General features: G+C 46.8%; 2 protein-coding genes across 2 annotated transcripts; one reads left to right on the forward strand and one right to left on the reverse strand.

The window, feature by feature from the left end:
* Nucleotides 1–6,111: 6,111 nt before the first annotated feature.
* Nucleotides 6,112–22,556, reverse strand: LOC144154762 (uncharacterized). The gene is made up of 5 exons (XM_077685875.1): nt 22,268–22,556; nt 13,309–13,568; nt 10,908–10,988; nt 7,827–8,059; nt 6,112–6,273 (listed from the first exon to the last, which is right to left on the reverse strand). The coding sequence occupies exons 2-4, from the start codon at nt 13,480–13,482 to the stop codon at nt 7,979–7,981; spliced, it is 336 nt and encodes a 111-aa protein (XP_077542001.1). The 5' UTR covers nt 13,483–13,568; nt 22,268–22,556; the 3' UTR covers nt 6,112–6,273; nt 7,827–7,978.
* A 20,329-nt stretch (nt 22,557–42,885) lies between these two features.
* Nucleotides 42,886–112,004, forward strand: LOC144154754 (condensin-2 complex subunit H2-like). The gene is made up of 18 exons (XM_077685870.1): nt 42,886–43,040; nt 48,168–48,290; nt 52,639–52,799; nt 55,927–56,028; nt 57,237–57,292; nt 58,938–59,013; nt 70,050–70,225; nt 74,844–75,019; nt 75,737–75,882; nt 77,559–77,769; nt 85,016–85,119; nt 86,357–86,432; nt 94,351–94,437; nt 96,896–96,972; nt 97,067–97,156; nt 101,368–101,520; nt 104,250–104,423; nt 109,136–112,004. Exons 2-18 carry the CDS (start codon nt 48,257–48,259, stop codon nt 109,223–109,225), a joined length of 1,989 nt encoding a protein of 662 aa, XP_077541996.1. The 5' UTR covers nt 42,886–43,040; nt 48,168–48,256; the 3' UTR covers nt 109,226–112,004.
* The last annotated feature ends 16,711 nt before the right edge of the window (nt 112,005–128,715 follow it).

The raw sequence follows: 128,715 nt of genomic DNA on the forward strand, positions 1-128,715 counted from the left end.
CACTGCAGATAACTATGTATCCTATTTAGTCTGATTACAAGGCTAATATTCTAACTTGTTTTAGTATAGTTACAGGGCTAATATTCAACTATTCTTATTTCCAAACGTGCGTTGTTGACCTTGATGAAGCGGCACGACCAACGCAGGAGGAACGCCTCTTCCCCCAGCGTGGCGAGCTCCGCTTCCAGGTGTTCGAACAGACGCGTGCGCATGCGCAGCAACATGGGGAACATAGCCTTGTGAGGCCGGGACCGGAGTGCCGCGACACCACGACGCCTCCACACAACCAGGGCCCCCACACATAACAGAAAAGTTACGAGGGCATCGCGCGATTTTGTGCGCTCCCCTAGGCGTACTTTAAACATCCTAGACATCAGCGTCCAAAACGTCCTCGCTACAGAACACTGAAAGATTGCGTGTCGCAAAGTTTCATTTTGTCCGCATTGAGGGCACCGCGCTGACGGAGTTACGCCCCACGCTGTCAAGCGGTCTCTAGTGGGCAGAACGCCCCAACCACGCTCCCACCCGAAATCTTTGACGTCCGCTGGGAGGACCGAAGAAGTCAGCTGCCTCCAGCGCGCCTTTTTAGAGCGCGCTTTCTGCTCCGCAGTGAGTTTCGCCACAGCAAGTTGCTCGCAAAGTTCGCTTGGGGCAATGTCCGAAATTTCCAAGTCGGGGATCTGTGCTATCAGTTCTCGAAAGGTTTTCGTGACATAGGTGTAGAACGACGGCGGTTCCTCTGCCAAAGGGCCGATGTAAGGGTCACTGTAAAACACACCTCGCGATGTGCCCAGGAAGTAGTTTAGAAAGCTGCTTCCTATGTAGTCCGGGTTTCGCGTCAAATCTACAAACCTACGCAACGCGAGGACGCTGCACATTGTCGACATGCATGGAAGGCTGTATCCCCCCATGCTGGTTGGGAGCCGCATGAAAGCCCGAGCTACCCTCTCCGTCTTTCCTCCCCAAAAGAAAGAGAAGAACTTGCTCTCCAGCTTCCGCACTACATTTCGGGGTGGACGAGCTATGCGCGCAACGTAATAAAGAGCGGAAGAAACGCATGCTTTAATTACGAAGCTGCGCTCCGCAAAGGACAGTTTAAATTGCGCAGCCACCGACAGGCGCTTTTTGGCCTTCTTCACAATTCCCGTCCATGTCTCACGCGCCACCTCCCCCGAGGCGTGGTACGTTACACCAAGGACTTTGACGGCGGCGATCCACTCCACTTCTCCCCAAAGGTCTGACGTGAATGCTCCGAATCGCAGTGCCTTACTCTTACCCCTGTTTATTTGCGCGCCAGACAGCTCGCTGTAGATGGAATAGAGGCGCGAGAACGCGGTGAAGCTGCTGTCGTCCCGCAAAAACAGGGACACGTCATCTGCGTACGCTGACACTTTTACCTGGGCCTGTCCGGGAAGGGGAAAGCCGCGTATGCCAGGAGAGTTCGCCACGCGTCTAAGTAGAGGGTCGATTGCCAGGACAAAAAGTAAGGGGGAGAGTGGGCACCCCTGCCTGATCCCTCGCTCAACTTGGATAGGGGCGCTAAGTTGTCCGTTTACGAGGAGTCGGGAAGTGAGGCCACGGTACAAGAGGTTTAACCTCGTAATAAGTTCCATTGGAAAGCCGAAGCTGCGAAGAACGGCCATCAAATAACGATGTTCCACTCGATCAAAGGCTTTGGCTTGATCCAGAGATACAAAGCAGCCTGGAATGCCTGTTCGAGTGGCGAATGCGAACAAGTCCCTGGTGAGAGACAGGGCCGAAAAAATCGAGCGCCCCGGCACGCTACATGTCTGGGCAGGGCTCATTACGTGCGGCAACACTTTGGAGAGGCGCCTTGAAATTATGGTGGCTACGATCTTATAGTCAGTATTCAGCAAAGTAATAGGCCTATATGCTCGCGGGTCTGACGGCTCCCCTCCAGGTTTCGTTATAAGGACTATGTTGCGTCGTGCCACTTCCTTCCACAATCACGGCTCCAATCTCCGGTGGTGATGCGGAGTTCCCAAGGGCAAGTAGAGCATGGCCACACAATTTCACTGCAGTTATTTATATCTGTTGGCGTTACGACTGAGTATCGGGTTGTAACGGCGCACGCGACGGCCGCTGGGGCCTGATTTTTTAAAACTCAACGGAACTTTTTAAGTTTAGCTCTGGCCGTGCCGAACATTAATGGAGTACTGACACAAAACTTTCATGATCGGTTTTTTTTTTTTGCTGCTATGGGACTAATAAACGAATTACGCATCAGATGGTCGATCGCACCGTAAATAAGTGTTTACTGCCTCGTTTATATGTGTCAGTCTCGGTTACGATGAAAAACATCGAGGCGGCCGCAATGACAGGAGGGCGCACTAGACGTCACTGCTCCCGTCGCACCACGGCCGGTCAGGATTCGCGAGCGCGCGTCCATACGGCCGTGGTCGCACGCGCCCGGACAGCATTACGCCAGTCCTAAAACTTTGACGTGAGCACAAAGCGAAGCAGAGAGCGCCACCAGCAGCTAACGCTTTCGCTACGTCACGTGAGCCTTGACGTCGGCTGTGTTGGGGCGAGGAGCAGATGGCGTGATGCTGATGGCGATGTCAAAAGGGTATCCGCTCTGAGCTTTCTGTGGCGTGCAAAAATTGAAATTGATTTGAAATGTTATATATAACGGTTACGGTTGAACCTACGTGGGATACTGGGTACATTGAACTAGCGCAAGGATGGAACACAAGAGGAAGGAAACCTCAGGGGGAATGCTAGACTTCAACTGAAAATTTTACAAAATACACAAAACGCTACATCGTCGGCGCATTAGGTAAGAAAAAGAGAAAATATCGAGCTAAATCATTTACACGTGTGCTCTCTATTTCTTCCTCCTGGCGCATGCACGTCGACGTAGCATGTATGCGTATTTTGTAAAAATTTCAGTTGACGTCTAGCGCAGGGATGCCCGGTTCGGCTATAAATAACAAAATTGGGCTGCTTAATTTTATTGCTGGCGGGAAAAAATGCTGCTTGGCTATGTGTCTATTTTTGGGCTGTTCTGTATTTTTGCTTGAGACACCCTAAACATGTCGACAAAATACCACTCTTAGGCTGCTTGCAAAAAGAATAAACGAATCAATCGCAATAATATACTCTAATCATACCAATTTTGCAGTACAAACGTAACGGAAATAAAGCCTAAGAAGATGTGAAGTTTTCAAAAGCCTAAGATGAGCATAACTTTCTGTACGTGCAATTTTTGTGCCCCATTGTTGAGGAATTTGAGAAACTCCACAAAGCGTTCCAGAGTCAGGACCCTGACCCACCAAGGCTTTTTAAAGACTTGTGTTCGTTTGTGGAGAGTTTGCTTAACCGTATCGTTCTTCCCGGACATGCGTCTCTCGATTCCGATTGGGAGAGCCCTTTATAGCATGTTCGAGCCTGCTGAGTGGGAAGTGTTTTCCGTGACGCCTTGGAAAAGTCTTCCCTTGGCGAGGAGAAGACTATCATTCTTGAGCGGTGCCGTTCATTTGCGATCGCATGCGTGAAAAGCACCTTGAAGCGCCTTCCATCCAATCTGAAACAGTTAGGCGACCTCCACCTTTTGTACTGGAACAACTTAAGTAAACTCCTTTTCGACGCTCTGTTGAAAGCTTTCGGAAAGTTCATTACGGCGTCAAATATTTCTTTAATGGAGTCTGAATACAATTGCATGCTGCAATGTAGGCTTGATGACCTCCGCGCCGTCACCATTTTTAGGAAGAATGTACTCGGCGCCAAAAACAGCGCTGGTGTGCGAATGTTTCCGCTGCTGTCGCAACTAGCCATTTCACTTCTCACGCGGCCAATTTCAAATGTTGCGGTTGAACAAGTTTTTAGTCACTTACCTCTAACGAAAACAGACTTGCGGAACAGAATTTCCCTAGATACGTTAGAGAACATCCTTAATGTAATGTTTGGTGTCGCGAGAAACGGCAAGTGCAGTAAGGACGTCCTACCATCCGAGATCTTGTTGGAGTGGTTGAATACCAGCGCTACGTACTCAAGTGCAGCTTACTGCGCTCCAAACGAGTGATGTTTTGTCTTGCACTCATTCTGTGAGCGTCTCAAATCTGCCAACTGACTAATAGCAGACATCTCAATAAACGTTCGAAATTAATCGTGTAAACTTTCTTGATTTGGCTATTTGGTCTATATCTCTGTGTCTACGTTGGGCTACTTTTGGGCTATGTGGCAATATGTGGCGGCTTGCTCAGCGGGAAACTACCGCAAGCACGGAACACAAGAGGAAGAAAACTACAGGACGAACGCTGACTCTAGCGTTCGCCTAACGTTCGTCCTGTAGTTTTCTTCCTTTTGTGTTCCGTCCTGCCGCTAGTACAGTGTAATCAGTATCACTAAACCATAACACCTGCGAGGATAAATGGCGAGGAGGTAAGGAGCCCACGAATAGGGGTTGGGAGAGCGCTGCAAGAGAAAAATCCCGGGTCACCTCCACTAACGCGAAACCTGGAGAGAGGCTACGCATGCAGTGTATAAGTGCATTCAGAGATTGTAAGTCTCTCTTTTGCCGCATGGCACGCGCTGACTGGGCGCCTGAAAAGCGCCGGGGGGAGGAGCAATCACGCGCTTGCTGAGGCGGTGGCGGCCTCTCTTGCGTTGAATCGGACTAAACCAATTTGCACATCCCATCTGCCCCAGTTTGGCGTAGTGGCAGGTGTCAACGCGAGCGCAGTCCAATGCTCGCGCCTCGCCCTGCGGGCTCGTCGTGATCAACGGAGTCCCGGAACAGGGTAAGTATGCCTTTCCTTGCTTCGACTGACCACCCGCCCGATCAAGCCTAGCGTCGAGAGCCGGCGGGTATTGAGTGTAACACAAATTATACCCCGTCTACAAAGAGCTACTGCTTGTGCTTGACGACTGGTGAAGCAGAAAGGGAGCGTTCTACAAATCTTTAAATCACGTTAGTTTATTTAAATCATGTAAGTTTATTAGTTTAGTTCAGGTGGCAGCAAGCCTGAGGAATAACAACTCGTTAACACCGACGCTTTGTTATCCTCCTGAGGATACGCCATACCGAGGCTTCGTAGACAGGAACCGTTGACAGGAAATGAATTATGGCACTGACTGTATAGCGGCGGCGTGGCAACGTTGGATCGTTTGACGTGTGACGCCAAAGCGGACGCACCTTGCAGCTTGGTGCTCTCCCTTTCCGGTACACGAAAGACGTCAGCAACTTACACTAACACAGAAACTCATTTAAAACGAAGCTTTCTATGCCACACTTGCGCTGTAAAGCGTAACACGAAAACGCAATGCAGGGAAGCTAACTTAACACAATGAGTTTTCACAGATGGCAAATGATGATAATGATTATGATGATGATTATACGCGAAGCGCCTTAAGAAAAAAGACCGTTTCTGTAATCAGAATCGAACCTCGATCTCTTGCGTTATGAAGTCGACGTCTACTCGATTGCGCTATTCCGACATGGTCGAAGCTTTTTGGACTTTGACTCAGTTTGCGTGACAGAAAGCTTCGCGTTTTAACCATCATTCTCTCAGGAAAGGAGCTTTTATTTTCTCCCTAGAACTATCTCGAATGCAATGCTTTGCCAGAGCGCTCACTGTTGCTATCACCCAGCGAAGGATCCTTGATGCCTAACAGCGCAAACCGTGGACAAAAACGCGAAAATGGGGGACACAAACAAGCACTGAACCAACTAGCCCTGATTACAACACTCTTGTAGGATCCTTGTATGACTATGATTAGATTGTTTGTGAAATGATCATGTATGCGTCCGCACGTTTTCTGATTGCGTACACCACTCTACTTCTTGGAGTCCACATGATCTTCGGTGTTTTAAAAATAAATAAACAAAATAAATGAATAAAACTTCCGTATATTGAAGGCACCACCAACCACCGGATACAACTCTAGAGGCGTGCGAATTTCATTGCATTTTAAATACAGAAAGCTTGCATTGTGTATTTACTGCCCCTTTGGAGGCGCTGAACCACCACACGTGCAAATCGGTTGCTTAAATTTGTCACAGTTCCCCTGCTTCTAAAAAGAACGTCGGTTGTCGAAATATTGTTCCAAGTTCGTTTTCATAAAAATTCTTTATTTGGTTTGTCGGAGTTGTGGAATGAACGGCTATTTTACGACAACAAACAGGTGGGGAAATGACGAATAGCAAGCACCGTGCCGTATCGGTCTCTCCCTCCAATCCAAGTGGAAATAGCAACGTGATTCGTGTTCTCGTCTGGAATGGATGTTAGCTGGTTGTAGCGCGCAGAGGAGCTGAAAGGTAAGCGAAAAAGTGAGGCGTGAATACATATGGCCAAAATTTTCTCGCAAAAGAATTGCTGCCACAGAAAATGCCTGCATCTTGATAAGCACACATTTGTTGGTAAAACTAGTAAGATTGGCTTCCTGTCCTCTTTACTCGCAACAAACAAGCGGTGTATAAAACATGGTGTTGTGCCTGGGGATGGGTATAAATGCAATGAAATTGCTCAGATTTAACACCTGCAAACTTAGTTATGACGAGCAAAATCAAAGACTATGCACACAGTGTTTCGTGAAAGTTTGCCTTTGCTTGAGATTTTGCAGCATATCATCTATACCTATATCTACTGATGGATTCATCCTTTCGATAGCGCTGAAGGGCCCGCGGAGGCAGCCCATCCAGCGCGCCATTAATGGCGAGACTGAGGAACCAAGCGTGGGCAAAGCAACCGGCAAAGCAGCGCTTTATATGCATGCATCGTGTGTTCTCTCGTCTTCCTTGCTTTAAACTCAGTCAGCGCACTGTATTTATATCAGTCGTTAAACGCTCGCTGAGTAACATGATTCGCTACCGGTAAACCGCACGCACAGACTAGCCACCCGCTGCTGGGTGATAAGGCGCCAGCAAAGCAGCCGTTTCCCTCTCGCCTAGTCCCGTGATGCCGCAGCGGCCGAGCTCCGACCAAGCGAAGCGATAAGAAAAGCGCAGATTGCGCACCCGTAGCTGAAGGTCATTGTGACGAGATGAATGACCTTGAAAGATCTAGCGAGTGGAGGTCTCGCTCTAATAGGTAACGTTCAATAAAAAAAGTCGCCATATAATAATGTGTAACGTGCGTGCGTGCATTTGCGCGCGTGAGAAAAGTATTGAACTTTGCGGTTAGCATGGGTATTCTTTATGATTCCAACAGTTTCGGCAGTCGAACTGCCTTGATCATACGGTTATAAATAGGTTCTAATATATGACTTTTATTTAAACTAAATTGTGCTCAATTACTTCCATTTTTTACAGTTCCTAGCATCCACCCATGATTTCAGAAGCCACACCCTTCGCATTCTTTAAGTATTTCCCAAAACGGTTCCCATCGATGACGTCCAAGTGTTTAGGGAAAAGACGTATTCCCTAAGTGACGTGTGAGCGCATTCCTCCTCTCCTTCGGAAAATGTGGCGCACGGCCAAAGCAAGGGAGTGAACAGGAAGAAAAAAAATGAAAGATAAATAGTTACAAAATATTGCAAACATGTAACACATACAATGGCAATGGGCGTGAGACAGAGAAGAAATCTGCGGAAATCGCAGAAATCTTTAAAGAAGCGAAGCCGCCAAGGAATGGGGGCTGTGCTTAGCCGTCGGACAAAGAGGTGCGAAATCTAGGCCGGGAGTGGAGGTTGCTGAACCTACGGACTCGGTTCGCGTGAAAAACTCACCGCGAGCACACAGGATACAGAAGTTGACCAGCGGTTTCAAGGAGCATGCTATCATTTGGCAATTGTACATTCCCGTTTGCTGTTAACTTTTGATAATTTTGAATAGTATAGCACTACGGTGCGTTCAATTCTCTTACCGTGGCGCATGCATCGTTGCCCCTTGGCCGCAGAGTCTCAGAGTCTCGGCAGGAAACGGTGGGAAGATGGTGAGCAGCATGGTGATGGGCAGCCGGTGGTGCACGCCGGCTCGCGGTGATGCATTCTGGTTTGCGAGCAGGCAGCCGGCCCACTAGGCCTCGCTTGGCCTCACGGGGGGCGCACAAGCCTTCTCGGCGAACATCTTGGAAGTGCGGACACGCCCCTCCAGCACCTGCGTGCGCATGCGGTGGTGGTCAGCGTAGTATATTAGTTTAACATTGTTTCAGGATATACATATTTGGAGTAAGAGCAACTCGAATTTCTTAGATGTGCACGAAGACCTACTTCCCCATCAGTTTTCTTTTATCCCCTGAAGGCTTTCCTGGTGTCCTTGTTCCCATAGCTTTTCTACCTCGACGTCGGCATTTTTTCCAAACTGTTGTTATGCATGTCCCACCTCAAGCAAAACTTTGTCCGATCGTACTTTCGTGTGTACTCCACCGCACGCGATCAATGTTGCCAGCATCGTCATGAACCACTTTTCACATCTGCGGGAATTATGAGTGGGATCGGGGTTCAACCCCTCTTAGGTAGCAGACATCCCTCTCCTCTTACTGTGAGGGAGGCTTTCTCTGGTCACGAGAGACAGGGATGGTGTGTGAGTACGCGAGAAAGCACCAGAAGAACAAGCCAACATAAATCTCTCTAGGAACCGTAACCTGAACGCCTCTGCTAATAAAGGGGGACGGTATTCCTGCTGTCCCAGATATCTTAGATCACACTCTGCAGTTAGACCCTACGCATTACTCATTTCGTTTTGCTTCGACATGAACGTCTGCTACTCTAATTTGCAACATGTTCTGTTCCAATTTATTCCCCTATAGTGCACAATAAGGGTCCATGGTCCATGGCAAACATTTTCGAATTACCTTACCAGCTGTCGGGCAACCCACTCAACCTCCATCAACCTTAAAGGGCTACTGCGGGGTGTTGCTAGCATTGTTGATTTATCTGACTCGATTAAAGCTTCGAACGAATCTCCCACGTTCCAATTTTATCTCTACCAACTTGCGCTCATCTTAAATGGAAGGAGATAGAGAAAGAGAGAGCTTTTATTTGAGCTAAGAGATGTAGTGTGTAAAACCCTTGCCTATAACAGCGAGTTCAACTTCATCTAGTTACATCTCAAAACTGCCGAAACATGCTCTCCACAAATGCGTTGGATACAACAGGGGTGAGCTTAGACCCCAGAACGCCCCTGTAGGTTTTTTTGTTCAAATCCAGCTCAGGCGAGGCAGGATAAGGCTAAAAAGAAACTGGCGGTGGCGTGAGTTTCGGCATCAATGATACCAAAAGGGAAAGCCGATCTTCAGCGTTTATTCACGCCGTGAAGAGAGCGACGCAAGGCCGTCCACAGCCGTCCAAGCGCAGCGTTCCGAACTCAATCGCGAGCCAACGTGCCCTCACGCATCGCCAGGCACTTGAACGTGCCCCTTCGTTGTCGGCGTCTCTCTCATCATCATTACTGTTCATATTGGCGGTAAATTATAAATCCGCAACATCTCCCTAATGCGAGACTCTGGCGCCTCATGCAAACTAATACACTGCCATGTCGCGCCAGGCTGAATTTAATTTATCCTACTGTGTACCCCTCACCCAATTGCCCTGCATGTGGTGCACACGATACCATCACACATCTTATGTGGAATTGGCCCAAAGACCCTATTCCCTTAATACCCACTGGCGAACACTGGGAGGAGGCGCTGGGCAGCTAAGACCTGCAGGTTCAGAAGAATCTAACGGAACGAGCGGCCGATGTCACCGGCAAGATGCAGCTGTCGGTCACCACACCTCAGTAACCCAGAATATACAAAATAAAGTTTTCTCTCTCTCTCTCTCTCCCTAATGCGATATTTGGGCGCAGCAGCACTGCGCTGTGGCAGCACTCACTTGTGGGTTCTTTCGACGGCAGCTTTAGTAAGCCTCGGCGGCGGCGACGCGACGTGCGTTTTAGGTAGGGACCGCGAACTGCGTTTTAAGTGAACGCACATCATACTCACACGCACGTCCCCTCACGTTTTCGCCCCTGCTTCGCACCATCGAGCCCCTCGTGCGGGCACAGCATACTGTCCCCTCTCCTACCCCCGCATACTTTCGGAGAGCGCTGGCTAGCGCCGCCACGAGGAACCACCCTGCCCTCCCAATTTCGCGACACTCTCCTCCTTTGCTTTCTTTCATCGTTCGCTTTTTTTCCCTCCTCGGTCCAGGCCATCGCTCCCTAGGTTACTCCGACAACCGGCTCAGCCCACCGACGGCCGCCAAAGGGCTGCGCAATAAAAATACGAAAATTTTGTTATAGACAAGCGTTTTCCCGGCTGTATACGCAGGAACACGGCGACGTTCTGCCTGCCAGCACAGTGCACAGACCTCGTCGGGTGGTGAGGATAGGGTACAGGTACAAGTGAGTTCGAAAGTGCCATGCTCCTTGCCCCATCTGAATCAGTTCTTTGCAGACGTCAGCTATGACAACACACAGGAAGATACGCGGGCCTAAATAAATGGAATTCCAGAAAGTGTAACCTGCTAAACCTGTCAGTGACCAAACAAGAAGTCGCTAGTTAGCCCTAAAGGCGGTAAAATACAAAAGTTAAAGGCCGACACAGCATGAAAACAAATGGAAAACTAGTGGGACGCGATTTCAGTAGTTATAGTGCGCGGTCGCGAACTCTGCATGGTGTTTTGTCGTCTGCCAACCATCATAGACAGTGAGGCTCTAGACTTTCGCTAAATAGTCAAATTATGAACTATGTCGGTTAAACTTTTCACTAAATCCCGAAATAAAACATCGACTAGTTCAGTTCAGTGTCCCTTTAACACTCCTCCTTAATTCAGTTACAGCGGCCCGCGCTGGTTAGGGCACAGATGAAGACCTTGTGCTGGTGTGACGCATTCCGATCTGCAGCTAGATTACTTTCTTTTCCCCGCACACCCAGTATTTGGCCATGAAGTGGACTGCCAGCAGCGTCAAATTATTACCAGCTACACATAAATAGCATGTGTTATAGAATCGAGCCCCTTACCTCCTGTCGCCTCTGTTCAGCCTTGGCTTGCTTCTGTCGGATCGCTTCGGCGGTCACCGTTGGCGAGTCTGTAGTGCGCCTCTGCACATTCGCAACAACAAGTATCAGTGCATGCGCGACCATCTCCCGCATTTTATCCTGCATCAATGTTGGATGAGCTATGCAAAACACTCAAAAATACGTTCCGGTTTCCAGTCATCTGTGTCGTAGCAGGGGGACTTGGAAACTCTAAGTACAGTCTATTTTTACGCCTGTTCAAATAGACTTTGTGTGGCCTCGGTTTTTTTGAGGAAACGTAGACCGAACACTGAGGGTGCTTCAGGGTGCTTAGTCCATGCAGCAACTTGAATGCTCATTTATGGTCACCGCCTCAGTACAATGCACCGGTGAGGATTCTGGTGGAGTAAGATCATGTGGGGACCCCGTTCGTGAAGGCTGTATGCTTTGTTTTTCTTTATTGCAAACTAAATTGAAAGTGTGTATAACTCAGTGTTACAAAAACAACTACAGCACAGACTCGTTGGTCATTTTTGAACTGACATAAGCCCTGGTATTATAGGTATTCAGCATTTTAGGCTGTTTTGCTATTACCACTCATCCTGAAAAAAGCACGGTATTTCTTTAAAAAGACATGTGAAATTTTGTGGCAAACGCTAATAACTCCATAATGTCATTAAATGGCTTGATCTTTTATACGTAAATACGCACATCAACAGATATACCTCATCGTTCTGAAATACTGCTCACACAACGATCCAAGGAAATTACTGATACTATAGGCTTCTGGAGGCAAGCTCGGAGCTGCGTTAAATGTATCTTGTTTGTCCCTGAATGTGGATCGCTGTTTTGTTCAGCAGGCTCGCCTAACCGCATGTTCCGAGGGGCTATGTATCTTTAAAGACAGACCGATGGCCACGAATTTATCGACGCAATAAACCATTTTCACGCAATGAAATACAAGTAAATCTTAACAAGAAGTCTAACATTAGGCGCGAAAATTTATTTTAATATTAGCGTTTCTTTTCTCCGGAGAAAACGAAAAAAATGACTACTCCTCGTGTATAGTTCCTCCGGCCCCTGTTAAGCGGTAAATCGGGCCACCTAATAGGCAAATACAGGGAAGATTAAAACGCTATAGCAATGGTGAAATTCCGCCAAGGTGACGCACAGGGTAACCCAGGCGCGTGTCGATGACGCATACACGGAGAGTGACACATAGGTTTTAGAGATGAGAGTACTGGCGGGGCGATGAAGTAGCTTCGGGGACATTTTTCTTTGTGCACTTATGAAATTTGCCAAACCACACTGCCCTGACACAGAATTCCGCCCAAGGCGGGATGGACCACTCCCCCATACTCCCTTCTACAGCTGAGCGATTTCCCGCCGTAGACATGAGGGCCGTCTGCAATATCACCCGCAGATGGCTATGCCCGTTTAATACCTCTGTCTTCAAAGTTTAACTGATTGTCGTATATGATAACTCTTCGCAGGCACAGGATAATGTTACAGGTAGGGAGTTCAGACGCCGACTTTCTGCCTCAACACCGTGTCCAATCTGCGGCCGGCACAAAGCTTTTCCCGCCAGGTGACGTCTACCCCAGCGGTGAATTTTGTAGCTACCGTTTATTGGGTATGCATTTTTTTAACGTGTACCCCACACGCCCAACCATGGAATACCCTGCATCTGCACAAAAAAATCACATTGGGTAAGCTTACCACATGTATCCGTTATAGTAGCGTAAATTAAAATAAACGGACGAAGTGAATCGTGCAAACCCCAAAAAATACACAAACTAAAGAAAGAAAAAGATGACTTGAAAAATCAAAACCGTCTATTTTAAGCCCCGCCCTTTCGGAGCGAGGACAAATATAAAAAGGGCCCGAAAGAAAAACTAACGGCGACAAAAAAAAAAATCGCGAAGAACCAACCATGTAGCACCCTGAACCTGCACAAAAATTAGTTTTAGCATAGCGGCTAGCGGAGGCTCATGCTATGGCGGCGGGATAGCGGGACCTTACGGCGCATGCGCGTGCTGGGAGGGTGAGGAGGTTGAGAAGTATGAGGAGGAATGCGCGGGCATGGCGAAGGCTGGCTGGCGTAATTAATCCCCCCTACCGGAACGAATTTGCGCCTGCCCAGTCTGGGCCCGCTACCCGCCGCCGTAGCGTTAGCGGACGGAGCCCACTATGCTAAAACTCTCTATTATTAATTGGCGACGTTTACACATTTATTCGCTATGCTGGTGTAAACGGCCATTATTTGTTAAAGAAAAAACTAGCTAAATTGAAGAGAAGCGGTGTAGGTATGCTTATGAATTATCAGACCATTCTCTGGATTTCAATGCACTCTTTCAGGATCCGGCAAGCCCCTGAACAAGCAAGAAGCTCCCTCTCAGCTCACCTGGAACCTCTCCGGCGGCGTAGCGGTGGCATTGACCGGTGCGTCGCCCAGGTGGACCTCGAAGGCGACCGCCCGTGGAGGAGGCGGCTGCGGCGGCTGTGCCGGCTTCTGCGACGTCGGCTGGACCGCTGCGGCGGCCTCGGGGTTAGCGGCCTTGGCAGCCGCGCAGCCCATGCCTCGGAGCGGGAACCCCGCGCTCGTCACGGCACGTGCGCGGCTTGTGCTGCGACGACCCGGCGGCGACCCGCGGCCCTATCGAGCTGCGAGAGAGCGCGGGTATTTCCCCGTGAACGCGGGAAAGAGGTTACGCAGAAACGGTTTGTGGCGTGAGCGCCTTCCCGTCGGCACGCAAACACTGTCACCGTAACTGCACCGTTGATTTTGGTGATTACCTGTGAAACGGTGACGCTGTTGTTTTGTTCGTGAAGTCAAACACGGCGTTTCAGGGGACTCAATCGCGTTTTCGCGGAATTGTAACAGACAAAATCAATGACGTGCGCAGGGGTTTACTAAAGGGGGGTGGACCCAGACAAGAAGAGGACAGAAAGAATGTTACAAGAAGAAAAATAGCAAAAGTAAACAAGGATTAATGAAAGGAAATACAAAAAAAGACAGGGTAATAAAATTTACCCCTCATTAACCGCATGGTAGAATCCCTTCATCGAAGTGAACCATGAGCTGTGTTTCAGGCTTGTATTACTCATGTATTGTTCTTGCTGATGTGCTGTTATTTGTAGTACTTAATTTACGACCCTCCTGCTTTGGTCCTTAAATGAACCTGCAGTATTTTGTAAATAAATAAATAAATAAATAAATAAGAGCTTCGGGTCGCCATGGGAGTGTACTGTGTGTCACTCAAGATTGTAGTGTATATTTTGCATTTAAGGGGCATTGTAATGTGGCTGAGGGATGAGGCGGGAAATCTGACATTGAAGCCTTTTGAAGATTGATGCAGCGCTCGCGATGAAAATATTCATCACTGGTCGTTACTTTATGATTGAGTCAGTGGCCTCTTCCGTTCCCCACTCTATTAAGAACAGGACAACTTCGAGGAAACAGAGGTCATCCCTCGCATAAGCCAGTAGACACAATTAATGCCGTATTTGCAAATTGTTTATAATTCCTCTGGAACTAAAAAAATGAACGTAATTTAATAAGACAGCATAACAATACTTGAAGACTTACTCTTTCATTTTTTTTAATTAATAAGGTTTAGGAAACTGGAATCACGTAACACACAAGCCTACTCCATCTTATAGAAATGATAAAGATAGATACAGTCATAACAATTTAAAAATATCCCAAATACATAGGCGTTTCACATCATATCGCGCACCCATGCGCGCTGTATACAGAAAGCAAAAACAAATGTCGAGCACAAAGCGACAACCCAAGCGACGAAGTCGGGTGACGTACACGTCACTTGAAGTGAAACACCGCAAATAATCCCTAGAGAGCGAGGGCTCATGAGAAAGGTAAGTTACCAGTGACCTATTCATTTCTTATGTCTCAGCGTCATTGGCGCAGTAATTGGGATGTCGCTAATATAAATTCCGTCCCACGACAGCTCTACACGCAACCTGAAGGAAGATTGCCTGCGCGCAAAAGCAAGCACCCATGCGCTGGTTCGTAGGGGGAGGAGTCGGGGTTCCTTGCGCACGGCGACAAAATGAAAGCATCGCATTTTACGAGATTTCGAGTCCTTTAGTTATTTGCGCAGTAAATATTCTCAGGTGGTTCTAATGAATCAGGATTCACAACTGTGGCGCGCTTTATCGTCAGGTACTTGCTCAGTAAAGGGGAGTTAGGGCTGAGTGTTAAAACAAGTGAAATCATACCGCGAATGTTTTGCGAACAGGCCCAGTAACCAACGGCCGACCAAACAGTATTTTCAATTCCTACGACCGCATCGTACGCACGGCTTCTCCGAGTTTATTTGAAAATAATTCCAATGTCACATTGATTCGTGAGGCCGGGGATTGTTTGGAATTTAATATTTCGGAAAACCATTTGTCCGTCTGGAATGCCCCAGTATACGGAGGCAAGACTTCACCAATTCAAAAGGAGCAAATATTTCCTCTACTAATGAGCAATGCAAGGAGGTAGGAATTAAAAATTGGCGCAGTTTGCACTAGTGGTGCAAGTGAAAGAGCAGAGCTGGGGATCGACCCAGATTTTTCCCCCACTGACCGCGGATCCCAGAAGCGAGGGTGAAGTCGGACCCTGCAGTGCAAAACCGTTTTAGACGGCACTGTAAAGCAAAGACCATTAATGTATGTAGGGTGTTTTGTTCGGTAGCAATCGTCCTCATCCCTTTCGTCAGTGTATTCCGATGGCACAGCCCGCCATTTCTTCGTCAGCTGGTACCGTCACCGTCTCCACTTTAGGAATGTGGAGGGGTGGTTTTACTATTCGTCGTCATGGTCTTCCGCTCGGCGGACCCTTGGCGCGCCGGTCGCTACACGACGACGACGACGAAGGCGGGAGCTCCTCATGCGGCGTAAGGACACGCTCAAGCCTGCAGGGTGCCGGCCGGTCGCCGCGAGGCACGCGCTCACATGCGCTCTGTATTTTATTTTATTTTTTTGCTAGCCCGGCGGTCGCCCCAACGAACGCCCTGAAATGCGCTCTGTATTTTATATTCTTGGGGGAGAAGCACCTTAGAGGCTCAGGCTGTTGGTGCCTCCTGTCGTCGTCGTATCATGTCGTCACGGTAAATCAAGTTGTCAAACGGTGGTCAAAAAATAGGTATACAATGGATAAAACAGGTTCAAAATAAACTAACGATATAAACTAATTTAAAAATGCAGAAATTATCAAGATTTACTCGCATTAATAAGAGAAATTTGTTAAATTCCTTTCGAAATCGGTTTCGATGCCAGGTTTTCTCCTGTAAAGCCAACTTCATATCATGCTGCGGCGTGTGATACGAATGCAACTTACGGCCAGTCTGTCTCACATTTAATTGCTTAAATCCGGTTCAACGCAAGAGAGGGCGCCAACTATTTCCTCTTTTTCTTTCGGCCGTGCTATGGTCCCTAGAAAGATTTGGGACCATGCGCGCACTGCTGGGCATTGACAGCAGCACTAGCAAGAAGGTATCATTTAAAAATCCTAAAAATATTTTGGTTCTTTTTTCCGACATTCATCTGTTTTTCGCGATCTGCTACCCACACTAAAAAACTAACTGTAGTTTTGGTTTTTTTTTTTTTTGTTGTTGTTGTTCAAGTGAAATACTATCTGGAATAGACACCCTTCAATTATTTCTTGATTATTTACGGTTTTGCTGAAATGTTACCAACATTTTTCCCGACAGCTTTACACTGGTATTTTATTTATAAAATCATTCCGTTACCTCGAAAAGGTGGAGAATCAAAACATGCAGGTGCTATTGAGCTGCATTCTGCCTCAGCTGCAATGACCAAATGTTAATTGTGGCGGCCTAAAGTGAAAAGTAGTAATAATTAACTGTCAGTGTATTGTGTGGCTCAACTGGTTTAAGCATTTTATCAGGGTGGATTTTGTTTCATGGGAAACAATCATTTTTAACATTGCTATAAATGACGTTGATCGTCCTTTGCAGTGGCCTTGGAATGCATCGCTCGACTTTCTAGTGACTTTGAAGTGACTTTGCCACGTGTTTCTCTGGAACCACGCTGTCCTGTCCAAAAGCGATTTAATAGATCGATTCGCATTTAAAAACAGCACAAGACAACCATTCGGATGGCGTGGTTTACTAGATCTTTGCATCGACCTTTTTTTTCCCACCAATTTCCGTCCTCGCCGAGAAATTTTGTTTCTAGCTGCTTGGAAAGGTGGGAACAGTCTGCTTGCGTTCTGTACAAAATGGACACTGTCATTTGAATTGTTAAAATAACCCGGCAAAGAAATGACTTCTAGGTATCGCTTTATTTGTGCGTACTTTTGTCTCGACTAGTTTTTTCTCCACGTTATTTGCAGCATCGATATGTGCCGTCGTTTTCGCCACCCGCTGTTGTGCGTGCGGGACACGATTACTCACTGCACGCGCTGCCTAATGCATGTTCGATTGATATACGACTCCCAGAAAATGCCGCAAAGCCGACGCACTGAAAGGCAGAGGGTTGTGGGCGATGTGTCGCAACTGGTGGACGTCCAGGAATATTTTCTTTTCTTTTTTTTCCGTCGCTGTTTTGAAGCGTATATGCAGCAGTGCTTCCCGAATAGCTAGAAAAAACACTTGAGCAACGCGAAAGCTGAACGTTCGCTGTTGGTAACCAATATGATGAATAACGCGGGGCGGAGGCGTTTGTTGTAGCGGATATTCCTTTTTCTTGCCGTAGAAAGGGTCACTTTAACCTGAAAATATGTGTGACGCTACTAGAACTTCTGGCGTATATATGATTGAAATGACAACAAATTACTTCCAGCGACAAGTTTTTTAGTTCAGCTCCCGTGTCATGTAGCGCGACGTGCACGAATCTCTTCACGAAGGCGTGCACTTCCCGATGGACCAAATGACGGTATTTCTTGTGCATACGCTTCAAATGCCGCCTTTGTAGCAGCTTCTGCAATCCATAGTAGCCTACATTCCGGCATTGACGATGCTTGTGAAAATGCCTTAAAGGGACCCCGCAACACTTTTTGAATTTTTTTTTAAATAATAAATGCTTGCAGAACGTTGTCATCCAACACACCCAGTACTTAGATTGGGTGGCAGCAAAGTACCTCAGCCAAAAATTACTGCTCTATGCCCATTAGAAAACTTGTAAACTCGCTCAAAAGACTTTTCTACCTTTCCCGGTCTTGACGTTCTTCGACGGCTCGAATTACGTCACTTAGGCCATGTAGCGGGTGTTGGCCGCTTTTCCTTCAGTTGCAAAAATGAACGATTTTCGAAAGCAACTATAAAAACAAAGCCACAAACAAAACAGAAATGGAAGGCGTATCTGGTGCGACGAGCATGTCACGCAGTGCCGCTCCGTGCTGGCGATAAGTATTGCGTTCGCAGTGCTTCCAGACTCGAAGGAAAGAGTGAAAGCGCTTATTGAAAGTGTTGCAAGGTCCCTGTAACATGTTGTTCTGCGCGCAAATAATGGGCATGGGACTGCGAACCAATGACGACGCGGTCTCGCCGAAACACTGTCAACAAAGGGTGCATCGCCGAGGCGTCTAACGCTAAGGTAATAGACAACGGGAATGTACGAAATTTTTGGCTGCGTGTCTGCTTTCTTCACTGCAAATCACGTAGAAAGACGATAGCATTTCGGCCGCCCCTGCTACCTAATGGCGCCTCCCCCTTTCCCTCCTACATTTCACACTCTTCTCCTCCCTCCGTCTCTCCGGGCCACTCCGGAACCAACAGCCCTGGAAGGGCTGAGGACGTTGCCGACCCGAACTTTGAGCTGGCGCATGACAGGAGAGCTCTAATGTAGTTCCGCATTCTTCCGGTGACATGATCATTGCCGTCACGTGGAGATGATATGCTGCCCCAAGCGTCATGGTGTCCATTAAAGCCACCCATGGCCACGCAGTCATGCTATGGCTTGGACCTCTGCGACATGAGTAATGTGGCAACCCAGGCCCTTCCAGGTCTCACATAGAGACACGCCATAGAAGTGTCTGTACACGTTTGGCGAAATATTATCGTGGCACACGCCATGTTAGCCCAGGTGGCACCAGAAATATCCACAGCACAGTGGGTCAGGATCATTCACTTCCGAGCCCTTCTCGCTACGCTGTTTTCCCGTCTTCCTCTCAATCCCTTGACCCCACCTTCTTCGCACCACTTTCTCATCTCTTTGGTGCTCTCTTCCCTTCTCAGTGTCGCCTTCCCCTCAATCGTCTACTTTACTCCACATTCCCTCTATCTTTTCCTTCAGTAATAACATGGATGAAAGTTTGACACCGACTGCGAACAAGAAGGAAACTGTTGCATTAACGCCACTTCCCTTTCGAGGCCGCTATAATTAGGCTTAAATAGTTTTTCTACCTCCCGTCTCCTTCCCAGGGTAATGCCCATACCATTGCTGGTTAATTTATTCCTCCTCCTTCTCTAACCGGCTCCCTTTCTCCTTCAAGCAATTTAGTGGCCGAATCGGGTGACAGGCAAACAGACAATCGGGCGGCGGGACGGACGTCATGGTCTGCTCTCACAATGCGTTGCAGTGAACTTACGATATGTGACAAGCGTCATAAAGGAAGCGGGTAATTAGAACTCTGTCCGTTTGATGCAAATTTCACGTTAATGGGACATCATTTCCCACAGGAAAAAATGGCCGCGTAAATTCTCGCTTCGCTTCGTATGTCATAGGAAGGTAATGCACTAAATCTTGACTTTGGGCTAGTTGGGTGCACATGGCACCTTAAGAAACAGCGCGAAAAACTCGGACAGAGAGACGACAAATAGACACGAGCGGTGACGAGCAACTGGTGAAATTTTATTACAGCTGGCAATAGATAGAAGAAGGAAACAACGTAATCATACGCTTGTGCGAGAAGGAAAAGCGAGATAAACAAAGAGTTTAAAAGCGGCGTCGGCTAGCAAAGGCGATAAAACACAAAACATTATTTTTATCCGGCCACATACGCAGTCTTTCTCTCAAAGAGTTCAACGGAAGGAGAACTCACGCATCCCTCCCGCTTAATGCTTATGGTTGAATTCTCAAAGATTTCGCGGGATCGGGAGTCACGATACCGTTTTAAGATGCGGGTTTCGTTGAGCTTGGGGTGGCACGTTTTGCAATTCTTGTAGTGTAAGGCAAGATTGCTTCCTGTTCCTTTGCGCATGTTATATGCGTGCTCACGAAGACGGTCGTTAATGCACCTGCCACTCCGGCCCACATAAACCCACCCGCACAAAAGGGGGATCTCGTATACTATACGGTCCACGCATTTAACATACTGTTTTTTATGCCTCGTCAACTCTAATAATTGCTGTATTGCTGTATGGCAACGGCATTGCAAACTCTAATAAAATTTCACCAGTTGCTCGTCAGCTCTTGTGTCTGTTTGCCCTCTCTCTGTCCGAGTTTTCACCCCCGCAGTGAGTAGCGAAAGTGTTGCTTAGTAGAATGCTACCAGGATCGACGAGTGGCTACGTCCGGGCGTAGTGGAGACATTACGCCTGTTGCCGGCGATCATTAAAGTCTCTTTCACTCACTCACTCTCGCTGTTTCCTAAAATATCGCCGAAAGGCGTCAGCCTTCTGCCGCCCCTACCACGATTGTCATCTCCCACGTCCCTTCATGCCACGCTCCCGTCTTTTCCCCTCTCGCGAATCCCGTGATTAACGCAATGAAGGCTTGCCCAGTGCGATTCAAATTTCCCGCCTTCGTACTGCTTGCGGGCCACCTGCTGGTACCTTTCCTTTCTATTGTACCTTGAAGCAACTCGATATTTTTTCTTTAGGGTTTCTTTAATCTCGCCTCTCTCTGACGTCAATTTTAGCGCGTTGTTTTTTTTTTTTTTTGCTATCCTAAAAGCCAACCAAACCTTTATGTGGGATGAAAAGAAGGTTGGTGGTTTCGGTATGTACTTGTGCTCAGCCGCAAATATCCCTGAGGTTGGTTTTTTATTTACTGAATGATGTGGACATATTTGAGCTATGTCAGCAGTTTTAATATTTCAGTTTAGTTTAGTACTTTAGTAGAGGCAGCTCAAGTATTATTTACCTGATTTATGTCTGACAGACGCACCGACCAATATTTTCGCGTTTTAGTAGCCCAATACAGACTACCGCCTTTAAAAATGCCGTTGGGCTACGAGCTTCCCACTGTTTGTGGTAAAGCCACTCCACATGTTTTCTTTATGGTCCATTTCATCCAGGAGACACTTGGCACTCGAACGTTAAATTCCTGGAGTATCGTCTGTATTGGCTTCGCCTTCAAAACAAGTTTGAAACGCTAGTATGAATGGCTATCGAAATAATATTGTGTTAAGCCCTTCGTGCTGGGATTTTTGCGTGTGTTTTTTTTTTTTTTTGGGGGGGGGGGGAGGGCGCATTTTCAAATACCAAGTATTCAGGGCTATGCTATATTTTTCTACCCTATGTATATCTTAAGGCAAGCTGAACTCGCTACGAACGGGAGCTGTATAATGCTTTTCAATTCATTGCCCACAAGCACATAATTCATTCATTCGGAACATTCATTCTACAAATTATTAAAAATTCAGTCATCAGTATTATGAGACGTATGCCTATAATCAACCTTATCTTGCTTTTTACTTGATATATTAGTGTCACCATGCAATAATTAAATGAGTTTATGTGTATATCTTGCATAATGATTCCGTACTGATGTAATGTATTTTCGTTGTAAAATTTTCTTGCAAACACCGTTTCACTGATTTGTAACATTACTGTCTGCCTTTGCTCAACCACTTTTTGTACTTATCACAGGATGTCCGCTCGGCATTTTAAGCTTAATTTGTGAGCAACGACTAACGTGAACGTAGTTAGACTTCACATATTGAAGCGCCTTAAAGCTTGCACAATTGGTACATATAAAAGACAGTTTGTTTCTCGACCAGTTTGGATTGCCGCCTCTAAAATTAATACCTCAGCTTGACAACTGGATAGATCAAATACCGAAAAAATGTTTCGTTTGCGTTTTCGCTTCGGATATTTTAAAACGCTACATCCATTCCGATTCTACAGTCCGTCTAAGAGGGCGACTTAAAACCTTTTCAACATCAGTGCTTATTTTTTTTAATTCCAGTTTTGGGAAATAATAATAAAAGTACGCACCCCAAATCAGGTTGTGTAGTCACAATAATCTAAATAATTTAGATTTAAACAATTTACTACAACAAATTCAATATTCAATTCGAATAAGTTCAGAACGGAACATGAACTTTTGTTTCAGCGCTTTCAATGCATTACTTTCGGCGTTGCCAGCACCACGGCGAGATCAAATGCACAACAGCTCACACAGAGCTCGAGCCGCCGAAACGGCGGCACAAAAGGAACGACACATACACTGTTGCGCTGCGTGCCGATCCAAGCCGATCCGAGCCGAGCGACTACGGTCTCTGCTCTCCGCTGCTGCCAATCCGGCGGGCCGTTCGCCGGCGCTGCATCGTAGAGTTCGGGCCCCGCCGGAGTCCTGAAGAACGCGCCGCTATTTGCGAGTGCACGAAGTATATAATAACCCCGATGCGTGACGAAGAGCGATTCTTCGAAGGGCGGTGCGGAGTCGCTACACAGAAGTGGTTCCCGCGCGCACGAGCGATGCATTTTGTCCATCGAACAAGCGGGCATGTCGATGCGGTTGCTAGGACGCGGCTTGGCGAGAAACGCGTGTTTGTGGCTGTGCAGGGGCCGTGCTTCCTTATGCGAGAACCGGGGTCGATGGAAACACCACCAAGGGTTTTAGAAGGCCTGGGAGTGGTCGTTATCACCTCCCATTTGATGTAAAGCTTTAGCGCTATTGGGCACTCGATGTCAAGGTTGCTGAAAACTTCGCAACTTGTCATTCGCCATTAACTTGTTCAAACGAGGTTGAGACGGCGTTTGTAAAGGTTTTCAATATATGTAGGGGGTATTTGTCCATCCATCAGCGCGCATCGCATTAAGCTTCATCGAGATAAGATTGTTGCCACGCGGTGGTATCAAAACTGCGAAAAAAAGTGCAGGGTGTAAATTCTGCTTCAGGGTCGAAGTCAGTAAACGTCGCGGAGGTGTGCTGGGTAGTCTGAGTCTCGTGACGGGAAAAAACGCTGGGGTGCACTAAGAGGGGACACAAGGGGGCTTTTCGCTCCTGTGGGTGGTGTTTGTCGATCTATCGGCGGGCGGGACACACGGTCGAAGCGCCGCGCGACCAATCGATGCGGTCAGTGGGTCGCGTGCTCCGGGAGGAGGCGTGCCCGAGGAATGTCGCGCCGCGACAGTCTGCACGCCACGCGAAACTCGGCCGAGCTGGCGACCGTCGATAACAGCGCTACTTGAAAAAGAAAAGGAATTCCACGACATTTTCACCTCGCGCCCACCGACTGTAGCCGTTCTGATTTGGGTGAATAACGATTGACCTAATAACTTCGAGGATTGCATTGAGTGGTTGACTATTAATGAAGGTTTCGTGGTTGCTATAGCATAAACCCGCATGCCGCTGGTCACAATGCTATCGCCTTGGAGACGAGCCAGGCGTACTGCATTTTTTTCTTTAGGCGGGTAAACGTGGAAGAGGAATATCGCAAATTCTGAATGCAGGTTCGCTGCAAACATTGTAATACAGCTGGCACTTTTGCGAAACGTTAATTTCCTTGCTTCGGGAAATTCACAGTAGAGCCGTTTAATGCTTTACTGCGAATTTCCCGAAGCAAGGAAATTAACATTTCTTATCACCTAAAACAAGCACATAACTCTTACAAGTCTTTTCTAATATACAGGAGTGATAGGTATGCAATAGCCCATTTTTATAAGTGCCGTAATCATATCTTTCGCACCTATTTGGTTCCCGAAACAACAAAACTACACCTAATGAAATGTACAGAAACGGGCCAATGGGTATGACGTCACGCAGAACTTACAGTAAGACAGGCTACAGGAGGAGTGCATGTGTTACGAAGGCAGTGGTTATTTTATGCCTTGGGATGAAGCTGAGTGACATCTCGGGGTTCACGTACAAAGATCGACAGAGAAGGCGCTGTTCTGGAGCAAGTGTCAGACTGCATCCTGGGACACCAACACCGGCAGAACACCAGTGCGATCTGTCAATGTTAGCGCGTACTACATGAATGGGTGCACATGCAGAACGGAGAGACCCTCTTGCTTTGAGAAGCCCTCTGCGTGTGTGGAACCACTCCCTCATATTGTGGTCACTGAACGACGTCATTGGCTTCTCTTAGAGAAAAGGCAACAGGTCGTGTGTTGTTAATAGTGAAATTTTGTGTGGAAGTGGGACTAAAAACGATTAACATAAGATAAGGACGAAAACACGAGCATACGCCACGAACCCTGACTTAGAACAAATAAATAAATAGAACCTAAATAGAGGGTCGTTTCTGAAATATGTCTTGTAAATTAGCTCTTTTGGTGTCTTCTGTTGTAAAACATTGTTACTTACCGCACGAGAGAACATACCGAAAAAGAACGCAGGACAAGTGCAAGACCTCTTTTTTCTTCTTCCGCCCATGGTATCTCGTGCTCTAAGTACTAATGATTCACAATGATAGCCCTGTAGCCCCGACTGACGCTCTGAAAAGACAGTCTTCTCTTGTTTTGGTCCTTGTCTTGAGTTAAGCGCTTTCATTCCAATTCATGCATTTCCAACAGCCACTCGACCATTTAAATGCGATAGTCTTTATTGGGATACTTAGGTCGACATGAGAGGATGGTTCCTCCCAGTCTGGTGCCTGCGTGCTCTAAGCTTTACTAAGGGCTCAATGAAAGATGATTCTCTCTAGCTTGGGCAATTTAACGCAGAAATTTTGGTCTGTCTGTCTGTCTGTCTGTCTGTCTGTCTGTCTGTCTGTCTGTCTGTCTGTCTGTCTGTCTGTCTGTCTGTCTGTCTGTCTGTCTGTCTGTCTGTCTGTCTGTGACTCGATTCAGCCAGCCGGCCAAAGTTAAACAGCGGCGGCGCATTAACCCTATCTACCCACAGCCAAATCTAAACGTCTAAGTCCGTTGTCAATGTTCATACTTGTCAACGTTGTTGAACAAGAACAAGACATTACGGTACAGACATTGCATTACTTTACATTACATTAAACTACATTACAATACATTTCTCATGACATTTCATTACTTACACTACTCCACCAACGCCAGCACCACTGCACTAAAGCAATCTTTGAACCTCCATTCACTTGAGTCACGCAGGACCATATCACGCCTCTGCCTTCTTCATGCCTTTTATTATCATCCGAAAACCAGACACCCTCTCTTAAAACCGCCACACCGTACCTCGTCCCCTAGCAGCCACAGCAACGCCACAGCACGACTAACCAGCCGTACTTCATCAATGCTCAACTCATTCTTCCCTCAAGCAATATCCCTGTGGAACCATTTGCCCGGTACAATAGCCTCCTGCGCACACCGCAAATTATTCCGCGAAAAATTGCTCAACCATGTTACATAATACGTGCGTATCAAATGTGCCTCCTAGGTTTCTTTCTGTTTACTGCTGTATCTTTTGCACTTTTTAAGTGTATTTTTTGCACTGTAATTTTGTATTTGCTGCTATTATTGCTGTACCTTTATAATTTGTTCTTTTTCTTTCTTCTTTGTTGCCTTCTAATGTTTTCTTTTCATAACGCTGTGTCTTACGTTTCTGCACGCTCCCCCCCCCCCCGTTAGGTAATGCCCTCAGGGCCCGTAAGGTGGAAATAAATGAAGTGAATAAAATATAAGGCACACAGTCAATTCATTTATTTAAAAATTCACGGATTCTTTGTTTTGAAATACTACATCAAAATACTACGGATGAAATACTACATCAACTATAGAAAACCGTCGCCTGCTGTGGCCCGCGCTACCTTGCGGCACTTACAAAATCAAACGGCAACAGCAACGAGAGGTTCCACTAGATCGGTTCCACGTTTCGCTTGGAACGCTCGTGGAGTAGGGCAACGTGGTTCTATAAAAGTTGTAGTATACGGTGCCTCGATTCACGCGCGTCTCCGCCGCACGGCAGCGCTGGCATAAAGGCACCCCTTACAAAAATGGATTTTGAGTTTCAATTCAGTTCCAGTTGAGTTTTTATTGAGTCAACACAAACCTAATTCAAACTCAATTGGCTATTGAGATGTCTCAGTAGAAACTCAAAAGGATTTGTATTGAGAAAACGCAATACAAAACCAACTGACACCAGTCTATTGAAACTCTTTGGAGAACCAATTGACAAAACTCATCAGGCTGAAACATACACTTTGAAGGGCTATTTTTTTCAGCGCTGCCCACTGTGTCTACAGAATTAAGACTGCTAGGTTACTTTTATGTTTTTTTATTCTACATTGACATTTCTATTGAGTGCAGTCAATAAAAAGTCAACAAGGTTTCAATAGACAAAACTCAACAGAATATAAAATGACTTCGTTTAATTGAAACTCAATAGAGTTTCTACTGACAAAAAAACTCCCCCCACCTATCCGAAGGAGATCGTGCGGAAATGCGAATGCATTGGGTGCACCGATGAGTGCGCTGCGGCAAGCAGTAACGGAGAGAGGCGTGCGCTCCACTGCATTTATATACATTTTCCGAGCGCAGCGAGCGGAGAGAGGGTACGCGGAGAGGAGAGAGAGACCCGTGCAACACGCCCGCCCCGCGCGCGAGCTCTCTATCCCGCCGAGCTCCGCGATGCGAGCGCCCTCACACGCCCGAGCGCGCTCCTCCTCTCCGCTTGCCCTCCGCTACTCCCACCCGAGCTACCACCTGCTCCGGTTGCTAGGCGCGCCACAGCTGTTGCTAGGGGCGATGAGGAGCGCGGAGAGATAACACCTGCGGGCGCACGCCGACGGAGCACGACAACCCCGGACTAAGAAATGCATTCGCATTTACGACGACGACGACGACGAAGGCAGAACTACGAGGCGCGCGCTCACGTGCGCTCGCGCTGGAGGAATGCAGGCGCACGCCGGCCAACGAAGCAAGACAACCCCCGGCTAATAAATGCATTCGCATTTAAAATCAAGTAAAATTGAGAGTCGAGCTAGTTGGTGAACATACGTTGTTGAAAATTATACCAGTGTCCTTCTTTTTTGTCCATGTTTTATGGTTCGAGCTTAAGTTTCAAAACTGATAAAACTCCTTAGGCCAGCAGCCTTTACCAGCGGCATCTTCGCACAAATAATAATTATACGTGCTAACTGGGGAAATCAATTATATTGTACAATTTTTGACTGCATTTCTTCAAATACTGCCGCAACATGCTTTGCACAAAACTGTGGAGGAAATAAACATTGACAAAACTCTAGCGACTCATCTCTTCTGGCACGTGACTCCCGCGGAATCGTTTCCTTGCTATATAGCAGCTGATTTTCTTCTTTACACCTTAGCACGCATTGACATAATGGGTGAGCAATCTCCACTACTGCTAAGCTTCCGCTTTAGCGGCAGTGGACATATTCGAAGTCAGTCTTCCGGGAAAGTTGTAGCGGAATCATGAAGCATGCATATCTCGGCCGGGAAAAAACGGAAAGGCGGTGGGGAGGCTACACATCTCGGGTCCAAGTTCTGGGGACAAAAAAAAAAAGTCGTCACTCCCCCTACCTCTTTTCACACATACAATGTTGTGATACCTTGTGTTCCGGGAAGAGGAGGTGGGGAGGAGATACAATTAAAACGCGATTTCATCTGCTACATCTACAAAAGGCACATGTGACATCGCATCCTAGTGCGATGATTCAGTGTTTTTCTGTGGAGGCACGATACCAACAGCGCTGTTTTGTACAAATGAATACTTATCTCACAAACCCAAACGCACAAGAATATTCCAGTGACGAAATTGTGCCTATAAATACTCAGAAAAAAAAACAGTAAAACTTTGGTGTAAATCCCTACACGTCAAAAAAATAACAATTAAATTTTTGTACACAGCGAACTTTTAAAACAAGCCTTCAAATCAAGCGAACGCAGGCTTGGCCTCATCGTCGTTCACTCGTGAACTTCATTACTCCAGTTATCACTCGCACACCCCGCCGTGGTCTGAGCCCAAGGACGCGAGTTCTATTACCCGTCATACACAACTTTCCTTGAGGATACCGTGAACTGCCTATGATAACAACAGTAGAACAGCTATGTGGAATGCAGAGAATCCCACAAGGAGCAAACGCGCATCTACGCTCTATTACAACAGGTGAAAACAGTTCTTTCACGGCAAAAGAACTTCGTACGCCAGTCCAAGGCGCCGCCGCTCACACGAACTGAACGAACAAACGACGAAAAAAAATGAAGAAAGACAAACTGAAGCGCTGATTAGCAACTCATCTTTACTGCACAGGGTCACAAAAAGAAAGAAGGACCCTGACACTGCTTCACGCCACTACAAAAAAAAAACCGAACAAATTAGTAGGCTGGCGTGCCGCTTGTTACACTCCGAACCGCTCTCTCGCTAACGAAAGCATGTCTTTTAAAGATGTCAACACGTCCGCGGACTACGTTTCTCAAACACAAGCGCCTCGCAAATATCGTGCGCCCGCAAGCAGATCAAGAACTTTGAAGCTGTTTTCAAGGATTGGACTTTCCAGAATTCTTCCGTCCTCTCTCCTGGTGCCGTTCGCCGAAGCGGGCGCCCGGACACAAAAGACGTGCCATCCACCTCCACACCCGGCGATAACCAGTTCTTTTGGTTCCTCTGGCACCCATAGAGTTTCATACAAATAATTGCAAGAAACTCTATGCTGGCACCCTCCCACGCTAAGCTAAAGTGACCGCGCTATCACGAATGTCTAGTACGCGGCGTTGCCACTGCCGCCAGTGGCGCTGACAGCCAACATCGCGACCTCGGCGGAGTTTGGTTATCTGCAATATAATATTACTGCTGCTAGAGGGGTTGGTAATAATTCCATAAAAAATTATTGTAAATAATAACATAGGACTCACAAGCCGCCGTAGGTTTTTTTTTTTTTATATCTCGTGTCAATGTTTTCACGCTCAGTTTTAACAAGAATGCGTAGCTGTGGCATAGCCATCGCAAACCGACTTGAAACCAAGTCAATGTCGCTTGTACGCAATCCTGGATGTGCGGGCGCCATCGCGGTGCGGTCTTTCTCACTGTTATGTGCAAATTTACAGCTTTGCTCGTGTTGTTGGCGATTTATGTGCCGTGTGCGAATCTTTTCAAGCAGCATCGAAGGTCAGACATTGCAGTGCAGCTGGCGATACATCGAATTTATTGAAGGAAAAGCCATCGTATGCGCTCTTCTACCGCCGGTGAACATGCTTTGTGTGTCGTGTTGTGCGCTGTGACCGTACGGTGAAGAAGCTTGCGAAGTGAGGTGTTACCATCCCTGTTAGCCACGCTTTGGAATCCGTCAAATTCACCACGCTGGGAGCCCCGCTGGGAGCGACATTGTTATAAGGTAAGTTCATTCTTTCCGAGCGCTCCTGTACATTTCATCATGACTAACGTTGTGCAGGCCTACCTGAATGGCTATACTCACGACTTGGTTATTTGTCGCTATATAAACAGTGCTTTTATGCATGCCGTCTCGAGATCACCGAAAGGGTACGATTTAACTTCAGCTTTTCAAAAATACTGTACGTAAGTGTAACAAATTGAAGGGGGTATTGTACCGGCACACATTTTGACATCAATCGGTAGTTTACTGTCTTCCGCGCTGCTGTATTGCTTTCGCGTGTAATATATTTGTATGTATCTTAAGCTAAAGGTCTAACAAAACCTTTGAAGGCAAGTGACGAATGAATAAAATTCTAGACGCAGTGCCGCTACAGAACGGAGCAGCAGCCCTGTATTGCCTGGCACGAAGTGTTATAAAAAAAAAGAAAGAACACCATGATTAAGGTAAATAAAATGTTTGACGAACGAAGTTACCGAAAATAAAAAAAAATGAAGGAGGTCGAATCGAACAAGTGCCTGTCGTATCAATAACAGACGCACGAATACTGCGCTATGCAAGTACACCTGACAGCGCTAGGCTGAGAGGCAGATCTACCAGTCACAAACAGTATAGTGTGTTCGACCAGTTAGGAGACATGGCGCTAAAATATACTTACAAGCTAAAGTGTTGGCTGCCGGCAATATATTTGCTTCCTAATTTGAACGATTGTTTGGAGAAAGTGCGTTCCCTCAGTGCAGAGCAGTGACTCAGGTGACAAACGTGGCCTAAAACGTACTTCATTCCAGCTAAAGAAATAATGCCCAAGAAATAATGCCCAAGAATATAACAAATTCATTTATTACTTTTGGAAAATAGAGACTGTGTATCCGCAGAAGCTAGGGTTTGAACGCAAAGCATCTTTACACAAGTCTGATGCGTTACCTTGACACCCTAAAGGCAAGCAGACACTTTGGTTTTAAAACCAATGAAGAAAAAATGTGCTGCATAAGGAGTAGTTGGAAACAGACTGCACACTGTTATATATTAGTCTTTTACCACAAAGTGCCAATTCTCTCCACGTATCTTTCTGGGAATTTCTCATTTGCCAATTTTTTGTCTCAGGTGCTAGGCAGCTTGCGCTAGAACATGCACAGGCGTCAAACTTTCAAACTGATGAATACCGGTTTTCACTAAGCACATGCTCGACTTCCTAGCATAAATTGAAATTTGCCATTGCTTATAATCACAACCTGCTGATTGCCTTTCTCGGAGCAGTTTTGAATAAGTTGGGCTGAATGTGGGGTGAGTAATAGCAAAATCACTGAATAACATTTTGGCTGAACGTGGCATCAGACGTGCCACTGACTGATGCTACACCGGCATTGCGCGAGGGCTTAGTCGATCTGTTGTGACAAATTTTCTGCCTCTAGGAATTACCCAAATGATTGGTCGGCATGGTATCACTGTACTGTTTTAGTGCTGCTGCTGTATAGAAAATCTCGCCAAGCAAAGGAAAAAAAAAAGCTTTTACATTTTTTCTAATTTACAGCAACTCTGCTGTTTTTCCTTCTCACCAAACAAAACTGTTTCGTGTTCTCGTTGTGTGTAAACTGGCATCACGACCTTGTTATACTGGGACACTCCTCTGGCATTGTTACGATTAAGGCAAAAATATGGATATACCCATATCTCATATGATCCCTTCAAGCTGCTGCTTAGTGCTACTTGTTTGTTATACGTACTGCAAGGCACACACCATACTTCAGCGTTACAAGAGTGTGAAAGACTGCGAAATTCAACTTACGTATTTTTTTCTGTCACGTTCTTTTTGGAAAGTTTTTTTTTTCTTTCACGGTTCATGTAATTTTTTTCCACTAGTCGGTAAGCACAAAGTATTATGCTCTCATTCATTCATAAAGCCATTTGCAATGATTGCCTGTTGTAGTAACTTTAGTTTACAGTACCATCTGACACTAGTTTTTTTTAATCAAGGCTACAATTTTGTAAAACAGCTCATGCAAGTTGACAGTTATCTAATTTTGTTTTGACATTTCCAGCATTAAAATTTCACAAAACAAAATCCACAAGTTGACAGGTATGCTTTTGGACAGGTTTGGTAGTGGCTCACCCAGTCTTGATAGGCCTAAGCGGATTTCTTTTGGGCCTCAAAGATGTGGAAGACACGATAACTAGCCCATGCAGGTGATTTTGTGGCTCCCTGCGGGCATAGTCTTTCCTCTAGATTTCAGGTGCTTTAATGCGGAAGGCATTCAAGTAAAAGCGTTCCACTCCCTACCCATTGTAGAATTGATGTGGTTAGCTTGCCTTGATGCATTAAAACCTGAAACAAGCTTATGCATTTGTTGAACTGCTGTCTCCTTGTCTTGCTTTCCAAAAATACAAACCATCTAACATATAAGATAGCAAGCGACTTAGACCAGCATGCTTAATAAGAAGGGACGCAATCATTTCGTACTATACTGGTGGAAACAAACAAGTCTGTTTCTTGTATTTTGCAGGCTACACAGTCAAGTAGCCAAGTGGACCCTGCAAGGCTCCAGTCCTCCTGTGCTGCTTTCGTGAGCAATAAAGCAAGCATTGCCATAAAACACCTCACTATTTCACCTGTCAATGCACACCTTGATTTCTTGCATTATTGAAGCAGACTCACTGTATATTTAGTACAGTCAACTGAACTTTACGAGGCATTGTTGAAATAACTTGATAAAAAACTAAAATTAAATCAAACGGGCTGTCTTGAATGTGCTCAATAGGTTTTCATTTGATATTTCTCAACAGGAGAATCAATATATAGTCAACGCAGACTCAACTGGAACTCCACTGACTTTTCTCAATAGACTTTCAATTGATACATCACAACAGGAACTCAACAGGAAAAGTGTATTGAGAGTCAACAGAAAGTCAATTGGAAATCAACAGACATGTTGACTATAGTCAATAGACTTTCAATTGAAACACAGCGTTGAGTTTCAATTGAAACACGGCGGCCAGTTTTCAACGAGAACTCAATACAAAATTTCTATTCAAAGTCAATTGACTGTCAACACATTGTACTGAGTATAGTCAATTGACTTTTAATTCAATCTCAATAACCATTTTTGTAAGTGACCCGACTTGGAGCAGTGGAACGCGGTAAATATAAACTGACTTGAGCAAACCTCTAGCGTGTTATCTTGGGATGAACGACACGGGAGAGAAACAGCTGGAGAGGTGAGCGGTAAAGAGAAGGGAGGCATTTACTTGCCAGAGGCGCTATTCGACTCTCGTCTTTAGACGACATTTGCAACGAAAGGAGCAGATACGCGGCCATTTTTTGAAGTTCTTTTGTGTAGGGGCCGCTTTTTTGCACCAAGGCCTCCAGCAGTTCCAACGAACAACCGTCGAAGGCATGGACTCCAGCATTGTCGGGGAATGGCCAAGCGGTACGCTGCCCTGCATAGGAAGATTACGGCACGGGTGCTGTTGTATACAAGTGGTGACAGCCATATTTTTATAGCGACAAGTTGCCATATGGCGACTTGCGTCTGCTGAAAGATTTTTTGTTGTTTGAAGGCATTCTAATTAGAGGTCGTCCGCCGTGCAGGTGGAACATGCATGAACCGTAGTATACTCTATAAGAGACTGCTCATATAAATGGAAATCCGTGCACCAGGGATTGATAATCGGAAGCGACCGTCTCGCACGTTTCTCAAACGCGTAAGGAGCCATAGGAGACGTGCCAGCCGGCGCGTCTTCACTGGAGTCACAGGAACACCAAGTGAAGATGCGGGATGGACACCGAGCAATGATGGTGGAAGTGGTCTATGGTGTCGTGTGCGGTAACCCAACTTCGGCACCGTTCCACGTATTCGTTGCCGCTTTGGGTATGTTCTGTCTCTTTCGCGGTGGTCCTTGCCAGTACACGCAGTTCTACCTGGTCGGTGAGTTCTGCGATGTTTCGAGCATGGGGTACCACATAGTATGCATTGTCCTTTCTTGGCTTCCCTGCCGGTTTTTCAGCGTGGCTGTGCGAGGTTGTGGAAACTGATAATTACGACGTCCGATGCGATGACAAGTTTCGCAAATGCGGAAGGGTGCAATCGCGATTGGAAGGAGCCTATGCTCGGGAACAACTTAATACTGGCAATAGCTCATGTACGGTATCACCCCGCCTAAGCGACAGACCCGGATGTAAACTGGCGCGCGCGTTTTGAAAGGAGATTCCTATATGCGTGATACCGTCTGCCTTTTCTCATGCAGTCTCTTTTCCATCCCCGCAGCAATTTAGAAACATAGTAAGTCCAAAAAATCACGAAAACGGCTCGTGCCATATTCAAAACATTCCCATATTCAAAACAAAGCACTACTTTCGCCCCACGGAGTAACTGCCAGCTGCGGTGATGAGGCACAGCGGCAACGTTCGTTGCCGTTCTTAAGTTGTATCCGAGTAGAGCTATGGCCACGAAGTACAGAATACAATTGCCCTCTGTTACGAATCAACTGTGGTGGGATCCATTTACATGCCGCTAATTGTAGCAAATGGGCCGCCTACTGTAGAATTAGGACTAAACTTAATTTAGAGCATCAAAGTCTGAAGTAGGATCCTCAGCTCAAGACTCCATTCAGAACTCGCACTACAACGTCCTTTTCCACCGGCTTGCGTTCGGAGTCGGGAGCGGAGCTGTTCTTCCCCCAAAATCTCACGGGATGGGCGCGGGATTTTATTATTCTTAGTGTTTCCTGAGCTCTCCCATTGAATAAACATTCGTATCATCACCGCTGCTTCACCGATGACAACATTATCATGGGTGACCATCATAACGCGGGCGGCTCGCTCGAGCTGCTTCAACTTTCCCATAATCGGCATAAAAGCCGCTGCGATCTACAAGGTCACTCTTTTCCAAAGAGGCCTTTGTCCCTTGGGCTTAGATTACCAGAACCCATATTATGTCGGGTGCCCGGGGCTGCCTACTCCGTTCTTCAACACGTGCAAACGGTAGCAGGAGTCGCAAGACGTGTCGAGACTCGAGACGACGCAGAGGCAGGTGGCGCGCTTATCTTCAACTTGACGGGACCCTGGCAACACCAGTAGCGTTGCGAAGGCAGCTCTCTGCTCGCGCTCAATCCTATCTATTTGCTTTTCTGCCGCTGGCTCTGTTGGCAAACCACTCTGCGGATGGACAGAAAAATTTTGAAGACATGTCCCGTCTATCCCTCACGCAATCAAACAATTTTTATACGCAATAAGCAGCGAGTAAATATATAGTTTCACTGAGAGAGACGAAAAAGGGGGACCGGTGTAACCAGTCGCACAATTTGCTTCGCACGAAGAACCTCGGCTGAATATAGAATTTAAATATCGAATAAAGTATAATCGTAACGGGAAAAACTATTTTACGATTTACTGGTGACTGTTTAAAAATGCGTGAGCATTCCATTCATTTCCCTCACGAATTTGAGATTTGGCCTGATGTGCAAATGTTGCTCCGACTTCAGAAGCTTGCAACACAGCGTTTCTCGCACGCCGCTCATATAGATCGTGCAGACCATGCTTTGTGTTCTGTCTCCGTGGTCACGCTTGTTCGCCTGAGCTGTGGCCCTGGCTGCCCGTCACTCCTTTTGCTTTCCAGCAGTATCGGCATTCGTGGCCGTCATTCATATTTCGGCCTCGCATACCGCCTACTCCACACTGCACTCGCATCAGACTCCATTTCACATCGCCTACAAGCGTGGATGGCACCCGTCAAGATGCAGGACGCATGCCGATCGGAAAGAGAGAAGCCAGCCGGCATCGCTTCGACTTGCCATTTTCATAGCAACTGCGAACGAAGCGTCACCACAGCCAATGTCGCTGCCGGCTTAAGACTCGGCTTGTTGTCCCTTTCTCCACACGCACTCTGTTCTTGTGTTCATATTTAGCCTGGTGTTGATGGATCGGTGGCGCAATTTTTTGGTAACATTTCCTTCCATTGTTCAGTCAATAGTAAGCTACTAACGTACGAAACAGGCGATTGGTTGTGCCGCATTTTCACTGAGAAGCATTCAACGCATTAAAAGAGGCAGCTCCAAGCAGGGCTAGGGCAATAAGGTACGCATTTGGGCTGGTTGGTTCATGATTACGAGTGAAAAAACAGCGCTAAAAAGACAGGACAAGAAAGGATACAGGACCACGGCGCCGTGGTCCTGTGTCCTTTCTTGTCCTGCCTTTTTAGCGCTGTGTTTTTTCACTCGTAATCAGGGCTAGGGGTTACAGAGCAAATGTGATACTAACAATTAAAAGGGTACGGTACACTTGTGACTGCGGTATGAGGCCGTAGCAAAGCTGTGCACAGGAACACAATTAAATATAACTGCAAAAAATATGTAAAAAGTACCTAGTAATCATAAAATAACTCAAAACAATCCTAGCGACAGCAAAGCAGCGCTGCGAGGCAGCGGTTGTGAGAGACGAAAACGATGTTTAACGATGAGAAACAAGCAGGGCCACCGGGGAAAGAACCTATATACGATATGCTTATCTCAGACATATCACATTTTTTTCTGTTCGTTAAGAATTGAGGCGAACGCTTTAGATAAAGTACTGCGGTTATTCATCCTTTGTTGGTTAACTAGAGTATTTTTTCGGGCCCATAGCCCAGTTCAGTGGTTGCTAACACTGTGCGCGCCTTCCTAAAAAGCAACAGGACCTGCTGTTTTGTTTTTCATACGCAGAAGATTAGTACAACAAAGCTGAACATTTTGTAGGTCTTTGCCCCATGCCCTTGTTTATTAAACAATATCTTCAAAGGGACTTTGTTCCCAATATGCGCACCTGTCGGTCTAAAACAGCATTCGAAACAGTCCCTGCACAACAAAAGAACGCAAGGTATTTGTAAAATATTGCCACCTGGAATAAAATGATCGAGTGCTTAGAAACGGGGAAGCTGTTGTGTTTTGTGCGTGAAGTACTCCGTCTTTTGTATGGAAGCTGTGCCGTTGAATGCCTGGAAGCACACAAAAAAACATTTTTGTTTTGGAATGCCTTAGCAGTATTTGTTTATTCATTTTCTTGTCTTTCAGAGCTGCATCGACTAACAATACCCCTAGTCAGAATACCGCCGATGATCTTGCCAGCAAGGCTATAGCAACAACAGCCCGTTTGGGTGCGGCAGCGGATTCATTTTGCAATTTTTTTCTTTAATCTAAGTTAAAATTCCGGAATTGCTTTTTGCTACACTGCGCATGTCTGCCTAAAAACACATTAAATCAAGCTCAAGTTTTCAAAGATGCGTTTTACCTCGTCTAACCACTGGTCCGCAATTGCACTAGAGGGGTTTTGAATGCCTGAAAGTGGGTGGGGCTGATAGGGATTTTTGTACATGTCGCTAATTGTGGGCGAAAAGATACCTGTAGTGAAGACTATAATCAGAGTCCTTCAATGCCTTTCTGGTCATGAAACTTCGCCGTCACGCTATGGGAGAGCTTTGTACGCTGGCCAGGGGGGCCGCGGCGCGGCGCTGGTGTTGATCGGAGGGCAGCCGGGGGCGTGGTCAGAGCGCGTTTGGCAGAATACGGGCCACGGAGTAAGATAAAACAGACGCTCGCCGCCTTATCAGCAGTGCGCTTTCGCTTTGCGTGTCGTGGGCCACTCAAATGTACTTATCATTTTGTGAGTGGCGAAGAAATTTGGTGCGAACGGGCATGCTGCTACTGCGTTCCTGCCTGCCGGTCTGGCTACAGAGCAGCGGCGGCCGCCTGATGCCCTCCGATCTGCGGTGGCGCCACTCGCGGTAGCCTTTGTCCCCGTACGAAACTTGGCCGGGAGTTTCATGACCAGAGAAGCATTTGAAGGACTCTGCTATGATGAAGAGCAAGCACAAAGTTGTGCAGAACCATTTTTTGAAAAAAAAAATGTTATTTAATGCTAGCTTTCTGAGAAGATGGCACTTTGCTCTCCATGTTGTCCGTCTTTGCGCAGATGCTGAAAATTGTTAGCTTGAGCCCTCCCCAATTTTTCTTGTATTTTTAAGAGCTCTTTAGCCTAACGATACCTGAAGGTACACTTCGTATATTAACGCCAAAGCTTTCTTTGTGGGACCGCGGGAGTCCTAACTAAAAACTAATGCATTTCCCCATAGACCGGTTGGTCGACCGAATACCTCTGATAAGATCTCTGTACACACGGCGCGTGCGTGAAACAGGGCCTCCACTGTGTCAAAACGGTTACTTGAAAATCGAAAAAAGGAACGGCTTTAGATAAGACAATACACGCATCGATCATAAAGAAGGAGTACAATAGTATATATTTATCTCATAAACCACGCATCAGTATAGATGGTATTCTCATAAAAGTTTAGCGGCCGATTTCTTCTCTTGGCAGCACTGAAAACCACCGTGACAATGCCCACCGTGCCGACGTATGCGTCTGCATCTCGCAGAAAAAAAAATTGGCCGCGTATCTCAAAGACGATAATCTTTGTAGACATTTGCCAAGAAAATGCCCCCCTTTGCTTTCCCGCTCACCACTCATGCTGTTCGTATACCGTCGCGCTCATCCCAAGGTAAATACACTAAAGGTTTGCGCAAGGCGATTAGAATTTACCGCGTTCCACTGCTACAGGCCGGGTTCCTCGATGCCAGCGCTGCAGTACTGCAGAGACGCACGTGAATGGAAGCGGCCGACTACAAGGTTTATAGAACCGCGTTACCGTGCTCCACGTGCTTTCCAAGCAGAACGTGCAACCTATAGCTAGTGGAACCTTTCGTTGCTGTTGCCGCGTGATTTTTCATATGCCGCCAGGAGGCGGCGGGTTTCTCCAGTATATGTAGAATATCATTTCTTATCGAAAAACCAAGCATTCATGAATTTTTTTAATAAAAGAACACTGTAAATATCCCTTGTGTACTAATTTCCTCTCTTATATTTGCGTAATGTCTTCTTCTAAGTTGACAAGTATAAACATATAAACCGGGCTTAGACGTTTACATTTGGCTGTGAGTATATACGACTACTGCGCAATATCAGTTTTACTTAGGCCGGGTGGCTGAATCGAGTTACAGATAGACAGACGGACAGACAGATCAAAATTCTCGGTTTAAGTAGCCCAAGAAAGACTAACGTCTTTAATAAACGCGCCCTGGCTTCTGGCGCCCGCGCTGTTACCATTCGATTCTCGGCCCTGGCGTCAAAGTCAATAGATAAGAATAATCGCAGTGACATTGTTGGGTGACGCTCTACTTTCCCGAGAGAACTCCGCACCACCACTGGAGAATGGAGCCGCGGTTGTGAAAGGAAGCAGCACGACGCGCGAAATGCCTACGCTGCACCGCAGTTGCCTGCGAACACGGAGATCAACACATGTGAGCCCGCACCTTGCCAACTGCAGAGTCGTTCAATGCAATGTAAAAATGGTGAGAAAAAGGAACGAGCTCAAATTGGTGCGTCCTCCTTCGGCGGCGGTCCGGCGGTTAGCGTGCAAGGCCATTTGATGCAAATTGGCAATTTCATGCCGCATTCTGATGCATTATAGGTAACTCATGCAATGTATTTTTATTCTTTGTTTTTATCATTTGTTTTAATTAACAGAGGAACTGCTAAAGCTTGAGTTCCGGCCATGTCGGGCGTCGCTTAAAAATCGACCCAGCAAAGTGGAATGGTGGTGGTGAAAAACGTTATTTACTGAGCTCAAGGGGTAGGGAAAGGGGTGTGGTCAGCCTCCTTCGTCCAGGAGGCCGCGGGCCTGCGCTGCATCCGTGGCTCGTTGCACCAGCGCGAGTTGACGCTCCGGTGCCGATCTGGTCAGCGCAGACTCCCACTGCTCAGGGGATGGGGATGGGATGGGGTGAGGGTGGTGGGGACAGGAGTATACTAGGTGGTAAGTTGAGAGTGGAATGTCACACTGTGGGCAATTGTAGGGGAACAGAGATGGGGAGATGTGGGACAGGATGGTGTGGTTGTAGTATGTCTCGGTTTGCAGTCGCCGGTAGATATACGCTTGATGGTTGGAAAGAGTGTGATGAGGAGGTGGGTATATCCTTCTTGTGTTTGTGTAATGAGAGAGAATGGAGCTGTATGTGAGGTCGAGTGGGGTCAGTGCCTGTGGGACAGGTGGGGCTTGTCCGGTTCTTCCTGGCCTTGCTGTTGGGAGTGCCCGGTTGAGGAGGTCGCGGGCTACGGCGTGGGCCGCCTCATTCCCTGCAAGGCCGGTGTGGCCTGGTGTCCAGATGATAGAGATGTCGATGTCTTCGGGGAGGTGTTGTAGGAATGGAGGAAAAAATTAGCCCCATCTTCCCGAAGGGAACGCTGAGTAGATGCGGAGCATCTCGGGGTTCCCTTGTGTTTCCGTTATATTCGTAGAACTTCATCGGAAGAACGGAGTGAAGTGGAGTCAACCGCAGCAAGCGCTGAACTGAACGCGCACAGCGCGCTACCCGATTTACATTCAAGGTTGAAGGAGAGGATACGACAGGAGAAGAGATGCGCAAGCGCCGAGCATTCGCGCCGACGAAGCTCAGGGTCCGCCGCTCGCTTCAAGCGTTTGCGCTTAGCGTCGCGTGCCCTTCGCTGCGCAGCTTTGTCTTCAGTGGACGTAGCGTTGCTGTTAGTTTGTGGGGTGGTGCTGACGCTTGCTTGCGCCAACCCACTAACTGACGGGACTGTTGCTTCCGTCACACTTCACTGAAGAACGGAGTGAAGTGGAGTCAACCGCAGCAAGCGCTCAACTGTACGCGCGCAGCGCGCTACTCCATTTACATTGAAGGTTAAAGGAGAGGAGACGAGAGGAGGAGAGATGCGCAAGCGCCGAGCATGCGCCGCGAAAGCAGAAGCGAGAACGCGGGAGAAGCTAAAGCGAAGTGCACGCAGCTGGTACAAGAGAAGTGGCGGGAGTATCGCGCAGCTGTGGGAGAGAGGGAATGAGGAGAGTTGCGCATGCGCAGTGTGAGTGCGGACGCCGACGCGGGACATGCCCTGACTATAAGATGCTCCGCATCTAAAATGCTAGGACAAGGAGTGTGAAGGGGAAGCGGCGAGGAGGCAAGGAGCCGACGAGCAGGGGCGGGGAGTGCGCTTCGCAGCGCAGATGTTCGGATGGCGAGACGTAAGATCTCACGTACAGGTTTTCTCCTAGTTGAGAGAGAGCATAGTCGGTTTTAAGAGCGAATGCTCTTTATAAGCGACCCCAAACCATCCACCGCCGGCGGCGGCGGCGGCGGCGTCGGCGGCGTCCGCAGTGCTCCTCTATATTTAAGAAAGAAACAGCATCCGGCGCCAGGTTTCGTTCCGAGGACTTTGCGGGCCGCAGCCCGACGCTCTACCGAATAAGCTACGGACGCGACGCTGATATCGGTGTCAGAACGCGCCTTATATCTTTAACGCACTCAAACTACGTCGTCAGCGGCGTGCGTTGGCGACTCAGCGGCGTTATAGCGGCTTGATAACTGCGTGGTGTACACGTGATACTACAAACCCGATGGAAGAGATGGAAGAGAAGGCGGCGAGGCGGTGGGCTGCGGGGGCCGAGCGCAAGCGCCGCAAGCGGGCCGACAACCGTGCATTCGCACTTTCACATTCTCCCCCTCGGGGAAATGCGGGGGAATTTTTGGATAAACAGTGCGCTGTGCATCCAAGGGAGCGAGCGCAGGATCCTCCCCGTGCGGCTGCGAGTTCGCCGCCGATAAAGAGTCGCGTGTCGCCGATAGCAAAGTTCTGCAGCAACGTACACCGCGAAAGGGCAAGGCCAGGCCGCCGCACACATGCGGCCAGATTTTTCGTTCGCTTTTCCAGCCTTGAGCGGAGAGCGGGATTCATGGTGTCAACAAAGCTTGCCCGTAGCAGACGGCTGTGTGAGCAGCGCAATAGCGGAGTACGTCACCGTCGAGGAGCGCAGCATCATGGGAGGGAAGGCTCGCTCGCCGTCAACAGCGGAGAGTAAGTTGAAAGGAGGAGGAAACGCGGCGCGACGATAATACGCGGTTTTTTAAAAAGCCAAGTTGAAGCTAGTTGAAACCACCAGCTCCACTGTCTCCTCTGTCTTCGCATCTCAATTACGAAGGTGGCCTTTTTTTAAGGGGAGGGGGGGGGGGGGGTCCTGCGACACTTTTTCAACTTTTCTTGAAATCTTAAATGCTTGCAGAACGGAGTCACCCAATACACCAGTACTTAGATTAGGGGTCGCAAAGTATTTCAGCCAAAAATTACTGCTCTGTGCCCATTAAATAACTGGGAAACTCGCTCAAAAGATTTTGCTCTCTTTCCCTGCCTTGACGTTCTTCGACCGCTCGAATTACGTCATTAAAGGAGCAATAAAGACAAAACACAAGTTTGTGTTGTTCGAACGATTTCGTGTTTTATAGTGCCCCCAGCGCTTGTCCGAATGCAAACGATGCTTTCTTCACTGAGAAATGAATTATTTTAAGTCAAATTTTTAATTTTCCCGCTAAATCGTGCGTTTTCGTGGTCTGCAATGACATCACAGGGCCGTGTTTACCGTTAGTGAACCTAGATGGCGCCACCACACCATGGCAAGCCGTTTTCTGCCTTTGGTTTGTTTGTGAACGTATTTGTACCTGGTTTGTTTTGTTCATCGAGACAATCGTTTTGTAAAACATGGTACTCGCTCGACAAATACGGTCACGTAAGACATCGTAGCTTGCGTCAATCGGCCAGTGTCGGCTGAAACAACCCCAAAACGTCCTGTGCCGCTAAATCAAGCATAGTGCACGCAGTACCAACAGCAGTACGCATCGGTACTTCTATGTTTACGTGGGCTTTCGTAACTGCAACTGTTTGTCCCACCATTCTTAGGGCTTTAAAAAGAATGTGCCCAACATTTAAGCGCAAATAGCTCGTTCGGCAAGCCTATAAGCTCTGCCTAATTTGCTTTTGCTTTTGCCGGCCTCCACCAATCGCAAAGCTGTCTCGTATGACATCATAGGTTCTGTTGCGAGAAATGAGCTAGTTGGGCGCATGGCCATTCCATTTTTTCGTAATTATGTAGCTTATTTGAGCGGAATTTACGTTAAAAGTGGTGCCAATATGATTTCAACGAGGCAATCTTTTGAATGAACCAAACTTGTGTTTTCTCTTCATGGCTCCTTTAAGGCCATGTAGCGGCTTTTGTCCGGTTTTGCTTCAGTTGCAGCAGTGAACGCTTTTCGATAGCAACAAAACATAAATCCACAAAAACAAGGCACAAATGGAAGGAGTATCTGGTGCGACGAGCAAATCGCGCAGTGCCGTTCCGTGCTGGCGATATCTGTAGCTTTCACGGTGCTTCCAGAGGCGAAGGAAAGGGTGAAAGGGCTTATCAAACGTGTTGATGGGTCCCTTTTATGCTAGCCAGCCACACTAGCCGGTGTACGGGCCGTTCCTCACATGGCGTATACATGGCATAAGCCTGTTGATAATAAGGCGGTTCGTAGCAGGGGAACATTCGTAATGCGATGACTTGTCACGGGAGCGTTCGCGTGGAAAGAGGCCAGGTGGTTTGTTTTTTTTTGTGTTGGTCCCAGTGGAAGGGCGAAGAAAGCTGTTTCCAGTTGAGAGGGAAGCGGAAGACAGGCAGGGGAGATAGCTAGCAGAAGATATCTGTGCTTGAGAGAGGGGTGAGGATTATTTTTTCCCTCTCGAGTTTTGGGGGGCGTGCGTGCCATTTTTTAGCTTGACGCGTAGCGGCCGGAAGGTGGACAGACCAGTGTTCGAGGACAACCCGTTCTGTTGCTTCTAGCAAGACAACACGAGGACCCACCCCAGCGCCGACTTCAACACGAATGAGGCGAGTGCTCACTTTGCTTAATCTTTATACTATATCAATTTGCGAAACGATGCTCGAAGGTATATATTTACGAGCTTACAAAGCACGGGACGAGATTCCGAAAAGGGGGTCATTTTCTACCGTATTTTTATTCGTTCTTTTTTTTCAGCAGGCCTGTCAGCAGCTATAGAGTGAGTGCAGTAAATGAACAAAACTTATTCACCACAATACTAAACAAGAATTTCCTCGCACGAGAGGCGCCCGCATGCTTTCATCCGTTGCGTTTTCGTTTTTTATCATTTTTGGCGTGAACTCCTTCGTAACCCTTGCACTGCTGGGAAGTGGCTGTTTATCTCTGTTCGGATCAAATCAATTTTTTCAACGCGCTAAGCGCTAAGATGAAAGCGTTAGCCGTACAATGTTACCAGACACGCGTTTCTTGTTACGTTGCATCGGTGAAACATACCAGTCCCTTTATACGGACTGTAATATTAGTGATTTTAAGATTCACATTGCCGCTGCAGACGGTGCATAAATGAGTACGGCTCGTTCGTCACATGGCGTTTCGTGATAGGCCGCGGTTGATAGGCTGACTCCTGACAACACTAGCCTACAAGTGCTATTTATTCATTCATTTAAACCTGTTTCCTGGAATGAGGAAACCATACCCATCTACGGCTAAATCAATATGATCTCCTTTATTCGTCTGTGCGGAGCAGTTCATTGGCAGTCCAACACTGCTTTCGCAATAGAAATTCCACGGGCAAATAAAAATATATACGAATCCGCTATGGAGCAATTCTAAGCGGTCCCTTTAAAAAAAAAGATGTTCAAGTTCTTTCTCTGTTCCGTCCCCCTTATTACAATTTTTTGGACTGACAGCCAATTGCGGCGTTTTGTCTAGTTAGGCATGTGTCTAACCCGAACTGCCAATGAAAATACGACATAGCTAATTCACCTGTTACCTAACTGTCAGAGCACGGTAGCCTTGAGGCTGTGGCGCAAGAATGCCACCAGGAATACATTTAGGAGAAGACATGCCGATTGGGCTGCCGAGGAAACTGAAAAAAAAAAGCTGCGGAGCCTCGCGCCAGCTGCTGAGCACGTTGACCATTTTTTTAATCAAAAAAGTTTTGTAGCCGGATAAGCCGGATGCTGAAGTTGTTTAAGTACGCCCTCCCAAAATTTTAATATCAGGGGAGCGGTGTCCGATTGGTATGTTAGCGTCTTATAATCACGGTGTCCAGCGGCGAAGTAGGCGAGGGTGAGCGCACGCGTGTGAGTGTCGTCTGCTACGCTGTCTCCTTAAAAGCAACGCACCCTCTGCTTTTCGTATCAGGCCGCTTCGCTAGCCGTCAAAGGCAGCTAGGGATTACAAACATTCCTAGGGCACGTGCCGGGGAATTGATACAGAAGTAAAATCAAACGGGCATTGGAGATGCGCATGTTCTTCAAATAACCCCTCTTTCACGTAAGCAAAGTCATGCAAATACCGAAATTGGGGGTGTATTTGGCTCTCAATAAAACAGCGTAGCAGACGATGCTCGCACAGGCAAGGCTTTTTTGCGCCTGCCCGTACTCTCGCCTATTTGGCCGTTCACGACCATAAGGCGCTAACATGCCGATCGGTCGTCACTCCCGTAAAAGATTTGGGGTGGTGTACACCCGCCCAATTTTTTACCAATCGGAGCGTCGACCGTTCCGTCGAGCAGCGCCGTATGATGGAGCGATACGACCAACTCGGCGAGAGCAAAGGCCGCTACTTTCGTCTTCTGCTGGGCTATTCCAAGAGCAGACAACCACCCCCATTTTTTTATTCGCTTATCATACTGCCCTCCAACCCGCCGTTAACGGCGCGAAGAGGGCAAGTTAAAGCGAGTGGTAACAGCAGTATGTGGTGGCTGTCTGCTCTTGGAACAGCCTAGCAGACGACGGCAGCTGCGGCCTTCGCTTAGTGCGCATGCGGTTACTCTCGCCGAGTTTGTCGTATCACCCCATCATACGGCGTTGATCCACGGAACGTTCGACGCTCCCGTGATATTGGTAAAAAATTGGACGGGTTTACATTCCGAGCCCATATTTTTCTCAGGAGTTTTTATTTTGCCGCTTGCTTCACTATATATCTTCTACAAATGTTTTTACCTAGCGGTGCAATCTGGTACTGATCGCATTCTCTTGACACGACGTGCCCGGTGATATGTGAATGCTATACGCTATATGCAGAAAAGCGCAGTTTTACATGCGCTAAGATTTTCTTGCCCATCTTTCTGAAAAAAAAAATATTCTGTAATTAGAAGATAGGTCAGTTTAAAGCGAATATAGTTTCGATATTAAAATCAAAGCTATATACGATTCCAATTTCTTGAGTACAGCTGGCCGCAGCCTAATTGCAGGAACTCGTTAGCTCGCCTTGAACCGCAGCTTTTTGCTTCATTATGTGCGTGGTTCCACGCGTATACGTGATACGTCGTTTGCGTACCGCCGTCTGAGAATCGATCGATGCTACAACTAAGGAAGGGGTGTATTCAGAATTTTGAATTCGGTGGGGGTAGAAATCCTCCTAGAGGGGGAGGGGGTTGTTGGGGCTGGGTGTATGAATACCTTAACTACAGTGCTCTAGAGTTTTATACCTGACCTAAACGTATGTGAAAACTGGATCGATAAAACAAATAATTAAAAAGATCAATGGACAGATATGCGCATGCTCTGACACTCTTTAAATGAGACATTAGGGGTAAAAAAGGGCATGACTTATATCCTGCTCGGGACACAAGAACAACACGTTCCCCCGTAACGCCGCCGGCGTCAGGCGCCACAGTCGGGCACCCTCGGGATTCGGCCGCCGACGCTCTCTCACTTTCTCTCCTCGCGGCCCCGCGAAGATGACGTCACCGAAAAATTCCGTCCCCCAATTTTTCGTGACGTCACTTTCACAAGGCAGGGGCCATTCAAAGGCTACGGGCGGTACCCCTTACGGGGCACGGGCGGTACGCGTCATTACTGCGTGAGCAATGTTGGCAAACAATTTTCACCGTCGATCCGCGGAAAGAGCGACAGGAGAACCGAGAACAAGCTAGAAAGCGCGTCTATGGAGAGTGTGACGTCATCCCAGCGGCAGCATTGACCTGTGGTGGCGCTGCCATATATCGCACCGCGTCAAGTCGAAGCGCGGCTCTCAACCCGTCTCTTCCGATTCGCCCGTTACAGTGTACGCCCGTTGTCTCGACGTGTTCCGTCAGCTCTTGTGCGCTTTGTAAAATAGAGTGTACAGCTAATTGACGGCGGCAAAATGCGGCAGCATGGAAATGGCGGTGACACATTGCCGATACTGGTCGACAACAAAAGGAGCGATCAGGCAGTCGTCAAGCAAGCGTGTCTCGGAGGCGGTTTGAACGCGAAGTACGGTTGAGATGGTGCACGGAACAAGAATGGTCGTGCTCTGTGGCATGGTGTTTGAAGCTTGCGCATTCGAGAAATATTCTAAAGCCCGATTAGGGCGAGCACATCGGCCGTGCCAAGCCTCAAGTCCGTAAGGGAGAGAGAGAAAATGCTGACGCCTATTTTCCACGGCATATGCCCGCCTCATCTTTTCGCGGGCATTTGCTCAGATAGGTCGTCCTCTCAGGCAGCCAGCTGGGACCTAAAAAGCATCTAAAAAGAAATGCGTCCGATTATGCGCGACACAGCGCGTGCGATTCCGCACATGCAATGTTACGCGGAATTGTCAGGCATACGTTGGCAGAGAGGCGGTGCTGGCGTTCAACGGTGTTGATGCCGATCTCCCTAGTTTCGCTTTAACCGCACTATGCCTGACGTTGCCGCGCTGGTTGCTGGTAAGAGTTTGCTCAAAAACTTGTTTCCTTGTTGTAGATTTGAATGAACGAATGCGCGCTGCATGTGGGAGTCCACATTCTACCGTGACTATGCACCGTTGACGCGCCAACTCTTGGCCTTACTTGCCCCAGGCGGCCGTTGGCACGGAGTGCATTCAAAAAGGCCTGTACATGATCTCCACCGGTATGTAACCGGAGGTTTTCGCGGCCTGTTTGTGGACTTCTGTGCTGTTGAGTGAGGCCTGAGACACTGCGCTGCGTGTTCGTTATGCGTGACCGCAAGATGCCTCTGACCTCGTTAACTTTGTTTACGGCTGTTCTGCTAGTGTCTAAAGTCGCTGACGGCGTCTCTCCAAGGTGTGGGAGCTCAGCCCATGTTCGCTGCTCCCGATATATAGCTTATTAGAGTTTGGGTTTGGGCTAGTTGGTAGCGGTAATCCATGATGTCAAGGGCCACTTGGGCATTCAATGCCGTGATTGCGGTTGTACGCCCCTCTTTGACAGTTGTGCCGTCATCGCTGGTCACGCCAACCAGAAGACAAGAGAAATAATCGAGGCTGCCGAAATAGCACGCCTGGGGGATCGTTGCGTGTCCGCGCCATCCGTGGCCTTGTCCGATAAGGAGATGGGCTATCTGAGGGGGGGTGGGTGCCACCTTAGTTAATGCCTCGTGCTGCCTTTTGTTCGACGTCACAGCGCTGTGCGAATTATTTTGTGTGCAAATTTTGTCATCGCCTGTTTTTTTCTGTTCTTTCCTATCTTTGTTTCTTTTGATAATGTTCCGCCCCAGTGTTTTAAATTCACGCATTTTTTCAATAAACTCAGTTGGAAGTTAGCGCTTGTGCCCGTTGCCTCCGTGTCCTCTGTCGTTTTGTTGGCGCTACACGACGTCATGCTCCCGATACTATAGCGTGGCACCGTTTAGTGTTCTCGAGTTCGGTACGTTCTTCTCATGTCCTTCTCGAGTGGTCGGACGTAACAATTTCTTCATACACTTTAACTGAAATCCTTGTAATTGTAGCCAGTGAACAAGTATGTTCCTTCGCGTTTGTTTTATTTTCTTTTTTTTTTTTGTTCCTGTGTTTTCAATGTTTTCATTCTTCTTAGTAACCCTAAGTGGATGTCACTTATTCCCGTTGTCACCTGCGAAGCGCATTCAACGCTGTCTGCTTTTCCAACATACTTGAATTACTATTGAGGGTCGATCTCGGCCAACACAAACCTCGTGCTCTCCACTTCAGCAATGTCCATTAGCAGTTGTTCTCTAGCGCCTGCGTTGAAGTTTAATGTTCTGCCTCCGTTGTGACCTGTTCAGGTTTCTGACGGGGATGCCGGTGAAGTAAGCTCTTGTGAGCCCAGCCAACGTGGTATCTTCGAACGGCAGACTCGCAGATCTACTGCACCATGCAGGCCGGTTCAATGCGGCAGCAGCGAACAGGTTAGTTCCATTTTCTTTTTTTTTTGCAATGTATCTAGCGGCGTGTATCCCTCGTATCTTTGCACGGCTGATATTACTTGTGTGCATATCGCCAAACAAGACTGGGGGGGCAGCGATAAGCCGAAACTATTCGCACGTTCGTCTCTCTCTCTCTCTCTCTCTCTCTCTCTCTCTCTCTCTCTCTCTCTCTCTGTCTTTGTATCTCATCTATTCTGAATAGTTCCGCATTAGCTTGTATTGTAGCTGGAAGTTAAATTCTTTGGGTAGTAGTGTTAATTTGTGTTGGAAGTGTTAAAAAGTGTGCGAGCAAAGTTATTGTAGCAATGCATTTCATTGCTGCACTAGCTTTGCACTATTACAAATGTGTTTCTGTCTCCGCTGCTATTTTTAAAATGCAGAGCTTCTGCTTAAAACCGCTCTTTTTTTCTTCTGTCTCACAAGCACCAAATATATTGCATTGTGACGACATTTAATGCAGTTACCTGGTTTTGAATGTGTATGCATACAAAATTCCTTTGCTCCAATTCGTCGTGCTTAACCCTTTCATCCGCGGTGTCCCCAATCGAGGACCCTAACAAAAGTTCTGGTAGCTCACAGAGAACAAACCCAAAGCAGCTAGTTTTCTGGGAAATAGTTCTTCAGTGATGCCTCTTGGAATATATGTAATTATTGTTCGTTTTGTTGAAAGCTGAACGCTGGAAAGACGAAGGCACTGCAGTTAAGACCAGGCTGATGTTGGATGGCCTCAAGGACCGAAGTCATAGCTTCATGACATAACTGTATATCAAAACCTACTTGCCCTACCAGCATTAGTATTAGTACGCTGGCTCGGCGCTCTCCAAAGTTTAGGAAAACTAGCAAAAAAGCTTTTCTGTTACAATTTAAGCTTTTAAAAATAAATACCCTAATTAGATATTCCTGTAAATCGCTAATTATTTGCACCACAAGCTCAATTGTTTTGTTTTAAGCCCAGTCAAGGCAAAACACTGGAAAAAGTTTTTACTTGAAATAAAAAAATCCAGGGTTTAACGGGTTAAAGGGGCTATGAAGGCAAAAAGGTTTTGGTCATGTTTAAAAAATTCTTTGGTAACTCATACCCGTGACACACGTCCACGAAAAATGACATTAGGTGTTTAAGGCCTGAAGACACCAAATGACATTGTTTGGTCGGGCAGTGCTACATGTTAAAACGCAAAGTCACTAGATGTGTTAGGCATGGTGGTGATAAGGACGAAGGAAAGAAATGCACTCATATTTTGGAATTTTTTAATGAAGAGAGAAACGTCTTGCAAGGGTTAAAATGTTTTTGGGGAAAGAAAGCTTTATGAGAAAGTGTTTTCTAAAAAATGGTGTGAGCCGTTTTTAAAAGCGGCTTCAGCAGCTGCCGTCGCCTGCCAGCGGTAGCCGAATCCGAAAAATTCAAAACGATGAGTAACACGATGTTTCGCCTTTTGCTCCTGTTTTAATGAACTTCATCTTCTTAAGAACTGCGCCACCAAGAGTGCACAAAAAGTCCTATTTCGAAGTTCAGCTACGGTTCCGCGTTAACACTGGTATTGAGTTTCGTTGATTTTATTTCGTGCACATCACGTTCGAGAGTAGGCAGATTTAAAACATTCGTGACGGCGAATGAGTTGTGTGGAACTCCTTATGCCAAAAATGACATTAAAGCGAATGGCATTATACTTTTACGTGTGGCAGTGAATTAATGGCATTAAAACCTAAGGCATTGACTTAGTCATTTTCTATCTACGTGTGGCACGGGTATTACACGGCTTAGTTCCAGCCACGAAGGGGTCTTTTTAACTGAAAAAAATGATAGAAATATTGAAAAACTAACATTCCTCAGCATGATGACGTAATATTGGTAAAAGCGACGTATTATGGGCCAACACTAAAACGTTTTTTATCAGTGTTTTAACTACATGTTCCCATTCCAGTGATACGATTAGGCGGAGTATGGGGCCCCACTACAATGGATAAGTCATGTTTCTCGGTGGTGGCTTAGGTCGATGCCCAGTAATCACACAAGCAACATTCTGTGATGTCATAGAGTAAAGTGACTGGGGAGTCGTCACTGCTTTGCATGTTTCCTTTAATACAGTCGAACCTCGTTATAGTGAACAAGGATATAGCGAACTAAATACGAAGTTTGTTTGGTCATGCTTAATTTCAATGACACCTGGAACTGAAACCTCAAGATCCGCGCGATATAGACTGTGACGAAGAAATCTTTGGTTCCCGCGAGGCTCAAAACTCGACAGCTACCATAATAAAAGCAAAATATAAAAAAGAAGTGAGACAAAACAATCGTTTTTAGTAGCTTAAAGCGCTTTGTGTGAGCACTGTGAAAAACTTCATTCCGCTCAGACTGTGAAAAGCCACCAGGCGAAGGCCACGTCCTCCAAGTAAAGTAACTAAGGCCGGCCGGCCTGTTTTACTGAACAAACTTTGTTCTGTTGTAATTTCACGTTCTCACGTTCCGGTTCGTTTAGTTTGAAGTGCCACAAGGAGACAGATAAGGACTACCTTGTTTATAGTGGGTTTGAAGCCTAGAACAATTTTTTATCTAGGATTTTTGCACGAGCCAGATTGCCGATATATTAGAGCCAATTTTTGCATCTACGGTTATAACAAATATCGGATATAAAGAACTAATTTGCTGCCCTGACACTACTTCGTTATAATGAGGTTCGACTGCATCGCAATTTGTTTGAAGTTCGTGATAATGTGATCAGGGGAAAGCAGTCTTTTTAATGGACCACACCAGTGTTTTGCCTTCATATGGCCCCATTAAGCAGGCAGGCTGAAGTTTGAAAGGTACAGATCAGCCTCAAATACGACGACGTTGAAAGTAGGGTATTTACCATCATGGCTTGCTTCACTGGTTTTTAGTTTTGGCATTTTTGCCACCTGAAAAGCTGAAAATGAAAATTGGAATATATATTCGGAAAATGTTATATTTTAAATCTGCTGGGGTAAAGCAGCAATACTGACAAGTTTCACAAAGTTTGCTTGAAAATTAAAAGTTGTTTTGAGACCAGTGTCCCCCCTCAATGCATTTCGAGCACCAAACAGAGGCATTTTCACGAAGTTCACGCTCTTTTCCACACTAAAAATTGTTGAGAGGGTGCTTGCTGGTATACTGTACCGGTGGCGGTGTTCTGCTTTTTCGCCGGCGGAGACAGCATTTAATATTGCGAGCTTGTCTTGAAAAGCCAAAACTGTTCGTTTTCTAGAAGCGTCGCTGACTCGTGACCATCGCACCAACACCAAATATAGCAGTGCAGACGCGCGACTACACGTCTCCTGGTTGGCCTGGCACCTAATCGAGCCCCCACTCACACGTGGAAACGAACGGTAGTGTGGGGTGCGAGCAAAATTTGCCAAATTAGAGCATTTCTCCAACCAATATTTCAGAAAAATAGCAAAACAATAGCTCATCAGCATAGTGAATTCGTGACATCGAAGGTAACCGTCGCACAGCTTTGTTACATAAAGGTCACAAGCACACAGGCTTCAATGGGGTGGCAATGGACAATTGAAAAACCTCAAGTCCAGGAATTCGTTACATGGAGGTTCGTTACATCCGGGTTTAACTTCATTGCATTTTTCCAATGCGATGATGCTGTTTAGAGGTGTACGGTAGGTACCCCTGGACCAGTGCAAGTATGTACAGGAAAAAAACCCTTGCATGTTCACCGATGTTGGCATGAGCATTAGTCACTAGGTTCTAGGTCTCCACTGTGCTTAACAGCTCACCCGCGCCTTGAGATTAGAGTACAAATATTTTTATTTAGATGTACTACGACAACTTAATGTTGCCTTTCTCAATCCTCTTTTCCATTCCCTACCCACAGGGCTTTATAGCCTCCTCTCTGCAATAAAGTCATTCATTCATTCATTTATTCATTCGACCAAAACCAAATATTTGTATACTGTGAATATGGACTTCTTGAAGAGGATTCAAATAAGCACTATTTGATTTTTATACGAAGTTTTGACTATCTTCGCATCTGTAGGAGTATTGTCTTGTGTAACGTCAAAAACGTATTTCACAGGGGAACATTTGCAAGCTGATGTAGTGGGTGAAATAAACTGCATCGGTCTGCGAAGTATGGCGGCCAGGCTTTCTTTGGCGGTGTTTAAGTAACTCGCCTTAGTCGGGTGTATCGGCGTAAGAGTTGAAATATGTATTGCTCTACCTAACCCACACTCGCTTTCGTTAGAGCCAGTCGGTTTCTTTTGAAAATTTATTGTAAATCCAACCGGCATTTTAAATTTTCTGCGTGGCCCTTTTTGTTCTTGCGTGTCCTTGACGAGATGGCACTTTGGCACGCGTGTGCAGATTCGCAGGACACGTACGCCCGGGCCGGCATGTCTCAGCGGTGCACGACCCAGGACGGTGACATCGAACAGCGCTACGCCAGCCTTCTCACCCCGATCCGAGACCTGGCCAAGAACTTCGAGGTGGACATCACCGCCTCCCTGGACCAATACCTCGATGAGGTCAGTGAAAGTCTCGGACCTGTGCTGTCTAGTCTGGAAAAGCAGGGGGGGGGGGGGGAACAAGACTTCTATCTACAGGGAACTTTGTACACTCTTAAGGAAACCTGGTACTTAAATGCAGTGCTCCACTTGGGCATGCCGCATAGAGCTTGCGATTCTTAATTGCGGTGAGAGGTGAGAGAATAGTTCGTATCAGCTGCGTATTATACACTGGTACAAGGTAAGAATGGCAACAGCTCATGTTTGGTATCACTCCGCTAAGCGAGGGACCCGGATGTCAGCGGGGGCACGCGTTATGAGATTTCCATGAATGCGTGATATCATCTGCCTTTTCTCCCATAGCTTGTTTGTCATCGCTGCACTCGTTTATAAGCATGTTAAGTCCAGAAAAAATTGCGCAAACGGCTCGTGTCATGTTCAAAATACATTAAGTAAAGCATTACTTGCGCCCCCCAGAATAACATCTGGCTGCAGTGATGAGGCATAGCACCAACTTCTGTTGCTATTCTTAAGTTGTTCCCAGGTATACCAGAAATCTACTGTATTGCTAAAGCTGCAGCGACCAGGCTTTAGGTTTGATGAGGATACTTTTATTGGGATAGCTAGCCGCGTTACATGTGGCCTGTGTAACTAATGGGTGTATCATTATTTTGAGGCACTGTAAGTATAAAACACGTTATATTTTTAGATTAAAATTTACACTATGGTTGTGAGTTGTACAAGTGAGGCATTTGCCTGTAGTTTTTCAAATACATATCTTTCTCTTGTTAAAAGCACAGAGTGCCAAAAACCTTACCGCAAGTAAACACTCCAGTTGGATCTACCCTTGGTCGAATTTGGCGTGGAGGGGCAAAACTTGGGGCCAAAAATAACATGTAAAAGTCTCGTTGTGATGCAAGTGCCTGGTAAAGAATACTGTTTAAAGACTAAAGTGTAGAAGGAAGTTTGACTGTGTCAGTTGAAAAGAGCCATAAATGCAAATGTGCCACCCATGGCAGTGGCAGTCGCTTAATACTGCAAAAATTGCCAAAAGTTTCAAAACACGTATCCTTCCCCGTGCATTCACTTTCCTGAGCCGCGATTTTTGTAAAATCTTGATTTTTGCATGTTGAAGCGCGGATTGCTGCAGCTTGTCTAACCACTTTTCCGGAACAAGCACTTGGGGTAAAACAAACTTTCTGAATCGCCGCCTTAGTGCTTGTTACAAAAAAATGGTGCAGCTTGCTGCACTAGTGGTGTAAGGCTGGAGAAACAGCAGAGGACCCCCCTCCCTTCCCCGTAGACTCTGCTTTTGCACCTCACATGAATTTCCAAACTTTCCACTCAATGATCTCCATGACTGGCAGGCCTGGATCATTTTGTCTGCAGGCTTTTACACCTCTCCCAAAGTGAAGCGCGTTAGCACATGCTAAAACCCGCAGCAACTGGCTTCCCGAACTCGGCGTCTGTGCTCCCCACTTTAGGCGCAAACGCACGTGAACTGGCGAGGAGATGAACACGTGAAAAATTGCACCACGAACGCTGGGCAGAGTATTCTTGATGGTCGAGCTGGCTGACGCGGAGCTCTTCTCAAGAGGTGTACTGTCACGTGCGTGCGGTGTTTTTTCAGGTTGGGCTGCAAAGTGGAATGAAAAGCTTAAATATACCTCACTGTTAAAATGCTTACGCAAGCTGCACCAATTCCGCATTTCAGCATTCAAGTTTCGTGTCGTCACAAATCGTAGTGCAGGAAAGTATATGCGGGGGGCGATTATACTTGTTTTGATGCTTTCGATGCTTTGGCATTTACTGCATTAATAGGCGACTGGTGCTGCTGCGAGTGGTATATGTACATTCACGGCACTGTGATTTACGTATACGAAAGATCTTGTTTCTACATATTAATGTCCCTTTAAAGGAACCATGAATACAGAATACAAGTTTGGTTCATTCAAGAGACATTTGTCCTAATAGCTGCTATTCCAGTTTTAATGCAAACGTAAGAGAGTCTAGGTAACAAGTAAAATATATGAAGCAGTGGTGACTGCCAGCTGCTTTATGAGTTACCCCTTATAAAGTCACTATGACTTATTTGCGCACTTGCCGGCTGCCGCCCAAAGCCACCATGAAGAAAAATGACTGTGCGATTGTCGTGCTGCATCTAGATTACTTCGATAGTGCCACCTAATTCTACCGTAAAGTTATTAGGCTGATAACCCTGTTTTAAATGTCTACCTTACGTAACTGCTGACATTCTGTTGCGTGAAATTTGAAACTTGATTTTTTTTTGTGGTGCAGACATATTTCAAGGCTGGTATAGAGCTCAGTGAGTTACCAAAGGCTAGTTCTTTCATATTACAGAAAGTTTCATGTCTGTGTCGACCCTGTAGGTGTGAAGAACAAAAGAGAAATCAACTGAAGTTGCATGCTCCAAACCAACGTTCGAATCCCAGCAAGCCAGATCTTTATGCGACGAGACAGAATGGTTGGATTGCTTTAGCAGTGGGTCAAAAGAGCCCGCATACGTTCAAAGCAATGTGTTAGTCACAGTGCGCCAATGCTGTAACCCTCCAGGCCTCGCCACTACAGGTAGTCGCGTAGCTAGATCTTGTCCCAATCCTGGGGGTGGGTGGATCTGGGTATCGACCTTAACTTGTTTAAGAGGAATTTGCTCTTTCATAGAGAAATGCACAAACACGGTAAATGGCATTAGGTTGTGAAATACAATTTTCACTTCAACATGTGTTTTTGTTGTTTCTTTTTTAATGTTGCTTTCAAACATCCTAGGAAGCTGGAATTGACTTTGGTGTGTGTTTAAACGTATGGTTTGGGACAAAACCCTCTCCAATCTACATTTATTGCCTAATTGGTTTTACGTGGTGCATTGTATTTATGACTTCATATTCTACCAGAGCTTGTGCTATCCTATTTGCTACATAAAAAATTATGGACTTAAGTCTGATGCTGTCTCTACCTTATGATTACTGGGAAAATGTTCCTTTTTTCGTTACTCTTCTTCATTCCTTGTTACGTGTTCCTTTCTGTTTTATGTTACTTGTTTTTTAACTTGCTATACTTTGATCATTTGTATGACCGCACGTTGTACTTTTGTACATTTTCCCTTGCTTTGCCTTTTTTTCTCTTCCAGTTGTCGCACACTCCAATCACATATCAGGAAGGGGATGCCAGTATAAATTTCACTCAAGCGGCTTTTCTCATCCAAGGAAGTGCCTTTGTCTATGGCAAAAAGGTGACTGATGCTCATCTCTTCTCACGTGCACTGCACGCCAAACTTATAAGCACGGTTGTACTATTGTCGACGCCGTCTGTGGGAGGTCTGACAAAGGACCGTTCCCTGAGGGCTGCACATTGCTGAAGCAGGTCGCCGAAGGAAGCGGGTGTGAGAACAGAGAAAAGAGAAAATCAGAAAAAAAATCTGTGTTACTCGCTCTCAATAAAACCTAGAACAAAGGTACGCAAGCATCCCCACAAATGCACGCATTCACAAGCTTGAGTATTTGTTAGCAGCACTGTTTTTTTATTTTAAGTACAGGAGCCTTTTATAAAAATGGGGTTCGGTCGGCACCAGAATCCCGGGACGCTCACCGCCGAGTCTGTACACAAAGCAGCCGCGTCGGCGGATTGCCTCGAAAGCGCGTCATCCCTATTTCATATTTGCCGCGCTTTCGAGGCGCTTTTTCAAAGAAAGTGCTACTGGTTGTGCCGCGCCACCGCCAGATGGCGCCACGGGTCCCGCGACCGAGAGAAGACGCAGTGAAACATCCCCCTCGCGAGGGGCACGATCAAATGCAGAGCATTTCCGGGGGCGCACGACGTTAAGTAGTTTGCGTTACGTTAATGTTGTTGCACCACTTGTGGCAACTGCTGACGAGAGAGAGCTCGTCAGCAATTTGAATGAGTCAACGATATAAGGCGCGTTCGTAGCGTCCCATTCTGTGTCGGCTTTGTGGCGTAGTGGGTAGAGCACCATGTACATTGCGTTCCGCCCGCAGGGTCGAGGGATCGAAACCGGGCTCCGAATAGTGTTTTTTTATATAGTAGGGACAACGACGGTGCGGACTACGGACGTCAACGCGGGTGACATCGTGAGTTACTGAAATGCTCTGCATTTAAAATACAAGGAAAGAAAACCTGAAATTTAGAATTTTTTGCTCAAGCCGTTCAGGCGAGGACGTCGTTAAACTGGTGCACTTGAATGCTCTTTGAAATTCGCATAAAAGGGCTCATTTCGATGGTACAATTTTCTGACTAATCTCTTTGACGTGATTGGCTTGTAATGACTCAACGATGGTCCCATTTGTTGTAACACTGAATTGTGCTATTGTAGGGTCCAGTTAATAAATTTGGTCCTTCGACAGACCCTCGTGAAACGTTTTAAATGGCTCAGATGTTTTATAACTTGTCTCTCTGCAATACTCTTCCCCGTGTCCATTGTAGGTTGAGCACCTCCGTGCCCTTGTACAGAAGATGGCTTGGGAGATCGCCAATGGCCGGTATGTCCCGCCCTCCCTTTGTTGCTGATTTAACTCGTGCCCTGTATGTTTTCGGTTCGTTTTATGTTGATTGTTTCATTTTCTGTGAGTCTTACATTTTTGCAGACAGTAACATGTATGACCATTCGTTCACATTGACTTATCTTTTTATAAATCATGTTTGTTTGCTGGTACTTTTTTCTTCTTCTTATTTGCACTGATTTGTTGATAGTCCCATTCACTGAAATTAACAATAGATCTTTCTTTGCATGTGGGTATTAATAGCCCGGTTGGGTTGTGCGAGATCACCAGCAAATTTAAGGTTGTAAATTCACGGAATAAACTGTGTTCGAACTTGCAGAATGGAAATGTTTAGGTTTTTTAGTTTTATTCGGTGTAATCGGAGAATCAAGTGAGCACATCATCTGGTCATAACTTTTGGCATGGCTTACTAGCTTTTGTTCTTGCTCCTGTACATGCTCTTGTTTCAATTTCTTTTTAGATACACTAACTGCGCTTGCAAAAAGAGCAATTTTGCGGCGGTGCAGTGCCTACACTTATTTCTGCTTATTCTGTGCCTTCTTTCTATATCTTTCTCTCTCTGCACAGCTCAGGTCGACGTTCCAATTCCACTGTACAGTATGTTCGCAAACCAACGTCCTTGTCTGCGTGTTTCTAGAAATTTGCGGGCTGCACAGCAGCCTACTTGCAACATTGCTCAAAGTACGGTCAGTGTCACAATTTGCAGTTGAACTGAAGCATTGGCATTAAATGTATGCTCAAATTCTGCTAAAGGCACTGCCTCCACTGTGTGGTCTGTCTGAATGAGTATTTTCACGTTCGCTGCAGGGTGTGAAGAGGGAACTTCGGTTGAAGCATACCAGAATGCGGTGGACATTATATTTTCGTTTGAACTTATGCTCAACTCTCACCAGCTGCCTTCCCTGATGTCACAGTGTATAATTTAATACTTTTGGCATTTACAAGGCAGTTGTTAATAATACGCTCTTGCTACGTTTGCTCGTTAGCGGCTCTATCGGCGGTCGGGGGGGAGGGGGCTGGTTTTGTTTTTATGGGAACTTGGTGGTGAAAATGTTGCACGCTCGAGCGCTGTGAGGAAAGTGTAGATCCTCCAAAGTAAGGCCATTGTAAAATGACGTGGTCTTGTGAAATGCACTGTGTGGCTTTTGTTTGACCATACCTGCAATGCAATGTTGTATTAGGGCGTCGCCATGGGTAATTGCCACGATAACGTGAACATCGTTGCAATCGTTGATCGTACAGCCGTGCTGGATTTTTGCACGATCCAATCCAGAAATTATCCCAGTTTGAAGCGTTTTCAAATGTAGTGACGTTTCAAGTTTCGATATTGTCCTGCAATATTTACAAACTATGCGTCCAACAAGCAGCAGTCTTCGCAGCATGTGTGGTGCAGATTAGATCCTACTGCGAATTGTTCTTGCGCCAGCTTTTCGGGGTTACGAGTTTCGTTTTCAGAGTAAGTGTAGCTTTTTTTTCAGTGAGAGCAAAGTGACTGAAGCTTAGTCTTTGCCAAGAATTTGCCATCACTGCTTCGGAATTGTTTATTTTGCAGCCGTTGTCTGTTCTGCTTCTGACGTGTGCATTGAGTCTGGTGGTGATTGTGTGCTTGTTGCTGTCCTTGCAGCTCAATGAACCAGGGCTCTCAGGATAACTCTAAGGAGCCGAGCGGTGCAGCGGCACGGAGAAGAACGGAAGACACGGTGAGGCGTGGGGAATAATGCACGGTTGCCGATCACTGTGCAAAGACTAGCTTTCAAGTGATAGTAGTGATCCTCAGGCCCCGTATTCTGGCACGGTTCCTCGTATAAGCACTTGCTTGCAGTACGGAATGGAGGCACATTTAAGAGGACTAAAAGGAATAAGGGGTACTGGTTCCCTAAAACTTGCGGTAAATGTCATTTGGCTGACAGGGTGTAGGTGATAGTCCTTATAGTCTGTCTTTATAGTACAGTTTTTATATTATAGTCTATAGTCTACACTGTATGTTATAGGTGATAGTACAGTTGAACCCCGCAACAACGAACGCCGTTTCAACGAAATTTTCACTTCAGCGAAATATTTCTAAATCCCCGCCAGCTAGCCATAGAAATCAAGGCTTCAATATTCCCGCCACAACGAACAGTATTTCAGACTTGTTTTCGCTTCAACGAAAATTTCGCTCGGTGGAGCTGGGCTTGAACATTTGTTTTACGATATATTAAGCGTAACGCCAACTATCTGCAACTTTTAGTACATCCAGGCTGTTTAATTTTAGCGAAAACGTGCGACCGCCGCTCCGCTAAAACAGCTCCTAGGAGGGCGCCATTTTCTGCTGGGGATGCGATGCGGTAGGCCGCCTTGCAGCAAGGAGGTCTACCTAGCCAAGTGAGAGCCACAGCCAGGCTACGGTAGCCAATTCGTATCCATTATAAATCCCGTTGTTGTGGTGGCGTAACGTCCCTACTGAAAAGTTCCGCACATACGGAATTATGGGAATACGGAGTTCATACGGAGTGTTACGCCCCCAAGCGTAATAAATGTAGATATTAGTCCTACAAACACGGGCATTATATGAGTTTGCACAATATGAACGTTTGGCACTGTTCGTGTTTTTATCTTCAATAATAAATAAAATCACTCTCCGTATGATTTCCGTATACTCCGTATATACGGAATTCATACGGACAATGATTTATCGGTTCTATTGATCATAGAGACTTAAAACCGGTGTCAAATGTTTCAATAGGCATGTACTGTTTCATTTTCATGCACTTCTGAACAATCTTTATTGATTTGTGGCGGCTTTGTGTCATGCTAAGAATGTACTCCGCATTCCCATAATTCCGTATATACGGAACGTTTCAGGAGGGGTGTTTGTGCATTGCTTGTGTGTTCATCACGTGCACTTGTTCGAGCCGACACTATCTCATGACGATGAAGGCAAAGTGTAAATTCCTTTATTTGGAGAAGGCGTGGATCATCAGCGAAGCTTGAACCGGCAGAAAAAAGGAGACATCGCAGCGGAATTCGGCATATCTAACAGTACGCTATCCACAATTATGAATTCGAAGGATACAATAACCAATGCCCTTTCTTCGGGGGCGTCCACCAAGTGCAAGTAGACGCGAGGAGCACATGAGGCTTTTGAGAAGGCATTGTTCAAGCGGTTCCTTGACATGCGTGCAAAGAAAATGCCTATCAGGATACGCGTGCTGCAGCAAAAAGCGCTACAGTATGCTTGCCTTCTCGGCATCGATAATTTTAAAGCAAGCACAGGTTAGCTGACACGTATTAAGGCCCCGCATGATATCGTTGCAAAGGTGTTGTGCGGCGAGTCTGCTGCTTGAGATGCGAATGGTGCAGCTACTTTGGCGTCATCTGCGTTGCCAGACGTAATGAAAGATTATTCCCCGTCCGACATAAACAATGCGGACGAGACAGGATTTTTTTATGAACTGCTACCCGTGAAGACTCTTCACATGAAGGGCCAACCATGCAGCGGAGGAAAGCATAGCAAAAATCGTGCGACTCTGCTTTTTTGTACAAACATGGATTACTCGAGTAAGATGGCAAGTTGGGCTAGTTGGTGCAGATTAAGATTCATGGTGAAAAACAGCGCAAGGAACACAGGGACAAAAAGGAAGAGCTGCGCTGTGCGTCGTCCACTCTTCCTTTTTGTCCCTGTGTTCCTTGCGCTGTTTTTCACCATGAATGGATTACTCGGAAAAGCGCTGCCCGCTTGCCATCGGTAAGAGCGCGAAGCCTCGATGCTTTAACGGCGCTACAATCTTGCCAGTTAAATATTTAGCGAAAAAAAACCTTGAATGACGCGGGTATTTTTTGTAATTGGTTGAAGGGTTTTGATTGTGATATGAATGCCCAAAGTCGCAAGGGGTGTTTGCTAATAGATAACTGCTCTGCTGATAACATTGAGGGCAGTAAGCTTGAGAACCTAGATGTTCGCTTTAAATGCAGAGCATTTCAGTAACTCACGATGTCACCCGCGTTGACGTCCGTAGTCCGCACCGTCGTTTTCCGCACCCCTCCCTACTATACAAAAAAAAAATACTATCCGGCGCCCGGTTTCGATCCCTCGACCCTGCGGGCGGAACGCAATGTACATGGAGCTCTACCCACTGCGCCACAAAGCCGACACAGAATGGGACGCTACGAACGCGCCTTATATCGTTGACTCATTCAAATTACTGCTGACGAGCGCTCTCTCGTCAACAGTTGCCACAAGTGCAACAACATTAATGTGAAGCAAACTACTTAACGTCGTGCGCCCCCGGAAATGCTCTGCATTTGATCGTGCCCCTCGCGAGGGGGATGTTTCACTGCGTCTTCTCTCGTTCGCGGGAGCCGTGGCGCTATCTGGCTGAGGCGCGTTGGTCGTTTTCGAATCACTCTGCTGTCTGCTGGCATACCCCAAGCATAGTATTGTCAAGCTGCCCGCATAGCTTTTGGCTAATTTGCGGTAGTAAGTAGCTCAGTAGTTTGTTACTGTCGCATCGATAAATTTGATGAACATTTGTTGAGCGGCGCTGTTTGGTAATCTTTTTTTTTCCACCGAACTGCACGGCTTTGATCCACCCACTGGACCAAGGGATCATCCACAGCATTAAAAGTGCTTATCGGCAGCGGCTGGTTCAGCGAAAGGTGTTCAATGTTGACAGGGGGCGGCCGACCCAGGTGGAATTGTTCATGGCTTTGGAAATGATTGCCGCGGTGTGGAACGCAACCCGGCGAAGCGTTATGTAAAATTCCTTTGCGGATGCCGGTTTTAAGCCCATTGCCGAAGAGGCAGCCAACTTGGCAACGGTCGAGGAAGATGACTGCGTCAGAGTGGAGCCGCCCTCCACGGAAGGTACTGAGGCTTGGGCAGCCCTTCCAGTGTACGTCAGCATACAGGAGTTCATTGCCGTTGACGCGGACGTCGTTGCTCATGAAGAGGAATGACGAGGCCATAAATTAAGAGGTTCGCAATAACGAAGCATCATCCCAAAGAAACACGGACGCTCGAGATACATCGGCCCCGTCTTCTGAGGTGGATGTGATGGCGGGTTTTGTGAAACCAGGTTTTCTGATCATCTGCTAGCTCATTCCTAGGTGCATTTTCTTATCGTCTGCTGCACTATTTGGCTCCTTCCTACCGTGAATCCCAAATGTGCGTTTCGCGCTGCATACCCCAGGTGGCGCAGTCGTTCCAAAATCAACTTGCGCTGACTCGTACGCATGGAGAAAAGAAAAGTTTACCAGGGAGCGTCACGTGACAATTGTAAAGCCTAGTGATAAAAAATAAAAAATAAAAAGGAAAAAGGAAAAACTTATGGGAGCTCCCCCCCTCACGTGACAGGCAACCAGTAGTTCTTTGCGCCTCATGTGGCCGCTCGCCCGCGCTACGTGCGTGCCTCGCTACGTTCGGTTGCCGGGCCGTCCGGATATTCGGGTTTCGCCGACGAGTCATCCCCAGTGATGCCAATTTAGCGGATTTTCCGCCAAATCTGGCGGATTTCATTTTATTCTGACGGGGAAAAAATTAGCCTAGCGGCTAGTGGATTTTTTGACGGGCCATTTTCATACATAGCGGATTTCTGGCGGATATCTCACGCAGTGCACCGATTCAAAATCGCCCTGCAAGAAATCATTTCCGTGTCCTCTAAAAATGCAGAAATTGTTTAACTTCAGAGGGCAGGAGGGCTCCTGTTCACCTGCGCCGCCTATATGAGACAAACAAATCCGTGAGGTTTCAAAGCGGCCCTGAGACAATCAAAAAAATTCAAAACCAGTGGAGCAAAATTACCCTCCTGAACTGGAAGCAAATATCGTCCACGCAGTCGTTCTGGTGTGAAGTTCACTTCTATAAGGACGCCTGCGGCGAAAACCCGTTCGCCGAGCCATGTCGATGCTCGTGCTGCCTTATTCAAATGCCGAAGTAGAGATGACGTTTAGTCGGCTTAACATCGTAAAATCCAAGCTGAGGAACAAGCTGAAGCCTGAAACAACAAACGCTATCCTCGTCGTAAGAGCGGGGCTGAAGCGACACCAGAAAAGTTGTTTTGATTACGAACTTCCCGCGGCAGTTGTTAGTGCAATCGGGACATCTGCAACGTATGTGCAACCAAGTCACCATTCTGGTCCCTCAACAAGTACCAGCGGTCCTGTGGAGATGGCGCCAGACGACGACAGCGGCGACGAAGACCTCGATGTGTTTTTCATTGACCTGTGAGTTCTTTTTTTTCATCAGTGTGAACATTTATAACTTTTAGCCTCATCTGTGATGACGTTGACCAATGACGACCACCGCAGCACTGAAGCCTCAAATGTTCTAGTTAGACTCCTTGGAAGACTCTTTTATGTTATTTCAGCTCTCGTAATTTTGGGGAGCTTTTAAGAATGATAAAGGTATTTATCATATGAAATTGCACCGTTTTTTAAATAAAATAGGCCCTAGCGGGAAATTTAGCGGATATGTGTTAGAATCTAGCGGAATCTGGCGGATTTCTCATTGCTTTTTAGCGGATGTCTGGCTCCCAGCGATGGAAACACTGGTCATCCCTGCATTGCGCGCAGCGCTGCCTGCAACCCAAAACGCACAGCGGGCTGATCGTGTAGGCAAAGTGGTCGGACGAGCGAGACAGAAGACATTTTTACTCATTGAGATTTGGGATCCGTCTAAGTTCACGCCGCAGTCGAAGAGTTGTGTGCCGCCGCCGTGTATAAGTGGAGATGACAGAGTACGACATCTGTGCCTTATATTATCTTTCGCAAAACACACCGCACTTTCTTGGTTCTGGTAATTTTCTCTTTTCACCTCCCAGGCGTAATTCAGCATTCCTTTTAGCATCGTATACCTATCGCTCGGATTGAGCAGCCCTCGTTCAACCACCCCGCGTACTGCCTGCAGCGCGGCGCGGAAAATGATCCCTTCTTTCCGCGCAAGCACCCAAGATAACTGGTATTGCATCTTTTGTTTTCCGATGCATTGAAGGAGACAGCAACGCACCACAGACGTCATCAAGACAATTGTGGCCGTACAACGTGCCACCATTCCGGAGCACCGATAAGGCCAGCGTATGCAAATGCGCACGCCAACGAAACCAAAGCTTTTCGCGCCACCTCTCGGCTGATAGGACACTTGTTACAGCGCTATGGTGTAAAAACAAGGTGGCGAGATAATTCTCAGCAGAATGCCAAACGCAATCGTCAAAGCACACTTGGCAAACACCGTGCAGCCGTAGGCTGCTCTGTGCTTGTGAATGTTTACGTCAGAAGTGAAATTCGGCTTGCAGTTCGTGAGGGTGCCTCGTGAGAATGCGATCGAAGTCTCGCCTTGCTTTGAACAGCGACAGCGGCAGTACTTCCACGATACGAGACTTGGAGCGCAACGCTGGCGAACAATCTTGTACGGCGCCTTTCGGCGACGGCGCTCGCCTGCACCTCCACGGGCTGCCGCTGTGGCTCAGTGGCTAAGGCGTTACGCTGCTGAGCACAATGCCGCGGGTTCGATTCCCGGCCGCGGCGGCCGCTTTTCTAATGGAGGCGAAAAGCAAAAACGTCCTTGTGTACGAGATTTAGGCGCGCGTTAAAGATCCCCAGGTAGCCAAAATTATTCCGGAGTCCTCCACTACGACGCGCCTCATCACCTGGGTTGCGTCGGCGTATTAAACCCTACAATCAGTCCACCTCCACCGGCAGCCAGCCGGAGCCACTAAATGGTACCTCGGGCCTAAGTGGTGGATCTTCCATGATGCATTGCGCGGGAGGAGTCCGAGGAGAGGAGAAAGTGGCTTCAGAGGAGGTTGGTTTGCCGAAGCTGGTCCGCCTGACGTCATGCTCCCTCCCAACATTTTTCTTCCTCCATGCTTGTACGGCCAAATCAGCCGCCATTTTCCCATAGTCGAAATTCGTTTTTATTTATTTTCAGAATAACTCGGTAAGTACCGTCGTCGTTCCCAGTGTCAAACAATATGGACCACAAAATGCGACCTTCGTGTGAAGTTTGAGCACGAACAGAGCGGCGGTTCGCCCAGGAAAAATTTTCAAAGTGTTCCAATTATCGTCACACCTCCCTTTATACAAAAAACGCGGCGCATCGCAGTGAGAAACACTGAAAATATAACCTTGGAACACCCAAGTCGGGTGTGCCCCGACATGGACCACTACGGCCGTTTTGCGTTTTTGGGCAGGGGCTGACAACGGACCACAAAGGGTTAATTGAAAGTGACACATCTTCTAAGCAGCATAAGAACATTTGGGTGTGGAGTTAAACAGAAGCTGCAATGTAAGTTGCGTTGCAAGCACGTTTTCAGTGGTGATTGGAAGGTATGTTTTTTTTACCTAGTTTAGAGAGCGGTTGGGCATTCAGCACCTCCGCCCCCCACCCCCCTTCTTTTGCTGTCACTGCTGTTTATTTGCACAAAGGCCACTTGACATTGATGCAAGTACACAAATTTTAAACAAATATTGCATTTTTAATTTTTAAAGGGGTCCTGAAGCATGTTTTAAAGCATAGCAATAAATGGTGTAGTCATTACATGCATGGTCCACGGAATTTGCAAGGACTGAGGCTTGGTCATGTTGGTTCATGACTAAAAGGAGGGGAACAGCGCAAATTTGACAGCGTGTCGTCTCCTTCTTCTCGTGTCTGTCAAATTTGCGCTGTTCCCCTCCTATTAGCCACGGAATTTTTTCCTGGTATAAACCTTTGTGAACAGCGGAAGCTTACAGTTCTGCTGCAAAATTTGTTGCTCCTTTCCTTCGACTTTGAGTTGCCGCTACCATTTTGTGTTTCTACGTCAGAGTGGAGGTGGAATTCTGAGTTTTGTCTGTTTTGAAAATGCTCGTTTCGTGTTTAAGCCGTGACAAAGTTCCAGTTGCAAGGCATGCAACATGCACAGAAACCCTTGTTTGTTTTGAGTCCCACCCTGCCATCTTTGGGGCTCGCTCAATATGAACACCAAAACGGACGTAAAATGGTCAGATGAAAGGGAAGGCGCTAAACAGACAAGACGAAGTAGACACATAAACACAGACTGGTGCCTGTATGTGTTCTTTGTGTCTACTTTGTTTTTCGTCTTTTTAGCACCCCCGTTTTTTCCTTCCTGTCGAGTAAGCATGAGCAACTACCTAAAGTTTTGTTAAATAAATGGACAGAACTTGGAGTGTTCCTCCAGTGATTCCTGCTGTCAGACTATTTTTGCATGCAGTTCCACTGAGGGGAGATGTTCTATGCTCACTGTTTTGCAGTTTTATTATAGATGGCAGTCTTGTTTAATTAGTATTGCATGCAGCATTTTTATGAGCCGTTGTTTCATCATCTAGGTTCAGGCTTTTTTTTACCAACTGGTCACACTTTTTGTTCCAAAAAAATTAGGACAGCTTGTATGGTGCATCCTGTATGGCGCATCCTGTTTGAGCACGATAACTGTTTGCCTTGTGCTTCCGTGAAGGACCCATCAGTGCTGAGAAGGCTGTCTCAGCTTCTTACCGAACGGCAGGAACCCACACAGATCACACCTGCTGCTGCTTCATAGCCATCGTTTTAGATCTTTGCATAAAAACGTTGCAGTGCAGTCGCGGGTAGCAAAGCGTGCTGCGGCAAGCGTGGCTGCTACGACACATCAAGATATCACCTTGGAAAAAGCTAAAATGCTTAGAGGTTTGTGGGCGACACTTTGCTGGTGGTGCTTACAGAAGAAATTCGATGGGGATGCTATTCATTGCATCCGCCAGCTAAACGTCTTGGGAACCACATGCGATGCCGATGCTACAGCATTCCTGCTGCGTGCCGAAGCTTCACGCGGCGAGTGGGCTTTAGGTCGGCACCTGGCTGGGATATTTTTGTTGCGCGTACGACATATGTTGCTGCTGTACTGTCAGTCATAAAGCTTGTACAACCAGGATCTCTAGTAGATAGTCTCTAAACTGGAAGTTGTTTGCTGACGTATTCGTGACCAGGCCTTTTTATTGTCCTGAGCAAGCACTTTGCTACGGGCAGGATAAAAGGGTGTTCCTTTGCCATGACTCTTTTACTGCTCAATGCATGAGCAACCTTTTTGTGGCATTTGATTACTCATAATTCGCTGTGTGAACCCTATGTATGCAGTAGCGTCACTGGAGGATGATTCAGTGCCCGTTTGTCTACCAGAAATCGCAATTTCTGCTCAATTTGGTGTACCAGAAAAAGAAATTCAAGGATGAACAAGTATTTAGTTTTTTTTTTAATTAGTTTATCACGGCTTAACAAATGCATCCCTACTTGGTAGTATCTGCTTTGGCGAAAAATGTTCGCATTTAAAAGTTTCAAATGTTCATTGTTTTAATGGCTCAAGAATACGGGCTTTTTGTTGAATTATGGAAAGTTTACACCAGCTCAGCGAGATGGAATAGAGCAATACAATTACACAAACCTTGTTGTAACCTTTTATTGTCTTGTTGCGTTGGTGGGAACATTCTGTGAGAGACTCATGACCTTATAGAAAAATAAGATCTCTACAAAAAGAATACTACTGAAAAAATAGCATATGTTCATAATGACTGTTATTTTGTCCTGCACACGAAATTTGGGGCAAAGGTCCACCTGTAAAATGTAGTATTACTTCTGCTTCCACAGCAGTCCTGATATTATACTGCTTGTATTCCTAACCGTGCTCAGGAGCAGTAAGTGTGAGAACGATATTGAATCTAGTTTTCGAATGCTTGATGGTAACTATTCATGCAGTAAGCCTGGGGCATCAGCATCTGCTCGTCAGCAAGTTTAGTTTTAATAGTGGATGCAGAGGGTGTCTACCCTTTTTGCGTTTCAAAAATGGGTGTTAAAGCATCAGCACATTCCTTTTTCTGCTGTCTTTTCCTGCTTCTCTCTGTTATTACCCTTTAAGGGTCGAATTTTTTCGCTAAATGTGACCCACCATAGTCAAATTTTTTTATTGCTGATTTCGATTCTTCGAATGAATCTGTTTCGAGAAAAAATTATCGTAATTTCTTTAGGGCGACCATGAACTGACAAAAACAATCGTTTTTGTTACATACCTGTTGTTTATCCATTAGTAACAAAGAAAAATTCCAAATAAAAACGAGACTAACAAGCCGGCACTTTTTGAGTGAATTGAAATCAGATAGACATCAGTTTCGCGGGCGCAAAAAACGGGAAACGCCTGGAGGACGATAGTGAAACCAGCCGCTAAGCGCACAGGTGTATGCGACCTCATGCGCGAGTGATAGACGCCACACCGCTCCTATAAAATACAAAAAAGGGAGAAAAAAGCCTCATCAGTTTCGCAGGCGACCTTGGTCTGTGGCAGGGGCAAGAAGCGAGAGACGCCCCGGTGGGCGTAGAGTTCCTGTATATCGCGTAGCGGAAGAGTTGCGCGTGTGACTGCCACATCGCGGGGGTTCCCGTTCGACAGGAAAGCCCGCTTTCAGTGCTGCGCACAAGACCGCGCGTATTCGTCAGGTCTGCGCAACTGAGCATCGGCGGTTGTGGAAGCTGCGGCAGCGGCGGTGGCTCAGCTGATAAGCAGCCGACAATCGTGCGCCCGTTCTTGTCCGGCCACTCCCCGCACACTCCTCCTCGCCGCTGCCGCTGGCACAGCAGCTCCTACATGCGAGACGGATGGCTTTCCCGCTCGACCTGGAACTCAATATGGCGGATGGACGCGCAACTCTGCTCCCCTAGGGGAGTTATATACCGGCACTCTAGGTGGGCAATACCCAGCGCACCCCCTTGTTACCGGATGCGCAAGCGACAGCCGGCGCACCGCTGAAGTAATTCATAAAAAATGAAAGGAAGAGCCATCGGCGCAAGAAACTAATTCGACGTATTTCCGCACTGTGGTAGCACATGCCAAGCAAGAGAAGTTGGCGAAAAGGCGCGCTTTTTAAACAAATAAGCGATGACGTACACATAGCCAGCATTCAATAGCCAGGCACGCGTGCAGGAAACCATGTGAGTGAGTCGTCACTGGTTGCGTCGGGCTCCGCGGGAAGGCGGTACTTGTCCACCCTGGACATTCCAAGCTCTAGCCCGCCGAACGCAAAATAATGCCTCGACTCCAATGTGAGTGCAATTAACATCCCTGTTGACACCACCGTTAAAACCAGGGTTGAAACGGAGCATGCGACGAACGCCGGTGTTATTTTTTTCTTCAGCGTGCGGCCGCAATGGCACAAGCCGCGCAATTCCGTGGCGCTTCGGCCATGTCTGTGGTAATTTTCCAGTGTTTCCAGGCTAAGAAATTGACAGCTAAACTTTTCAATGAATACCACCTATACGGTATTCACCATTTTGAAGGTGTTTGCAGAGGACGTATATGTACGTCCATGACCCTGAAAGGGTTAAGAGCCTTTACTTTCCGCCAACGTTAAGCCTATACTTTAAGGCTTAACGTTTGATAGCCCTAATAGTAAGCTTAACATGACAAGCAAGATCAGTTGTTCTACTTGAAGCTCGGGTCCTGCTTGACGACGTGATACCGTGGAGTGTAATGTTAAGCCTAACGTCCGGCGGCGCACACCCAACAGTTGCTGCTGTTGTCGTTTCCACTTTGGTGTGATGGCGTCAGTTCGCGGCACACGAATAGCAAGCGTGCCAAAATCGTAGATTGCTAGCCTAGTAGCTCCTCCGCAGTAATAACGGTGAGTTAGTGCTCATTTGTATGTTCCATTCATGCTCAGATTTATCATTGGACGTGTCGAATTTACTCTGCCGTGCTCTCTCCCGCCCGCTTATTCCGTCCGTGTCGGCTAAGTGCAGCAGTACACGGCGCACGAGGACATGGAGCTGGCCGACAGCCTCGACGACCTTCCCACCCCAAGGCAGGCAGCCCGGAACCAGGCGGTGGCGGCGAAGAAGAATTTGTTCCGGAGGAAGCGCCAAAGACTTCTTTCGATGGTGGTCTTCGACACCGAGAAGGAGATCAAACTGCACGAGTGAGCCGCTCGTTTCGTGTCTTTTGAAGATTGTGGTAGCGTTCCTGTGATACTCTCGATAAACGCCGCTAATGTTATCAAATAACTTGACTCAAATAGGCGTGTGATAATATTTGTTATTATATTAAAGTTCCGAAAGAATGTCCACCGAAATGTTAGAGATATCGAGTGAAAAATACGGGGTAAGCGAACTTTAGTGTCAGCTGTGAAAAACTTCAAAGGCGTGGCCGGACCCCCAACTAAAACTGTGACGTTACCAAGTAAAAAATACGAGATAGGCTAACTTTCAGGTAAAATGCTTAAAGGACAAATAAGGGACTGTATCGACACATGGATAGATGATTCGCCTTGAGTTTGATCACTCATCGTGGATAAAGGCATCGAACGATGCGTCGCTGTCAGTCTAACACGAGCTGCATCGCTTCGCCCACGATGCTGTCCCGAGCTTCGAGGCCCCTCGCCGGTTCCGTGCTCGCAAAGGGCAGGCCCTGGTTGAAGCCGTCTTCACAACCGTCATGGCTTGTCTAGATGCCGCACCACTTTTAAACGACGCCGCGACGGTATCTTAGTTGCCCGTCAAACTAGACACGATGTGCATTTTTTTGCTCAAAATCGAAACATTGGCGCTGCTCGCGGCTGATGGACGTTCTCGTGGAGGGAGCTCCTCGGGCTTTTGAAGGTGTCGAAGCTGGCGCGATTTTCGGGGGTGGGCAATCTTTTGAGTGTTTAGTAAATTGGATATTTCACTTTTGAAGGGAGGTGGGCGATGTTTCGGGGGAGGGCGTTCTCTCGGAACTTTACGGTAAGTAAACTTGCATTTACAAAATTTCATGAACACCCTAACAACGAGCACTACATGTGGAACTGTGCAGAGATTGTACAGTCAAGGCATACACATACACCAACTTCCTTTCCACTTCTCCTGGCACTTGGACCGAATTGGCATCGAAAACTTGCATGTTGCAATGACTGCAATTTTTTTTATTAGGAAAGGGAGCCGCTTCTTTCATTGTTTTTTTTTTCCACACCACACGCACTTACCTTCTAGTACACTGTAACACGACCACACTGCAACAGATGGCCTTGGCACGGCTGCGAAATTGGCTGATACTGGCTACTTCTATGCAGGGGTGCCCTATGCCGGCCACATAAAAATTTTTTTGGTGCCATCTGGTGTGGGAGGGAAATTTCTCAATCGAAATTGGAGGGTGGTGTGAAGCAGCAGCGCGGTGTTCAGTGCGCTTGAAAAGTCAATCCTACTTTGGTTTGATCGGGATTGAAAGTGAAAGTGTGACGGTTTTTCCGAATTACGTTGTAACGCGTGAGCCTTAAAGGAACCATGAAGACAAAACACAAGTTTGGTTCATTCAAGAGACTGCCTCCTTAGAACCATACTGACACCACTTTTACTGTAAACTTCACTCAAATAGGATATATAATTAGGAAAAAAGGGAATGGCCATGTGACCCCCTAGCTCATTTCCCGCAACAGAACCTATTTGCTGCCGCGCAAGCGCTGGGGACATTATATAACACGAAATCTTTCAAATAAAACAAGCTTGTATTTTTTCTTCATGGGAGTCCTTTAAAGGGAACTATTCCACGTTTGGCTGTCGGGAGGAGCCGTGAAGGCAAAATACATGTTTGTTTTATTCGAAATATTTCGTGTTTTACAGTGTCCCCAGCGCTTTCACGGCAGCAAATAATGCCGTATTCACTGAGAAATTAACCAGTTTAGGTTAAAAGTTTGATTCTCCCGCCAAATCGTGTTTTGGTGACGTCTACCATGAAGTCGTAACGGCGCGTATACAAAAGAACTTCCACTGCGCCATTCGGCTCTGCAGCCTTGTTTGCCGTCAAAACTCAAAGATGGCGCTAGCATACGCAGCACTACGCCGTTGCTTTGTTTTTGACCGCATTTACACCTGGCTTGTTTTTGCTACGATAGAAAGTAATCGCTTCGCAAAAAATGGGGTATGCTTGACATACAGGGTCATGTAAGGCAACGTTGCTTACGCCAATCGGCCAGAGTCGTTTAAAGGGACACTGAAGTGAATTTGTCAAGCACCCGGTTTTGCTTGCACTGCGTAGACTGGCTCAAATTACCACACTTTTCATCGTTTATCCGGTTGATAAGTCGTTAATTATTTTATAAAGCGGGAGAGAAGAAAAACTACCATGCGCGGTCTGTGGTGGCCGCACAAACTAGAGCTGTGACGTCGCGAGGAGACTGCACCGTGATTGGACGATGTCCGAGGTTAGCATTCAAACAAGTTTCGGTTTCGGTTCTGTAAAACAACATGCTTGACATCCGACGGCATCGTTGGATGGGCATTCTCGATATCTTAGTAATCGCCGGACCGCCCTTCTCGGCTGTAAAATGCCTGCGATAAGCCTCCCAGGACATCTTGGAATAGTAGAAATCACTAGCCGAGGCCTACGCAGTGAATGAACGCCCTCCGCGTCACCGCTGACGCTCAAATGCCGTGCGCTTTTCCCGCATATTCGGAGCTTGCCTCACTCATGCCTGTATCGTAAAAAGCGTGTTCGCACCAGGCCAAGGGTGTGCTGATTCAGGCCTGTGCCCACTGCCCGCAAGCAGTCGGTGCTTGTGGCAACAGCACGCTAACGAGAACTCGCTAGCGCATCAGTGGCAGTCTGCGCGCGTTCTGCGAACTCGATCGGGGAGCAGTGAACGTTACGGCCCAAAAATGGTGAACTCAGTTTAGAAAACATCGGCCAAAAACGAAAAAATGAACTGGCAAAAAAAAATGATGCACCATCGGGGATTCGAACTTGCGACTTGCAAAACTATAACATAGTGCCTCGGACCTCTCGGCCACAGGCCATTTTTTTTCTTTATTGCAAAACTCAACAAAAGCACTTCAAAACAGCATTTTTCTCCGTGTAACAAACAATCCCTTCACGACTACATTAAATGATATTTACATGCCAATGCACTTTCATTTCAATCAATTTACTACATAAATCCAGAACATCATCGTCATAACGCCTTTGTAACACTTCACGGACCTTGCACACGTTTTCAATATAATTACCATGAACGGATCGGGCATTTACATCATTATGCCGTACCGCTAGCCTGCTCTGCCATATTGTGTGCAACCCTAGAAGAAAAATGAGGTCGTACGGGATTACATCTGGTTGCAACTCGAGATAGCGGATGCCTTGAGCAGTCAAAAGTAGATCTTTCTTAATTATTCTCTGCAGGACATCCCAGAAGAAAACTGCATCCCAACAGTCTAGAAAAACATGTTCTATGGTCTCCGGTTTCTTGCACAGATATGCTCGGTCGAAGTTGGATATATAAGGTATATAATGTATAACCAGTTTACACTTTTATTTAGTCTTATCATTTGAAGTTCTTTAGGTGACTATTTGTTGTATAGCGCCCGTGCAGTAAGCATCCCCCAAGTTTCCACAATAGCTCACGTCTAGAAATTACATTTATTAGACGGAAAAGCGTTCGCAGATGCGTAGTCGTGCTGCTGGCCGCTGTGCTCGTTCGCCCAGCGCAAAAAAGTGCTTCCCGCACCCCAGTTTTACGCTGTACGGTAAAAATATCAGTTGATTTTATTTCCTTAGTAACTACAATTACTTCGCTGACTCTTCTCCCGCCTTCAAGAGGCCTTATATTTTCCTACTGGCGTACCAGTCAGCGAAGCGTCGCATGTGCGCTTGTGCAGCGCTCGTGTGAAGCGACCTTGACTTGAAGCTAGATACAGTGTACAAACTAACCAAGTAAAGAAAGGCACATTCTTCCATTCACAAACGTGTCCTGGCTTCGTTTCAACTGAGCGAACGAATTGCGACGACCCGTCGGCGGCCGGCGGACGAAACGCTGGGCCGAGTGACTCTGTCTGAAGGCCGGGGAGCCGTGCAGTAGCGCAGCCAATTGCGAGCTCGGCTCCTCCCGACGTCACACGAAAACGCCACAGAAAATGGGCGAGCGTAAAGAGAGGAGGACAGCATTTTCTAATTAATTTTTCTACTACATAAAATCAAGTAAACGCGCCCTGAGTGGTCGAAGCATGGCCTGGGGACTCCGGACTACAATTTGCGCCAGTAATCCCGCAATGTTTACATATCACTTCAGTGTCCCTTTAAGACAACTCCATAGCGTCTGACTGCTGTGCAGCTAAAACAAGCATATTGCGCCCAGTACCAACAGCAGTGCGCATCGGTACTTCTATGTTTACGTGTATTTTCGTAACTTTTGCTGTTTACCGCACCATTCTTACGGCTGTAAAGTGGATATGTATTACATTTAGGCGCCAAATAGCTCGTTGGGCAAGCCTATAAGCTCTGGCTAATTCGCGTTTTCTTTTTCTGGCCTCCGCCTATCGCGGAGCCGGCTGGTATGACATCATAGGTTCTGCTGCAGGAAATGAGCTAGTGGGTTGCATGGCCATTCCCTTTTTTCCTAATTATATAGCTTATTTGACCGAAGTTTACGTTAGAAGGGGTGTCAGTATGATTTTAAACGGGCAATGTTTTGAAGGAACCGAACATGTGTTTTGTCTTCATGGCTCCCTTAAGTGTCTGAATAAAGAGTGGATCTAACCGGCCGCCACTCCTGTTTTGCCTGCTCCCTACAGTTGCAAGCAGGATGTGGTGGGCTACCAGGAGGACTACCAGCTGTTCTCCGGGATGCACTACCTGCCCGAATTGCAAGACTCGGTCGAATGGCAGGTCCACGGAGACGACTCGTCTTCGAACTTCGGGCCTAACTTTGAGGATGCGTCATCGCTTGATGTGGTCGACAGCGGGCCGGGTAAATTGTGCACATTTTCTGTTTGCTAAATCCCATGTACTGCTAGCTGTATTCTGCAAATGTGGCTGTAGATGTGCATATCATGACACATTGTTGTGCCTTTTTCCTTGCTAAACAGTTGTTGGCTAACAGCCTTAATGTGTGAAATGGGCATTTGAAATGGTCCCTTGCCATGGGTGCCACCAGGGCTTAATGAGCTGTAAAATAATTCCAAGTGGGGCATAAAAAAACCAATTCTCTTATTACACTCACCAGGGTTCAGAGTATCGGAAAATATAAAGATTACAGTTTTATGGCTAACCCTGTTTTGTCTAGTGTTCTTCCAAAAATGACAAATTATCTCTAATTATCTCTTGGTAAGTAATTGACTTACTCAAAAATGATGAAATATTTGAAATATAGAAAAAAGCAGCAAGACTAACGAGTTTCACAGAGTTTACTTCAAAATAAAGGAAGCTGTTTTAAGAGCCGTGTCCACCTTGACTCTTTTTAAAGTTTGTGTTAGAATTGGTATATTAGTTGTTGGAATAAAGCAGTCTTTCAACCAAACTTGTATCTTATCTTCATGGCCCCTTTAATAAGACCTCGCTTACATGTCTTCTAATGAGCGTTTCGGAGTTCATTTGCTTTTTTTATTGTCACACCTTCGGTGGCCTTCTTTTGGTGGAACTCGCACGGCCACCGTGAACCGCCATGTCCCCCTTGCTGCCGCCGCAGGGTCCCCGCTGTCGGAGCCCCAAGACGCGAAGCTCATTCCCTTCTGCGGGGACACAGCGGCCTCCACCATGCCAGAAGCGCAGGACACCTGTCCCACCTCGCCTCTGCCTCCTCCCTTGCGGCAGACCCCCAGGCGGGTCAAGGAGGTATGGTGGACTTTGAGGGACCACTTGGAAGTGTTGCGCGACCGCGGTGTCGTACGATCGGGGTACGGGTGACTGCAGCCCTAGTAGGTAGTCTCACCTGACAAATGGGATAATACCTTCTTTGAATTACGATATTTAGTGTGTTCTCGCATAATTTGCAAACGCCTAACTGAAATTCTAAGTTTATATAAGAGAGAAAAACAAACAAAAAACCCGCCCATTTTGCGCCCCCTCCCCTCCGTGGCATCTGGCACTAGCCCGCCAGCCCTGCACCTCACACACGCGAGATAAGCTGGGAAGTCCGAAGTGGCCGAGCAAATTGGGAAGAAAAATGAGTGTGAAACTGCCAAGGTCAAGTGAAATGAACGATAGTACGAGGTGGCGATGAAAAAGGTGGGAAAGCGACAACGCAGCTTTGAAAGACGCCGATAAGCAGCGATCAGATGGTAAGACCGGTAAAGGCCAAAAAGAAAGGACCGTGGGGTGAATAGGAGGTTGAAACAACGAACGCAAGAAGAGAGTGCGGTGAAAGGAAGAAAGTTGCATCGAGCGGCGAGGAAAAGTGGATGTTCGGTCATTGCCGTGGGGTGGCATGTGTTCTCACGTTTGTCGGCTCGATGGGACCTGTAAATTAGTGGTCCGCCAGACACCTGAACTCGGACTTTTCACGGGTTGGCATGTTGGCGATCTGCTGCGGCATGGGGCCGTCGAAGGTGAACTCCTGCCTGCCAGTACCTGCCGGCTTGCTTGCATCTGTTCATCAAGCGGTCGGGACTACTGCAGACTGTTTACCTTTGCAGTCGAAGCAGCGTCAAATGGGGTTTAAGAAATAAAGGCTGCATGAAAGTTGGGAAAAGCTCTGGTGTTGTCCTCTCAAGCATCCGTTGTCGTATGAAGTGGACTGTGTGGAATTGAGTGTTGTATAATTGGGGTTTTTAATGCACCGCAGTAATCTGTCATAAGAAGCTGGTTGTCTTAAGGGGGGGACGCTGGTCTTACAACAACTTTTAATTTTCAAGTAAACTCTGTCAAACTTGTAAGTTGCTGCTTTTTTTCACTGATTTAAATATGCCATTTTTTTAGTAAGTCAATTGGTTACCAAGATAATTAGAGGTAATTATTCATTTTGAAGGAACAATGGAGAAAACAGTGTTGGTCATAAAACTGCCATCTTTATATTTTCCAATATTATGAGCCCTGGTATATGCACTAACCGAAGCAGTTTGATGCATCGCTTGGAACTAATTTTACAGCTCGTTAAACTTCAGTGTTTGAAGTGGGCACTCAAAATTGTTCTATTCCACTGGTGCCACCAAAGTGTAATGACCTGTAAAATTAGGACTCTGTAAAACGTTAGCTTAACCTGTTGGTGTTCCCTGCCAAACATCTAAACCGTCATAAAAGATACAAAGCCACTTTTATTTACGGAATCATTGTAGACGATTGAGCTAAGAGAACATTTCACAACAGAAAAACATCACGAAACTTGAATAAAATATTGGTATTGCGGGGGCTCGAACCCTTGGCGTTCTTTCCAAAGCCCAGATTTCAACCCCTAGGCCGTTAAGGCAGCGCAGCAAAGTTTTTTAGCAGTCGCGTAAGCGAATAGGAGTGTTCCAAGCGAAGCACTGGATGGCACTGAATGCCACGAGGCAACGGAATCTCGCTTTCTGCAGCTGAAAGCCACCCAGCCGCAGCACATCTTGCCGATCAAGAGGTTGCACGATCCGATGGAGGTCATCGCGTCCATGGAGAAGCCCCTGGTCTTGCGCCGCAGAACGCGCAAGCGGCCACGCGAGGACAGTTCCCCGGACCCGGAGGGCGCCCCCACAGACGTCATCGTGCCCATTGCCACGCTCTGGGTCAAGCAGGGCCAGTTCCCCCACTGTAAGCAGCACAGGGCCTTGTAAATGTTGGGGGGGAACGGTGTTTAAAACACTAGCTGCAGTGGATAAGCCATGCTGAGAGGAGGAGGGCTTGGTTGAGAAATCGCTATTCCCGCTATTCTCGAGTAATTCTCGAGAAGCGCATTTCAAGTACGCTGTTCTCGAGTAATTGCTCACCGCGGGGGCTTTCTGCTACGGGGAAAAAAGTTGAGATTTCGTTTCTTGGCTGCTGCAGTAGGCTGCATTGTTCCTGGTGGCGAGATGTGCGATAGCCTTATATGCAGGTTTTGGTGCATGGAAATAACCCTGGGTGGCATGAAACAACACCGAGCCATTACCACTTTGGTGCAACAATGGTGCGAAGCCTTATTGTTGCCTTGGCTTGTCAGGAATTAGTTTTGGCTTGCCTTCGCTGGGGAGGTTTCAGTGTGTTGAGGTGGAAACATTTTAGCTGATGTCTTTGAAACCATTACCCTCGGTGTAGTGGTGGCCACATTAACAGGCTTTGCTGAATTTGGGCACCTCTACCGTAATTGGAGGTCATCATAGAGAGGTCATTTAGTCAGTCCCACTCCTCCTTTCTTCTTCTTTTTGCTGTACTCGGTCAGGCTCCATAAAGACCCGCTCGTACTCGCTCATCTTGACACACTCGTACAAATGAATACAAGTAGAGGCGAGTATTGTACAAGTACTCGCCTGTACCTGTATTCATTTTCGTGCTCGTGCTCATACGCATACTCATTTGTACTCGTCGGTAGTTGTAGTTACTTTTACTCCTAGTGACCGGCACTGATGCTCTTACATAATACTCATGCCCACTTTTTTCACACCCATGTAATTGTATGGTATACCATTATGTACTCATACTCATTTGTTCTCAATCACTCATATGCCTGTGCCCAACTAGCCCCTGTTCACCAGTCAGCATTGTCAAATGTGATTAAATTGTATGTACGTGGCAACTTCCGGCATACCATTTAGCAGCATTTCTCATACAAGGTTTATATACAAGAAAATGAGCCCATCCAAACCAATAATGTTGGGCGTTAAGGAGGCAGAGTAAAAATGAACCGTTCTTATTCCTAGCGCAAGCTTACGCCGTTCTTAGACGTATTAAATTACATCCAAGCAGTAAACATTGACGTTAAATTTACAAGAAAACAATACGTATTTACTTAGACCCATTCATTCATGTATTGTTTCACACGAGAACGTAATTCTGTCTCGAGCCTGCAAATTCTCCGATTTACCGAAAGAACACCAAGGGCTGAACAAGGAACACAAAGAAGTCTGAACTTACCAAATATGCAGTTATTTTCCTTTCTGTTGTTGCTTTACGTACATCTCCCAACAGCATACCGACAGTGTGTATAAAAATCTGTGTACCTGATGTGTACGGCAATTGTGCAGTTATCAAGTTCACGATGGTAATCTTCTGAACACCCCAGATGTTAAGGCAATGTAGCTGCTTCAATCGCGATGACACGCAGGAATGCCAAAGAAAGTACAACTATGCAAACATAAGGAAAACAAGCAGATGGTGGCAGAATATATTTACCGTGATTTTGCAAAATGGCAGTCTGGAGTACTGTACATGAGAAATGGTTTTTTTGGGAAACATTTTGTGCATTTTCTTGGTCAAGTGGACACTTTAATTGGTGTTTTTATTAAATGCCAATAGGGGGAGACACTTATTTAATCAACTTATGAAACAGTGGATCAATGTGATCTTTACATGGGTGCACCTTGTTCTGCCTTTCTTCAGATGTCTCTCGATCTGGGAATGCTGTAATGCAAATATCGGGAAAAACATGGTGAAATCTTGGAATTTTGTAGACTCCCCTATAGAACTACTTTAAAGTGTTATGTCAGACGTGTAATGACGCTGGTGTGGGCAGTCACTGCCCTCAAAATAACAGTAGTTGCAAAGCTCTAGTCATTGTAGAAATGCCATCAGTATCCGCTGTCGGAGTGTTTAGTTTATCTCGTGCTGTTTGCATACGTGAGGTAGGTCTGTAGAGCTGGCGTGGGCACAAGACATAATGCAGCCTGCGGTCTCCTTAGCATACAGCAGCAGCATGTTACAAGCCTTCGTATAAGGAAGACGCATAGCCAGGCAGCAAAGCATTGCCTGGTAGCAGCTTCTATTGCAAAATTACGTGCGTTAGAGCTTGCATCACTCTTAGAACCAGTTAAGGATTAGAGGAAGAAATGACTTCCTTGAGGGAGCAGCTAGCCATTTCACATTTCAAAGTTGACACGACCTGTACGAGGAGGCAAGATAAGGGATAAGATTCTTGTTCCCTTCTAAAGACTTCATCACATCCATCAGGTGGGTCGCAGAACATTAAAAGAGGACATCTAGGGGAGGAACCAGTGATTGATTTGGAAGTTAGAAGTGAGTCGCTTTCTGGTCCTTAATGGGGTAGAATTGAAAGGTGCTTTTGGGAAAGCTTTTTTTTTTGCCTGCTTCTGTCCTTTTTTCGTTGGGTGTGCAGAGAAAGCTATGGAACTAGTGCAGTCTAATAGGGCGGAAAAGGTTTATGTGCTCTGTGAGCTTAACTGCTGAAATTAATGGCGAAATTCTGCGCCACCATGAGTTCGTTAAATTGAATGGACACCTGCTACTGCTGCTGCTCGGGTCGACAGTGCACTTCACTTGGTGCACCCACTGATGCTGCTGTTCCCACGGCTGCCTGTGCCGAGCCACCGACACACCGTTGACGCTGCTGCAGCCGACAGTGCCAACCTGTCAAGGCACCCTTCAACTCATGGTGCGAACCCTTGGGGCACCTGCTGATGCTGTTGCTGCTGTGCACATGGTTGCTGGTATGCATGTTTACACTGCTGCTGCTGCCAGGGTTAAAGGTGCAAAGCCTCTGGCGCATCCATTGATGCTGCCTTGCCCAACTGTGCGAAGTGCCTGCGCACCTTCTGATGCTACACTTCTACTGTGGACCAAGTTGTGGCTCCACCCATTGACACTGCCTCTGCTGGGATCAATGGTGTGGAGCATTCGCTGCGAGCTGTGACATTGCTACCGCTTGGGATTTTGGGGCAAATCCACGAGGACACCTGTTGATGCTGTCATGGTCGACGTTGCAAAGCTGGCAGTGCACCCTTTGGCAATGCTGTGGTGGCCGACCGTGCGAAGAATTGTGGGCCCCTTCTGCTCCGCTGTGTGCAACGCTCTGCCAATACACCTGCCGAAGTTGCTGCTTTTCGGATAGACTGTGCGAAGCCAGACCGCCCACTTCCATTCCGCCTGGTACGGTGTTCCTGCAACTTGGGCAGTACTGTAGACAACGTGAAGCCTGCCTCCCCTCCGCTTTTTTTCACTTGTGGTTACTGCTCCTAGATAACGGAGCTGTCTTTCTTGTCGTCCGCTGCTTGCCTCTAATTTTCGCGAGACTTTTCTGTTGGCTGCCACTTGTGAATTCCCATGATGCTTCTTTGTCCGAATCTTATAGGCCAAGACTGTCAGTTAGTTTGGGTCAGAGTTGCAAGAAAATAGCAACGAAAAGCACCTCCTACCGATTCGTTGCTGTTGAATGTGTTAATTTTTCACAAAACACAAATAACAAATGTAGTCAACAAGGTGAAGTGCTATCAACTTTGCATTATTTGTGGTTTGTAATAAGCTTAGTGTATCCAGGAACAGCATTTTAACAGATTTTCTGCACTGGAAATTAGTTGCCAAACAGTGCAAGTTAAAGGGACCATGAAGATATATAACTTCATTTTCCTATATGTTACTGTGTCAAAATAGGACTCCATTTTTTTTACTCAAACTGTATATAATGAAGCTAGATATTTGGGAAAATGATACAAATGGCCGTTATACCTGCCAATTCTAGCGGCATTTTTTCAAGTAATGCGCAGGTTGCAACCCCTGATCAGCCAACGCTGACAAGAGCGACTGCAAATTGAAAACGATTCTGAGCTTGCAAAACAAACTAATTGTGGCTGAAATTTAAAATGACTCTTTTCTTAGCCGTAAAGCAAATAATAAATGGTTATTTTTTTCTGAAGCCAACAATGACTTGATGTTCGTATTGAGCAGCAAACAATGTTACAAGAGCAACTCAGAGCTGGTGCTAGAATTCAAAATTTCGTTTGGATGACTCAGGTACTGACAAACCCTATCCAATAAAAACAGAAACTGAATTCTTGGCAGCATAGCTACACATGCGATCAACACTGCTGGCTTAACAATTAAAATGAATTTTAAAATTTCATTGAGTGATAGCTGTAGTAGAGGCTTTAGTTAGGCTAATGACTGCCTTGCTGATTTTCCCCGCTTCCTCATGCTGAAGGAAGAGGGCAATTGAAAATTACCCTGTTAGGGAGCATTTACTCTTGTTTATTTTCTTGAAACAAGAGCTAGACGCACAAGCCCAAATTTTTCGAATGGGCCAAAATTGTGTGTTGCTTAAGGTCAGTCCTCCTTTTCTGGCCCGGTTGGTAATGATCCTTCCAGTAAGTGGTGCTGAAAATGTTTCGTGTGCTGAATGCTGGAAGACAGTGTGGTACCCAAGCTTTTGACCCAAAATTTCGAAAATTGTGTGCTGCTCACATTTCGGTGCAGAGGGACACTGCTTTTTCCCAAAAACAGAAAAAAAGCCCTGAGAAACATTTGTTTCCCATCAGAGTTGCTCAATATACACCAGTTGCGAAAATCCCCATTGGCCACATGTGTCAAACCGTTCGTGGTTGGCTCCCCTGCACTAGGGGCAAACAGGGCCAGGCACGGTGCAAGTGACTAGCCGGCTATCTGTTTAAAAGTGTATGTGGTACTCAAGTGCTTGCGGCTGCTGGCGAAAGTCATAAAAGAGAAACCGTAGAAACATAAGCGAATATTGCCTAATTTGATGTTTCCTAATTTGAAAAGCAACCTTTGGTTTATTAAGTTGTTTATTAAGCAAGTGTTTTGCACTGTTCAGTTATTGTGTCCTAGGTGCTGCGCCAACGCATTTGCCCCTCAGCATCAATGAATCAGGGGTGTTCCCAAGGCCCAGGTTCTGAACTAACGTATTTGCTCGTGTAATGAGCAACCTTTCTTCCCAGAAATTTCGGCATGAATTTGGGGGAGGGTTCATTATGCAGAAAAAAGTTGCAACAGATTCCTAAAAGTTGAAACTTCATACAATAAAGTTAAGAGAAGCGCTGTCAGAGCCTTACCATTTTCGTAAAAAGGCATTGGTATTTATTTAATCAATTTGTTTTTTTTATATCCAACGTGCTCGTGGCCCCTACTTGCCATGGAGCTATCCTCCTCATTGAAGTCGCTTGCGGCTTCCCATTTGTTGTCGGCCCACAGCGCACAGCCTTCCGTGCCGTAAAGACACTCCAACATTTCTTTTCCGACGCCGGAAAACTTCCCTTCTTTGGGCCTACGAAACACACGGTGATCCCTGTACACCGCTCAAAAACCACTCGTTTTCGCCCGTAGCCTACCCGCACTGGGTCAACACTGAAGTGCTGCTTGGCGCGTGCATCAAAGCTTGCATCACCACCGTCAGTTTAAAAAATGGCTGTGCAGCTCATGTACTGGCTCATCGTACGGCGCGCACCAGGAGCACAAAAAAAGGTCTGAACACAGCTGCACAACACATTTCATGGAGCATAATGGTTAAAACGCGGAACAGGCTTTAGCAAGAGCACAGTAGTGCGAAGTACGGTTAGTGCTTTGTTCGCATGCCACCAAAACCAGCCACAACAGCAAAGAGCAGGGAAGGAGTGCGAAGTGCGTTTTGGCTTTTGTTCACACGCCAACCCGTTTTTATGGCGCAAGAAGGCTTGTTTTGCGTTCAGCAGGTGGCACTCCGCAAGCGCGTAATTTTTAAATTGTGAGCAACGTCATTCACACTCATGTCTCCCGCTGCTGTTGAGATTTTTTTTGTTTGAATGCTTTTTTAGCATTTCTGCGTATGCTGTAGCGTGATATCGTGTTACTGAGATCGTCTATGACATCAGCAACCATGCTGGGATAGAAACATATGCCCTATGCATTTTTTACTCAAACTGATAAAAAAGTAACGTCTCAAGAACAGTGTGGAGGGTTCAATACACGAGTGGGTTCATTACGCGAGTAAATACGATAGGTATTCATAGCTGGTGTATATTGAACTCTGGTTTCCCATTACACCATGGCGGCAAATGACCTCGTTAGTGAGTCACCAGAATAAAAGTAATCGATGCGTTAATTCCACCCTGGCGTTCAAGTCGTGCGATCGAACAGAACCTGGGCTACAATAAAACCAAACATAAGTTATTACATCCCTGATAAACACGATAGGTTCACAGAAGGGCCCAATTGCCGATTGCGAATAGGCCACACTCGTGCCAAACACGCATATCTTTTGAATGGCACACTCCAACCAGTTCGTGACAAGTGCGGGGAACGGCTTTTCGTGCTCCACGTATTGAGTGCACCTCCTGCAATGCCGCAAGAAAACGGCACTTTCCTAAAATCTACTCATACAACATTCCACTACATCATTCACTTCTCCTAGGAGATGAATTAGTGTTCACTTGCAAATGACTTCTAACCTACCTTGCGGATATCAACTTCTTGAAACTCGTATCATTCAGGGCGTGACTTGACTCTTTCATCCTGGAGGGCCGTCCTAATGATTCTTTTGTGTGCACAGGGAGCCCCACTAGCGCATCACCCTCTGAGGCTCGAGGCAGTGTCGCGTCTCAATCACAATAACTTATATCCATCATTAAGAGCATCGTACTCATCTCACGTATACATATTTTATGCCTGAAGGTGACATTGAAAGGCCACCTAATGGTCTGGCGGTCGCACACGATCACACAATCGCAACACAATCACGATCGCACAATTCTGTTTATTGGAGGTAGCTTATGTCGACGGCCGCCAGTCAGAGTAACCCGGGGGCAGTGCAACAGAGTAGCTGGTAAGTCACCAATCTTTCATCTGTTTTTCTTTATAACTTGGAGTCAAATTGTTTGAAGCCGCCATTACATCGCCGCTATTGTTACTCTGTTAAACAATCTTTACAGTCAAGCAAACTTGTATTTCATCGTTATGGTCATTTTAACTTGTGCTTTCTTGCAGACGCTTTGCTTGTGCTGAGAGGGTTGAAGCGGTCGGTCGCACGTCGACTTGCTATTTTCGCCTTTTTTTCAGCTACATGATGCATTTCACCGGCTTGCAGTGGAAGGTTTGAGTGTTTGGCGGAAGCATGAGTTGCTTTGCAATTTTGCCTGTCTCGCAGTGATGGCGAAAGAGCTGCAGCTGCAGAAAAAGGGCGAGGTGGTGCCAGGAGGAGAGCGGTTTTTACGACAGACTCTAAAGGCTCTCAAGCAGATGGACAAAGACGTAAGTGCGGGATGTGTGTTACGCACCGACCTTGGCGCGCATGTTGTCTCGACAAGTGCTTGTGTCTGCAGGCGATGCTTTGGCTTCCCGCGAAACTGGAGCCAAGTTACTGCAGTAGAAATGTAGGCGCGTCTGGGCAACGTGTTAGCATGAATATTCCTTTAGACATTGTTGGTTTGCACCAGAGTCTAATAACCCTGTCTCAAATGGGCACTTTCAATCTTGATTGAGTCGATCTGGATCGAGCTCAATCCGAATCAGGCGCTGCTACGTGGCAGTTTCAATCACAATCAAGCTTGATCCCACTTGAACTTAATCCTGGTTTCTCAAGCGTTATGGAGGTTTCCAAGCGCGATTGGATGAAAGCGGTGATACTCTCGTCCCCGCTGACTCATGTCACAGAATTCGACAACTTCAATTAATTCCAGTAATTCTATCAAAACTTGACCACAAAAAGCGTGTGCTAACATTTATATACTTGCGTTTACCTGTGATCGCGCATAATTACCAGACGCAGGCCACAAAGTACATTTTTCGCGCCATCCGTCGTACGTAAGTGCCACCGGTGCAATGTCTCGATCGGGATTGAAACGTGCCGTGCAGCAGTGGTGGTGCGTCGAGCGTGCTCGAAAAGTCAATCCTCTTCGCTTCAATCCAGATTGAAAGTGCCCGTCTGACAGGGGTATAAGTTGCTTAAAGCACAATGAAGTAAGTTAGGCAAACATTTGTGGTGCATGTCGTGCCGTTGTTGTGAGCACAAATTTGAAGTACTGCTGATAGAAGGTAGAAAAACAGGAATCATTCACTCCCAGCACACAGCCGGGAGTAATTGGTCCCTGTGCTAACAAAAGCTGAGAGCGATAATGACGCAGCAAATTGGGGGGCAGCTTGGAGGGAATGCTTGCTATACGTGGGTACCAGTTAAGAATGGTAACAACTCAAATAGTGTATCACTGTGCTGAAAGGACATACCCGGATGTCAGCGCGTGCATGCGGTTTGAAAGAAGATAGCACATAATGCGCGACATCATCTGCCTTTATCTCACATGGTATGTTTGCCATTACTGCTATACTTTATAAGCAAATGAAATCTAAAAATGACTGGGACGACTCATGTGACGCGCAAAATACTGGCAGTAACACAATCCTTGCATCGGGCGAGGAAGTTGCGCCCAAGTATAGCCACAGAGCATGACAGAGGAGTCTTGGGGCTAAAAGCTATTGCATCTTCTTGCAGTCGGCGAACAAAGAGAGGTTTGAGGAGGAAGTGGATGAAGACTACAATGACACTCCCGGTGATGGTGACTTGCCAGGTAAGCAGTCCGACGGGTGGGTCACAGCACTGCCGCTTCGCATGGTGCTGGTAGCGACGTAGCAGACAGCACTGCAACGGCCTGAGAGCCGAGGCATATTTCATGTCTTGAGCAAGGTGCACTGCTGTGTTTAGTCATGATGCACTGTGGCTATCAAACTTTTCTAGACATGGTCGAAAGTTGTGGTATTGGATTTTCTCTCTTGATTAACAGGATGTAATAAGGATTCGGTAATTAAACATTTCAACTAGTCCCCTCTTCATCTCGCTCATCTCGTGTCTACCGTGTGTCCTGATAATCAGGAGCATGTGCTAGTGCTTGCACCTTTCTTTCCGCTCTCCTCCGTACTCTGCTCACAGTATTTGTTCCGATTGTCACAAGAATGTGCCAATGCTTGCACAGCTGGGGAGTGCGCTTCTTTTTTTTCTTTTTCGAACTACCGAACGGCAATTATTTTGTCATTGAGCGCACCAGAAAGACTCCCAATGGTGCGTGTTGTGTACTGAGCTCAGGATCAATGTAGACCCCTTTTAAGGCCACACTGTCTTAAATGCTAAGTCTTTTATTAGAGAGCTTTAGCTGATTGTTATTGATGGCCCACTCTGCTACGATAGCAACTGGGAGTGCCATTGCCCATGTGTGGCCCGCTTCGTTCGCCGGACTCGCTGAGTGGACAGTCAGTAACAGCATACGAGACTGCGCGGAATACTAAGATGGCTGCCGCCAGCAAAGTGAACACTCTACTGCCAACTTTCTTTCTTCCGTTAAAAGGTGAGCGACGAAACTGCGAAAAGCACTTCTGAATAGCCAAACATCTTGCAAACCTCAATGAAGTTTAGAAAAGAAGCGCAAAACGTCGACTTAAACGCGCGCATACTTCTATGTAGCTCCCATAAAGACAGCCTTGTCTTGGCTCTTCGGAAGTTGAACAGCTTCATTTAAATAATTTGGGACTATTATGTCATCAGCAACTGAATTGAAATAAGCAATAAACGCAGGATTTTGCTTTGAGTGACTGAAATATCCATTTTATATTTCCTTCTGTATGAGGTTTTGGTTTGCATTTGCACAGGGCACGACCAATGATGCAAATGACGTCATCGCGGGAGATAGAAATTCAGGAATGGATTTAGCTCAGCGAAAGGCACGGGCGGTGAAACGAACGGAACGGGTACTACCCGTCTTTTTGACCGTCAGTGCCTTTCGCTGTGCTAAATCTTATTTCTTAATATTGCCGCGAACCATACAATAGGTTTGTTTATTTGTGTTTTGCTTTTACCGCCGGCTGCGCCGGTCTGTGTTATCTCTGCGCCAAGGGAAGCGCGTGTTCCATTCTTTCTTCCTGTGCCGCATGTGTTATCTGTTGTGATAGGGAGAGCATTCCGATCTAACGTGAACAGCCCAGAATAATCTTCTTGGATCTACTATGTTCTCGATGCGAATCGACGTTTCGAGAACCACGCGCGCCAAAAGATAAAAAGCCTGCAGTGCGGACGCCGGGGCATTCGATTCTGCGACGCTCGCCGACGCACGTACTTTGTTGACCACCGCTTCGCCGCCTCTGTATTCTTTTCAGTTGTTAGGGGAGCACAAGTTCGCTCCAATAAACTTGTTTCTTTTCCAAACAACTGCTTCGTCCTTGGCTACGTGACATCTGGTGGAGGTGCTGGGTACGCACCCTTCATGCCCACTACAACCTCTGGAAGCCGCCAAGCCAGCCCAACAAGAGCCAGCCTCCGCGTGCAAGATTTACCACCCGAGTTCGGTCTACTACCGGAGAAGACGAAGAAGAAAAACGTCGCAACCAGCACCATGCTCAACCAAGCCAATCCTCCTGTCGTTCTGCAGCAGCCACGGGAACCGCCATCATTCCGAGGAGCCCCCGCAGAAGACCCAGAAGAATGGTTGGAGAAACTGGAGCGCGTCCGGAAATTCAACAGGTGGGACGACACAGAAACGTTCCGGCACGTTTTCTTTTACTTGGAAGATTCGGCTCGCACTTGGTTCGAGAACCACGAGAGCTCCTTGACAAACTGGGCTCAGTTCAAAAGCGAGTTCACTAAGACCTTCACTACCGTCGTGCGGAAAGAAAGAGCCGCCCTTTTGTTGGAAACGCGCACGCAACACCCCAATGAAGGCGTCTTGATCTTCGTTGAGGAGATGAAGCAGCTATTTCGCCGCGCGGATCCCGAAATGACGGAAGAAAAGAAGTTGCGCTTCTTAATGCGCGGAGTGAAGGAGGAACTGTTTGCCGGACTTGTCCGAAATCCGCCCAAAACCGTCGCCGGATTCGTGCCCGAAGCCAGCATGCAATTGAAAAGGCCCTCCAAATGCGTTCTAAGCAGTAAGACCGCAAATTTGTCGCTACGGCCAATGCGAACTACATCGACACCATGCGGATTCCGGCAGATAGCCTACGCGAGACTATCCGCGCAATAGTGAGAGAGGAGCTGCGGAAACTTCTCCCAACGCCGCCGCAGGCCCAAGTCGCTTCTCTCACCGACGTCATTAGAGAAGAAGTGCAACAAGCGTTGGGAACCTCTACGCCATCCGAGGTACCCCAAGAGCTACAAGCTATGACATACTCCGCGGCTGTTCGTCGACCCCGCCCTGCTGCAACACGCCGTCAAGAGGCCCCGCCGTACCGGCGCCCACTGTCACCCGCCCGACCCCCGGTAGCCCGAAACCAGACGCCGAGGAAGACGGACGTATGGCGAACTCCCGATAACCGTCCTCTGTGCTACCACTGCGGAGAGGCCGACCACATTTACCGTCGCTGCCCATACAAGAGGCTCGGTTTGCGAGGGTTCTCCGTCGACGCCCCACGCCCCCGATACGGCCAGCGCCCTGCTGAGATCGAAGAATACCTCTCCAACACCAACAGAGCACCAGCCCGCTTCAACCGTTCACCGTCGCCCTACCCGTATCAGTCACCGAACCGCCGCAGCACTGCTGACTTCTCACGTGGAAGGTCCCCCAGCCCACGCGGGGGAAACTAAAAGCAGCAACTTCGGGAGGTAAAGTTGCACAACGGCGGAAAAATGAAAACCCTCCAACGACGCAAGGACTCGCCGAAGACAGTGATTCACGACATGCCTTCATCCCAACGACCCGACCTAACCCTGACGAGACTCCCGAACACGACGACAGCTATACGCCGCGACGCTTACCCGACCTGACCGAGACGTCCGCTGAGAAGACGTGGACAACGACGACGCACAGTGCCCGACCGTCAACACGCACAAGCCGAGATGCGACGCCCCGACGCACCCGGAACTCGAGGAAGGAGGCATCCGACGTCAAGGTGTCCATCGACGGTTTTGATGTAGTCGCCCTCGTAGACACGGGAGCCGACTACTCCGTAATGAGCGGACCATTTGCGTCTAAGCTGAAGAAAGTTATGACCAGATGGGACGGTCCGCACATACGCAAAGCAGGAGGCCACCTCGTGACGCCAAGTGGAACGTGCACATCGCGCGTCACCATAGACGGCACAACGTACCCTGCGGCGTTCGTCGTTCTGCCTAACTGCTCCCGCGACGTGATTCCCGGAATGGACTTTTTGACGGACAACGGCGCAATAATTGACCTGCAGACCAAGTCGATAACATTTTCCTCCGATCACTCCACGACGCCGCAGCCGAACCCCGATCACCGTGCTGCTGTCAGGATCGCCGACGATCACATCACCCTGCCACCCCGCGCAAGCTTGATGATCGCCGTCTACTGTGAGGATGCTGCTTCTGACATCGACGCTACCGTAGAGAGTGATCGAAAGTTGCTTCTCGACCGCGGTGTCTCCGTCGCAAGAGGCATTGCGCACTTTAAGCAACACCAATCTCACGTTTTGGTCACTAATTTCACCGAAGAGTACCAGCATTTAAACAAGGGAGCTGCAGTTGCGTTCCTCGAAGAAACGCAAGAAGCAAGTGATGTGATCGCGGTCGCCGACTTTGAACGCACACCCGTAGAAACCTTCAAGCTCCCGCAGCCATTCGACGTGAATCCGGCGCTACCGCAAGAACAACGGAAAAAATTATTGGCTTTGCTGCGTCGCTATAGCGAATGTTTTTCGTCGAGCGCAAAACTACGTCAGACCCCTCTAGCGAAGCACCGAATAATAATCGAAGACGGAGCCCGACCTACCCGACAGTCACCGTACCGCGTCTCTTCACACGAACGGGAAGCCATCCGGACTCAAGTCGACGACATGCTCAGCGACGACATTATACAGCCATCGAAAAGCCCCTGGGCTGCGCCCGTCGTACTCGTAAAGAAAAAAGACGGCACATTAAGGTTTTGTGTTGACTACCGGCGACTCAACAAAATCACGAAAAAGGACGTGTACCCCCTCCCCCGAATCGACGACGCCCTCGACCACCTCTGCCACGCGAAGTACTTCTCATCGATGGACCTGAAGACCGGCTACTGGCAAATTGAAGTGGACGAGAGAGACCGAGAGAAGACTGCATTTATAACCCCAGACGGCCTATACGAGTTCAAGGTGATGCCGTTTGGGCTGTGCACAGCACCAGCGACGTTTCAAAGAGTCATGGACACTGTGCTAGCTGGCCTTAAGTGGCACACCTGCCTCGTATACCTCGACGACGTAGTGGTATTCGCCCGGACTTTCGACGAACACCTTGCAAGGTTGGAGTCTGTACTCGAGGCCATTCGTACGTCGGGGTTGACGCTGAAGCCTGAAAAGTGCCGTTTCGCATACGGGGAACTCAAGTTCTTGGGCCACGTCGTCAACGCCGCGGGAGTCCTACCTGACCCGGCAAAAACATCAGCCATTGCGAACTTCCCAAGGCCGAAAGACAAGAAGGGCGTGCGAAGATTTCTCGGGCTGTGCGCATACTACCGGCGCTTCGTCGCAAACTTCGCACGAATTGCAGAGCCACTCACGCGCTTGACGAAAGATAGCACCCCTTTCAGCTGGGAAAACGACCAAGAAAAAGCATTCGGCGAGCTGCAAAAACGCCTGCAAAGCCCGCCCGTGCTCGCTCATTTCGACGAAAATGCCGAAACGGAAATGCACACCGACGCCAGTGATATAGGCTTGGGTGCCGTCCTTGTCCAAAAGCAAAGCGGCTGCGAAAGGGTAATCGCCTATGCCAGCCGTGGTCTGTCGAAGGAGGCGAAAAACTATTCTGCCTCTCAGAAAGAGTGCCTGGCTATTATATGGGCGATTTCAAAATTTCGCCCATACGTGTATGGAAGGCCATTCAAGGTTGTAACAGACCACCATGCGCTGTGTTGGCTCGCCAATTTGAAGGACCCCTCTGGCCGTCTTGGGCGGTGGAGCTTGCGCCTGCAGGAGTTCGACGTTACAGTCGTTTATAAATCCGGCAGGAAACACTCCGACGCCGACTGCCTGTCCCGCGCCCCCGTCGACCCACCACCACAAGACTCTGATGAAGACAGCGCGTTCTTCGGGATTGTGACGGAGAGCGACCTAGCCGCCCAGCAGCGTGCTGACCCCGACTTACGCGTCATAATCGAGTACCTCGAGGGATGCAACGTTGCCGTTCCTAGGACCTTCAAACGCAGCTTACCAGCATTCAGCCTGAGAAACTCCGTCCTTGTGAAGAAGAATTTCAGCCCCGGAACAAGAGCGAATTACCTTCTCGTCATCCCCGCGGACCTTCGTGACGAAATTTTGGAAGCGTGCCACGACGACCCGTCTTCCGGACATCTGGGCACAGCCCGCACTATTGGAAAAATCAAGGCGAGGTACTACTGGCCCGGCCTTACCTCTGACGTCACCCACTACGTCCGGAGCTGCCGTGACTGCCAGCGACGAAAAACGCCGCCGACAAGACCCGCCGGACTTCTGCAACCGATCGCCGTCCCATCGAGACCATTTCAACAGATTGGAATGGACCTTTTAGGCCCGTTCCCTACGTCACGATCACAGAACAAGTGGATTGTCGTAGCGACAGACTACATGACGCGCTACGCAGAGACCGCCGCTCTTCCGAGGGGGACTGCACAAGAAGTGGCGAAGTTCTTTGTAAGCCAAGTTGTGCTGCGGCATGGAGCCCCGGAAGTCCTAATCACAGACCGTGGAACGGCATTTACTGCGGAGCTGATGCAAGGAGTATTACGCTACAGCAACACGGATCACCGAAGAACGACGGCGTACCACCCCCAAACGAACGGACTAACAGAACGTCTGAACAAGACAATCGCAGATATGCTGTCAATGTACGTTGACGTTGAACATAAGACTTGGGACGAAGTGCTCCCGTATGTCACGTTTGCGTACAACACGGCTATCCAGGAGACGACGCAGCTGACGCCGTTCGAGCTTGTCTACGGTAGAAGGCCGACTACGATGCTCGACGCCATGCTTCCGCACGTAGAAGACGACGACCTCAACGCCGACGTCCACGGATATCTTCAACGTGCGGAGGAGGCCCGCCAGCTCGCTCGAGTTCGTATAACGAACCAGCAGCTGGTGGATGCGGGCCGCTACAACCTCCGACGCCGAGACGCCGAGTACCAACCAGGGGATCGTGTGTGGGTTTGGACTCCCATCCGACGACGCGGACTCAGTGAGAAGCTCCTGCGACGGTATTTCGGACCCTACCAGATTCTACGACGTGTTGGCCAACTTTCCTACGAAGTGATCCCCGATGGTGACTCCGGCACATCACGACAACGCACGCGGCCTGAAGTCGTCCACGTGGTTCGCTTAAAACCTTTCTACGGACGATGACGAACTTTTATTTTCATTTGTTCGGACTGTCGCTTATGTTAGCATCGGGTCGATGCACTCTTAGAGGGGGGGTAATGCCGCGAACCATACAATGGGTTTGTTTATTTGTGTTTTGCTTTTACCGCCGGCTGCGCCGGTCTGTGTTATCTCTGCGCCAAGGGAAGCGCGTGTTCCATTCTTTCTTCCTGTGCCGCATGTGTTATCTGTTGTGATAGGGAGAGCATTCCGATCTAGCGTGAACAGCCCAGAATAATCTTCTTGGATCTACTATGTTCTCGATGCGAATCGACGTTTCGAGAACCACGCGCGCCAAAAGATAAAAAGCCTGCAGTGCGGACGCCGGGGCATTCGATTCTGCGACGCTCGCCGACGCACGTACTTTGTTGACCACCGCTTCGCCGCCTCTGTATTCTTTTCAGTTGTTAGGGGTGCACAAGTTCGCTCCAATAAACTTGTTTCTTTTCCAAACAACTGCTTCGTCCTTGGCTACGTGACAATATGAACCAACCCACCAGACAACGCGTCTTATTGGGAGATACAGTTATCAGTTAGCCAAAACCTTTCTGCTGTGGACGCTCCAGTTGTGCTAAGCGGGCCGTCAAGAACAGAGCGGACCGTCTAAAACGGCCAGCTAAAACTCTCTATTTTTTTCCTTTCCAACTTTATTAAGAGTGCGGCTGCCACGCCAGGGGATCGAATCCGCAACCTTGTGTAGCGTCGCATCCCATAAGTAAACAAATTCCCTCCATTGGAAAAGTTAGTCTTTTTCTATTCCCGTGTGTGAAACAAAGACAACACAAAGCCGACAAAAAGAGTGTGGCTTTCTATTCAGATTCGCAGTTCAATTTTCCAAGGCTGAGCTACGAGATGCACCATAGTGGGTGGCCCTGGAATAAACCTGACCACCTTGGTGTTGTGCAGTGTGTGCAGTATTTCTCCTCCATCAAACAAGCAGCTGCAGAAGCCAGGGTTAATAATATTTGGCAAATTTTCGCTCACGGGTTACGGCGGAGATATGCATGGCAGGGTGCCCTGGAAAATATTTTTTTTTCCGTGTGGTTTCTTTTTTGGTGGGATGTTCCACCCTTTTGTGTGTGCTTTGTCATGGTGGTTGGGCGCCTGGGCTATTGTGCGAACCATCCTGCACCCCTTTTCTGTGGTGTTTCCTCAATCACCTTGCACTGTTCCCCACAGGTGGTGATGACGAGCCCAACGACGACAACAATGACATTGACATAGGAGCTTTTGCCGACGCAGACCTTCCCGTGGAGTCTGCACAAGGCAAGTGCAAAGAGGAGCGTTTCGTTTCAGCGGTACGCCCTGGTTATGTGGAGGCTGTTCTAGATTAAATGTAAATAATTGATCTGTGGTCCAGACATGGACAGTATGCATTGACCGATCATGTGCAACTACTGCATATATTAAGCCGTTTACATTACGTAAACGGCCATTTAATTCTGGCAAATGGGTATTTGGCTTGTAAATGGGCCTGTAACATGGCAAGTAAATGACTACTACAAATGGCCAGCAAATGGCCATTTGTAGCAATTTACTTTAGGTAAATGGCTACAACCAAAGAAAACTGTGCCTATTGGGAGTGAGAGATGGAGTTTCCCTGATACTAGCATCATCGTAAGTCTTGCAAAAAGATCAATCAACATGAGAAATATTCGTAACATGAGAAAAGCAGTTTTTATTTGGAGTTGTATTACTGCACATTTCGAAAAGGTAATACAGTATCTCGAGATCACAGGGGAAGAACGTGAAATATTCGGGGAATGTCTGGATGAATGAGAAATGGTAGACTTCTCATTTCCAAATTTCGGTCACATTGCTGCTTTGGTTTTGTTCATTCTTTTCTCCTTTTTTGCTAATGACTCTCAAAAAAACTCTTAACAAACTTTCAGAGCTTGAAAGGACACTGAAGGGAGTCATTTGTGGCCAGTTTTGTACTTTAACTTATTTAATTCATACTGCAACTGTTTTAGTGCAAATCTAGAGCCTTAGTTTAGTTTAGGTAGATAGTATTAGGATGTAAAAGACTCTCGACGATAGTACTTTATAGGTACCTTTGTGTATTTGTATTTCAGCTTTGAAATACATTTGCCAAATGTATTTGAGGAACTTTTTTTCAAAATTCAAAATGAGTCAAATCCACGTGATCAGAATTGCAGAAATGGCCATACAATTTGTGACCGGGCCTTAATGAAACCATCCGATATCTATTATATGTTCTACATGTCAACTAGAAAAAGTTCGCTTTGACAGCGTTGCATTTAGGCCCGTTAACATTTTTGCTTCTTTCTGAAATTCTTCTCCGTGGATTTGAGTTGTGTTAAAAACAGCTCATTCGTATTTCCGTGGTGAAATATGTTTAAGGTGTATCGATTGTATCTCAAACCTTGCCAGGCAGAAGTAAACAATTATCATTGCTGGAAATGACGGGAGATGTTTTTACCGTAAGTATTGTAAGCAGGGTTTTAGCGACTGGAATAGTCATCTGTTTCACTATTCCCTCTTCTTTCAAGAGCAGTCGATCTATTCTCTAAGTCCTTGGTGGCTTTTTCTATCCTGCGTAATTTGATAAAAGATGTTGTCACGATATAGGAAATGAAGGGGGCACACTGTTCTTAAATTTTGTTTTGCTTTCCAACCAATTTTGACCAAACTTCATGGGCTTGTTCTGTTGTTTTAGTTGATATCAAATGTCTTATTAGTTTTGATGTGAGGGGACTAGTTTTCAAGATAAAAAACCAGCTTCCTTGATTGTCCTTGAGAACAATAGGAAAAAAACTCTTCAACAAAAAATTACCAGCAAGTCATGAATAGATACCAGAATGTGTTGAGAACGAAATGTGGGAAGCAATATTTTTATTTTTCAAACACAGATACGTTTACATCAATTCTAACTTCTTGGTTTCAACTACTCTTCTAACCAATTAAAACTAACGCTGATTAAATAACTACTGAAACACAAAATGCAAAGTCTGCTTCCCATATCACAACGTTTGCACATTCAGCTTCATAGTGCAAAAGGAATGATCTTCCTAGCTGCAATACATGCTCGGATGTACTTCTCTAGAATTTTGTATCACTGCGATACCACTTGTGGCGAAAAAGTGGGGAAATATGAGAAAATAATTCTTTCTTTGTTGAAATCTGGCCTCTATGGCTTTTATAAGAACCTGGTACTGTTTCATGTACGGACTTTTTGGAGGAAAAACTGTGCACATCAAGAGAAAAGTGACACCTAAAATGCTTTTTTGTGCAATTTTTTGGTTCCAAAGACCCATGTGCCCCCTTAAGCCATAAAAGTGGCGGTAGTCCTTCATTACACAAACGTATGCTTGTTGACAAAGACTTTGTCACGATTTAGGGCTTTTTTTTCTTTCGTTCTAGTCATGAATGTATTGTGCAGGTTTAATAAGAGTATGATAGCAATTATCTAAATTTTCTCCCGTGGACTTACCAGGGCGTCGTCATAAGACGTTGGCCATGCTGGCAATGAGGATGGCACGAGGGAAACAGAACTTGTGAATGCACTTTTCTAAGTACAAACGTGTGTAAATTGGTTAGAAAAATTCAGAAAATGCCGTAGTATTAAATGTTTTGACATGGTACGGTCATTTATTGTTTTAAGGGACCATGCAGACAACATTTGACTTTGTGTATTTGCAGCTGTCTTAATTCAAATTTTTCTGACCTGTTGCTCTCCCCCTGTCCTTCTTCCCTTTGATAGGCCAGCCGCCTACTCCGGAGGAGCCCCAAGAGAACTCTTATGAAAATCTAGTCCGCAACCATTTGCGGGAAATCAGCGTGAGTTCAAAGTTCTTCAGCTCTGTTGAGCTTTCTCTGGAAGGTGGGAGCAAGCTGAATTCTTCTTCTGCCTTTGTGTTTTTAACCACCTCAGGAGCCCATGTCTGAGTTCCAGCTGTCCGACATGCAGAAGCGTGTGGCGGATTGGGAGTCCCGCATGAGACCCCTGCTCGACATGGAAGAGGTGGGTTGAAGGAGCAGCCTGGCATTTCGCACTTGACAGAGCATCGTCTCCTGGACGAGGCAGGGGAGGGTGTCCTGTGATACTCTCAGACGAGCGTAAGGCAGGAGCACGGTTATGTTGAAGTGTGATATGTGTCCTGTTTCATAGCGAAGGACGGTAATTTGGCAGGCCCAGAGGAGCAGCAACAGCTAAGAATGGCAGGCATGGAATGAAACTAGACATCCGGGTAGCATTAAGTGGTCCAGTGAGCCAAAAAGCCAGTGTCATCATCAGTCGCAGTAAAATTGCAGCTAAATTCACATCTGATTCTTATTGGCTGGCTGTGAACGGTTTGTGGATGCGATTGCGGGTGTGTGCCGGCCAGATATCCCCATTGGCTGCGATGCGTCGTGCGCTTCGAATACGCACTGGTCTGATGTTGGGGCCAACATTGTGCGCAACTGCGTCACTGTTGCCAAGGGGCCAGCTGAACTGCTTGCGTTGCAGTGGGAGGGAGGATGAGGGTTAAATACACGTCCTCTGCTAGAGGCGCAGTAGTCACCAGTGAGTGTGGGTGCTCAGAGGCAGTTAACACAAGTCAAAAGTAAGGGGCACAACATGTATGGCAAAACATTGGTCAGAATTTCCAGCACATTTTTGCAATGCACCGCACAAACCCAAGTTTTTAACCGCTGGCAGCAATCTGGAAGCAACTGCAGAAAGTTTGAACTTGTGCTGAATTTGCGAAAACCGCCATGCGAAAACTGTAGGTAGATTGGCGTGGGATGAGGGGTGATGTCTCTGCTTGTCATCTAGCCTAATCGTTAAGATCAAGCCGTTCAGTACGTATCCCGAAGAGTGGTGTGGCAGGTAAAAAGATATAACTTTGGTTTTTACACTTGAGAATGGGCTTTATGCATCAGCAGCCCATGGGTGTGTCGTGTGTCGCTTATGTTTGCGGTCGAATGTTGTGGTTTAAGTTTGCTGCTGCTGTCAGCATGGGTTTTTGTCACCAATGGTGGTGCCTTTGTCACATTATAGCACGGAAGAGGCTTGTCTTGCCTTGTAACAGATGTTGATAGTGCCATTGTTGTCAGGCACATTGTTTTTATTGTCGCATTGCGAATGGATCGGGTGACAGTGCACGTGTAAAGACCTTGCATCTGATGACAGCATGAATTGCATGGCCAACTATATTCGTTATGCCTCCAGCATTGCATTACCTACTTCATCACACGGATGAAGGTTTTAAATGTCAGAGGTGGGTTCATTTTGACAACCTTTTGGTTTAGTTCTCTGAGGCTTTCGAAAGGACGCTATTAGGCAAGAAGCAAGTCGATTCACATTGATGGGATTGATTTGCCTATTTTACAAGTAAATCGTGCCCACCAGAACAGCTCTTCCATAAACCACAAAATTATAGTGTATGTTATCTTCATACCATTTTTCATTCTATTATATTTGTTTTACAAATCAGTGATTGAGTGGTGTTGAGGTGCCTTTTTAATCCTGTGAAAACTCAAAACAAACTCTCTACCTGGCACAAACTTCACTATGCCCATGCAAGCTATTGCAGTGAAATCGCAATTTTTTCCCAGTTCAGAAATATTGGTCAGTATTGGCACTTGACGCGTAACCATGGTTGAAATTTACGAGACGGTGATAGTTAACTCTTTCGTTACCGCAGGAAAATTGACCGATTTTTAGGAATCCAAAAAAACATTTTTTGTGTACAAAAATGTTTTCAGCACTAGTTGCAGGAAGACCAAATGCAGATTATTTAACGGCCTTCCAATGACACCAGTTTTTAAATGCTTTCATATATCATAGTTGCGAAAAAATTATCAAAATCAGTTTTTTCAAGTTGTCGTAGAAAATGACAACCAAACCACCAATAGTAGAAAAAATTTCAAAGGTAAATTTTGTACGGAAACATTTCAAATATATGTCCGAAAAAAAATTGACTTATGCAGAACAGTTTGTCAGATATTAAAACAAATGTTAGCACGCCTGGTGCCCGTGCCATGAGGTGAAGACCAGTTTACATTAAAAAATGTGCAGTTTTGGGTGGTTCCATGGAAGCAATCAGGTGGTTTCACAACGTATCAGAGGCAGCGATTTGCCCCCACATAACGTAAAAACATTGTCAATGACTGGCTTTGGATTTATGGCCAGCACAGATTCGGGACAAGCATGCCATGCGGAAAACATGCATGAAGTTGAAAATGAAACACCGTGGTTGATGCTAGTTGACGTTCAGTGTCAGTTATCTCTCTAAACATAAACTTGCCATTTATTATCATTTTGTGACTCGCTATTGTAGCCTTGCTTGCAGAATTGAGGTTCGATGCGGTATAATCGTGCCCTGCAAACTTCGATAATTAGTGCTTAGCCAATTTTTGTGGCAGAAAAAAGTTTTCTAGGATGCCTAAAAATTGGTCAATTTTCTCGCGGTAACTGAAGAGTTAACTATCACCGTCTCCTAATTTTCAACCATGGTTATGCTTCAAGTGCAAATACTGAGCGATATTTCTGAAGTGTGAAAAAAATTGCGATTTCACTGCAATAGCTTGCATGGGCATAGTGGAGTTTGTGCCAGGTAAAAAAAAAATCAACACTGCAAGTTTCCTGCATTTCAGTGCCACCTGGCATTTTTGAAATGAAACAGTACACAACTTATTGGACATTCTGTCAAAACTTATTAGAGACTCCGTCCGAATAGACGGTTCAACGAAGGAGCAATACTAGACCTTCAGAGATACCCTCGTATGGACAGGAAACTGCAGGTAAATAGCGGGCGGTGTATATAACCGGTTTGACGCCCTCTCCTTTTCGTAAGTGATATCTAGCGACTGGGTGTTGTCTTTTGACTTGCATGGGAAGTTTGTATCGCAGAAATCGGATTAGGGTCTGGTGAAATCAGGAGCGGCATGCTTTTACGTCCAGTGCTTGAAGTAATTTAGAGGCAGTGTTAGTGAGTGAGAGCGAACAATAGAGTGGAGTGGCCTTGCATTGCTGTCGTCCTTGAGGAGCGAAATGAACCACAAAAGCAGCAGTGGGCAATCTTGTAGTCATGCCAGTGATAATAGTTGCAAGGAAGATAGTGTGGGTTTGCATTAGTATGAATACACAATACAGCCATCCCCCTGTTGTCCCATTATATGTTTTAATCTACCAGATTTAGGGGAAATCCCCAAGGTGGAGTAAGTTTCTGTGAAGGAAAGTTTGACATCCACCTAAATGCAGCCATACGGCTACAAAGGAAAGCTATACAGCTTTCTCAGAAACTTCGCAGTTGAAGAAAAATTCGTCCTGGTCCAGGATTCGAACCCGGGACCACTGCTTAACCGGAGCAGTCGCTCTACCAACTGAGCTAACCAGGAGGCTAGTCGTTAGTAGCGCGAAAGCGAATTGATCAACAACTCGAACTGAAGGACAGGTGTTAATAGACCAGATTTAGGGGAAATCCCCAAGGTGGAGTAAGTTTCTGTGAAGGAAAGTTTGACATCCACCTAAATGCAGCCATACGGCTACAAAGGAAAGCTATACAGCTTTCTCAGAAACTTCGCAGTTGAAGAAAAATTCGTCCTGGTCCAGGATTCGAACCCGGGACCACTGCTTAACCGGAGCAGTCGCTCTACCAACTGAGCTAACCAGGAGGCTAGTCGTTAGTAGCGCGAAAGCCGTGGTCCCGGGTTCGAATCCTGGACCAGGACGAATTTTTCTTCAACTGCGAAGTTTCTGAGAAAGCTGTATAGCTTTCCTTTGTAGCCGTATGGCTGCATGTAAGTGGATGTCAAACTTTCCTTCACAGAAACTTACTCCACCTTGGGGATTTCCCCTAAATCTGGTCGATTAACACCTGTCCTTCACTTCGAGTTGTTGATCAATTCGCTTTCGCGCTACTAACGACTAGCCTCCTGGTTAGCTCAGTTGGTAGAGCGACTGCTCCGGTTAAGCAGTGGTCCCGGGTTCGAATCCTGGACCAGGACGAATTTTTCTTCAACTGCGAAGTTTCTGAGAAAGCTGTATAGCTTTCCTTTGTAGCCGTATGGCTGCATTTAGGTGGATGTCAAACTTTCCTTCACATTCTATGTTTTGCTCATTCCCCCTTCTCCCCCCCCCCCAATGTGTTTGCGGGCTTTGCGAGCAGCAGCTTCTTGTTTACCCCTGCCCCTCCGTCCCTCTCATTGGTTGCAAGTAGTGAGATGGCGTTGCTGGTGTGCTTGCAGGAGCGGGAGAGCTTCAACATCCGCACCTACTGCAACCGTGTGCTGGACAGTTTCTCGGACGAACCGTCCAAGCAGACCCTCCCCTTCCGCTCCATCTGCAGGGGCAAGCCCGTCTGGGAGGTGCCACGCTACTTTGCCTCCACACTGCAGCTGGTCAGTGCCACAACTCTGCCCGGTGTAGTTAATCACCCTATACTTTGTGAAAGCGTCTGGACATCGACAGCCTGTTGTGAGAATGGGGTGTCACTGCTAGGTGCTGTGCAGAACAATGCTAGCTAGATGCAGCACTGTCAGGAAAAAGGAATGAAAAGTTGCTTGGCTGTCCAAAGAGTGACACCTTGATCATGCCAGCCGCGGGCCTTGTCACCACCAGCAAGCATACAATCGCTGTCCTGTACTATTCTGGCAAGTGCTTTGCAGGCACTGGTTCATTTATAGTGGCGCGATTTCTGCGTTCACAAGGGTTGTTATGCTGTGGCCAAAAAGTGCTTGTCTAAGAGCAGTGCAAAAATTTGGGTCGCAAAACTTGTCTTAAAGAAGGAAAGGTTGCCATCTGTGATTGGGGGAGAGGGGGACATCTAACTTCCTAAAACACTGGTTTGCACTGCACCGATCTTGTTCAGGTACTGCTTCGCTGAGGCATTTCTTGCGGGGCCAAGATTAGTGACCCAGTGTTTATGCTTGCAGAAAGAGGGAAACATTCTCATGGATGGCATTCAGGGCTGTTTAGTAGCCTTTGTGTGAAAGGCTTCGGCCTTTGGGCAGCAACCATTCTCTATTGCATTCACTTTGTGCGTAAAAACGGAGGCAGTGTACAGCGTAGAAATTGCCTAAGGACGTTGAACACATAGGAGAGCTGATGCTGGGCAGTTAAGCTGAAGGACAAAGCCCTGCACACAAGTTCTATTTTTTTTTTCTTAGCATCATGGTTTACTAAATAAATGGCAGTCTTAGAGGCAGTCATTTCTATCCAGCATGACTGCCAAATCTGTGATTATACTTTATGAACTTGGTGCATATATTTTCCCCAAATAAGGAATAATTTGTAAATATACTGACTCATTCGAGGTTTTTGCAAGAAGAGTGTAAGCCAACCAATGCAAACATTTTTCATTGTTGCATGCCGCAGTTTATCGAGTGCCTTAAAAATGAAAGAATTTTACGCATTTTCTCAATGATTTTGCCAACGTACCACAGCCGCATGTCTTTGAAGAGGTAACATCCCTTACACGGTTGGGACAGCTACGCATATTGCGCAGTTTTGATAAAAATTTGTTTTCCTGCGCCAGGCTGCTCCAAGAGCTTGAAAATTGCACAAATTGCGCCAAACTGCTCCAAAACAGTATCAGAGCCAAGCATTTGAAAGCTCGCGTTAGTTTCAGTGGGAAAAAATGTTTTCTGGCGGCATAATTTTTCAACACCCCCAGGGTGATGTTGTTTGTAAAAGTTTGATTTATTGATCAATCAATAAAAAAACGCATAAAAATGTCCCCGAAACAGTTTTTTTTCGAAAGTCACAATGTCGAGTTCAATGCCGTACCTTTTGCCTTTTGCGTACCTTTAACAATGCCTTTAAATGCCGTACCTTTTGAAAGCCCATCGAAACCCATTGCAAAGTCCTGTATAAAAATACTAATGTTTACTGAGGCGACAAAACTTGTTCAAGTTGATGAAAAAACGGCCATTTCCGGAGCGCCGTATCTCCGGAACATCACTGGGCACCGCCATCTTGGTGTGGTGAAGGTTGGAAAACATGGCCGGCGGGCGAAGCAGTTGCTCGTGGTACAGGCTAGTTCACTCTAGGTCAAGCAGAGCGCTATTCGAAGGTTTCTACTTTGGTTTTGGCTATGGGGGTGGTTACATTTAGCTGTTTGATCTGTTACGGGAAGTTGCGCCACTCGAAAGACGGAGTTCATCAAAAACATCATGCCCGCGAATTCACTGTGTTTCGGCCTTGAGTGTGAGGCGCGGTTCGTGCCTGAAGTGAACTTTTGGACTTATTGAGGTGTTACAAAACGCTGAGTTATTGCGGCCTTTGACAGCGAGCTTACGAGCGGCGGAAATTGGACGGTCGACACTGCAGAATGTTGGAGCAGTGTCCGGTAGCGGGACGGGCTGTTATTACAGGCTAGTAGTACCGATTCATCTATCTGCCATGAAATGTAATTCCAAAAGGGAGGTTGGTAAACATACCAACGTTACTCAAATTACGATCGTAGTGAACGTGACCTTAGGGATTGAAATGGGAAAGCTGGTGGGGTTGACGACTGTCACCTCGCTTTGCGCAACTTTTGCCGTGGCTCTACACTTGTGCTTAAAGCCGAGTCTGGGATTACACAAATAATAATTTACGCATTCGCATAATAAAAATCTCTTACGATTGCTTAGTTTTTCATTTCGATATTTTCAATGGCACTGCATGCTATCTATGTGTAAAGCCTGAGAGTTTAAAAATGGTTTGTAAAAAGGAAGCGCAGTTCATACCTTGCGATACTCTTGTAGAACAAACTTTCTCGAAAGGCTATTTTGGTGTTGTTTACGTTCAAAACTGATTAAAAAGTCCACTCTTCGCCCGCCCCCCCCCCCCCTGATTTGCCTAAAATTTGGTTTTTTAGGCACATAAGGTGACATAATAAAAGTCGTTAACTGATCCCCATCAAGGTTTTTCTGCTCGAAAATCAAGATTTTGCTGCTCCAAAAACTGCTCCCAAATCTCATTCAGCTGTCTCACCCCTGCCGACCCTGCATATGGATGCATGGTCTGAAAGTGGAAATAAGCCATAAAATTTTTTTGAAATCCAACACTTGTTAGTTGTAAAACTTTGCTATTCGGATACTTACCTCTTCCCTTTTTGCGACTTGTTGTCTGACCCGCTTTCCAGGCAAATAACTCCAACGTGCAGCTGGAAACAGACGGCATCATAGAGCAAGGTATGGACACACTGCAGCTTACCCTGCTTTCGCGGAAGCAGCACTTCCAGGAGCTGGAGGAGTTTGGCGACAGCAGCACCGTCATGGGCACGCCTCCCTCCCAGCCGGCCAGGCAACGCAAACAGGTGGGTGCGGGGGTTCAGGCATCCTTGCGTTTCTCACAGTTTGCCCGTGATGAGAAGAGGTGTAAGTAAGGGTCGTGTGGTTTTCGCGTTACAACTGATGTGAGCGCAGTAAACTGGTTCTGAGTACCATACTTGCCCACGATAGTAACCCGCAATAAACTTTGCTTATGGAAATCCGAAAAATAATTTGACACCGAACCTACCACACTGATATAAAGAACATGACACCACGTACCTGGCAGAAGGTACTTTATTTGACGTACGCAACTGCGGCACTAAGAATTCCTTGTGCTTCTAAAGATGCTTATCCAGTTTCCTGAGAGAATTAAAACTAAAGCCAGGAACATTGAAAGACAATTTGTACGCGATTGTAACGCGCACGCAAATTTCAAGGGTAGTTTTAACGAAATAAGGTGGTGCGCGTTAGAACCTTGCAAATACGGTAAGCACTTTAAAAATGGAAAATATCCCGGGCCTATCATTGTGTTCCATTAGTACTGTCCCTAAACTGCACGTACAATTTTGTGTTGCCATTCCTACTTCCAAAATGAACAGGCTGTACAACTTCCTGTTAATTGTGTATAAAATGCCACCATGCCTTTGGAGGCTGTACAAGCATACTGCAGTCAAATCCCACTATAGTGAAATTGACGTTACGAGCAAAAATTTAGTTGAAGAGAGAAATTCGTGGAGGAGAATTCTGTCCCAACACACCGCAGAAGGGCAAGAAAAATGGCCCCATGTATTATCCGAATCATTGACTGCATAATGCCGTGTTCTGAAAAAGGAGTGACGTGCAATTACATCATGTTTATGCACATAGCAAACGTACAAATTGTATCTGTAGTTTATCCGACATTAAGAGCGCGTTACCAGGGAAGAAATGAAGTTGCAAAACTAATTGCGGTACGAGGCATGTCTACTGAGATGATTACTTGCAAATAGCTGAAGTCCCCCTCTCACTTGTAGCAGGAGCAGAGCGCATTATCTCTTCTGACAGCCACATCGTTGTCACCAGCAAACAATGGTGTGCATGAAGAGCTTGTTTTTGTTTATGGGTGGTGGTGTGGGTGCACGATGCATGTTTTCAGTGAAACTAATTAGCGCCCCGAAGGAACAAAAAGTTACAGATGGCTGGTGTTACGCTTATATTACCATAAAATAAATGTTAAAACCCTGCCCCAATGAGTGAAAATTTTGTTGGAGCGTAAACAAGCCAGACAAATGGTTCATTGTCATGAGGACTTTGTTTCAATGAATTCTATCGCTAGCTGACGGAGCATTGGGAATATTTCGTTGAGACGGAAGTTTTGTTGAAGCGGAATTTTCGTTGAAGCGGGGTTTGACTGTATTCGCGTCTCTCTAGAGGAGTTGTGACCGAGTACGCTGTGGGACTCTGCCATTGCCTTGCTTGGCCTGTGGCATGGGTAACAGGTACTGAGACGCACTAGAGCAAACGTATTTTCAGCGAGGGCTTGACACATTGAAGCTACATCTTTCACCCATGCCACTTCATCGCTGGCTGTGCCTTTTGTTGGCACTCTTGATGGTTGTCTGTAAATGACTGAGCGTTCTTTTGGCTACAAGACAGCGTGGCTCGTAGCCAAGCCCAACCATAGGCCACCCTGTATCCTTTAACCCTGGAGATAACAGACTGCAGTTTCCTCCAGAGGAGGCTGTACTGTGCTGTAGTACCCCACGCCATTGCAGTGGCTACAGTTTTGTGAGCTGTAGTGCCTTGTAGACAAGAGGATGCACGTCAAACCAATTTAAATAGAAGTGGAGGAGTGGCTTGGACAATAGATGCATGTTCCAAGCAGAACTTTTGCCAGAAGTGCACTGGCTCCAGTGCGTTTAAGTGTTGTTTACTTGAAAGGAAGCAACATCTGAAAGTGCACATTTGCCCATCTGCGATGCGTATATCGTCAGAAACACTCACACACGCAGTCGATTTTGGTGGTGGCAGCTCTGTATTGCTCTCTGGTTCAGAAAAAATCTAGCTTTGTTCATGAGCGAAGTAACAACCCTTGTTCAAACCTTGCAAGAGCCGGTAACATTATTTTGCTTTTTCTTGCTACACACCGTGTAACTTCCACGACAGCAACTATGAGAAATCATTAAATGTGCCTCGACTGGTAATGCAGAGGTAATACAGTTACATCTAGATATAACGGATTCGTACTTGGGACGGAAATTTCATTAACTCGAGGATTTCGTAACATCGAGTTTGCGATTTTACAGTTCATTTAACCAGTTATTGAGGTTTCAAAACCTTTCCCATCGCCCAGAAACAACTGCTATATAGTTACCTCTCTACATAAAGTGAAATTTCTACTAAAAATTGTGTGAAGTAAGAGTTTCAAGACTTAAGCAAAGGAATTCGAATAGCCGACGGTAGTTCAGGTGTGGTCGTAAAACCGGTGCTTTTTCCGCAACGCCTCATTAAAAATAATAGCAAACTAGGTTTACTTTTTTTTTTCATTTCGGTCACTACTAAATGCTGTTAGTCAATTGAACCCGCGTCATAGCCCTGTGAACTTCGCCCCGGCGAGGTGCTGGTTCTAAGTTACGCCGCTTTTCGTCCGTTCAGTGGTAGGCTTCGGCGCGGCGTTGAGGGGTGCGGCGGGCCAACAGTGGCAGGGTGCTATGAAACTTTCGACAGACTTTTTTCACGTACAAAGGCTCTGCAGTGTGGCCGCGTGATGCAACCACGACACTCGAGATAAAGCCATGATTGTGAGTTGAGCGGAGTACACGCGGACCGCTCGTGTGGAGCAGCGCTTACGTGCACCAGCTAAACCGGAAAGCTTACATTAAATATCGCCCGGCCAAATTCGATTAAGCAGTTACTTTTATGCCCACTGAGCCCTGAAGAAACCGATTTCTCTGCATCGCAGCTGTCTAATGAACGCGGGTGAAACTAAGATGACCACGTTCAAAGAGAGTAATTTATTGCCAACAGCACTCGATCTTCAAGCCGTAGTGAGGAAGTCCGTAAGCAAAACATTCGCGGGCGCCTGCGTGCCTCCGCAGAACGTCGATGGCATCCATCACTTCAGTAGCCGTCGGTTTCACCGACACTTCCTCGGGCTCTTGTTCGGAACACTTATCTTTCCCTTGGAGTACTCATGCTGCTTACAAGACTCACGAAATGATGCACGAACAAAATAATAATGTGGTTAACAGCGAGCACAACCTAGATAAGCAGCACTGTAAACAAAGACGCGTAGAAAAAAAAGCTTGAAGTAGGCTTCGGCAGCCTACGCATAGAGGGCGCTCTATAGGCGGTCTATAAGCAATAGGTTAGCTGGGAGTAGAACAAGTAAACGTAATAAAACAGGCAAGTCGGTTGCTGACAACCGACGCCCCGATTCAAAGGGAAAGCCACTGATCATCATCATCATCATGGAGATGTCAAAATGGTGGCCGCACTATTCAACCGTCCGTGACCGCTAGCTGTTTAAGCAGCTTCTTTCATCGCTTTTAATTGTTAACCGCAGATTTCACCGCTTTTCTTTCATTTTAGTCGTTTACGAGTTACGGCGAGTAGAGAATAATTTCAATGTAGGCTCTGAAAAAAAAGCAAAATAAAACGTGCCTCGACCGGAATTTCGTTCTTCCTTTCTTGCCATGGCTTCGTTAAATCGGGAGCGCCGCACGAAATTACATCGTAAAATTGAGATAAAGTACAGGCATTTAGCAAAATTTTGATAGAAAACTTGAAAAAATTGCCTATATCGCGAATTTCATTAAACAGAGGTTCGTTTATCGATTTTCAACTGTATCATGCTTATGCCCAGTTTGCTTACGAAAAATGCATGTTTCTGCACTGATCCTATTTTATCTCTCTTTGCAGGTAACGTTACTTATTTTTCACAAGGTAAAAGTGAAGACAAGATAAAAAAGAAAGGGAACAGAACAAGCACATCGCTCATTCCCTTCCTTCATCCTGTCATCGTTGTGCTGTTTAATTATGAGTGTCAAACCTGCTTCCAAAGTCAGCATACAGAGTTGCAACGTCTTGTGAAGGGGAATGAGGCCGCCGGTGTTCATTGTAAAGCAGGTTGTTTTTGTTATGAAAGGTTGGGCCGACCCGGCAGAGAAGTATGAGGCGATTTGGCATCAGACAACAGAAGAATTATAGCCACGTGACAGATACATGAGAGAGTACAGAAATTAAAATGAAAGCTAAATATTCAGTGCAGCTCCTACGAAAAGAGGTCCTAGACACCAATGTGCAGGCTCACATGTTGTGGTCGAGCTTGTGATGCTAGTGGAGGGCGTCGGCGGTCTTGTTGTTGGGGCTGTCGTGGCCGAGAGGGGCTGTGTGGCCTGTGCGCTCGCAAGCTGTGTTGCCGAAGCTGTAGGAACGTTGTTGACAATCTTGAAGGCCAGAAGCAGGACGTGGCTCAGCTGTGAGATCTCCCAGGTGTTGACATCCAGCTGAGAACTCGCCAAGCGCCTCGTTCATCCTGCCTCAGTTTTCCACACCTGTTCTGCCTTGTTCCCTCTTCTTCCTCCTCTTTCTCCACGTGCTCCTCCCCTACCACGACCCGTGCACCTCGTCCTCTTCGTATCTTTTGATCCTTAAAAAGGGGCTTCCTCACGTCGGTTATTAAAACTGCCTGCACCGTCGCACTTTCATACACCAGCCTGCAGTTTTTGACTACCGACTAACGTGGCTTTCTCATTTCTCTGCACCGTTTTTCCAGGCCCGGAAGCGTGTGGCCTTCTGCTCGCATCCGGAGGACCCCGGTGACGTGTTGCGTGAGAACCCCGTCGTCCCGGACCCCGACTTCTGAGTGGACCCGCGGCTTCCGCCGGCCGTGCGGTCAACAACGGCACCGTTTTGGCCATCCCGACGCTCTTGCCCTTTACGTAGGCATCGACGCTCCTGCTTCGTCCCTCAAGCACGGAAGAATGTGGTTTAGGAATTTGGGGTTCATGTTGTTCAGAAAATAAGTCGGCCTTGGGCCAACGGTCGAAACGTAGGTACTGCCGCTGGTGATCTCAAGCATCGCCAAACCTAATTAAGCGATGTCTTAAGAAGTATACAGTTTAGGCACGCAAAGCTTTATAGGACAGCTCTTATGAGAGCACAATTTTTTTATAATTCATTATTTTTTTCCTGATAATTATTGAACATTGCATTCCAAGCTATCATTCATCCTTTTAGCTGTGTTTTATGAAGTTTTTATTTTTTTTTAACTTTGAAATACAAATTGTTTTTACACCGAAGGTTCACCTCAGGTAGGGTCCTTGCTTCTTTAAATTTGCCTGCCGTTTGCAAGCTTTTAGTGAGAGGATGACAATTTTCTAGTGTCAGGAATGGATTGCACGCATATTTCAACCTCTCGAATACCAGTACTAATTAATGCTGCTAAAGAAAGTGTACGGCCAGGATTTTGATGCCACAAGAGGCACTCGTGCATCTGAGAAAGCTTCATCCGCTTATTTTTCCACCCCGTAAAGTTGATAAGCTTTTTCAACATAGAGAAGCCAGACTCTTGACTGGGACAGAAAAAATGATTCTTGGGTTGGGATGCACCCGTCCTACCCGAAACCAGTGGCTTCGGGAACCGCTTCTGTGGGAAACACTTCTTTTGTCAGTGTGCTGCCAGCATCAGCAAGCACCGCCATGAATTTCAAGAAAAGCCTTGCAAGTGGGAACGTTTGAGGGACTCTTGGACATCATTCGGTATTGTCTTGTTGTCACTGCTGCCGCTGCCATGTTGCGGCTGAACTACTACTTTCCCACCAGTAGGGTGCGGGCAACTTGCCCACGGCTCCATCTCTTCACGCCCAGGAGACATTGTTAGGAGTGCGCAAGGTTGAGGTTTCCTTTTTTTCTTCTCTCGCATACTGTCTGTCACTATATTTTTAGTCTTGTCCGACTTAGTTACCTCGACACAGGTCAGTTGAAAGAGCGAAGTCCCTATTCGCCAGGCAGGAAATGGAAGGCATAATTTTTGGGGGGCATGGAAGAAAAATTTAGAGGTAGGGCTGTTGAAATTTAATCATTTTAATATGTTGCGTTCGTTTTAGCGGGCTTGTGAAACTGGAATTAAAGGGGCCATGAAGACAATATAAGTTGAGTTCATTACAACGACTATTTTGGCCCAGTCACAACAATACCAATTTTATTGCTGACTTCAAACAAATTACAGTGATATTAAAGAAAACACATTCGACAGTGGCGATTCCACAGTCACTGTCAGGAGACTTTTCTATAACGTCACAGAATTTTGTTTGTGTGATTGATGGCTGCCTTACCTAACCAACTGCCAAAAAACATGACTGGGTGATCGTAGTGGGGCCTCTAGGTTCACTCGATCATATCAGTTGAATTGTAACGTGCAGTTAACACATTTAAGAGTGGTTTTAGTGCCAGTCTATACGGCGTCACTACTGCCCACATTAGGACGCTACGGCGCGAACTTTTGTTTTTCTATATCGCGTTTTTTTTTTTTTTGTTAAAGTCTTTCGCTGCTGAAACAAGGCCGTTTGAGCTACCAAAGCCCAGTTCTTTCAAATAGAACTAAGTTGTATTTTGTGTTCATTTCCTTTGTGTCCACGCAATGTCACTCATTATGAGCTCACAAGTGTGTTAGGTCGGATAGTTTGTGTAGCCCATATGTTATGACAACTTGTGTGGTCAAAAACTGATCGCTATATTTCGTACTATGCGTAATTTCAGAACGATTTGCTTCCCTTTTCGCTACAGTTGCTTCATATTTGACTGACGAGTGGCACTTTTTGCTGACACAAGTAGCCCAAAAGGCGAAGGAGTGATAAGGCTGCTTTTATGAGCTTTTGCTTATCTCCTACCTTGAGTGTTAGAATGCTGAAGACCTATTGAAAGGAGAACATTTTTCATTGAAGAGTAAACTTGTATATGCAGTTCAGTAATTATTATATGTAAATATTTTTTTGGCTGCCTAAAATTGCTCATTTCATGGTTTTATGTTAAAGCACAACTGATGTTTTCTTGTGTGCAACATCTTAATTTCAGTCTAATATTTTTCACCCAAGATTTACGGTAGTCATGGAGTTTTATGCCGAGTACATAAATCATCAGGCAACTTGGTTTTTCACGTGGTCTTTGTCAAAGCTGAGCGACGAAGCAAAAGCAAGAGTGTTTGTGACAAGGTGGCAAAGTGCATTTCCTGTGTGCTGTCGATGCCGTTATCTTAAGTGGCTTCCATGACTGGTGTAGACTCAATTATCTTTATTATCATACGTACCATTTTTGTGTTAACCTTCCTGTATTTAAAAACCTTTTTGGGCAGCATTGGTCAATGCCTCTAGCCTTTTTTTTGTAAATTTATTTTGAAACAAGAGGCAACTTTGCCCTACAAATGTTGTAGTTAGCACAAACCCGCTGCTAAATAAGCTTTTAGACTATTAGACTAACCATAGCCTACACAAGCAGCATTGGTTGGGCTCAGTGGTATCTGTTAATTTCCAGCTCTGTAACGTGTTTTTAACGGTGTAGGCTTGCTATCATCCCCGATCATTGCACCATACTGCATCATCACATCATCATCATCACCAGCCTATCTACGCCCACTGCAGGGCAAAGGCCTCTCCCATTATTCTCCAATTACCTCGGTCCTGTACCAACTGTGACCAATTTATCCCCGCAAACTTCTTGATCTTATCTGTCCATCTAACTTTCTGCCGCCCCCTGCAACGCTTGCCTTCTCTAGGGATCCACTCTGTTACCCTTAATGACCAGCGGTTATCTTGCCTTCGCATTACATGCCCTGCCCACGTCCATTTCTTCTTCTTAATTTCTACTAATATGTCTTTAACACCAGTTTGCTCCCTGACCCACTCCGCTCTCTTCTTGTCCCTTAATGTTACACCTATCATTTTCCGCTCCATTGCCCGCTGAGTCGTTCTCAATTTAAGTTGAACCCTCTTAGTGAGCCTCCAAGTTTCTGCCCCGTAGGTGAGTACCGGTAAGATGCAGCTGTCATACACTTTCTTCTTCAGCGACAATGGTAGGCTGCTATTCATTATCTGAGAATGTCTGCCATATGCACCCCACCCCATTCTGATCCTTCTAATTATCTCTGCCTCATGGTTGGGATCTGGGGTCACAACTTGGCCTAAGTAGATATATTCGCTTACCACTTCCACTGCCTCGCCACTTATCTCAAACTGCTGTGGTGTCTCGAGATTATTGATCATTACTTTAGTTTTCTGCATATTAATTTTCAGGCCCACGGTTCTACTCTGTTCGCCCAGTGCGGAAAGCATGCTTTGCAATTCGTCCAGCGAGTTACTTAGCAAGGCAACGTCATCAGCAAATCTGAGGTTACTGAGGTATTCTCCATTAACCCTTACTCCCACCTGTTCCCAATCCAACGTTCTGAATACTTCTTGTAAGCATGCTGTGAATAACATTGGAGAGATTGTGTCTCCTTGTCTGACACCCTTCCTTATAGGTATTTTGCTGCTCTCCTTATGGAGGATGATGGTAGCTGTAGACCCATTGTAGATATCCTCTAGTATTCTTACATAATGCTCATTTACCCCCTGGTTCCGTAATGCCTGAATGACTGCTAGGGTTTCGACCGAGTCAAATGCTTTCTCATAATCTATGAAGGCTATATATAGGGGTTCAGTATACTCAGCGCACTTCTCTATCACCTGATTGATCGTGTGAATATGGTCCATTGTTGAATAACCTTTACGGAACCCTGCTTGTTCTTTAGGTTGACTGAAATCTAAGGTTGCAGAGATTCGGTTAGCGATTACCTTGGTAAATACCTTGTAGACGACTGACAGTAAGCTGATCGGTCTGTAATTTTTCAAGTCCTTTATGTCGCTTTTCTTATGGATTAGGATGATGTTCGCCTTCTTCCAAGATTCCGGTACCATTGCGGTCATTAGGCATTGCGTATACAGGTTTGCCAGTTTTTCAAGTACAATTTCTCCGCCATCCTTCAAGAGGTCTGCTGTTATCTGATCCTCACCAGGTGCTTTGCCCCCTTTCATTTCTTTCAAAGCCTTCCTTACTTCTTCGGTCATTACTGGTGGGATGTCTATCTCCTCTGAACAACTGTCTCGTTCGGCATTGTCCTGTATGTCCCGGCTACTGTACAGATCCCTATAGAACTCCTCGACCACTGTGACTATTTTATCCCTATTTGTGATGACATTGCCTTGCTTTTCCTTAAGTGCATACATCTGATTTTCCCCACGCCAAGACGTCTCTTCACTGCTTTCAGGCTACCTCCGTTCTTTACAGCATATTCAATCCTCTCCATATTATACTTCCGTATGTCGGCTGGCTTACGCTTATTGGTTAACTTCGAGAGCCCGGCTAGCTCTATTCTGTCAGCTGCGGTAGAGATTCTCATGGTTTGCCGTTTCCTGATTAGATCTTGTAAGTCTTTTGTAAATGCCGCTACACTTTGGTTCATTTTAAATATTTTTTGCTTGTCTTGCTTGATTCTGCAATGCGTAATATTTTGTAAACATTACCACAAACTTACTATTTGGAAAAAACTGGCCAGAAGAAGATACGGAGGGTGACTGGCGTGGCAGGAATGTTGTAGTGCCTTAACCAGTGCAAATGTGGTTGAACGAAAGATACCTGAAGCTCCATCCAACCCTGATATCCCTAATGAAAATCTTGGGGGTTCTTGGTATTTGGTTTCTTCTTTGTAGCCTACCAGTTCTTTGAACTGAAAACTATTTGCATGATTCCAACGTGTCCCCGATTGTAATGCGCAGGGAAGTTTTACGCCGATTCTAACCCACAGATGTGAAAGACATGACACCATGTACCCGGAAGAATACATTTTATTTGGCGCTCGCAGCTGCAGCAGTAGGACCCTCTTGTGCTTCATGTCATAAACTTGCTTGTCCAGCTCCTACTGCCATTAACACTAAAGCAAGCGAGGAAAGAGCCGATTTTGGCTTTGTGCCCGATTGTATTGGGCCCACCTATTTCAAGGCTACTTTATCGAGAAAAGGTGCGCGTTAGAATCGTGCAAATATGGTACTCCTCATCTCCGAGGAAGATACAATACTACCAAAGCAGTTAGCACTTTTCGGAAGGAAGATGCGTGTACGCAAGGAACGAAAACTAATGGGGAAAAAAATAAAAATAACTCAAGCACAGGCCTTAGCTAAGCTTCAGAAAAGAGTGATATGGCTTTAATGTCCACTTCCGTCTTCAAAATTGTAGCTGCGACGAAGCGTGTCGTACGAGGCTTGCTCATTTGCACATGTCGATTACTACTTGCAATCATCCACCGACCTTGTCAGTTGGCTCTGTTCACCCTCACCTATATTTAACTGAAGGGTGGCCGCATTTCCCAAATGTTGCGAATGTTTGTAACAGACTAAGTACAGGTGTATTTATCACGGGATATTGTACATAATGTAAATAGATGCGTGCCTACAAACGTTAAAGCTGTGATATGGTATAGGCAGCACACAGCATTTTATTTTGCTGGAACCTTTATAGTACACTGCAATTGTATGGTTGCAGGGACTCCGTCATATGTAATGTTTCACCAGTGTTGCTTTTGTGAATCCATATCAAGTAGATTTTTTTTTCATTCTTGCTCCATTCCCCAATTCGTGAACACATTTCTTGTCTATAATGTGGCCCATGCCAAAATAGAATCTTGCGCATTTTTGACGATAAAGGCGTATTCGAACTGGTTCCCTCCTCTTTTTTTTTTCCTTGTGTGTTCACACAACACAAGTTCTTCTGAAACAGCTTGTCGGCACTGGGCCGCTCCAATTCTCGGACGAAGCTGCGCAGTAGTGCCACAGTGTAACCATCGGCTTGTTTTCCTCCATACCTCAAGCTTCTACTCTGTACCACGTAATGTGAAAAAAATTGACTTTTATTCGCCTAATGAGAAAAAAGTTAGCTGTTCCACTCAATGTGAAAGCTGTCCGAAGTGCAGAGCAGTGATTCGCCATAATGGACTGTAGCGCCGTTATCCGTTCAGTGCTATACCGCCTAGTGCATTTCAAATTTCCACCCTTCGCAGTGCTCACGCGCCCCCTGCCTGAGACTTCGCCAGAGGGAGTTCTGTTCTTTGTGCTTACTTTTCCTCCCGCAAGTGCCGGCATTGTACTGCCACTTTTTTTCCCCCTTACTATCGTAAAAAACAACCCAACGAGCGTTCCTAACTAAATGAATGGGGGCACTGCCGGTTAATTATTTATATTTTGCTTCAAATGTACAGGCAGTTTTCTTTGTGCTAAACAACGGGGAGATGTAGGACAACCGCCAGATGTTCACGAGTTTAGAGCGCTTATGACTATATATCCGTGAACCATGCATTGGGTTTGTTTTGCTTTCACCGCCCGGCTGCGCAGGTCTGTGTTATCTGTGTGCCAAGGGAAGCGCGTGTTCTATTTTCTTTCTATGCCGCATGTGTTATCTCTTCTGATAGGGAGAGCATTCCGAACTAACGTGGACAGCCTAGAATAGTCTTCTTTGTTCTGGATGTAAATTACGGTTCGAGAAGCAGTCGCGCCTAAAGATAAAAAGCCTGCAAAGCAGACGCCGCGACATTCCATTCCACTCTCCGACACTCGCCGACGCACGTCAAATTGTTGGCTGCTTCTTCGCCACCTGTGTACTTTTTGATTGTTTGGGGAGCACAAGTTCGCTCCAATAAACGTGCTTTTCCTTCAAGACGACTGCCTCATCTTTGGCTTCGTGGCATCTGGTGGAGGTGTGGGGTAGCACGGTGACCTGATCGTCGGCGATCCTTATAGCAGCACGGTGATCGGGGTTCCGCTAAGGCTCCGTGGAGTGATCGGAGGAAAACGTTATCGACTTGGTCTGCAGATCAATTATTGCACCGTTGTCCGTCAAAAAGTCCATTCCGAGAATTACGTCGCGGGAGCAGTTAGGCAAAATGACGAACTCAGCAGGGTACTTGGTGCCGCCTATGGTGACGCGTGATGTGCACGTTCCACTTGGCGTTACGAGATGGCCTCCTGCTGTGCGTATATGTGACCCGACCCATCTTGTCGTAACTTTCTTCAACTTAGACGCGAATGAGCCGCTCATTACCGAGTATTCGGCGCCCGTGTCGATGAGAGCGACTACGTCAAAGCCGTCGATGGATAACAGGATGTCGGACGCCGCTTTCCTCGGTCTCTCCCGTCCACTTCAATTTGCCAGTAGCCGGTCTTCAGGTTCATAGATGAGAAATACTTGGCATGACAGAGGTGGTCGAGGGCATCGTCGATTCGTGGAAGGGGGTACACGTCCTTTTTTGGTGATTTTGTTCAGTCGTCGGTAGTCAACGCAAAACCTTAATGTCCCGTCTTTTTTCTTTACGAGCACGACGGGCGCAGCCCAGGGGCTTTTCGATGGCTGTATAATGTCGTCGCTTAGCATGTTGTTGACTTGAGTCCGGATGGCTTCCCGCTCGTGTGAAGACACGCGGGACGGTAACTGTCGGGTAGGTCGGGCTCCATCTTCGGTTATAATTCGGTGCTTCGCTAGGGGTGTCTGACGTAATTTTAAACTTGACGAAAAACACTCGCTGTAGCGACGCAACAAATCCAATAATCTGTCCGGATGCTCCTGCGGCAGCACCGGGTTCACGTCGAAACGATGCGGCAGCTTGGAAGCATCTGCGCGTGCGCATTCAAAGTTGGCGACCGCGATCACTTGACTTGCTGCTTCCGTTTCTTCGAGGGACGCAATTGCAGCGCCCTTGTTTAGATGCTGGTACTCCTCGGTGAAATTGGTGACTAAAACGTTGTATTTGCATTCTGAATTCTTGGAACGAATTAAGAACGCAATTTTAGCGACGTTCACTACGGTTGAGCGAAAAGAGCTGGCCGAAGTGTTGCTGCAGACGCGGACACAACACCCTAACGAAGGAATTGTTGTATTCGTCGAAAAGATGAAGAGGCTTTTCAGGCGTGCTGACCCTTGCATGGCGGAAGAAAAGAAGTTACACTTCTTAATGCGCGGCGTGAAAGAACTGTTTGCTGGACTTGTCCGCAATCCGCCCAAAACCGTCGCCGGATTCGTGCCCGAAGCCAGCATGCAATTGAAAAGGCCCTCCAAATGCGTTCTAAGCAGTAAGACCGCAAATTTGTCGCTACGGCCAATGCGAACTACATCGACACCATGCGGATTCCGGCAGATAGCCTACACGAGACTATCCGCGCAATAGTGAGGGAGGAGCTGCGGAAACTTCTCCCAACGCCACCGAAACCACAAGTCGCTTCTCTTACCGGCGTCATTAGAGAAGTAGTGCAGCAAGCGCTGGAAACTTCTACGCCACCCGAAGCACCTCGCGAGCCACAAGCTACGACATATTCCGCGGCTGTTCGTCGACGCCGCCATGCTCCAACAGGTTGTCAAGAGGCCCCGCCGTACCGCCGCCCACTGTCGCCCGCCCGACCCCCTGTACTCCGAAACCAGACGCTGAGGAAGACGGAAGTATGACGAACTCCCGATATTCGTCCTCTGCGCTACAACAGCGGAGAAGCCGACCACATCTACCGTCGCTGCCCATACAGGAGACTCGGATTGCGTGGTTTCTCCGTCGACGCACCTCGCCCTCTTCCTGGCCAACGACCACGTGAGATCGATGGCTACCTATACCTCAAGCCAGCCGTGGCCCACCCCATTTCAACCGTTCGCCATCGCCCTACCAATACGATTCGCCGATCCGCCTTAGCAATGCTGAAGAGAGTGAAATGCTGGGCTTGTTGGTTCATACTGTTGCAAAAAAGAAACCAGCGGCAAGCACACGCAGGACAAGAGTCCTGCGTGTGCTTGCCGCTGGTTTCTTTTTTGCAATAGCAATGCTGACTTCGCACGTGGAACGTCCCCCAGCCCCCGCAGGGGAAACTAAAGGCAGCAACTTCTGGAGGTGAGGTTGAAAACCCTCCAACGACGCAAGGGCGTGCCGAAGACCGTGATTTACGACATGTCCTCATACCGACGACCCGACGGAACCCTGACGAGACTCCCGAACACGACGACAGCTACACGGCGCGACGCGGACCCAACATGACAGAGACGGCCGCCTAGAAGACGACGACGACGACGCACAGTGCCCTACCGTCAACCCGCACAAGCCGAGATGCGACGCCCCGACGCACCCGGAACTCGAGGAAGACGGCCGACTACAATGCTTGACGCCATGCTGCCGCACATAGAAGACGACGACCTGAACGCCGACGTCCAAGGATGCCTTCAGCGTGCTGAGGAGGCCGGCCAGCTCGCTCGAGTTCGTATAACGGACCAGCAGCTGGTGGATGCCGGCCGCTACAACCTCCGACGCCGAGACGCCGAGTACCACCCATGGGGTCGTGTGTGGGTTTGGACTCCCATCCGATGACGCGGACTTCGTGAGAAGCGTCTACGGCGGTATTTCGGGGCCTACGAGATTCTACGACGTGTTGGCCAACTTACCTACGAAGTGATCCCCGATGGTGATTCTGGCACATTACGAGGACGCAAGCGACCCGAAGTCGTCCACGTGGTTCGCCTAAAACCTTTCTTCGCACGATGACAGACTTTTATTTTTTCTTTGTTTGGACTCTTGCTTATGTTAGCATCGGGTCGATGCACTCATAAAGGGGGGTAATGCCGCAAACTATGCTTTGGGTTTGTTCTGCTTTCACCGCCCGGCGGCGCCGGTCTGTGTTATCTGTGTGCCAAGGGAAGCGCGTGTTCCATTCTTTCTCTCTATGCCGCATGTTTTATCTCTTCTGATAGGGAGAGCGTTCCGAACTAACGTGAACAGCCTAAAATAATCTTCTCTGTTTGGATGTAAATTGACGGTTCGAGAAATAGTCGCGCCTAAAGATAAAAAGCCTGCAGAGCAGACGCCGCGACATTCCATTCCACTGTCCGACACTCCCAGATGCACGTCAAATTGTTGACTACTACTTCATCACCTGTGAACTTTTTGAGTTGTTAGCGAAGTACGAGTTCGCTCCAATAAACGTGCTTTTCCTTCAAGACGACTGCCTCATCTTTGGCTTCGTGACATTATAAACCACTTGGCCAACTTGGCTCTCGAAGCCTCTGGGTTGCGCCGTGATGACAGCCGCTACAACGAACGCCGTGTGGCTCTACATGGGTCCAGCGAGCGAGCTACGACAAGGCGAGCCTCTAAAGTGCTCTCCACCTAAATACCTTTGGTCTTACTAAAAGCTTTTATAGAGATCGTAAATACACTGGACAAATTTTTTGCCTTAATTGGAAGAGGCGGCATCTCATACTCCCTGCAAATGTGTTCGACCCAGTGTGGTAGCTCTGGGTGTAAGTTATTGTGCTACTAAACACGAGGTCATGGGTCCCAGCCGTAAAGCCTACGTTTGCTTTTGATTCGTAAAACCATAAGTTGACGCATAAATGAGAAATGCTTCCATTGCAGGGAAACTTGAATTTGTAAGGATGGGGTTCATATTACCTGCTTGCTTTCCTACTCCTACACAGTTATATCCTCACGGCTCACTAGGCCTCCTGCGCTGCCCAGGGGGCGCTGCGCAAGCGGCTTCCGGGCAGTACTTCCGGGTAGTACAAAGCTGCGTGGGTCCCATAGGATCCCGTGTTGACAGAAGCAAAATGAGCTCGACGCTCCCGATTACTTTGCGACGTGGTCACCAGCTCATCCCCGACGCGTCCGATCTATTTCAGCGATAAACTTGGCATTAGGGGAAAAAGCTTTGCAGCGCTAAACACGTTTACAGCGCCGACGAAAGTGCTGGGACCGTGACGGTGTCTGCTACTCGCAGGTTCAACGATCGATGGTCGTACGAAGTGAAATTTTAAGTAAAATTTCTAGTTTAAACTAATACTCTAGGTGACAAAGACTTCTCAAAAACAGCCGATAAAAAAAGAAGAGTGACGCAATCGGCGATGATCGCGCTTTAAAAAGCCAGCGAGTCCGGCGGACCGCAGGCGCGCACCGCTCTTTTGCGTACCTGCACACTATGTGTGCACTTTCATTGAACAGTGCTCTTTTGCGTCGCCGTTACGAATACATGGTGCAGCATTAGCTTGCCGTTTTGTTGCGTGTCTCAGTGACAAAATGCCGCGACCGTCAGAAGCGTGAAATCTGTTTCGCGATTCCGAAATTAGTGGCCGTAAAAATTTGTCGGGCGAACTAAGAGGCCGCTCGCTTTCCTTGTTTGCTCTCACTTTACTTAATTATGATCTTGCAGCATACATTCCCAGTTCGCACTTAATAGCCTAGAATGAGGGTCAGCAACGGCTGAGTTCCATGCAGCCGACACGGCGGAGGGCTGGACGTCAAATGGGAGGGGGGGGGGGGGGGAGGAGGAGGAGGAGGGGGGCTTTGAATGCAAAGAGAAAAAAATTAGCGAATTTCTAATAATATTTGACAATAATCTGGCGAAGTGGGAACATGGGGGGGGGGGGGGGGCAATTCAACTGGAGGACGCCAATTCTCTGTTCTTGTCTCGCTGTCTAACACCATTTGAAGTCAAAACTGTCGTGTCGGCGTTCAGATTCGACGACCCCTGCACTAGAAAACCAACACAGTCAGTGTTGATCGTACGTAAATATTCGGGGCCCCGCGCCGTGTATGCGGCTGTGTTATGTTATGCTGTGCGTGTGATTTGGTGCGTGTTTTGCGTCCTTTAATAGCGCTTAATTTGTTTGTTTAATTGGCGGTATTGCCCCACCTACCCGCTAGTATACATGTACCCTGCCGTTCGTAAATCGTGCGGCGTAAAACGTTACGCAAGAATCATTTAGTTTGCGAAAATACGAAACAAAATTTCCACTCGTTTCAAAGGCGGTGCCAGGCCAGCAGTGTCAGCTGATTCGGCTGCGCAATTCTTGCGTTCGCTTAAAGCTCCCGATGAAGCAACCTTTTGCAGTTACCTCAGGATGTAAGATGAGCAGCGTTCCGTGTTTATGCTACTCGTGAACTTTCCTTTATCGACCGCACGCAAAAAGAAAAAAACTGTGACTGTCGTCAAACAGTTAAACCACCCGATCTAGCGATACTGTCCCACGCCGCGACCACCGCGACAGCTCGCTCAAAAGAAAGCCGACAAATCGGCTTCTTTTAGCAAATATTATTTTGTTCAACCTCTGCAGCTACTTTAAGGGCTATTTCATACAGTATTCCGTCATTTAAACACGCCGCAAAGCGCCACAACCAACTTTCACTCTGGCTTGTAATTGAAAACACATGGAGGGCGGCGAGGGTCGTCTGCTTTTGTACTACCCAGAGGCGTCGGCCGCTAGGGGCGCTGCATGTCGCCAAAACTCCAGCGCAGGAGGCCTCTTGAAGCAGGCAGAAGCGAACATTCGCTACGCCCGACTGATTTGAGAAACATGCAGTTCAGAAGGAACTGGAAATGGGCTATCACCAGGGGCCGGAAACTTCGGGTAGTTTCGGTATCGAAAAATTAAGTGCCGCCATGACGCTGGTAGCCAAGCGAAAATTCAGCAACTTTGCATATGTGGCTTTATCTTTTCAACATACCCAGCAATAAAGTAAAGTGATTCCATTGTGTGTAGAAATGAAATGTGTTCTTGGCTGTTTTGTTTTTTGGAAACCTATTTATTTATTTAGTCGCTTCATTTGTTGCGCCGCCGGGCGGCGCTTTCGCTCTTATCTCTTCTGCTGTCATCCTGTCCGTCTGCTCCTGCCGCCTTCACTGTGTGCACGTGTAGAAGTTTTGTAGTATGCCTTGAAGGTGAAAATTTTGGTGTCTGCGAGTGCTAACGGGCTCAAAATGTCAGAGAAACTGAGAAAAGGACACAACGCGTGCTTCGATGCTGTGCGGTGCGACAACTCGGGAAGGAATAACACAGCGAAAATTTTTCGCTTCCCGGCGGACGGCATGCAGGTCAGCACACTTTTGATTCAGTGAAAGGTATGAAGAAGCAAGCGCTATCCTTATCAAAAAAGGTGCAGGGCAGACCGAAACATCTTCTGCGGTTGCTTTACAGTGAATTTCTTTTTGTTTGGTACAACGCATTTGTCCGTAATGTTGTAAGCATGTGAGGCTACTTGTCGACAGTTTCTTATAAGCTGATTGATGCCAGCGGACACGCAGACGGAAATTTCGCTTCGGTATCGGTTTGGTGAGTGGTTGCTCTTCATTTTCTTTCCACCAGAGAAAAGCTTGGAAATTATGTTGCACTAATGTGCCTAAATGCTTCTTCGACGAACTGGTTTGGCTTTAGAGCGTTCCGACGATCAGTTTCTCTGAATGCTTATTAGCACGAAAGAAGCCCCAAAAATTATTTACGTGGCAGCTGACCGCTGGCCATAGGTCGGCGTACTCACTCGTGAGTACACTCATTTGTACTCATTTGTACTCAAACTCACAAGTGAGTACGACGATGAGTGATCACACACCCAGAAAAAAATAGTCAGTACGATGACGAGTGAGTATAGGGGTAAGTCCACTACTCGTGAGTACAGTACTCATGAGTACACTACTCATGAGTATGACTACTCATGAGTACAGTATTCATGAGTATGAGTACTCATGAGTTTGAGTACTAATGAGTATGAGTACTCATGAGTTTGAGTACTAATGAGCTTGAGTACTCATGAGTACACAGCACTCATGAGTACACAGCACTCATGAGTACACAGTACTCATGAGTACACATCACTCATGAGTACACAGCACTCATGAGTACAATACTCATGAATACTGTTTTTGCGAGTGCTTGCACTCTTGAGTATATGCACTCCTGAGTACAGTAGTGCAAACAGTAGTGCAAACAAGAAAACGGACGACAAAAGCTGCCACCCGAAGACACGCAGAAAAACGCAGTTTACGGCCACGGCTGCACCGACAACCACCGAGCTCCCCTGAGCCCGACCCGGCCTGATAACAAGAGGAGACACCAGACGCAACGCGAGTGCTTACGTTCCGTTTTGCTTTGTCACATGTACTTTCCTTCGCGCAGTAAGTCGCCCAACGACAGTGCACCGCGTCAGACGTTTTCTTCCTCTGTCCTGATTTATATGTAACCTGTGTTTTTCTAATCAATTAAACAATTTATTTTTCTACTTAGTCTTTCATTCGAGCTACGACCTAGCTAACAGTGCAGATAAGTTGATTATTCGTGAGTAATACAAATTGAGTACTCATGAGTACAGATTGAGTACTTATGAGTGCAGAATGAGTAGCACTCATGAGTGCAGAATGAGTAGTACTCATGAGTGCAGAATGAGTAGTACTCATGAGTGAAAAATGAGTAGTACTTATGAGTATTACTCATGAGCAGTAGTACTCATTGAGTACTCATGAGTACAGATTGAGTACTCATGAGTACAGAGTGAGTACTCATGAGCACAGATTCAGTACTCATGAGTACAGATTGAGTATGAATACTCGTGAGGACAAATGAGTTTGAGTACAAGTGAGTACGATTACAAATGAGTATTTGATGAGTGAGTACGAGTGATTTTGTGAACAGACGAACTTTTTGAGTCTGAGTTTGATTGAGTACAGCGTGAATGAAAAAAATTGTGATTGAGTTTGAGTGAGTTCTTTCTGTTTTGCCGACCTATGCCGCTGGCATTCCGTGTTACGAGAAGTTCGAGTTACCTGCGCGACGGCCGAGCGGCGCTTCGCTTTCAACCTGTGCTAGGACACATTTTTTGTACCTTGTTTGCACTCTCAATATTTGTTTCGCTTTTACGTGTTAATTGATATCCATGGTGATATTTGTTCCATTTACCAAGTGTGATGTATGGCTAAATTACGCAGAAAATTCGCGAGCTATAAAGGGTACCTTCTGGGCTAGCAAGTTTGCGAGAATAAGAATATGGAGCGGTTATTAAAGGTGGCGAAATAAGCTCGTCATCTCACGTAATTATCATTTTATTATTCACAAACGCGTGTTTTTATGAAACATCGTTTCTGTAGAAATGTATTTTGTACAGCAAATGAACGCGGTGACCTCTGCAGCAATTTTCTGTATACGACGAATTGTACGAAGATTTCTGTTATGTTGTGTAACCGACACAGAATGCGGACATTTGTACTTACTATACGAGATACACAGCTATGTGCTTTTGTGGCATGTATTGAACTTCGCTTCCATACGTTGCTAATAAAATCAGTGAATAAACCACATTTCCGGCCTACTACTTTTTCTGCCCCATACAAAATTGCCACGCTTCAGGGCGTGCTGCCTCACGCGTATTAAACTAAGAAATATTTCCAAACAAATGTTTTCTGCACGTGCTGAGAGTCCAAGCAAATTAGCAACTGCAAGCTGTCGAAACCAAGATGTGCAGCAGCAACCATATCTCAAAAGCAAAATGCAAGCGGGGTTTGTTCACGCTTGCGGCACACAAAGACAGGCGCGCTCGTTCAGACCATAGCAGACGATAAGCGGCACGGCGTTTCCTCCTCGCACATCAACGAAAGCGTTGCCATAGCAGCATCAACTAGTGATTTTTTTTGTTGTTTTGTAGTTGGACAGTTTGGCCTACCAAGCACCAGGGGACAAATTGGCGCTAGTGGCGCAATTATCGGTTACCTGGGGGGTATACCAGCTGACCTAGCCATGCTATCACTGTTTAACCTGTTAAAACATTGAAGCACTTCAATTGAGTAATGATGTTGCTATGGCTCTGTGCCTGCTTTGAACAAACCACAAGGTCAGGTTTAGGTTTGGCTAGAACTGGGCAACCTGAATACAGCTGAGGCTTAAAAGCTCCACTGAGACAAACGGTGACCTGAGCTCCCGATACATCCATGCCCCATTATATTGCAGCCCTCAAGTGGCAGCGAAATACAAGGCAGTCCTCGCAGTGCTAAGATTTAGCACAGTCATTGTACGTGCCAGTCAACCGCAGAGCTCGTTATTTGGAACTCGGTGGAAAGCAGATCAGGACGCTGTAATCAGGTGTATTGAAAGTGTGGTTGGAGGGGGGTCTAAGGGGCCATGCACACAAAATGCAAGCTTGGTTCATTCGAAAGATTGCCTCGTTAGAATAACACCGACACCATTTTTAAAGGAGCCATGAAGAGAAAACAAAAGTTTGTTTTATTCGAAAGATTAGGCGTTTCATAGTACCCTAAGCGCTTTCCCGGAAGCAAATGATGCTTTATTCACTGAGAAATAAGGCAATTTAGGCCAAAATTTTAAATCTCATGCTAAATTGCACATTTCGTTACGTGAACAATGGCGTCATACGAGCCGGTCCATGAAACAGATACTTAGTAGGTCGACTCCATATAGCACCCACACGCGGGAATCAAACAGGAACCGGAACTCATGCCGAAACCGAGACGGCGGCCATTTTAAAATACTAGTAAAACCTAGTGCACCCGCAGCCCTAGTCATGGAATCGCCTGATCCGGAGAACAAAACTCTCGCCGAGAAGCTCGGGCTTGCATTTAACAACCTCACACCACTTGAACGCTCAATGCTTCTAAGTGCACGAGCGGCAGGAGTGGTGGGATACGCGAATGGACTGGAAAGCGACCATTCCGCGATAGCCACAACGGACGAACGCCCACCCGTCGGCACCGCTGCCTCGTCAGCCCCGTCGCGACGGACAAATACCGACTGGTACGTATGTGCCGTTATTATGGTTAATAATAGTTCAATTTAAGTAGCAGTATCGCTTAGGCCAGTTGGCCGGTGTCGTGTATGGAAAGCCGTTCGCGCGGGCTTACTGCTTCGACCAGAAAGATATATACGAGCGTCAACGCGCTGTTTGTACGGAATTTTTTTTCCCCCAAGGTCAGAGCGCTTTGACGGCGATTTGACGAAGTCGGCGACGAGCGCCAGCATGTCCCAGGAGTGAGCTAACGTAAGGGTCCCTGCCGTAATCACTTCCTCGGAAATGAAGCGAGCACACTCGTACTTCCTTTAGCTCTCTTTCTCCTCCGTTTGCAAAGTCACAAAGCGTAGCCACTTGCTTCGCCGAGGTTCGTCGTTGGGCAGCACATGAAAGGAGATCTCACCGGCGGGGATGTCGCACTCCCTCGACGATTTGCCCGTACTACATGGGCATTTCAAAACACAGCAACGATATTTCATTGTAAAATACTCGAACAAACTGAAGTTTTCAGTGGTTGTAAACTATAAACGAGCTCGTAACGACAGCAGCAAGCAAAAACGACCTACATACCGAAACCTGTGCGACGAGTGGCACTATCTCGTTGCTGCTCTGTGTTCATTACTCCCCTTGTTTCTATTTTTACCTTTGCTGGTTGGCGATATGACGGCCAACCTCCTGTGAAGGGATTACGATACCAAGCAAGGTCGCGGCTGTGCGTGCTGGGACGGTTCGTTGGCCCCGAAGAGCCCTGTACCCGAAAATTCGTCTGCGCGACGGTGGCGACGGCGAGATGTCGAGTTCGGCTGGCGGTAGTTTCGTACGCATTGGCATACACGCTTGCGTGTTCGTTCGGAACTTCAACCGTTTACTCCACCGTTCTTTGTCATAAAAAGAATGTGCAGTATGTTTCACGGGCATTTAGCTCACTATGCAAACTGTAAGCCCTGCCTAACATGCGTTTGCTTTTGCCGGCCTCGCCAATCGCAGAGCATTCTCGAGTGACATCATAGGTTCTGTTGCGGAAAATGAGCTGTGGGTCGCATGGTCATTTCCTTTTTTCCTAATTATGTAGCTTATTTGAGCGAAGTTTGCGTTATAAGTGGTGTCGTTATGGTTCTAACGAGGCAATCTTTCGAATGAACCAAACTTGTGTTTTCTCTTCATGGCTCCTTTAAGGGAACCAGGAGCACATCTAGAACATGGGCTATACTCAAAAGCATGCTAGACCCCGGCTCCGCAAGACGAGAAAATAACCACAACTTGAGAAGAGTGGCGCACACCTTCCCAGGGAGTGACGAAGACCTTATCGAGGCCCTTAAAAATAAGCACTGTGCAGCACAGAAGAGGGAGACCCAACCAAACACATACGAGGGAAGTAAGAACGAGTATATGGACAGGGAAATATCAAGAGAGGAAGTCCTCAATGCAATGATATCGGCAAAGAAAAACAGTGCCCCAGGAAAAGATGGAGTCACAAACGCCATGCTAAGAAACATGGGAGATCAGCAGGTGGATGAAATCACAGAATACATAAATGAAACACTTTGGATACCGGGCGATGTACCAGCATAATGGCGACATTTGGATATTGTATCTATTCCCAAACCAGGCAAGCCGCCTACAATTGAAAATCTTAGACCTATTTCTCTTACGTCATGCGTAGGGAAACTCTATGAGAGAATTATCACCAATCGGCTAACCAAATACATAGAAGATAACGGCATCTTCCCAAATAGCATGATAGGCTTTCGTGCAGGACTGTCCACACAGGACGCCTTCCTACTCATAAAGGAAGAAGTAATAAAGAAGGTTGCTCAGGGAGAACACTTTATCCTAGCCCTGGACTTGAAGGGAGCATTTGATAACGTCTCCCACAAAGCCATTTTAGAAACTCTCAGCGCAATGAGCTGCGGCGAAAGAACCTTCAAGTTCGTAACAGCGTTCCTATCCAACAGAACAGCAACGGTAGGAATTGGCCAACTGAGGTCAAAACCCGTTCAGATGCCAAATGCAGGCACGCCACAGGGATCCATCATATCCCCTCTCCTCTTCAACATTTCGATGATAAAGATCGCGAACAAGCTGAGAGAACTCCCGAACATTGGACACGTCATCTATGCAGATGATATAACGATATGGGCGACGCAAGGGTCAACTACAGAAAAAGAAAGGCATCTTCAGAACGCCGTAAACTGGGTAGTAAAGCTGGCAGGCGAAAATGGACTCCAGTGCACCCCGGAAAAATCAGAGATAGTAAGAATCCACGCACACCGAAGCAGCAACAGGGAAGAGAAGATAGCTGTGAAGCTTGGCCAATCCGTAATCCCAGAAAGAGACCACATTCGCGTCCTGGGAATGACAATACAAAGAAACGGAAGAGCCGATCTCACTATTGAAAAAATCAGTAAATCTTCAACCCAGCTAGCCCGAATTGTGAAGAGAATCACTAAAGGAAGAGCCGTATTGAGGGAAGAGGAAACATTAAGAATCATGCAAGCCCTCGTCACGAGTAGGCTGGCGTACAGCTTACCGTATCACAACCTAAACAAACAAGAGAAAGAACGAATAAACATTATCATCAGGACGGCATATAAAGCAGCACTGGGCCTACCATTGTACACGTCCACGGAAAAATTCTTTCAATTAGGAGTGTACAACACCTTCGAAGAGATCAAGGAAGCATTACTAATCGCCCAGAAGGAAAGGCTTGCCACCACTAAAACTGGGAGATATGCATTGGCGTA

This window comes from Haemaphysalis longicornis, unplaced genomic scaffold (genome assembly GCF_048455015.1).
Source record: "Haemaphysalis longicornis isolate Haplotype H1 unplaced genomic scaffold, Haemaphysalis longicornis Haplotype H1 scaffold_90, whole genome shotgun sequence".
Classification (NCBI taxonomy): Eukaryota; Metazoa; Arthropoda; class Arachnida; order Ixodida; family Ixodidae; genus Haemaphysalis; species Haemaphysalis longicornis.

Coding starts and splice junctions, on each gene's coding strand:
- LOC144154762 (XM_077685875.1), bottom strand. CDS start 13,482: ATGGGCTGCGCGGCTGCCAAGGCCGCTAACCCCGAGGCCGCCGCAGCG. Junction 10,989..13,308: donor CGCCGCCGGAGAGGTTCCAG/GTGAGCTGAGAG, acceptor GCGAATGTGCAG/AGGCGCACTACAGACTCGCC. Junction 8,060..10,907: donor CTGAACAGAGGCGACAGGAG/GTAAGGGGCTCG, acceptor ATGCGCACGCAG/GTGCTGGAGGGGCGTGTCCG.
- LOC144154754 (XM_077685870.1), top strand. CDS start 48,257: ATGCAGGCCGGTTCAATGCGGCAGCAGCGAACAG. Junction 48,291..52,638: donor AATGCGGCAGCAGCGAACAG/GTTAGTTCCATT, acceptor ACGCGTGTGCAG/ATTCGCAGGACACGTACGCC. Junction 104,424..109,135: donor CGGCCAGGCAACGCAAACAG/GTGGGTGCGGGG, acceptor CCGTTTTTCCAG/GCCCGGAAGCGTGTGGCCTT.